Source organism: Cupressus sempervirens, chromosome 1 (genome assembly GCF_028749045.1).
Source record: "Cupressus sempervirens isolate cs-2001-9-10 chromosome 1, ASM2874904v1, whole genome shotgun sequence".
Classification (NCBI taxonomy): Eukaryota; Viridiplantae; Streptophyta; class Pinopsida; order Cupressales; family Cupressaceae; genus Cupressus; species Cupressus sempervirens.
The window spans coordinates 822,321,007-822,465,185 of NC_143118.1; positions in this window are offsets into that span (position 1 = coordinate 822,321,007).

Consider the following 144,179-nt stretch of genomic DNA (forward strand, 5'->3'; position numbering starts at 1 on the left):
ATGACCTTCTTGAGGCCATGGCGAAGAGTTATGATCAAGCCAATAGGGTAGTGAGAAGAGTAGATAGTGAATTTTTAATCACCATCAGTCCAGAAGAGATTAGGGAAGTTTTCAGTTTGGGACCTCTCACTAGGTATCATGTGCCCATTGATTTGATAGAACTAGAAAAAGAATATATGTCAAAAAGGGATGTAGTTAGACAAGGTGCACTAAAGGCCCACATAGGTAGAATTGGAAACCTACCAGCAATAACATCATGTTCTAAAGAACCTTTCAAGAAATCATGCTTCAATGCTAGGGCAGTAGAGATATACAGGACCCTGTTCAGAGTCTTTGGAGAGGGTGAAGAAGATTTTATTCCTGTGAGCTTCATGCATATGATCACTCAAATCTCCTCTTTTAGTGTAGAAATAATTTTTGACTTTGCATCTTACCTGGCTAATGATATTCACAGTGGATTGGTGGGGATTACAAAGGGCAAGGTGGAGAAGGTTTGGGGTCAGTACTCCCTATTAATGCATATGTTTCTATTTAAAGGGGTTACATATTTTGGTAAAGAAATGGTATTAAATAGGGAACAAGAGGGGGAGGCACTACCAGTTCAATTATGGAGTGCAGACATGACTGGGGAAGCAGAAAATGCTAGTTTTGTTAGATTTGATAGGCACTTTGCTTCCAAACTAAGGTGCCTCATATTGAGTGACAATCCCAAAATTCCTAAAGCACTAATGCACCTTGTTAGGCCTATGGATACACCCCATAGTCTAAAATTTTCACATAATTAGGGAGATATCATCCCGTATCCAGTCTCAACTGTCATTAGAGTTTATGGATTCAAAGGGACACCCAATGTACTACCTTATCAGGTGCCTTTAAAGGTAGGAGTAGCTAAATTTTAATGGCAATTGGGAGGAGTGGAGGAAACCTTTTTGCACAAAAGAGGAACATGATCAATTTTTTCTACTTGCACTGTAGCTCACCAGTTTGTAATAACTAAGGAGGGGTGGATCATCCTCTACAAATTTTTGGATCAGTATAAGATGGCAGTATCTCACTCTCATTTTTTTGATGCAAAAGATTTCTTTAATTCTGCTCTTAGGCATAGGATCAAGCTTCATCCAATTCAGCATGAATTTTATTTCCTTGAAGATGTAATAAGGAATGAGTACTCTCTGCAGGAGCAAGAAACAAAGAAAGAAAAGTGGATAGTCTATTCAAAAGTTTTGGAGTTTATTAATTGTTTTGACAAGGATTACTGTCCTCTTAGTAATGCTACAACTAATGCAGATAGAATAAATAAGCTTATGAGTACATTCCCCAAAATAATGGAGGTAATGAATGAGAAGAAACAACATTTTATTGATTCTTCTCCAGATAAAGCCAGGGAAGTAATGAGGAAATTGGGTTTCACCCCCAACATAGGAGCAGGTCCACTGGTTGTGTGAAAGAGGACATGATATACTATCATTCAGGATTAGACGCCCACTGTAAAAAAAGGAAAGTAGATAATTGAATCTACTAGTGTTGTTTTTGAAGAAAGACCCCCTGAACCCTCTCCCAAAAGAAGAAAAATAATAAGGGAAGAGGGATCACATGATGAAGGTTACTCACCTTCCCAAACTCCTATGAGAATTCAGGAGGAGGAGCTCACCAATGAGGAAATTGAACAAATGGGATCACAAGGAGGAGTTTTTGTTACTCAGGCAGAAATTGATGAAGGGAACCCCTAGGAGCCTCTTGTACCAAGTTTTGAACTAATTGTAGCAAATTTCAGGGGAAGGGAATTAGACCCTATTTTGGAACAAGCCAGTCAGCAATTTTTGTCTGATAACAGTTTTGTAACATGGAGGGCAAACATGCACATTTTTGAGGAAAGATGTAGGAATATGAAAGTAGAGCATCTAGAAATGGATGAAGCCTCTATTCAGAATCAAACAAAGGAACTTAATGATTTATTCTATTTAAGAATGAATCAAGTCATTAATGAATCAGGGCATGCATGGTGGGCTGCCACAACAAAAGAAATGGTGAAGGCCCAAATATTCTTTGATTCTTTAAAGAAAGAATTCATTACCATTAATAAGGATACTGAGTATGTGCTAAAAAGACAGATGGATAATTTACAGTTCAATTGGCCAGATGATACATTATTTGACAAATGGATGGCAGATATGGCTCCCATTGAACAGTTTGATGAATCTGAAAATGATAGTGATGAAATGTAATGCAAGGAGATCCAAATCATTGACCCTGTCACTACTCAGACCCAATCGGGAGAAGAAGACAAGGATAATCTGTTACCTTCAGTTGTAGACCTGGGACCACAGGATGCCGATACAACTAAAGAAAGGGGAAAGGTAGAAGTTATTTCCCCCATATAGGATAAAGATGGTGAAAGCCCACAGGTGGAGGTTGACGTGCCATCATCAGAAAAAACTTCATCGTTGTTTAATTTGGCTATTGTATACAAGGAAGGATCAGAATAGCAACCAACTTAGCAACACAGGAGCATGTAACAAAAGGGCCCACAAAAGGAATGTCTGGTGTAAAACTTTTGCTGCTACTTGTATTTTTGTCATCTTGTTACAAGTATATGTAAGTGTCTTTTAAAGGACACCTGCCATTGTTTTGAGCCTGAAGCTTGTTGCATCTCACACTATTTAAGTGAGATTCCAAGGCTAAAGAGGGGTCCGAATCCTATTTTTCTAAGTAATATGCTTAGTTTGTCTTTGGTTCAAAATTTTGAAAGAAAATCTATGATATATTTTCTCTGTCAATTCTCTGAGAATACATGAATATAGAATGAATTGTGTCTCTTTTTGAAGGTTATTCTGAGTTTATTGTAAATGATATACCACTTTCAAAGAAAATGAATACAAATTGTGAACTGTCCCCATATCAGTTCTTTCTGAATCTTGTCTCCTTCCAATTACATGGTTATCTTGATATTGTATAAGTAAAGGCTTGTGCAATTGAATGCAATCTAGTTAGGTTGTATATCTATTTATCACTACTGTTAATTCAATGGATTAAATAAAAGCTTTGATGAATGTGATGAGGTTTCTTTAGTAATGGAAAGGATTTTGAATGATGAATTCTGATAAGAATTGCTGATAGAATTTGTTGTAAGGCAATGAATTAGATCTAAGAATTTGCTATAGACTTTGAACCCCAATGGATTAGGCATTGATCAAATTGATTCAGCTGAAGGAGAAATATATCATAAATGGTTATCAAAATGCAGCATCAAATCAAATTCTACTTTTATTTCCTGTAGATCTTCAAAGGCTGGCCAGTACTTGTCTGCATGGAATGTTTTAGCTTCAATTAGCCAATATTGTTAAGAACATTTGTAGATCTATAGAAGAAATTTTGGCCATATATGTTATAGGCATGTATTTAGCAAATTGTTATGAATTGTGTATGTATTTGAGGATTTGAGATGAGAATCAGAATGAAACTAAAATAATCCTCATATGGTCTTTCCTAGTTGTGAATCATCCCTAGGTATACCCACCCTAGTTTTGTAGAGCGAAAAGAGTAAAAAACCATCTGTGGTTTTGTTGAAGTTGGGTCCAAGTACTTAGCATATGCAATTGTTAATAAGAATTGGCTAGTCTTTAGATTGTGTATGTACTATCATCTTGTTATTAAGCATTCTGTCACTTAGTAGTTTTAGTACATTTTAAAACACCAACACTTTGATTGCACTGACACTTGCTTTGATCCTTTCAACATATTTGGCAATGTTCTCATCCTCTCTCATTTTCATCTGACCAAACTGCCCTCTTAGGCTTTCAGCTTTGGCTCTCCTCACATTGTCATAACCTCTGTAGATTTTCTTTAGCTTTTTCCACATTGCATTAGCAGATTTTTAGTCCTTGATTTCATTAAATTCTTCATAGCTTAGGGCAGATGTAATATCTATCATCATGTTGTTGTGAGTCTTCTTTTTAGCAATACTAATGATAGATAAAGTGCCACAAGGTTCTACATATTCTGTATCAAGGTACTTCAGTCCTGTATCACCAATGGAAGCAAAATGAAGTCTCATCAGTCCTTGCCATACTGAGAAGTTATCCCTATTAAGTTTTGGATTTTCCCTCTTGTAAAACATCTTGATATTTAGCTTAGATCTTTGAAATATTTTCCTATAAGCAAAAAAAGCTCTGATACCAATTGTTGGGAATGTAGATGGAGTAACTAGGGGGGAGGGGGGGAGGGGGGAGGGTGAATCAGTTACCACAAAAAAAAAATCATAGATCCCTTAGATGTCAAATTTATTGCTTATTACTGTCATTCGGTAAAAATTCATAAAATGTTGTAACTCAGTTAATGCAGGGAATTTTAACTTATAATCAGATCTTAACATGCATCAAATAACTTGCAATCATAAAAGTAAAATCATGAACACAAGAGACACTAGATTTAATGTGGAAACCCAATATGCAAAAAACCACCAATGCAACTAGCTACTAATTTTCACTCTTCTGAAGTGAGCCCTATTAGGAGCCAACCTTATTAAAGGTTATAAAACACACAATTAGGTGTGATCTTGTTAGAGGATTTATTCACCCTGTTAGGAGTAGCCTTGTTAGAGGTCTTTAGAATAATTCAACTGAACTATCACCTTGTTAGAGGATTTACAAAATGGTTTTTAAACCAACTCTATTAAGAGATTTTGGAATCACTACTACAATGATTAGAAAGTAATAATGAAATGACTTGAATAAGATGCAAGTGAATTTTCTAATTACATATCTCTGTTTTGCACCATTAGATCCTCCTTGATCAAATATATCTTTGTTGCTCCTCAATGATCTCTGATCATCCTTCAAATTTTTTTCTCTCAATAATCAATCCACCTTCACATTCATATCACATAATTCCACTTCTTACACATAAAATTCACAACTTGATCTTTCATATATACCAATCAAATTATCAAGTTGGCTCAATTATAAGTTACAATCAGCTATAATCATTACCACTATTGGCTGAAAATAATACTTAAAACAATTAAGTTTTAAAACATAATTTAACAAATTCCTTTACTGGCTAACCTTACTCAATAAACACTACTTCAGAAATAATTTCTTGAGTTAACCATTTGAACTCGGTTAACACTGTGAATTTTGTGAAATCCTTTGGTTGGCGAGTGAACTTGGTAAGCACTAACTTTCCTTTGCTAACCTTGAGAGGTTAGTAACAACTGTCTTCTGCCTCATTTTCCTTCAACGACCGAGTGAGCTAAGTAGACACTGTCTATATAAGGTAAAGTGTAGGAATGCTTGTTAGATGCTATAAAACATCTTGCAAACCATCTAAGCTTAGTAGTCTCTGACAGATAACTAGTATGACAATTTTGTAACATCAATGACAACACACAATTGGATAATTGTATCCAACAATATATATATATATATATATATGCCCCTATAAGACACCCATAGCATTAGAAATTCATTGTTTGGTTTAAAATTAATGTTCTCTCAAAAATTTGTTCTTAATTTTATCAACATTATTTCCTAAGAGTAGTTGTATACTAACTATACCCTTTTTGAGAATTAAAAAAATTGGCTTTGTAGAGAAATTACTTATGGACTATGGAGGCAGCGAACCCTCGATGTCCCCTATTGTGGTAAGATCAAGGTGAATTGAATACCTTCATCATCATGGCATCATGCACATAGATCTAAAAGTTTGAAATATCTCATGCTCCTAATGGTTGTAATGTGCTAGTAATTATGGCTAGTTGTGAAGCAAAAGCTAGCTATTGTAATAAATAGACTTGACTGCCCTCTAATATATGGCTCATTATTGCATCAACAACTTAATCAATAGCATAATAAACAACCCATATAGGAAATTTAGGAGGATCTTTAGGATATGTTGGTAGCAAGAACTATCTTTGGCTTTCTAGTGCAAAACATTTCAATGAGCTCCAATATACTTTAGTAATTTTGAAACTTTGGGAGCTTCTTACAAGATTCAATTTGACATAAAAGAAATCCCTAAGAAATGCTTTGATCAATGCCCATAGGCTATTCCATGGAATATCTAGAAGATTTTTGGCAAATATTATAAAATATGGCATTACACCTACTACTTGAAATCTTATAAGTCATTCAACAAAATCTATTATGCATTACCTACAATTGGATCTTTTGGTGACACTACACTTTTTTAAAGAAAATAATCTAATGGTTAACATGCCTCATCTATTCTTCATGCTTTGCAAGTTTTCCTACTAGGTCAATTCCAATTTCTAATAAATTATCTCTCCATTATACTTATATGGATTCCTATAAGCTATCAGAAAGCCCTCATTCTACCACCGAGAGTGAGAAAACTAAGAAACATGAAGGATCTTGGAATTTGCACCAACTAATTGAGTTTTCTTTCAATTTCTTAAAACATATATGCTTTCTACCTATAATGTTGGCTACAAAATGAGACAAAATTTCTTTGAGGCATTTTATAAATAAAAAAATATTCTTTACTTTAAAAATTCCAATTGCAACACATATAGGCTAAGAAGAGAGACAAGGAAAATATTTAACTCTAAGTCTTCCCCAACTATAGAGCCACCTTCCAGAATAGTTTAACCTTTTCTATTTATAAAAGGAAATATGAAAAAGAGCCAACTATGGCCATTTTTATGTCATCCACCTACAACAGTAGATCAAACTATGAAGTGAGATAAAATTGTAAGCTAGATAGCCACAAATTCCAAATCTTGTTATAATAATATCCAAACAATGTTGAGAATAATGTAGGGAGAATAATATTATGAACGAAGCCTGATAAATTCTAGGAGTTAACATACATATTGAACACATTAGATTAAAATATATCCTTGTTGTGATAGATGCATACACTTTGATTTTTGTGGGCTTCTCAAGTTTTATGATTTGTGTATGTAATTCAAAGAATAAAAATTGGTTAATGTAATTCAATGTAGCTAAATCATTTGTTTTTTGGATCATCCCAAATGTTTCAGGATGTAAGTTATACTTAGAATATTTCTTTATATTTTACTATTCAATAATAATTTGACTACCTTTTTATAATACCATTAATTGTGTCAAAAGTTTTGATAAAAATTTATTAACAATATTTTGTGAAATATTAATACCAAAGACTCCATTTTACAAGCTATGTTTAATATTTCAAGACTCTTTTTTTTTCTTCTTTTAAAAATAAATACTATCCTAGTTCTAATAAAGACTCGACTACTCCTCATTTTACTATGCTACTTCAAGCCATCTACAATAATACCTATCAAATGGAAAAAAAAATGATTCAAATATGTTTTCTACTAAACTCTATTGTGAATCATAGCTAACAGGAGATGTTTGTTTGGCATTTCCATTCATCATTTTAAAAACATCTAATAGTTACATTAAAAATGGAATGTTGCTGTTGTAAATCATTCATAGAAAATACCTAGATATATTTAAGATCGTCTAAATGTAAGATGGAAAGTACACAAGAATTAAAGAGAAAAGGGAATTCTTTGTCAAATTTCCTTCTATGATCACAATATATTTTTAGATTTAAAGTTTACAATGTAAACCAATAGAAAATGTATCTACAATCTACACTTACCTTTCCTGATGGCAACACAACAAAGAGTACATAATCTTCACTATAATAATTTTGTATAGCTCTAATACCATGTAAGAAATTTTCCTTAGGGCAATATTCACCCAAGATCGTAGAACTCAAACACAAGCACAACTGTAGACCAAAAAGGATTATGATAAATATGTTAGAGTATGTCTTTAAACATTTCTTTGTATTCGGATTGGGTGTACAAACATAGTAGGAGTGCCTGTATACAAAGGCCACTCAAAAGGAATCTAGAATGTCTCTAGAAAGAACTAGGAGATAAGATAAGTATGGCAACTAAGCACAAGTCTTATCGATCATTCTAGACGATAGGATAAGAATGACAAGGTGTATCTCAAGTAGAGATTTTGTAGACACCATGTGCTTAATTAGTGTGCTAACTCCTATGTTGTAGACACCATGTGCATAAAAGAAGTGTGAACTCATGTGCTATCAACATGACAATTTTTAGAGTGCACATACCCCTAGGTGACTAATAAATAAATATTAAAATAATGCATTAACCTAAGTAAACTTAAGTAAAGTGTAAATATTAAGTACTTATTTACACCAACACCCCCCTTAAGTGCAACTTAGGGGAATGCCCTTAAGCTTATGAAGACTAGGATGAAATACATAATGGGTCTCGACTACTAGGCCATGTTAGGTACCCATGTACATTATGAAATTTAATCTCTCATAAAGCAGTGAAAGAGGGAAAATCTCATGGGAAAAACCCTCCCCCAAAAAGAGAGATGAAAATAGGATGCATGGATGGATGGAGTAATCAAGACCCCCCCGCCCCATTATGATATACATCAAGTATATAGAAAAGAGAAATGGGAGAAGGAAAAAACCCCGTAAGAGGAAAAATTTCACCCCAACAAAAAGAAGAAGGAGACAAGGTAGTCCTATTGGCATTGAGTTATTGTTCCCATTAGTAACAACACTTATTCATAGCTATTTATACCAAGTATTCTAGCATTACCCTAGCTACAACAGTTCACACCGAGTAGATCATTGGCTACCAAGTGTATATAGGCTATGTGAAGTTGAACAGTGTCTACTGAGTAGTCAAACTATGTCATGGAAATTTAGTATATACTGAGCATTGGAAGTTATAGTGTTTACCAAGTAAAGCAAGGTAAATTCAGCATGTAGTATCTATCGAGTGATACCACATCTACCGAGTCACCAGTGGTCATTGAGTTTAGAACTACTTCATGTGATTAGTATAGACCGAGCCTTCACTTCTACCAAGTGCATGATGATGCTGAGTAATGCAGTGGACACTGTGTTAGAAGGTCACCAAGTTAGTTTAGTGAACTTGAGTCATTTACTATTGGGCCAACTTTGTAATATGTTTTTCACTTGTGTATTGGCTGACCTTACAGTTTTGTAAATTGGAAAGGTATATATAAGAGATGTATTGCAAGATATTGAATGTAGAAAAATGTGTTATGCATGAAGCATTGTAAAACACATATAAAGGAATATTAGCAGTAGTCTAAGGGATCCAACAAGGTCATCAAGGGAGCAGAATAATTTTATCTATCACACAAGGTGATCATATGCTTAAAGATCATATCAACAATCAAGTGTAAGCTTTCATCCTAACAGGTGAACTAGCTATAAATCCTTTAACAAGGTAGACTTAACAGTCTTTTGTAAATCTCTTAACTGAGTGCATAATTCATTGTATGTTTGTAAATCCTCTAACAAGGTGGGCTTAGTAGTCCTTTGTGCTCCTAACAAGGCAGATCACCATAAGTGGTCAATGTAAGCCTTAACGAGCCAACTTTTTGCTGCAGTAGTGAATTTTTGTGGGTACCATCCCCACCCTAGTTTTACTTTCTATTTGGAAGGTTTCTAGGTCAACAAAACTTTGTGTTGTTATGTGTTCAGTATTTATCTTTCAGTAATTATGCATGTAGTAGGATAAATGGATTTTATGATGATTGTTTTACATGTTTATGAAATAAAAGGTTTTTAATTTAAATAATAATTCAATACCCCCTCCTCTTAGTAAATTACGAAGTTTTGAATATTTCCAACAATTTGTATCAGAGTAGTTGTGGTTCTCAGGATAAAGTTTAACAGCTTGAGTGAAGATCTAAAAGACAAATAGAGATATTTAGACTTGACAAGGAAATTGAAAATGAAAAGCTACATCTAGAAATGGCCATAGTTCAACTCAAGGAAGCAAAGGAGCATCTTTCCCAATCCTTAAAGAGAAGAAAGGAACTTGCAAATCAGATGAATGATCTCAAGTATGTTGAAGACTTCTTCCCTTCAAGCAGCTTAGATGAAGCAAACAATGCATTCAAAGAGCTTCTAAAAAAGAATGGATCCCTGCAAGAAGAAGTAAGGAAACTCAAAAGAGAACAAGAAATTCAATCAATCATGCTATGTGAGATCTTGGAAGCCAGAAATAATGAACAACAAAATTTGTCCAATCAAAATGAAGACCTCATTGATCAAATCTCTAAAGAAAATGAAGAGATTAGGATTCTCAAAGCACAAAATGAAAGAATAAGGAATGATTTGAATTGTGAAAGAGAAATCAATGAAAAAGTACTAAGAGAACTGAGATCTAAAAAACAAATCAATGAAAAGTTGAAGAATGATTTGAATGACAAAAAAAAGATCAATGAAAGAATGACAAAATCTCAAGAAGATGTAAATCAACTAAATTAGCAAAATGAGTAGAATTTTCATAGGCAAAAAAGTAAAGCAGGACTTGGATACAACAAAGAAGAAGGTGAATCTTCCAGGCAAGGTGCTAAAAGAAATTAGAAACCTACATGCAATCATTGTGGAAAGATTGGTCATACATCAAACAAATGTTGGAGCAATGAAAAAGAAAAATTCAATGGAAAGTGTTACAATTGCAATAAACATGGTCACAAAGCTAATGAATGCAAGGAGAAACCAAAATTTGAAGGTAAATGTCACAAATGCAAAAGACGTGGTCACAAGGAATCAAAATGTAGATCCAAATCATTCAGTCTAGCTGAACAACTTGTAAAAGAAATATTTGGATGGGACTACAATACTTGGTGTATATATCATTATTGTGGAGAATATGGACACACTGGCATAAATTGTGCAAGGCATCACCTAAGAAAGAAGGCTACTACTATAAGGTGTTACACATGCACTAAAATTTTTCATATAGCTAAGAATTGTATGAACATAGGCAGAATTGAAGATGAAAAGAAGGCAAGGGTAGACAACATTAGGAAACAAATGAGGCAGTAATGGATTCCAAAGACTACAAAGGAAACAAGCTCAAATCATGGGAGTGACCCAACCTCTCAAACTAAGCTTTTAAGGATGAGTTGGAGCTGTACTTATAGAAAATATCATAAGTAGTTACAACAAATGCAAAGAATGCAAATAATCCAGTCAGTATTCTAGATACACAAGGATCTCTGAAATCTCATCTTTAACTGAGTTGCATTAGACTCCACTGAGCAAGGTTAGTTCAAATTCTTATTGAGAAAGGTCAGGAGTAGAAGAGGCTTTATCTGCTGAGTTAACATTCTCACCGAGTTAGGTCAATGGATGATAGTTTTTCATGCACTATGTATTAATGGCACTGAGCATTTATGAAAATTTTCAAACAAAAAGGGAAAAATTGACTTCATTCTTCACTGCATTCACAACATTCAAAGAGCAGAGAAAATTTGAAGAGCATTAGAGCATTTTCAAGCAATTTAGTAGTGAAATATTTACATACCTCCATTCGACTACTGAGAAATAATGGCATCTGCTAGTGGAAGTAGGAGAAAATAAAAGAAGGGTTCTAAGATGCTATTCAAGGGAGTCGAATGGAAGGCACCACACTTCAACATTGTTCCCGCCATTGCTGAATCTCTTGATCCTCACGGTGCTCAATAAAAAATTCCACCTAAGGTACTTCTTATCAATGACATAAGAACTCATTTTAAATGCACTGTTCAAGAAATAAGAATGTTAGAGATGGACAATGCCCTAGCTAAGATGTGTGTAGATGGAGTGCTGAAACCGTAACACAAACACTTCAAAACAAAAGGATTGACCTACATTCCACATTTGCCATGTAACTTTCAAGTGAAATGGATTAGGTACATATTGAGTTGGTTTCATAAAGGTCAACTATGGTTGGAGCAACCAATTTTGATAACAAAGAAGATGATTCACAAGGTTAGAGGCCTCTCGATGCTTAGCAAAGCTAAAACCACCAAAACCATAGGTCGAGAGGAACTATAAAAGAAAACCCTAGCTGAATGGGATGGCAGAGGTTTGAAAATAAATAATATTAGTGATGTAGAGCTTAGGTTTGGAATACACATAATTGCTCATAAAATCTATAACTCGAGTCAGTTAAACAATGTTCCTTGTGAACCAGTTGACCTAGCATACAAAGTTGTGAAGAAGAATCTGGATTATGACCTATTAGATGTGCTTTTGAAGCAACTAAAAAAAAACATTGTTAGTGTAAAAACTTCAAAGAATAATTCTTTCAAGTTTTCCTCTCTTCTCATATGATTATTCTTTTATGTTCAAAAATTATTTCCTTCCAAGGGAATTGTGGTATGGAGGAAAGACACCCCTGTTCTTTACCAAATAAATGAATTCATTAAAGAAATGGGTGAAAATTTTGAAAAGGTGTTGGATAACTACTTGGAAGTATTCAAAGAAAAGATGAATAAATTTTTTTGGATCCCACCCAAGCTTGTAGAGGACTACATGGATGACATATGCTTTATGGTAGATTATGATAGGGTATATATTCAAGTAGTCATACCGAGAATTGCATGGGTGAAGCGACTACCTTATGAAATAAACATTGACAAGGCAAGAGATACCATTGAAGCATTGGTGAATGAGCCAAATAACCCTAACCTTCTTGCATTTAGCACCTATGATGAAGCCAAAAAGAGGATAGAACTAAGTATCAAGATACCTCAAGCCATCAACAGAGGAAAGAAGAGAGTGGAAAAATTAAAAACTATTGAAGGATCTCTCATGCTTATTAAGGGCAAGGGTGAGGATGATGAAGAAGAAGAATCTAATGATGAAAAAGATGAATCAGAGAAAGAAGAGGAACCGCCTAAGAAGAAAAGTAAGGTGATTATCACCAAACCTCAAAAGAAGCCAACTGTACTGTTAACTTAGAGAACAAGGAAAGGCAAAAAAGGAAAGTGAACTTGTATTTATCCGGTCTCCTCCTACATTTGAAGACATGATGAAACCATTGAAAGTAGAAGCAATAATATGTAATTTTAAAGCTCTTAAGTATGAGATTATAACCCCTGTAGAGCAGAAAGAAATTGAGGACCTAGTCATGGAGAAAATGGGTATATGAAAATACTCTCCTGCACAAATGCAACCTCAAATCCATGCTGATCTCTATGAAAAGATCAAACCCAGATGGGACTCTACAATGAAAATTGTTAAAGACTTCTTTGAACAACAATTGAAATAGTTAGTTCTTAGTCTAACAGACATAGAGGTGAAAAAGGCATTGCTGGAACATGAAGACCAAATGATTCTAAAGCTTAACACATGCTTCATACTAATGAAGAATATAGAATCAGTAGTCAGGCATGCCTCAAATGTTTGGAAAGATATATATCATCTTAGATGGCCCTCTGAAGAAGCAGTTGAAATCAAGGATGATGATAGCAGTGACAATTATGAAGATGAATTTGATAACATTCCATCTATCATAGTTACACCAGGTGAGCTACATGCATTAATGGAAGAGAAAGAAGAAGAAGTAAAGGAGGAAGAAGCACTTTAGGAAGAAAAGGATGAAGATGAATTGGTAAGAATAGAAGCTAAAGCTATTGCATTTCTTTGTCACACTCCACCAAACACCATTACATTTGTGGAGTTAGCTTCTACTAGTGAGATTGTAAGCACTACAACACATCATTTACTCAATCTACACCAACCAACTCCCAGCTCCAAGTTTCTACAATGGAAGTGTCAACCACTTCATCTACCAAGCTAATAGTCACATCTTCAGCCACCAAGCCAGCTCACTCTATTTCATCACCATGTTCAGTAAGTACTACAGTTTGTTCTACAATTTTGTGTTCAGTGAGTTTTTTAGCTTTGATTACTACAACATCATCTACATTAGTTACTGTTCCAGTTAGTATTCCAGTTTTGTCCTCATCAACTTTAGTAGTATCTACCTCTACATCAGCTATTTCATCTATTATAGATACATCAGTATGTACTCTACTAAGTTTTGCACCATTTAGACTCGGTTAGCACTCCTATTGGCATTCAAACCTTGAGCCCTATTCCATTTTTCTTTACTAGCCCTTCTATCTCAACTATTGTGTCTATCCCAAAGGTCAAACTAGTAATCAAAGAAGTAGAACAAAGGAGACCATTAAAACTTCTAATCATCGGTAAAGAAATTGAAGAAGACATTGACCTAGAAACTGAGATAGAAATCCCTAAGATTGACTTTAATACCGCAACTGTAGAAGAAATGAGAAGAGCAAGTCAACTCTTAAAAAAGAAGGCTAGGCAAAACTAGTTTAGGTCTAAAAGGGACAAGGAGTATAGGATAATTGAGAGTGCCAAGAATATAATAGCAAAAGCTATAGGTGTTGAAGTGCATTCCACACAACACATTTTGTTTCAGTTAGAAGATGTTGTTTAGAAATTCAACGAAGACTCCTTTGGGCAAGATAAGTTAATAGAGAAAGCTGAAAGGAAGTTTGATGACAAGGTGCTTGAGAAAATTGCAATCAAACAAGTTGAGTTGCCAACATTTTAGAGTAATTTTGAAAATTCTTTTACCAATGCAACATCACTTTTTGCAAATATATGTGATGTCTCCAGATTCACAAAGGAAATAAAAGTAAAGTTGAATAAGATTGACATGGATATGCAATCAAGTGCACCCAAGATGCAGATGGACCCCTCATCTAGCTCCTCTCATCACACAAGGATCAAATATCTAGTAGATCTTTAGGTAGAACTTCTCAGAGAAGAAGCTAGAACAAGAGCAACACTAATTGATATTTAGAATATGGTATTGCCAATAATGGATTCAATGCAGAAACATATTGCACATTGTAAATCATTGGTCCAAGATCAAAACTTCTCAGTAGCTAATCACATGATTAAATTATCAGTAGAAGTTCAAGTAGCTCTCTCCACCTGCCAAATTTTGCCCAAGACTTGGGATAATGCTTTTGCCACCATCCTCAAGGTACATCAAGATTTTCTATCTCACTTTGATGTTACCTTATAGAAATTATATATAATCCTTTGGCATTATTGTCAAAAAGGGGCAAAGATATCTGTATATTATACAAATAAGGGAAGAGATATTTGCTTAATAATACAAGGGATGAGATATCAGTGAAAGGAGGAGATAGCATTCAATGGTGTTGGTACATGTATATATGTACATAATTTGTATATACATTATGTTCACCAAGGAGATATATGAAGGAATGCATACATAGCTATTTAATGAAGATAAATTTTGAAAAATCCAAAATTCAACGAGTCAGATTATGTACATATGTCTTGGCTTATAAGTGTTTTTTCACTAATGCCAAAGGGGGAGTTTTTTGGTATTGAGTTATTGTTTCCATTACTAACAACACTTATTCACAGATGTTTATACTGAGCATTCTAGTATTAACCAAGCTATAACAGTTCACGCCTAGCAGATTAGTGGCTACTAAGTGTATATAGGCTATGTGAAGTTCAGCAGTGTCTACCGAGCTTCGTAGTGTCTATTGAGCAATCATACTATGTCATGGAAATTCAGTGTATGCCAAGCATTAGGAGTTATAGTGTTTACCGAGTGAAGCAAGGTAAACTCAGCATGCAGTATCTACTGAGTGATACCACATCTACCAAGTCACCAATGGTCATGCAGTATGGAATGAGCCTTCACTTTTATCGAGTGCATGATGTTGCCGAGTAATGTAGTAGACACTAAGTTTCAGAAGGTCACCAAGTCAGTTCAGTGAATCCAAGTTATTTACTATTGGGCCAAATTTGTAATGTGTTTTTCACTTGTGTATTGGTTGACCTTACAATTTTGTAAATTGGAAAGGTATATATAAGAGATGTATTGCAAGATATTGAATGTAGAAAAATGTGTTATGCATGAAGCATTGTAAAACACATATAAAGGAATATCAACAATAGTCTAAGGTATCCAACAAGGTCATCAAAGGAGTAGAATACTTTTATCTATCACACAAGGTGATCATATGCGTAAAGATCATATCAACAATCAAGTTTACGCTTTCATCCTAATAGATGAACTAGCTCTAAATCCTTTAACAAGGTAGACTTAATAGTCTTTTGTAAATCTCTTAACCGAGTGCATACTTCATTGTACATTTGTAAATCCTCTAACGAGGTGGACCTAGTAGTCCTTTGTGCTCCTAATAGGGCAGATCACTAGAAGTAGTCATGTAAGCCTTACTTTCTATTGCAGTAGTGAAGCTTTGTGGGTACCATCCCCATCCTAGGTTTACTTTCTATTTGGAAGGTTTATGGGTCACCAAAACTTTGTGTTGTTATGTGTTCAGTATTTATCTTTTAGTAATTATGCATGCAATAGGATAAATGGATTTTATGATGATTATTTTACATGTTTATGAAATAAAAGGTTTTTAATTTACTAATTCACACACCCCCCCCCCCCCCCCCCCCAATAAAAGTCTTGAATATTTCCAACAAGTCACCCCCCCAAAAGTAAGGTGTCGACCATTGAGAAATGCTCCAATGTAGAAGTTGATCCATGATCGTTGAATGATCTTCCTCCCCTTTGGAAGAGAAAAATGCAAGGGTATAAAGAAGATGCATCCCTTGTATGGTGAAAGAATCTCAATGATGTAAGGTATCTCTAAAACCTGTTCAAGTGTCCTTGTGTCAATACTGATGGTGGCTCCTTCCAAAATTGTTGTAAAGAAGTGCAGATCAAGCAAGGAGTGATGTAGAACCTATTTCAAGGAACCAACAGTCTCCTCAAATAACAAAGAGACCTCCAACAACTACTGTTCATAAGGATCCACAAATACATCAGCCTGTAAAGACTGATCATGTAGAGAATGGACATAAGGGTTAGAGTGAGCCCTTGCAACAACTATAGAAGGATTTTTCACATCAAAGAGAAGCTGGATATCATCAAAGAAGTCTCCCAAATTGGCTGTGTGACTCTACGAGAAAACCTGAAATAGTCAAGAAGTCATCATCTGAGGCAGAAATTGGAAGACAAAGTGTACCCTGGTTTGGTTAAGTACATAAATCATTCCCTATGGAAAAGGATGAAGAATTTTCCTTAAAGATAAGATGAATATCATCAAGGATGTCTCCCACATCTTCAATGTTAGACTTCATGAACAACTCTACTATGTCTAGAAGGGAGTAATTGCATGACGGTAAAGTAGGAAGACATGAATGGTCCTGCTGTGCTAAATCCAAAGCAGTTGTACTTGGAAGAAGATTAGTAGGAGCAACAAGAGCATCTAGAGGTGTGATCTTATCTAGAGTTAAAGAAACCATAATTGGATGACTGGATGTAGAATGTCCTCTAGAGATGGAGGAACACATAGATCTCCATATGCTTCCCAAATAGACATCCAAATATCATAAGGAAAACTTGTCATTTTAAGAGGAGCAAAAGATTCATTATACTATTATATAGAAAATGATGAAGGTGCACAAGATGTGTCCAATTAAAATGTAGTGGCAATGAATAGAGATAAGGAAGAAATGAATAGAGATAAAGAAGTCTCTTAGACGATCAAGTATCAGAGCTCTCCATTTGTGATAGTCCCTTGTTGTCAACTGTGGTCTAATACCAAACTAATAAATCTAACAAGACTCCATGAGATCAATCAATGAACCTCGCAAAATGTCAAAGAAATCAAAGAAACCACCCCCCTACCCCCCCAATGGATGATTGAGGCACTTGGTAGCTACTTGCCAATTTAGGGCCTATTTTTGAAAGTAATAATTCTATCTGCAGAACCTATAATCTGATTACAAATCTATAAAGTAGAAAAAAGAAGTACTTAAAAAAAGAAAAGAACCTAATTATGTGTCCAGATGAGCCCATACTAAGCATTTGAAGTGGCCAAATTTAGGATTTTTAAGTTGAAGAAAAATTCAAGAATAGAGATCTCAAACCACCTACACCAATGTGTAGATCATGAAATTCTACCGCAAAACAAAAAATACTACTTGCAAAAAGGAGTATGTATGAGGGAGATATAATTGTTTGAAAATCACTGCTACTGTTACTTTTTCTAAATCATCACTATTGCACCTCCAAAAATAAAATGGCTCTAGATTTTTCCTCAAATATCTAATTTGGATGAAACAAAATCTGATTTGGGGATTTTTTAACCTTTTGAATGTGATGCAAATATTTAATTTGCACTAGCAAGCACCAATCTTCACCTACAAAAGTATCTCCTATGAGCTGATGGCCAAAAAAATTCTAGCAAATAATGTAGATCCAAAAATATAGCAAAGATGCAAATGAAAAAAATGTAGATCTAAAAATTAAATTTACATATCTGACATGATAATACCAATTCTGCAAATTGGTCCTTTAGGTGTTGGTTTGCAAAGAAAATTTTGACTCACAATCAACTTTGGCCTAGGGTAGGCAACTTTATAGCTAATTTTCACCGAATCAACATTTTAGATGTAATAGCAAGCTTATCTAATTCTAGATGCTTCCAATTTCTATGATACTTCAAATGATTTGGGTTGAGGTGCTAAAGCAAGAAGATAGTCTCGAATCACTATGTGAAGAGAGATTCTCCAAGAGCTCTAATACCATGTAAGAATTTGGTATAGCTCTGATACCATGTAAGAAAGTTTCCTTAAGGCAATATTCACCCAAGATCATATAACTCAAACACAAGCACAACTATAGACCAAAAAGGGTTATGATCAATATATAATAGTATGTCCTTATACATTGCTCTATATTTAGATTCGATGTACAAACACACTAGGAGTGCCTATATATAAAAACCTCTTAAGAAGTACCTAGAACGTCTCTAGAAAGAACCAGAAGATAAGATAATCATGACAACTAAGCACAAGTCTTATCCATCATTCTAAATGATGGGATAAGAATGACAAGGTGTATCTCAAGTAGAGATGTTGTAGACACCATGTGCTTAATTAGTGTGCTAACTTGTATGTTGTAGACATCATGTGCATAAAAGAAGTGCGAACTCCTATGTTGTCAACATGACAACTCATAAGAGTGCACATACTCCTAGGTCACTAATAAATAAATATTAAAATAATGCATTAACCTAAGTAAATTTAAATAAAGTGTAAATAGTAAATACTTATTTACACCAACATTCACACTAGATGGATGCTCCGTTAGAAATTCTTAAAAATGTCTCTAAATTTTAACCTTTTGCTTTCACAAGATTTTATGAATGGAACATTGAAATGATATACACCTCATTACGTGCAAAAAAACCTTACTCAACAAGTGTTTATTTGTTGCTAGCATTACATATCTAGAGATTTAGGAGACACATAGCTTTCCTACAAAATGATAGATTTTCCTTCCTAAATATTTTAGGTAATATGTCTACTAAAAAAAAATAGAGGCTACTGGAAAAATTAGCAACCAATAGGGAAAAAAAAATTACATTAGTGACATCGTCATATTTTGTAAACTATAGTATAAGATGAGATTATTTCAAGAGCGTGAATTCCAACATGCAAACTAATTCCTCTACATGCAATTGATAACTTTAGTTTCTTTCCTTATGATAGGGACTAACAAAAGAAAATTGTTAATACCACATCGCTAGGTATTGTGCAATAACCATTGAAAACACATTATATACTAATATTTCTTAAGTAGGGAAAGTTGTAATGTATAGAAAAGCTATCAAATTAAATCTATTTGTGAAAATCAAGGTTGGATGCCAAAATTGGGAGTGGGAACATTTTACTTATTCATATCAAACCATATATTTCCATTCAAAATTGGGTTTAAAAAATAAAAACCCCTATTTAAGACATTGTAATTTCTCAATATTTTAGTGAATAGTTTTTTTGAAAACACTGTATACATAAATGTATACAAATTGTTCCTTTATAATGACTACCATTCATTTTAGTTCAAATCTAAAATACAAAGTACAAAATTGTTGGAAATATTCAGGATAAGGTAGGTAACTGAGAGGGGAGGGGTGAATCAATAACTTATAAAACTTTTATCCTTTTCAATATTTTAATCATACACCATTCATTCATCTAAACTACTACATAACAGAAGGAACAAACATTCATTGCACATGTACACAAAGATTTGGTGACCTAGAAACCTTCCAAATAGAAAGTAAAATTGGGGTGGGGATGATACCCACAAAACTTTCTTACTGTAGTATGAAGTTGGCCGGTTAAGGCTTACATTGATCACTTCTGATGATCTGCCCTGTTAGGAGCACAAAGGACTGCTAGGTCCACCTTGTTTAGAGGATTTACAAACATTGACTGAAGTATGCACTCTATTAGGAGATTTATACAAAAGGTTGTTAAGTCTACCTTGTTAAAGGATTTACAAAACTGATTCACCTATTAGGATGAAATAGTGGATCTGCTTATAAACTTGATTTTCTGATTAGATCCTTGAAGTATAGATCACCTCTTGTGACTGATGAATCTTTTTTGCTTCTTGTAGACCTTGCTAGATAATCTGCTCTTCTGTTGATTCGCAAAATATAACATGTCACTCTTGATACATTTTTTCATTTTTTTTTCTTATAATTCCATACTACAAATGATATCATACATTACATATATGCCATTCCAATGTTTACAACTACAAGGTTGGGCAAAAAATAAGCGAACAAAACATTACTGAGTCGGCCAGATAGTAGAAAACTCAGGTTCCTCAAGCTAACTTGGTGAACTTCTGATACTCGACTTCTACTACATTACTCGGCATCGTCATGCATTTGGTAGAAGTAGAGGCTTGGTTCATACTAGCCACACAATACTACTTGGAACTCAGTAACCATTGGCGACTCGGTGGAGATAGTGTCACTCGGTAGAAACTAACTTCTTTGTTTACCTTGCTATTCTCAATGAACACTGAGTTCTTCATTTACCTTGCTGTGCTCAGTGAACACTGAGTTCTTCATTTACCTTGCTTTGCTCGGTGAACACTGAGTTCTTCATTTACCTTGCTTTTCTTGGTGAACACTGAGTTCTTCATTTACCTTGCTTTGCTTGGTGAACACTGAGTTCTTCATTTACCTTACTTTTCTCAGTGAACACTGAGTTCTTCATTTACCTTTCTATGCTTGATGAACACTGCTGAATTGCCCATTCACTCGGTATCCTCTAGAATGCTCGGTGTGAACTGTTTACCTGCTGAACTTACAAGGTAACCACTGAATGCTTGGTATACACTGTAGACTAAGTGATGAGCTTGGTAAGCATTCATAATCAAATAAGTGTTTGTACTAATGACAAATATATCATAATTCCAACAATCTCCCCCTTTAGCATTAGTGACAAAAACACTTATGAGCCAAAAATTATGTGCAAAATTTGACATCTTGATTTACATATATCTCCCCCATTCAATATGCACATAGTATTTACAAATATTTACATATGTCTCTTTCTCTTCTTTGGTACTTTATCTCCCCCTTTTTGACAATAATGCCAAATTAAACAATATATATTTATACAGAAACACCAAAATGAGATAAACTCAGAATGTACCTTGAGAATAAGAGCCAAAGTCTTATCCCAATTTTCTTGTAAAATTTTGTAGGTGGAAAGTGCTATCTAAACTTCAGCTAAAAGTTTAATCACTGATCTGCAATTGAGAAATTTTTGTCATGGATCAATGTTTTGGAGTAGGCAATGTGTTTCTGCATTCTGTCCATGATAGGAAGAATCATGTTCTGGATGTCAATCAGTGTAGATCCAATTGTAGCTTCCTCTCTCAATAGTTTTGCCTGGTTTTCTGAAAAAAATCTGATTCTGAGATGATGGGATGAACTTGAATTGGGGTCAAGTTGTAGCTTTTGGAAATTGACCTTCATATCCTCATCAATTTTATTTAATTTTTCTTTGATCTCCTTGGTATACTCGGTAACATCACAAAGTTTGGCTAAAAGTGAAGTTACACTATTAAAAGAATTTTCAAGTTTGACCAGAATTGTGGACAATTCTATCTGTTTTATTGCAATATGCTGAGCAATGTGCTCAAGCACTTTATTATCAAATTTTCTTTCCGCCTTTTCAATTAGTTTTTCTTCACCAGAGGTGTCCTCATTGAATTTATTTGCAACCTCTTCTAACTGAATCAAAATGTGTTGAGTAGAATCTACTTCAACACTTATAGCTTCTGTAATTATATTCTTGGCATTCTCAATTATTCTATACTCCTTATCCCTTTAAGACCTTAACTGCTTTTGCGTAGCCTTCATCTCTATTAGTTGACTAGCATACCTCATTTCTTCAATGGTAACTTTTTCGTAGTCAATTTTTGGAATCACTATTTTTGTGTCTAGGTCAATATCTTCAGGAATTTATTTTCCAGTGAGCAGAAGTATTAATGGAGATGGAAGGACTAGCAGTGAAGACTATGATATTTGAGGGTTGAGTGCCAATAGGATTATTTACCAGATCAAAAACTGGAATATTTCCCAAAAATGATGGTACACTCGGTAATGCAGTATCTGATCTAACTGGATTTGAAGTAGATGCAGATAATGCAGAAATTTTTTTAGAACAAGTTGGAATATTTATAATGGGAGGACTAACTGGTGCAAAAATTGGTGCTAATGTAGCTGACAAAATTGTGGAACTTACTACTATACCGATTGAAGATGATGGAGCTAAGGAGGCTGGCTCGGTAGCTGAAGGAGAGGGCTACAACTCAGTAGATGAAGTGGTAGACACTTCCATTAATGATAGCTAGAGCTGTGATGAGGTAGTCCAAATGATAAATCTGATGTGGATGCTATCAAACCTACTGAATATGACTCCAACCTTGATGATGTGACAGTTTTAGGTGGAGAGTGAGGAAGGGATGCAATCACTACTACAATTTTCACTGGATAATCCTCCTCCTTATCTTCCTCTTCAACTTCTTCCTCCTTGTCTTCTTCCAATAATGCATGTAGCTCACCTAGTGAAACTATGATGGATGGAGTGCCATCAATATCATCATTGTTATTGCTATCATCATCTTTGATTTCCACTGGGTCTTCACTGGGCTTATGTAGATGATAGATGTTTTTCCACATGTTTGTAGCATCATTTACAACATGCTCAATGTCTTTGATCAAAATTAAACATGTGTGGAATTTGATCATCATTTCACCTTCATGGCTTTTCATTACAGTTTTTACTTCGGTTCCAGTGAGACTTGGTTGAAGATTCTTCAGGGATTGCTCATAGATATCTTCTACCATTTGGGTTGCTGATTCCCATCTTAGTTGCAATCTCTCCAATAGTTCCTTTGAGATTTGGGAGGCAAGCTAGTCTGGGGAGTATTTCCATTTAGCCATCTTGCTTAGTACCAGTTCCTCTATCTACATCTTCTCAGCATCTTTTCTAGTTTCAAATTTCAATGCTTTGAAATTTGTGATGCTAGCTCCTTCTTCCAATTGTTTGAGCCTTTCCTCAAATGTAGGTGCAGGCATAACCAATATTGATTCTTGTTTACATTTTCTAGTCCTGCTAGTAAATACTGCAATAGGCTAGTAAATACTGCAATAGGCTTCTTTTTAGGTTTGGTAATTATAACCTTACCCTTCTTCTTCAGAGGTTCTTCTTTAGTTTCTTCTTCTTTTTCTTCTTCTCCTTCTTCTTCTTCATCATCTCCTTCGTCCTCACCTTTTCCTTCTGTTAGCATAAGAGGGCCAGATGCAGTTTTCAATTTTGCTATCTTCCTCTTACCTTTGCTTATGGCCTTTGGTAGCTTGATTTTAAGCTCAATTCTGGCCTTTGCTTCATCATAGGTTCCAAAAATTGGTTGCCTTGGGTCCACTAGCTCATTTACCAGTGCTTCTATGATGTCTCTAGCTTCATCAATATTTATCTCATAGGGAAGAGGTTTTACCCATGCAACTTGGGGTCTGACTGCCTGGATGTACACCTTTTTATAGTTAACCATGAAGCATACATCATCTCTATAATCTTCAACTAATTTTGGTGGAATCCAAAATCTGTTATTCATTCTCTCCTTGAAATCTTCAAAATAGTTGTCCATGATGCTATCAAAATTTTCACCCATCTCTGCTATAAACTCATTTATTTGATACAAAATTGGAATGTCTTTTCTCCATATGACAGTTCCTTTTGATGGAAATAATTTTTGAATATAGAGAAATAAAAAAATCAATAGAGAACCAAATTTACAAGGGTTATTCTTGGAAGTCCTTATACTATCCATATTTTTATTCAATTGTTTCAACAATACTTCAGACAGATCAAGTTCAAGGTTTTTCTTCACAACCTTGAGGGCCAAATCCATAGCTTCACAAGGTACACTATTCAATCTACTGGAAGTGTATAATTTATATGCAATTACATGAATGCCAAATCTTAGTTTGACATCAGATACAATGTTTACCTTTAAACCTCTACCGTCCCATTCGGCTAGGGTTTGCCTTTATAACTCCTCCCGACTTAGGGTTTTGGTGGTTTTGGCTTTACTGAGCATAGGAAGATGCGTGATTTTTTGAATCATTTTCTTAGTGATTAGCACTGGCTACTCTAACCATAATTTTCCATTATCCATCCTACTCAAGATATACCTAATCCATTTGTTCAGGAAGTTTCTAGGCATATGCGAGATATGTGTCAAGCCTTTGGTTTCAAGATGCTTGAACTCAGGTTTTAGAGAGCCATCTACACTCATTTCACCTAGGGCACTATCCATTTCAAGTTTTTTAATTTCTTGAATAGAACATTTGAAATGAGTACAAATATCATTGATAAGAAGTACCTTGGGGGGTATTTGTGATTGAGCTCCAGTTGGGTCGAGTGATTCAGCAACACCCGAAACAATCTTGAAATTGGGCGCCTTCCATTCTATACCCTTTACTAACATCTTTGAACCTCTTTTCACCTTGCTACTGCTGGTGCTTGCGGATGCCATTGATGCTCGGTAAATATAAGAAAACTTTGAACAAGTTCTTCGTAGGAAATTCGATTGGAATCACTTGGGATTTGCTCTGGATTCACTGAAAATCTTTTAGCTCTAAGTATTCTTAAGTCATGGTGAAAAATGAAATCAAATTTTGCCTTTTTGATGAAAATACTGTCATTAATGCTCGGTACAAAGGTAGATGAGATGACATAGTGCTTGCAAGTCTGTCATCGCTCTTACTCGATAAAAGCTTTGCAACTTAGTGATCAAACAAAATCTTTGATACTCCCAACCTAGCTCGATAAGGTCTTTAACCAACCTTGCTTGATAAATGCAACACGGTGAATGATAACTTTCCTTTGGTCCTTGAACCTAAAATACTAATTTGATCATTTGCACTTTTTCACTCTGGAACTGCTTGAGATATGGCCTGATGATGCAGTTCTTGATTCTTCTTAAATCTAATTGAAAATGGTGGAGTCACCCATTTCTTGAGTGACATGACCATCATTTGAACTATCTTGCTCAGTTGATTTAGGAATCCATTGTTGTCTCATCTATTTTCAAATGTTATCAACTTTAGCTTTCTTTTAATCTTCAAGTCTTTTAGTATTCATGCAATTCTTGGCTATATGACCAAGTTTTGTACATGTATAACATCTTACTGTTGTGTCTCTTTTCCTCAAGTGATGTCTTGAACAGTCTTTGCCAACATGTCCATATTCTCCACAATAATGACATCTACACCAAGTATTTGGATCTGCATTCAGATGCCTTGTGACCTTGTTTCTTGCATTTGTGACATTTACCTTCAAATTTTGGTTTTTCTTTGCATTCATTAGCTTTGTGACCATGCTGATTGCAGTTGAAGCATTTACCATTGAATTTTGCCTTTCCATTACTCCAACATTTTTTTGATGTATGACCTATCTTGCCACAGTGATTGCAAGTAGCTCTTTGGTTCCTTTGGGTACCTTGTTTAGAGGATTCACCTTCTTCCTTATATCCAAGGCCGGCTTTACCTTTTTTTCTATGAATGTTTTGCTCACTTCGCTGATTTAATTGAGTCATGTTTGCTTGAGATATCATCATTCTCTCATTGACTTTCCTTTCAGTGATCAAGTCATTTTCCAAACTTTCATTGATTTGTCTTTCAGATCTTAGATCACTTTGTAAGCTTGCATTGATTTTCCTTTCAGTGATTAAATCACTTCTCAAACTTTCATTCTCATATCTTAGATTCATAATTTCTTCATTTGCATTAGATAGTTGACCTACAAGATTTTCATGCTGAAGGAATTGATTATTTCTTACCTCTAAGTCTTCATTTGCCTTGTTTCTTTGTTCTAAAGCTTCACATAGCCTGATGGATTGGATTTCTTGTTCTCTTTTAAGCTTCCTTACTTCTTCCTGTAGAGAACCATTCTTTGCTAGGAGTTCTTTAATTGCTTCATTAGCTTCATTTGAACTACTCAATGGTAAAAGGTCTTCAATCTTTTCTTCAACATACTAATGATCATTCATTTGTCTTGGAATTTCCTTCCTTCTTTTTAGAGATTGAGAAAGATGCTCTTTTGCTTCTTTGAGTTGAGCCATGGCCATTTCTAGATCAAGCTTTTCATTTTCAATAGATTTGTCAAGTCTGAATATCGCCATTCTCCTTGATCTTTGATCAGTAAGTTATAAAACTTTTATCCTTTTCAGTATTTTAATCATACACCATTCATTCATCTGAACTACTGCATAACAGAAGGAACAAACATTCATTGCACATGTACACAAAGATTTGGTGAACCAGAAACCTTCCAAATAGAAAGTAAAACTAGGGTGGGGATGATACCCACAAAACTTTGTTACTAGAGTATGAAGTTGGCCAGTTAAGGCTTACATTGATCACTTCTGATGATCTGCCCTATTAGGAGCACAAAGGACTACTAGGTCCACCTTGTTTAGAGGATTTAGAAACATACACTGAAGTATGCACTCTGTTAGGCGATTTATACAAGATTTTTAAGTCTACCCTATTAAAGGATTTACAAAACTGATTCACTTGTTAGGATGAAATAGTGGATCTACTTACAAACTTGATTTGCTGATTAGATCCTTGAAGTATAGATCACCTCTTGTAACTGATGAATCTTTTCTGCTTCTTGTAGACCTTGCTAGATAATCTAATCTTCTGCTAATTCGCAAAATATTACATGTCACTCTTGATACATTTTTTCATTTTTTCTTATAATTCCATACTACAAATGATATCATACATTACATATATACCATTTCAATGTTTACAACTACAAGGTCGGCCAAAACATAAGTGAAAAAGACATTACTAAGTCGGCCAGATAGTAGAAAAATTGAATTCCTCAAGCTAACTTGGTGACCTTCTGATACTCAACATCTACTACATTACTCGGCATCGTCATGCACTCGGTAGAAGTAGAGGCTCGGTTCATACTAGCCACACAATATTTCTTGGAACTCAGTAACCATTGGCAACTCAGTAGATATAGTGACACTCGGTAGAAACTAACTTCTTTGCTTACCTTACCGTGCTTAGTGAACATTGAGTTCTTCATTTACCTTGCTGTGCTCGGTGAACACTGAGTTCTTTATTTACCTTGCTTTGCTTGGTGAACACTGAGTTCTTCATTTACCTTGCTTTTCTCGGTGACCACTAAGTTCTTCATTTACCTTGCTTTTTTCAGTGAACACTGAGTTCTTCATTTACCTTGCTTTGCTCGATGAACACTAAGTTCTTCATTTACCTTGTTGTGCTCAATGTACACTGCTAAACTACCCATTCACTTGGTATCCTCTGGAATGCCCGATGTGAATTGTTTACCTGCTGAACTTACAAGGTAACCATTGAATGCTTGGTATACACTATAGACTAAGTGATGAGCTCGGTAAGCATTCAGAATCGAATAAGTGTTTGCACTAATGACAAATATATCATAATTGCAACAAAAATTACAAATCTCTACTCGACTTATCATTATCCCAAACATTTTCAATCAACATGAAGAGTCACAATTATATTTATTGCACATAATCTTATTTATAAGTTAATAATAATATTAAGTTATTAAATGTATATGTGAGATGAAAAGATTTGATAAAATAAGAACAAGGTTTGTAAAAATAGATTTTTGATAGATAAAATAGTAATTGTACAAACCTTTCTCTAGTGACAAAATTTGTAAAAGAAACAATATATAGAAAATAGTAACTAGAATACCTTATTATGGGAAATTTAAATTTGGTTACATTTTAGTTACAAGTGCTTAGTTATGTGGCACAAATCAATCATCAAGTTCAAATGAAGAATTAAATGTAATTATCATATTAGTTAATGAAATTATAAACTATGGCATGAATACTCCTCCATGACTGGCTAACCATGCATCAAAATCTCCTTAGATATAATTTTTATTATTATTTTATTTAGGAGATTATAAATTATAAAATTATGTCTAAATGAGATAATTCATAATAATAGTATTATTGTATTTGTTGTAGGCTATTATTATGCTGAGAGGCATAAAACTACAATGGCATTCGACCCTTCTATAGGAGGTCATTCAAAAAAATGGATGAAAGAATAAAGAAACCATTTCCATTCCATTATCAACATGCAAAAAGACCACTTTAATCAATAATGGCCGAGAATATAGGAAACCACTTCAGTCAATTCTAACACATGTATTTAAAATGCCAAATGGGAATCCATACTTCAAAACATTTATTGATTTAATTACGAATGTTGAAATGCCAATTGTTGTTTTATATTCAACCTTGCTATGTACTTACCATATAATGAGACAATTGTATCTTAGAAACCCAAGAAGTTCTGTTAACACAGAAATTTGATCCAAAATCAGCTTACTTGGTATGTCCTTTCAAAAGTTCCAAGATTTATTAATTCATTTTCCAAGAAAGTTGTAGGAAAGCATAGTTAAAAAGAATTCATTTGATATACTAAGATTGTTTGATCTTTCAAATGATACATTCCTGACTTCTTTGTACAACTGATTATTTTTCATGCAAATTTTTTCCTATGAACTTTTCTGTTCTGTTCAAAACCAGAGGCACTTGGCATCCGCTAAATGCATGTTCAAATATTTGTCGATTGACATTCTAAAAAAGTTTAAGAAAAGAAGAATTAAAAGCATTCATTTCTTTTATAATCATTTGGTCTATCAAATGTTATATCCTAAAGCTGGGCCATGGAATTGAAAATACTTGTCACAGATTTGGTTTGGAGTTGCACGTTTTCTCTATGCAGAATTTTATTAATTTTCATGTAAATTTGTTTCTCTGTAACTATTTCCCTTTACTGGAAAATCCATTAAGGTAAATGGATGTTCAAATATTTATCAATTCATATTCCTAGAAAATTTTAGCAAAGAAAAGTTTACAGAGTTCATTTCATAATATCATATATAAGTATTGAATCTCACATATTATGTAAGCCATGAGTTCATCCACATAAAAAGGAAAATTTAAGCACTAAAATGTTTTTGATAAAAAGTTTTCTCACGATAATCAGATTCTTTTTCCTATGAAATTGGTTATGACTAAGAAACGCATAGACAAGAAGTATGAATCATCCTAACACACGCACAGAGCAGAGCTTGCTAAAAGATTGCCTTTCAGAAAACCAAACTGATAAAATCATGAGTTGTATCTACCTCATCTAATGACAATTCCCTATAGCAGCTATGTTTTAGATATCTGAATCCCAATTCTTGCAAAATGGATTTACAAATTATAGATCAATCATGACATTGCCAATCTTATTAAAAAAATGGAGGAAAAGGGTGAAAAATTGAACACCAAAAGATTGAACAAAACTTGTTGAGATTTTAATAGAACTTCTTAGCAGTGCATGGATTCCTCTGTTTATATTCTTACTTGTGTCAGCCCATCTGCTTAAAAATTCAAGCCGAAGATCCAAATTGTCGCCTAGCCCAACTCGCTTACCCATTTTAGGGAATCTTTATCTCATCTCCAATCTTCCTCATAGATCTCTCTGTAAGCTGGTGCAATTAAAATATAGTTGAAGAGGGAAACATAAATCATCCTCTTAAAAAGCTTTCATGCATGTAGATTTTTCAAACTTTTTATTGCTAGGATATGGCATATGCAGATTTGTTTCCATTATTCTGGAATTAACTTGGATTTCTTTCCATTATTGTTCAACTTTTGTCACAGAAGAATAGCGCTACAAGTTGTTTCTTTGACCTTTCTGATTTGAATATGTAGAAAAGTAGTTTACCGAAATTCCAGGAAAAAAATTTCCAATAATTTTTATTTTTTTAATGAAGTATTGCGGGCGAGTTAAGTGTTCAATAGTTTTATTTGAGAATAAAGTGTGTCGATTATAAGTTGGTCAAAATTAGCTTCAGATATTATTTGAAAACTGTATTTACACTGATATGGTTTTAAAAAGTTAATTTGATAAAGATGATAATGATTGTTATATTATCTCATATGTAAAATTGTTAAAACAATTCAATATTTTAAATTTTTTTTTTTTTTCGTTCTTATATAAATATGTGGTTGAAAATTATAAAGCACCTATTGTCTTCCACTCCTCTTTTCTTATATAGGATCAACATAATAAATAGAGTTATACACTTTTTCTATTTAAACTCTTATGATTTAATTAATTTCTATAAAAGTGGATTGTATATTAAATTTTGTCATTATAATAACTTAAACATTAAACATTTTTAATATACTAATTATTCTGGAATTATCTTGGATTTCTTTCCATTATTGTTCAACTTTTGTCATTATTTGATTGTGTTTTGTATATGGATAAGTTAGTAGTTTAGAATGTTGTTATTAGTAGATTGATTTAAACAGAGTAAGTGTATTAATAAGTAAAATTAATATTTTTGTGTTTTAAATTAATGTCATTAATAATCACTATTAGTTTTTAAAAAATTAGTAATTTCTTTATTGCAAGTTTCTTCTATTTCACATTTTAATGTTTTTTTAATACTAATATATATATTTTTATTTCATACTTTTTTTCAAATTTATAACATCAAATATTTTCATCTATACCACTCAAAGTATTCAGTTCTCAACAATTTCAGTATCTTCAACAAATTTCACTAGCCATTACGATTTGATCAAGTATGCCTATAACTTAAACTTCATCTTTCATTTTAGATGCACTTTTCTTATTTTTTACATTTAAGTTAGTGAATATCATGTTTGTATTGTAAAGTTTTTATGCAAAGATTTAAGCCCTACTAAAAATTATTCATGAATATTTGTTGCACATTTATGTCATAAATTTATTCAAACTATTTTTTGATATATTATATAGAATGTATCTTTAGAATTTTATTTTTATGTAAGTCAATATTTTTATTATTAAAATTTAAATATTAAATATAATTGAATAGAAAGTTAATTCATTTATTGTTGTTAAATCATTATTTTTCTTGCTCTCATTATATATCTTAAGTCATGGAGAATCCTATCAATAGAATACAAAATGTCGAAATCCAAAATCTGGAAAACGATGAAGATGTTGAAATTATTGAAATAAAAAATACCAATTTTGAGGATTCTACAAAGACTTATAAATCAATTTCTAGTCCTTCAGTATCAAGTATCAATTCAAACAATTTCAATCAAACAGAGGTCCAAAAATTGGGAACAAAAATTATGAATTTGCACAAACAACTAATTGAAAGACTTAAAGTCATTGCCTCAAATGCACATGAAATTGAAGGGGATGATGTGACTTACATTCAAGAAATAAAAGAATCATTCTATGGAACAGTTGACATATTTGCTGCTTTTGGAGGTTTCTATAAAGAGTTATTTTATGATGAGCAATATGAACAAGGGGACTCCGAGTTAATCAGGGATGGGTTTATGAGATATTTAAATGAAGTCTAATGTGAAGAAAAGTAAACATTCTAGAGACATTCTAGAGACCTCATCATGTCTATCTTATCGTCGTGGAAGTTATGTGCTTAGTTTTCATGCTTATCTCCTAGTTCTTTCTAGACACATTCTAGATGCATCTAAGAGGCCTTTACATAGAGGCTCTCTTAGTGTGTATGGACAAGCGGGTATGCATTCAAGAAGCTCATATGCTTCTACATGCTCATAATTCTTAGATGAATGGAAAATTTTGGAGAAGGAAGGGATTTTTCTATGGACTTCTGAGGCATAGCAAATTAGCATCAGTATCTAGCTGCACTCATGATTTTTGCATATTCCATTTGCACTCTTTCTCTTCGTGTCTTCATCATGTTTGTTATGTGTGTCTGAATATAATCCATGAATGAATCTTCAATCTTGGAATTAGAATCTAGATATGTATGTTAATTTTTAATTGGTTTTGAAAAGAACATTAGGAAACCCTAGTTTTATTTAAGAAGGAAATTCATCACAAATTGCCCTGTTGCTATCCCTTACATAGACCCAAACTCAGACATTCATAACCTTTTACTGTTACCAAATTTATTCAATCACTCTAGTTAAAATTGGTACAACTTGGCCCTCTCCAACATATTTCAAATTTGGCCAGATCCAATAGTTCATTAGGGAGATATGGCCCCTATACTGGGACTATTTTATTCAATGACAGTCATTTCTCCATTTTCCATAACCGGGAGTTCTTTGTGCTTAAACTTCACAAAAATAATCTATCAAAGCATGAAATGAATTAAAAACTAAACTAACATAGATCTAAGACATTTATACTCAAGATTTTATCCAATTGAGAAGTCTTTTCAATAAAAAAAGTAGACTGTGCCCTTATGGCAACAAGCTAGGACTTTGCAGAGAATTTTATTTGGTATTGTATGAAACTTTGATAGCCTTACATAATTATGCATTTTATTAATATTTCAAAGTATTTTCAAGAGTTTTTATCTCAAATTTAATCCTCAAACCACTCTTAGATCCCATAAACTCTCTAAGAGCCTTCTAGGCTTCATTTTGCCAATTTTTGCCAATTTACATTTTTAGGCACTTCAAGTGCATTGTCACCATATAATGGCTCTACTTTCCATATTAAAATCAATTTTACCTTTGAAGGTCTTTAAAAAACTCATCTACCTTAGAATCTCAAAGTGAACCCTAGGTACACTAACTCCCAAAATGCCATTAAGGATACATCATTGATCCTTTTACAAAGTGATCAATCAAAACATTTAAAACATAAGAAAAACATTATTAAGTGGCCATTGTGGACTTATTACAATCAAATGAACCTTCAAAGTCATGTTCATCCTTTGATCCCCTTAGAATCTATTTAGTGACCCTAGTTCCTCTAGGCCTTTTGTCATTGGCCCTGGTGCTCTTGCACCAGTTATTAGTAGAAGAAGTGTAAGTAATTATCAGTCAATTCAAGTAAATGGATTTTTAAATGAGGCCAAATTAAAAGAAAAATTAGTAAGTGTTTAGTGGAATTAAATAATTTAATTATTAATGAGATTGATTTTACTTAAAATGAATGAGGATCATTTTAAATAAACAATTGTCCTTGAAGTGTTTAAAGGAAATTGTAAACTAATTATTTGAAAGTTGATAAGCATTATTCTAATGTTTTGAATAATGTGAATGATTTTATCTAAAAGTCAATGGGAACTAGTTCAATGATTTAAATAAGTAAATAATTATCTTTTGACTATTTTAAAAAAAATGTTTTAAAAAAATGGAAGGATAATTCTATGTTGACTTCGAAATTGAACATAGAATCTTATACAATTGAAGTATACTTGAAACAAAAACTAAAAACTCTCATATTTGACTTAACCATGTGATTGCAAAAGTAAACTAAAATATGTGTTTGTATCTTGTTTTCTTTATGCTATCCATGTTTGGGGTTTGGATGGTCCTAGAGTGTGGACCAGTTAGGACGTCTACCAGAGGCTTGGGAGTTATGCGAAGGTGATGACATGCTGATATTATTTGGTCTCGATCTTTTTAAAAACCCAACCATGGTAATGTGATGGTATGCTCTATGAGATGTTTGTATTCACTATTCGTTGATGCTCATCAGTCTTCTTGTGTAAAGTTGATATTTATGTGCATGAGACACTTGACTTAACCATTTTTTTGAGTCATCGATCAGTTATCCTTTGACTACTTTCCAGTCGCCATGATGGGACTGAAGTGTTGATTTATTTCTTGATGTTGTCATGATGTGAAATGTTTTGACTCAACCATTTTGGAGTCTTCGATCATTATTATTTATTTTGAGATGCTTTTTGGTTTCTCATTGAGAACCAATGGATATTGTGATTATCATTAATACCTTCAGTTGCCAATAGAGAGCTGTTGTGGTTATGATTATCAATGGATTCTTTTCAGTTGCTCATGGAGATTTGATGCTTTTATTATGGATTATCTTTTGGTTTTTTTTCAGTCGCTTGTATAGGACTGTGGTGATTTTGTGATTTATGATTCCATGAGCCTAGGGTAGGTTATCTACTTGTAGTGTCAGGAAGTGGCTCACAATGGGGGTTGGGGCCCTAAGTGGCTGACAGGGTAACTCATTGTAAGTTATTTAATAAGTGAAAACATTTACACTAAATGGGGATTAAATGAAGCTAATAAGATAATTCTTTTTTCTCACCCATGCCTTGAGTGCTAGTACAGACTAGGATGGGAGTAGAGAGAATGCTTGGTTGCGACCTTGCATTCCGTAGTATGCCTTGTCAGTATGAGAGGATACTAGTGGCTGCATAGGGATCACTAGGGGGCCAAGGTATATTGAGAGACTACCAGGGTAACTCTAGCGTGATCTGTGCAATGACACTTTCTCGCTTGCATAGCAGGTTCCCTACATGTCTTTGTTATGCCTCTGGGATTAGATGTTGGTTTGTGTTGGAACCTTTGAGTTAGTATACTTTTAGGATTCCTGGATTTAGAGAGTATTTGCATTATGTGATTTGATATCCTGTTTGGGACTTGAGACTATCTCCTCAACGCGATGGGAGTGGGCCATTTAGGTTCCATGTGGTCAGGTGGTAACTTTCTTTTTCACTCTTACCATTTGAGATCTATCCAAGGCACCATGGATGGAGTATTCTTTATTGGCATTTACTTTCATTCAATTATTGGATCTTATGAGGGATGTTATTTACTAGTATGTTTCTGTATAATGATGATTAGCATGTGATAGATTTTATCTTCTTTGTAGGATCATCTTATGTTTTATTCTTGCATGTTAGATTTCTTTATGCATATGTTGTATTATGTTTAGGAGTGACATCCCTATTTACTATAATACTGATGATCTCTTCAGTGGCTTGGGATGTTACATGCAAAGGGATGGCTAGGGCCCATGATGGTCTAATGATGCTATTTACAGTTGGGAGGAACCGTGCACTTAATTAGTTATGTTTGTGATTTATGGTTATACTTTACAATGGATGTTTATATCTTCTATGATGATGTATCATGTATCGAATTTGGTTTCATTTACTTTATCATATTTGCATCATGGATTAGAATAGGATGATGTACCTTATTTTCACACATGTATATTCTTTCATGTCTTTCAAATCCTATGTCATGTAAAGTGGATGATTGAGCATTCAAAAATGTAAATTATTAAGGGACATTTGGAACCAAAGTATATTGTTTTAAAAATGTTAGACTTTTCATTATTATTTCATGTGAATGTGGTATTAAATGGAATTAATATTAGTTGATTTTATTGTGACTCAACATCTTGGAATCCTTAAGGAATGTAACCTGTTATGTATGCTTATGTATGCTTTTAGTTGATTGTATGTTATATCTTCTGCTACTATGTGTTTGATGTGAATGGTTTATCTTTCATGTTTAAAAAAAATAAAATTGTATGGAAAACTTGGTAAAATCTAGGTTAATTCTTTTGGATCCCTTAGTGGGGCATTACAGTTATTGCTTACATAATGTGCTCCCTTACCTTAAAACTATATCTTTTTAAATAAAACTACACAGTAGAACCGTAAACATAATCAATTAACCTTGATGTAAAATCTCACTCTCACCATGTCATTCTAAGCCTAACCCTAACACTAATTAAAATTTTAACCAAATTATACAATTAAAATTGAGAAACCTAACCTTAATAATTAATAAATTTAATCCTAAATGTTAAACCCTAATTCTAATTGTAACTTCAAATCTTAAACCTAACACTTGATCCCTAGCCAAGCAACCATAATGGAAGGTAATCTTAATTTCAAGTTTGAAAACTTTATTTAATGATTTTTAATTGGGTTGAAGAAATATTGAAATCTTAAATGATAAACTATAAAATAGTACTTCAAGAAAAACTTATTTTGTACACTTATAATCTAGTTATTTTGATTTTTTAATATTTCTCTTGATAATGATATTTTATGATTTATATTCTTTTAATTTCTCCAGAAAATATGTAGGAATTAACTTTTCATGATAAGTTATGTATATAATGTTGGAAATATAGATAGAGTAATTGAGAGGGGGGGGGGGGATGGTGAATCAGTTACCATAAAAACAAATCCATAGATCCCTTAGATGTCTCATAAAACTAGTTACTATTGTCACTCGGTAGTCACACAGAAAAATGTTGTAACTTGGTAGATGTATTGTATGTTATCTTAACAAAACTTAAGCATTCATAGAGATTTAACATGCATGCATGAAAGAAATAACATGAACACAAGAGACACTAGATTTAACGTAGAAACCCAATATGAGAAAAATCACCAAGTAACTAGCTATTGATTTTCACTCTTCTGAAGTGACCCCTATTAGGAGCCAACCCTGTTAAAGGTTACAAAACACACTGTTAGGTGTGACCTTGTTAGAGGATTTGATCACTTTACTAGGAATGGCCTTGCTAGAGGACTTTAGAGCAATTCAATAGAACTATCCACCTTGTTAAAGGGTTTACAAAGTGACTACTAGACCAACTATGTTAAGAGATTTAGAAATCACTGCTACAATGGTGAGAAAGTAATAATTAATTGACCTAAATGATATGCAATTGAATTGTTGATAGAGATCTCAATTCTACTTCACTAGATCCTCACTGATTGAATAAAAATTTTTTGCTCCTCAAGGATATCTAATCCTTTTTTAAAATTCGCTCACACTTTCTTCACAATCAATACACTTGCATGCTCACTTATTAAACTTTAGAATTCATAACTTGACCTTTTATTTATACCTTACAAATTGTCAAGTCAGATCATTGACAAGTTATAATTATCAATAATCATTACATTGGTTGGCTACAATTATTACATGAAACAATTTAACTTTATTTTCCAAAATAATGAAATTCTTAATTGGCCAACCCTAATCAGTAAACACTACTCTAGAAATGATTTCCAATGTTAACCAACTGAAGCTCAGTGAACACTGTGAATTTTGCAAAGTCCTTTAGAGACTGAGTGAACTCGGTAAACATTTGACTTTCCTTATATGACCTTATGAGCTTGGTAGAAACTGTTTCCACAGAGGAACACTTAATAGACTTTGGAATTTGCTTTGCTGACCAACTAAGCTCAGTAGACTCTGTAATTTGCTTTGCTAACCAACTGAGCTTGGTAGACTCTGTCTAATAACTAATATGACATTTGTGTAACATCAAAGACAACACACAATTGAATAATTGTATCCAACAATCTCCCTCTTTGGAATTGATGGCAACACAACATGTCATAGCAAATGAAATTTGAAAACAAGTCTTTTTCTAATAGAACTTTTCTCTAATGCAATAATCTCCCTTTGTGAAGGAATTACATGGCTTCTTTTCAAATAGAAAACTCTCCACAGACAAATTCAATTTTAGAAAGATATGACAGTACACTCTCCCTCTTTGACAACACATGCCAAAGACAAAACTTGAACCAAATATGTAACAATGTACTTTAAGTACTAATTAATATCCAATGTTTCCATGAATATGTTGCATCAAATGATAGATCTTCAACTTGGTACCCGTTGATGTATCACTAAAACTTTATTTTAGTGACCTTCAGATAAGGGAATGACCCCTAACTTACCTCTTAGATACATGAATGCATCCTTAGGTAATGGCTTGGTGAATATGTCAAAAAAAATTTCTTTTGTAAGGACATATTCCAATTTGATCTCCTTATCCTACACCAATTCTCTGACAAAATGATATTTTATTGCAATGTGCTTAGTTTTGGAATGCATTACTAGATTTTTTAGATATGTTAATTGCACTTGTGTTATCACAAAATATAAGCATAGTTTCTTTGATTTCCATCTTCATGCCTTCCAATCACTGCTTGAACCAAACAATATTAGAACAATTTACTACTACAACAACATACTCTACTTCTGCTATAGATTGGGATGTACAATTTTTCTTTTTAATTTTCCAAGAAACCAACCTCTTTCAAAGATAGAATGCTCCACCACTTGTACTCTTTCTGTCATCAATGTTTCCTTCCCAATCTACATTAGTAAACACTTTCAAGTCTAGATTACCTCCAAATCGGTACCACAATCCATAATCTTTAGTGCCTTTCAAGTATCTCATGATCCTTTTGATTGCCATCATGTGATTTTTTCTTGGTTTTGCTGAAATTCTCACTACAATACCAACTGCGAGAGCAATATCTAGCCTTATATGAGCTACATACTACAACTTTCCAATCATTGATCTCTATAAGGTTTGATCTACCTCTTCTGATTCATCATCCTTGGTAAGTTTTAGTCCAATACACGCGGGAGTCCCAATTGGTTTACAATCTTCCATGCCAAACTTTTTGAGTATCTCCTTGATGTATTTAGATTGAGTGAGTTGCTAAATTTGAAGACCAACGAAGAATTTAATCTCACCAAACATTAACATCTCAAATTCCTTGTTCATTTGCTCTAAAAATTCTTTGCATAGATCATCATTTCCTATAAACAAAGTATCAGATCCACAAATATTTCTACCAAAATAATTTTTTTATCTAGTCCTTCCTTGATATACAAGCTACTATTATCATTAGTTCTTTAAAAACCAATATGAATAAGATAGTTATGCAATCTTTCATACCATGCTCTAGGGGATTGTTTCAAACCATACAATGCTTTGTCTAATTTGCAGACCATGTCCTTCTTATATGGATCAACAAAACTTTCAAGTTGCTCAATGTAGACTTCTTCATCCATAATATCATTGAGAAATGAAAATTTGAAATCCATCTGACATACCTTAAATCTTTTGTATGTAGCATATGCAACTAGGGTCCTGACACCTTCCAGTCTTGCAATAGGAGTAAAAGTCTCTCCATATTCTATTCCTTCTTTTTGAGAGTAGCCTTTACATACCAGTCTAGCTTTGTTTCTTGATACCTTACCATCTTCATTCAACTTATATCTGAATACTCACTTACTTCCAATCACATTTTTTTCTTTAAGCCTAGGTACACGAAACCATGTTTTGTTCTTCTCTATTTGCTCTATCTCTTTATTCATAGCCTCAATCCAACTTTCATTTTCTAATGTATCTTTGACATTTCTAGGTTCAAAATCAGGAAGTAAACAAGTAACTTTTAGATTACTTTTTGTCATAGTACCTTCATATATGTCTCCAATAATCTGATCTAGTGCATGATGTCTCCTGACATACTTGGCCAATATAGGTTCCTTTCCTTTTGACTGAGTTCCACTGTCTTCATTTTAAGTTTCAATTTCTAGCTCTGGTTGATCTAACTATTGCTTGGGTCCTTTAGACTTGGTAGGCATTGGCTCAAATGTGACTCGAGTTCCTACAACTTAGTTTGAACTTCTTGCAACTCAGTGATTGATAACTTGGGAGTAGAAGTTTCTTGATTGATAGATGTATCTAGCACTCTAACAGGTTCAATGAAAAAAAATCTCCTATAATCTTTTAGTTTCTTTTTTCTTTCTTCTTTAGTCCTTTTTGCAAGCTCATCAACTTTCACATGTGCACTTTCTATGACTTTGTGAGTAGATAAATTCAAACATCTATATGCATTACTCTTGCAAGAATATTTCAAAAATATTCTTTCATCACCCTTCACATCAAATTTTTCTTTTCTAGATTCTTTCAAAATATAACATTTTCTTCCAAATACTTTTAGGTAACTTGCATTGGGTTTATAGCCATACCATAACTCCTAGGGGGTTTTGAATGAATCCTTCTTCAGTTGTACTCGGTTCAAGGTATGTACTCTAGTGTTGATAGCTTCCTTCCAGTATTTGATAGCAATGTTCTTTTCAATCATTAGAGTTCTTGCACAGTCCATGATAGATCTGTTCCTCCTTTCAGCTATTCTATTCTACTCGGGAGTACCAAGTGTTGATACCAATCTTTTGATTCTTCTTTCAATACAAAAGTTATTGAATTCATTGGAGATGAATTCAGCACCTCTGTCTGATCTCAAGCATTTTATTCTTTTCCCTCTTTCCTTTTCTACTCTATCCAAATACAATTTGAACTTCTCAAATGCTTCTAATTTCTCTCTCAAATACACGATAGTCATCATTCTAGAGTAATCATCAACAAAAAGAATGAACAACTTTTCTCTAGTATAGCTCTCAATTCCAATAGGTCCAAACAAATCAGTATGCACAATTCTTAAAACTTCTTTAGACTAATAGTTCTTACTTTTGAAGCTAGTGTTTCCATGTTAACAATTTGACAATTCTTGCATAGACCAACCTCAAGTTTTTTTATACTAGGAATGCCTCTTAATTTCCTAAATATGCTTATTTTCACCAGGTTATCAAATTTCACATGACATAATCTTCTATGCCATAACCAACTTTCTTCAACTTGAGCAATACAACATGACCATTCACTATGTTCAAGATAGAACAAGTTACCTTTTGTCTATATGTCTGATCCAATTAGCTTTCCTTTGTCATCCAGTAGTCTTGCCTTTGTATGCATGAATTCCACTTTGAATCTAGTATTGATTAGCTATGCCACACTCAAAAAATTATGTTTTAGCCCTTCAACCCAATAGGCATTATCACATATGAGCCCTTTGGTTAGTGAGATTCTTCCTCTTCCTTTTATGCTACAAGGTTCATTATTGCCAAACCTCACACTACCACCATCATAGTCTTCAAAATGTTCAAACTTTATTTTGTCACCAATCATATGATGTGAACAACCACTGTCTATGATCCATGTATCATTTTTGCTCACATGAGAGATAAGTGCCATCTTATCTTCCTCATCATTATTAGATTCATCTTTCACGACAATGTAAAAAATTTAATCTTCACCATTGTCAAAATCCTTAGAATCTTTAGCCATGAAACATATTTTCTTACCTTTATCCTTGAATTATTTGAAATCTTTCTTTCCATTGCACTTGTGACCATTCTTCTCATCCTTTTTTTGCCTATTTGGGCACCTAGCAGCAATATGACCAATTTCCTCACATGAAAAATAGATAAGAGGAACCTTACCTTTGTATTTTCCTTTGCCTCTAGAGTATTTTCTCACAAGTAGAGCTTCAACTACCTCAAGATAATTGTCAAAACTTTGTTCTAATTCTTCTTCACTTTTTGACTAAGAATCTTTTATCTTCTTTCCCTTTTCTTTGAGTGAAAGCTTGGCTGCAAATGCTGACTCAATATTCTTCCAAGCTGGAACATAGTTGTCATAGTTATCTAGCTCAAATGTAGTCAATCTTCCTACTATGGCCTCTCAATTTATCTTATGATTTTCTTCATATCTTCTTTCTTGAATTGCAGAAAATTTAATTGCATAAATGGGAAGCAATGTTCTAAGAACTTTACGTACAACTATTTCCTCTTTGATATCTCCTCTCGAAGCCTTGATTGCACTAAAGCTTTCTTTGACTCTTTCAACATACTTGGCAATGTTCTCATCCTCTCTCATCCTCATCTCATCAAATTGTCCTCTTAGACTTTATGCTTTGGCTCTTAAATCACATTATGATCATCTTCATAGATTTCCTTCAGCTTATTCCACATTTCAAAGTCAATTTTGTAGTCCTTGATATCATCAAATTCTACATAACTTAGGGTTGATGCAATATCTATCATCATATTGTTACGAGTCTTCTTCTTAGCAATGTCATTGATTGATAGTGTACTAGCAAAAGTTACATATGCTTCATCAAGATATTTCAATCTTGTATCTCCAATGGAACCCGATGGAGTGTCATGAGACCTTGCCATGCTAAAAAGTTATCCCTGTTAACCCTTGGAATTTCTCTCTTGTAAGACATCCTAATATTTAGCTTAGATCCTTGAAATTCTTCCTACAAGCACCAAAATCTATGATACCAATTGTTGGAAATAAAGATGGAGTAACTGAAAAGAGGGGTGAATTAGTTTCCACAAAAAAAAATCCATGGATCCCTTAGATGTCTTATAAAACTAGTTACTATTGTCACTCAGTAGCCACATAGAAAAATGTTGTAACTTAGTAGATGTATTATATGTTATCTTAACAGAACTTAAACATTCATAGAGATTTAACATGCATGCATGAAATAAATAACATGAACACAAGGGATACCAGATTTAATGTGAAAACCCAATATGGGAAAAACCACCAAGTAACTAGCTACTAGTTTTCACTCTTTTGAAGTGAGCCCTATTAAGAGCCAACCCTATTAAAAGTTACAAAACACACTATTAGGTGTGACCTTATTAGAGGATTTGATCACCCTGCTAGGAGTGGCCTTGCTAGAGGACTTTAGAACAATTCAATAGCATTGCCCACCTTGTTAGAGGATTTACAAAATAGTTGTTAAACAAACTATGTTAAGAGATTTAATAATCACTGCTACAATGGTGAGAAAGTAACAATGAATTGACCTAAATGAGATGCAACTAAATTTCTGTTACAAATCTCAGTTTTGTTTCACTAGATCCTCACTGATTGAATAAATATTTCTTACTTCTCAATGATATTTGATCCTTCTTCAAAATTTTCTCACACCTTCTTCACAATCAACACACTTGCATGCTCGCTCATTACACTTTAGAATTCACAACTTGACCTTTTATTTATACCTTACAAATTATCAAGTCCACTCATCTACAAGTTACAATTATCAATAATCATTACAACAGTTGGCTATAATTATTACATGAAACAATTAAACTTGATTTCCCAAAATAATGAAATCCTTCATTGGCCAATCTTGCTTGGTAAACACTACTCTAGAAATGATTTCCAGTGTTAACCAACTGAAGCTTGGTGAACACTAAAAATTTTGTAAAATCTTTTGGAGATCAAGTGAACTCTGTAAACACTTGAATTTCCTTTGCTAACCTTGTGAGCTCAATAGAAACTGACTTTTGCGATAGAAACCTTTGATGCCCAAGTGAGCTCAGTAGAAACTGTTTCCACAGAGGAACACTTGGTAGAATCTAGAATTTTCTTTGCTAACCAACTAAGCTTGGTAGACTCTATAATTTTCTTTGTTGACCAACTAAGCTTGGTAGACTTCGTCTGATAACTGATACGACATTTGTGTAACATCAAAGATAACACACAATTGAACAATTGTATCCAAAATGTAATATATTTCAATGGATATGGATTTTATCTTTAGATGTGTGTTTGATTATTTTAGCACGAGGTTTGTTCACATTGGACATAGCTAGAGTTTCATAAATTTTACAAAGAATCCAATCTTCCATAAGAAAGAAAAACACATGGACATCCAATAATATCTTCCAACTAATATCATCTTATCACCATAACTATTACTTTGACATTCACACAAAACATAATTATGATCTAGTAATCAAACATGAAGTTGCATATAAGTAAGTTCACTACTTTTTGATACACATTCTCTATTACACAAATCTTCAGTGAACATCTAAGGTCACGATCTACATGAGTCTCCAACTTAGCCTCTTTACTAAAATTTATACTAGAGGGAGAAACAATATTTTGGTTACTTTTGACTATATCCTCCTCATATTCGCTAAAAGGACCTTTTGAAACCATTACTTTTGGGACCACCTTCTTCTATCATTCATTACTAGGTTCAACAATTTCTTAAAGAAAAGGACACTAAATCTTACCACCATGGACAACTCTATTCAATTCTTGAAACATCAGTTAGTTGAGAAGGGAAAAACATTTCACCTCCTTTTGTTTTCTACATATCAGTTGATAGTTCTTTAGCAACCTTTTCAAAAACCCTTTTGAATAGTTTAATTCATAGAGCACATGTCATTCCTTTGGTTTACTAAGATTCAATAGGACTACAAAAAATGTGGCAATGATAGTGTTCACATGCATTGTATGTAAATTACTAGGTCATGTCCAACAATCAACCTTTTAAATACTATTCTCCAAAATCACCCCTAAGAAAAGCATTTTTTTCTATCTTAAATGAATAATCCTAATCAACATATCCATATGATAGAACCTTAAGTGTAGAGTGTCAGTACTAGAACGGAAAGGAAAATTAATATTTCTACCTAGCCCATGATACATATAACCTTCACTATGCTACTTGATAATGATTAAATTGGTTTCTAAAGTCCCATTATTAGATGGGACCATTATTCTTCCATTGGGAAAGGGAGTATTAATAGGAGGAAAAGAAATTAGGAAACCTATGAGAGGGAGACACGGAAAAGAGATAGCATCTAAAATATAATTCGCCCGTGGAACATAATTTATGTGTGGTTGGAATGGAGGAATCATATTGTATGATATCAATGAGGTTGCATTCGCTATTGGAAGGGCAATTGGAAAAGTGGATGGGCATGGAGGGAGAGTGTATTGTATGATATCAACATATCCATATGATAGCACCTTAAGTGTAGAGTTTTAGTACTAGAATGGAAAGGAAATTTAATATTTCTACCTAGCTCATGATATATATAACCTTCACTATGTTACTTGATAATGATTAAATTGGTTTCTAAAGTCCTGTTATTAGATGGGACCATTATTCTTCCATTGGGAAAGGGAGTATTAATAGGAGGAAAATAAATTAGGAAACCTATGAGAGGGAGACTCGGCAAAGAGATAGCATCTAGAATATAATTCACCTGTGGAACATAATTTATGTGTGGTTGGAATGGAAGAATCATATTGTATTATATCAATGAGGTTGCATTCACTATTGGAGGGGCAATTGGAAAAGTGGATGGGCATGGAGGGAGAGTGTATTTTACTACAGAAGGAATGAATTCTAGTGCCCATGGATTCAAATTGAGAGTCATGGATATCTACAATTGTTGTGCCTACAATATTCCTCAAAATATCTCTTTGTAATGGCAATGATAGAAATAGAAATCTGATTTTGAAAGTTGTGGCAAGTACAAATATTTCCAAGTGGCCCTTTGGTGGTGGTCAGCCTATTTTCATGTCAAGTCCTCAATAAAATAATGCTTTATTCTAATTGCAAGTAGAACGTATGTTGAATCCATGGCTTGCTAAAGCATGGAGAAATAATATGATGCTAGGCTTCTTAACAGTAATATAAAAAGGAATACAAGAAGACAGAGTACTCATTTTCCTTACCCACTTTAAGAATGCATACTTCTTTAATCTGTTTACCTACAACCAAAACACAACACTTTTGAATGCTTGAGCAGAAGAAACCACTAGAAAATCCAAGCATTTTGGTGGATGTCTCACCATAAATAACCCTTATGGGTTTAATAAATAATATTTTTATTCTAAAAAATATCATTCATTGCTTTTTAAAGGTAATTTTTTCAATTATAGGTGGAATATATAATTAATAAATTTATTAGTTAATATATTTAAATTATATCTTAATATGAAACATGTTTTATAATAATTAGTGTGTGTGGAAATATTAATCTATAAGTTATATTATATCTTTGCTAATAATTAATATTAATTAATCAATATAATTAAATTTAATGTAAATGAAAGATAACTTTTTCAATTATAGGTGGAATATATAATTAATAAATTTATTAATTAATATATATTTAAATTATATCTTAATATGCAACATGTTTATAAATAATTAGTGTATGTGGAAATATTAATCTATAAGTTATATTATATATTTGTTAATAATTAATATTAATTGATCAATATAAATTTAATTTAATGTAAATAATATATTATAAAGACAATTATTCAATAAATTGATATCTAAATAATATTATTTTTATATTAAAGTAGTTTTAAAATAAAGGGGCTTGGCGCATAACAAAACAATTGTTAAACTATTGGGCACTTTCACATCCTTTTCCTTAATGTCAAAAACATGTTCCCTTGAACTTGCATAGACAAAAAAAGTTCATATCTAACATAAAAACCATATTTCTAGTTCCCCCTTATAACAAAGACACATAGATAAAGATGTACCATCTACATCTACTTAAAACATAACTACTTAAAGAATTATTTATTCAATTCTTGGGAACCAACATATTTTCTATAGATGTCACCATCTGAAAGGCTAATTATGTGTGATATTATAATGCTAATTACTCTACCCTAAATCGTAACCCAAACCACATTCTTATTTATATGTTCAATCCTAATTATTTTAATATTGAACCTTAATAATACAAATTTGCTAAGGCATAATCATAAACATATTTATAATAAGATATTTTTAGAATTCACATTTAAGTTGATTTATTAATATAGTTTTCTAGAGTATTCTTTTAAGATTAGGCTTAAATTTGGTATAATGTTCAATTAGCCTTAACATTAAAGTTTACTTAAGTGTTTAACTTTATTTATTTAATTGATATGTTTTTAAAGATTTGTGCATTTATATAATTGATATTTTAGATTTATTTTATTAAATAGTAATTTTGTGATTTTTTATGTTGTTTAAACATATATGCATATTATATTTGATGGACCCACCTGCACACCCTCCCCCTCTCCCAGCCCCACTTCCACCTTTGCCTCTGCCCCCTCCATCTCCACCTCCACCTCCACCCCCACATCCATAACCACGTAGTCCTCCTCTAGCACCTACCACATGGGATCTTAGGGAGAGCATGAGGTGCAACCTTGGTGACCTCATGCACAATATTGAGACCATTAGGCATGAGGCCTACCCCCCCACCCCCCATACTTCACCTTGCAAATAGTATACAAGGTGTTGTTCACTCTATCAAGCATTTGGTTATGATATTGATAGCTTTAGATTATGAAGGAAAAACATGCATACCTTTTATTTTGATGGCGTATCCTATAGAGAGATCCATAAGCTCAAAATAAATAAATGAGATTTTACAAGATATTTTATAAACCCTAAGATGGGTCTTCAGATTAGCAAGAAGAAGCCTCACATTTTTATTAAATGGTGCACATATCTGCATATATCAACACACTTTTAGGAGTGGTGGTGGGTCATAGTTGACTATCCACCACATGCAAATCAAGAGGTGGCCATGTACTACCTTAGGAAGTTATGGGCTGAATTTGAATTGGGTTTGAAACCCCGTTATTTTGATATTAGATCATTTTGTGGGGTTGGTGGAGGGATGCCTCAGGATAGGCTTGGGGCAAAGCTGAGTGATAATATGAGGAACCACATACAACCTTAGCCTCTTGTACCTCTTCCCCTACTAGTTGTCCCAGAACCACACCATCATCGAGTATTGTCATCTGCTCTTACCTCGTTGAGTGCCTTTTCAGGAAATTTAGTAGACTAGTGGACGTAAGAGATATTTGTCTGCTTAGACACATTTGTACTAGTTGTGGAGATATATGTAGAGGCCTAAAGAGAAATGTTGAGGTGGCACATGATGGCGATTGTGCTAAGGGTTCTGATTTTGATGGTGATGCATATTTTGCCCATGATGATGGTAGTGATGATATTGATGTGTCATCATTTGTTGACCTTCTAAAGGGAGAGTTTGGAGATAGTCAGGAGTAGCAGGTGAAATATTAATTAACATTTAAATAAAGTACATAATTATTTGCTTTCTACATACATGTGTAATTGTATTAACCATATTAATGTTATGTTGATTTTGAAATAATAGAGGATGAATGATATTGTTGCTCTTAGGAGGTAGTATAGTCTTTTTATGAGACTTATAGATAGTGGGATCCCTCATACAATATGCACTTTGAATTATACTATAAATAATGTACATTCAAACTTGAATTTAATAATATGTGCTCATATGTTCTTTTTATCTAATTTTGTATGGATTGTCATCTCCTACACAGTTTGATGTTTATACAAGTGTTGATCCATTAACCATTGAGGCACAACCTCAAATACCTACAATATGAGCTTTTAACTCAAGAAAAATAATTTGTACTATTTTTATGTACACATTTTTATTAACTTATAATCTTCAACTATGGTTCATGTATAACTTTATGTGTTTTGGTTTTACAAACAAGAGATGGATTGTAATTATCCATATAGGCATCGGTATAGTTTATTTTTGAATCCATCTTTTGACCATGTGAGACATTCTGATGATCATTGTGGTTGCTTATCTTTAGACACATCTATGTCATTGGCTACTACTTAGGTATGATATGTATACATGTTTTTATAGTTTATATAAAAAATGTAGTGTAAATTATGTACTTTTTAATCTACAGACTTTGTAATTCATGTATATATAATTTTTGACTCAATGTTTACATATCCATAATTTTAGGACTATATCACCATGCTTTTTTCTAAGAGTACAAGAATACGCTAGATGGAGGTACCTACATCATCCTTTGAGGTTAGTATCAAGTGATTTATGCACATATGTATAGTTCATTATGCTCTCAGTCATCAAATTTTAAAAATGTATGTATTGTAAATTACAAGACCTCATCACTGTTGCATATGGTAGCTTTCACAGTGCACCTCCTCCCATTATAGAGGGACACCCATCTCATGTGGTATTATTTTTGTTATGTAGTACAAATGTTTAATTTATTTGCGAGCTAGATTTTGAAACCCATTTCAATTAAGCATGTACATGATGAGACACCTCATGTTACACAGGATGATCCATCTCCCTCATTGGGTGTTCCACATGATGAGACAACTCATGTTACATAGGATGATCCATCTCAGTCCTCGTTGCATGGACTAAAGAGGACTATAGATCAGATAAATTATGTCTTTTTGGCACCTTTAAATTGTGTTTTTTATGAACATATTGTTTATTTTGATACACTTTGTATTAAGAAAGTTAACTACATATCACTTATTTTGATACACTTTGTATTAGGAAACTTAACTATATTATATGTATTAATTTTGACTTCATAGATCATGTTATGACATATTAAACCATGTACTATTTTTTACAACTTCTTATCATGCTAGTGTATGTAGTATAGATTATTATGTTATCATGTTGTAAGTATAAACCATTTTCTTTATTGCGACATATGTTTTTTATGTTATGACACAATTTGTAAGTATATGGTAGATGAGCAATAATTTTAATTATTTATATGGAAACATTAATTTAAACATGTTTGAATGTAAAAGTAATGGGAAAAAATAGGAGGTCATTGTATTTAAATTGACAATTTATTTATAATATCAAGTGTACACCTTTAACTTTCAAATAAAAGTAAACTCTTGTTTTTAAGTGTTTTCAACATGTTACACAATACATGTAAGACAATGTCAATGACATAAATAGAAATGAACTCAAAATATAAAAGTGGTTCAACACATTTCTTCAAATGAAGTCTTGCAAAATAAAATTTTAAAACAAAAACACATGTTAATAAAAGCATAAATTAATATGAGCTAAGATTTGAACTATGTAAATATGTGTAATGTATGTACTCACTATGTGTAATTGTACAATATGTTGATGTTCAATCCACATATGTTCTCTAATTTTCTATTGACAATGCATATATACATGTAATTAAATTATATAAGTAATTATGTAAAAATAGCACAATAAAGGAAAAATTTACATGTGTCTGATTTAAACATAGTCATCCCACTATACAATCTACATCCTCTCTCTTTTGCAATGCATCTATGATTGTCTTGTGCTTATCCATTGTCCATAATTCCTTATTGGGAGGTGCCTCTTTATATCTTTCTAATTTGATATTCATTGCCACAACCAAATGAAATAGTGTAAAATCTTCTTTTTGGATAGGTAGTCTTTAAATGCTAGTAAAACATTTAGATTCTTGTTAGGCATGTATGTAGCTAGGTGTCAACTAAAACGATAGACCTAGTTGGATACTCAAAAATATCATCATATACTTGATGACATATCAATTTTTTCTTAGGTTCCACACATCTAGCCAGCCAATACTCAATCTTTTCATCATTATCATTAGGTCAATAACAATATACACATGTCCTACAAGATAAGATAAAGTACATAAACACTTTAATCACATGTGTACATATATAAATAATATATTAAAAACATGTACTTGAATTATATTGATGACATGTACATAAAAAAAAATATAAATTGAAGCATGTGCAAAAAAAATTAATTTAATTATGCGTACGAGGTTGTATAAGGCTGAAATACAACCATAGTCTTTTGATGCAAAAGTAACATTATGGCCTTCATTTACTATATCATCCTAAAAATGTGTGTCAGTAGGTGGTAATGATTTTTTTTCCAATCTTCAAACCATTCTTTATTCTCTCATTCTTCCCATTCACCTGCAAGACAAAACTAATAAAAACAAGCAAGCTCCCTAGTCTATATAGTCCAACTATTAGAATCTGAACTCCTAAATGAATGTCATTTAACTAACCCACTAATTGTATCATAGTCATATCTTAAAAGGTTGTTGTGCTCTTCAACTAGGTAGAAGAACATTTGATTGTAGAGTTCTGACTTGATCCTATGTATAAATATTTGTTACACCATTCGATAATCTCATGTGCATTTTTGAATTTGGCTTTTTCCTCAAAATTTACTTGCTCTCTACTAAGGGATCTCTTCATGAATGCACCAACACCATCATGTTCTCCTTTAACATGTCCAACCTCAAAAAAAAACTCCACACATGTTGGATATTAGTTTTCTTATGTGTCCTACTCAACCAATAGAACATTCTAGAATTCTTGAATTGTCTTGTACAATTATTTGAACATATCCAATATTGTATCATTTGAATTTCTCTCTTTTATATTATCATAAAAGATCTTGAAATAGCATTGGACAAACTCAGAGGAATGAAGTTTATTATCACTCATATAGAAATGGTACGCTGTCAATATTTTTTGATCCTCCTTTGTACTATCAAGTGCATGCCTATAAACTATATGAACATAAATTGTTTCTTACATTGAATTATAATATTGTGGTTTTACCTCATCTTGCAGTGAAAGTGTGTAGCTCTCTGCAAAGTAAAAAACTAAAAGTATAGTTCAAATTGGAAATGTATTCTTAAATATGCAAAATTGTCCATCAAGCCATCTAGCATATTGAGAGTATTTAACATATTTTGGTATTACCACACTCTTAAACTCATCCATAAATGCATGACAACTAACTTTATCTATAACTAGATCAAACCTTTTTCCAATCTTTCCATCCTTCAATGGATATTCATTAGTTTTAAATCTTTTTACATCAATTTATTGTTGTCCAAAAGTAGTCAAAGCATTTTCATGCAAACATTGATCTAACAAAGAAAGATTTCCACACATATCACATACAACTTACTAGAAAGAAATGCATTGAAAGGAAAGTATTTATCATTAGGTGGCTTACAAAATAAACTTGATATGAAATCCTTTATAGTTTGAGGTGGTATTTTTATACCACATTCCTGCAACATTTGTTTACTATGCATGGTACCATGTATAGATTGAAATACATCATAATGGCAACAAAATTGAACATGAGTTTTACAACAACATGCGATCATTTCCTTGTTAATCCTTACATACCATAGTTTACACTTTTCAAAAGATCTTTGACTAATGGTAATAGTTAACACCTTACCATCTACAAATTTTCTAAACAATTTAGTTTGAGTCATGTCCAAAAGGTGTTTAGGATGTGGATCATGTACTTTTGAGCCAACTCTCAATTTAAGAACATCTCTTGAATTAGGTGATACTCTTGTATTATCATGCCAAAAATTTTCAACCAAACTTTTGACTTCACTAGTAAGTCTCATATCACATCTTGGAAGTCTACCGCTATAAGTCCATAGAATATTTGTTGGATCACATACAAAGCTAACCCTTCTCTTTATAGCTCTATCTAAAGTCTTATGATTCACATTAAGATATCCAATTACATTACTATTTAATATTTTGTCAGTTTCTAATTTGTTAACTAAAATTGTTATTATTGTTCGTCATGCTACATTTTTATCTTTAGAGTGACTTCTCTTTCTGATAACAAAAAAGACACTAGAAATAGCAGATACAACTTCTTTTAGAGGCTCATTTTATCTTGGGTTTTGCATGCATTCCTAACCTTTTCATTACTTTTCGCATTTTAGACATTTTAATTAATTGCAACATCAACTGACATTGAAACCCAAATTTATTACTATAAAATTTTTTCTATATAATCTATTAGCATGTTTCCTAATTTTTCTAGATTAAAAAAAATTAGGAAACATGCTAATAGATTATATCGACATTTGTTTATAATCTAATTTCTTATTCCAAATAAAAAAATAGAAAATAAATTATCTTTAAAAAATTAGAAAATATATAATTTCTTATTCCAAATAATTATGAAAAATTATAATCCTAAACTTCATCCATTTCTGCACATTTTATTAGTTTACTTCATTTCCAAATTCTAAATAATAATACCAGTTTTATGTCATTGAAGGTGAAAAACTAGACTTTTGTTAGCCTTTTCCTTTGTAAAAGAGTGACATAGGTTTGTGCTTTACCCACTTGAATGTCCTTGTATTGAATTCTCTTCTTTAGCCTCTTCATCCATCGTGGTGTCCTCAATGTCTTTCTCCTTTGAAGCATTGCTCAACTCTCTCATTCTTTGTCTTCTGTGTCATTGATGTTGTGTTTCATTCTCTTTATTTGTTGCAATCTCCTAATTTGTTAGAACTTTTATTTTCTTCTTTTTTTTTGTTGGTTTCATCCCATGTTTGCACTAGTTTTGAGTTTGAATCAACAACTTGCAACTTTTTGAAGAAGACAAGAAAATAGAATAACTATTACATGAATTTGTTGTTGTAGATTGAAATTGTTATTCAATCATTGCAAACATTGAAAAATGGTCTTTGGGGCATCTTTTGGGCCCCAACAGGTAGATCAGAATCACCTAACCAATTATTTAAAAAATGGGTACCCAATATTTAAACAATTGAGTGTTTGATTTGGTTAAAGGATAAATCTGAATTGGGCACTCAATTTTTGAATTACAAATTGGGTGCCCAATTTTAGAGACATGGGCAGGAATTTAGCATGGGCATCAATTTGCATGGGGTTTTTCCTTGGGGAAAGGCATGGCATAGGTTTGGTCCTACCAAGCCTATGCCTTTATGAACCATTTTTTTACTAAGGCATTTAATTGACAATTTCAAGGATTGTTGTAATTTTTATATGGTCATCCCCATTGAATTTTTTAACAAAACAAAAACCCATTATAGGTCTTACTGTTCTAATTTTAAAAATATAAATTTTATAGTGTTATAAGTTCATTTTCTATTTTTTCATTGTTTATTAATCAAAAGTATCTCTTAAAAGTTATATAGTGGCATTCACTAAAACTTTAATAAATTTTTAAATTTTTCATATTTTTTAAATTAAATTACATATCATCAATCCTCTTTAAAAAATTAAACTAAATTTTTATTAAATTATGACATCCATACATGAGAGGTTTTAGAAATTAGCTTTATCATCAATAAAAAAATAATTTAAAAATATGCATTAAGAAATTCAAGAAAATTATTCTCATCAAGCTTTGGTGTTTCAAGTAACTTCATTTAAAAGGATTCAAAAAGATTGATAAAGTTGTGTCAAATTATGGTGTTTGTACATGAGTGTGTTATTTCCCTGAAACAAGCATTTTGAAAAAATGGTTTTTAAAGATCCATACCAAAAAAATAATCTATCATATGGGTATACACATAAATTACATATTCAAAAAGAAGGTTTCCAAGCACTATAATTTTTATTTATTAAGTTTTTTATATTTAATCTCTAAATGGCTCAAATTTTGGCATCAATTGAGAATATATTTCAAAAATAGGAAAAACACTTCCACTTTTTGGCCAAAGGTGAGACCCAACTTCTTGTATTGACCCAACTCTAGAACAAATGTAGCATTTAAAAACTTTGTTGAGTTGCAAGACAATGTAAGAGAAATTTGAGGAAAGAACACAAGAAAAAATAGGTACTACATGATATCAAGAACATTTTTGTTGATTCTTTTGAAATTCAAGATATTGATGAGCAACATTAAGTTTTGGATCAACTAGTGTATATAGTTGATAAGGTTTAAACAAAAGATATAGAGACCAATGAAAAATTGACGAAATGGTCTGAGAAGAGATTTGAGCATAAAATTTTGGAGAAATTCTCCACTATAATTGCAATCAAATAGGTTGATCTTTCTACTCTTGTAATGATTTTGGAAAGAATTTTGTCAATCATTAATTCTTTGTATATGAAACTTTGTGATGTTGATTTCTTCACATTGGAGAATCAACATGTTATTTATAAAATAAAGGAAGATATGAAGGCTTGTAGAATCTCATTGAGCAAGAGCACATGTTCAAGCTCCCATTCTTATAATAAATTTGTCTATGGTTAGGGGAGATTAGCCAAATTGATGGCTAGAGACAATAACATTAGAAATATGTTAATTTCAATTAAATTCATGTTATTACCTCATTTAGAGATAATTCAAAAGGAATTATTTGTGGCTCAAAATTTAACAAGGAAATATCCTCATCTTTTAATAGTAGAGAGCCTAATTAATCTAGATGCCCAACTACAAATTCAAATTCAATTCATGGAACCAATAGGAACAAGATGGAATCAAGGACTTGAAGAAATTTTTGCTTCTCACAAATCATTTTTGGATTTAATAGTAGCTGACCTTTGAAAACTCTAAGCCATGAGTATCAGAAGCAAGGGAGAAATATTCTCATGATAGAAATAAGGGAGAAATGCACATAAATAAGGGAGGGAATATCTTAAGATCTTAACATGGATACACAAGGGGGAAATATAAGATTAACTGAGAAAAAAATTTATTAGATGAGTCTACATTAGAGTTCACAGACATGTATATATTTTAGATGGTAGATTAAATTTTTTTGAAGACTGAATCATAGTCTCAGGGTGAGTGCTACATTTTTTATATTTTTTGATATCTAACTCGTGACAACATGTTTTCTCTGTTAGTCTCAGAATGGTTTCGATATTTGAGTGCCAATACAACTTAACCACTCTCTACATTGAAGCCAAGTACACTATGTATGTCGAGCCATAGCTTGTGCTGAGTCAAGAAATCAATTAGGTGCTGAGTGATCTTTAGATGGCGAGTGAAGATCAAGTGCCGAGTGACTTCAGGTGCCAAGCATGATACAAGTGCCGAGTAATATTTAGGTGTCGAGTCATAAATGATGTCGAGCATCAAAAATCAGTAAATGTTGAGTAACACAGAATGCACATATAAGTTTGTAACTTCACTAATTTAGATGTAAACCATTTATATGGCTAACATTGATGAATCTCAAAGGATCTAAATGATAAGATTGAAACTTTTATATTTCTTATGCAATCTACATGTAGACAATAATAAAAATGGAGAAGGCATGCAACCAACAATAAAAGTGCAAGGAATGAGCAGGAATAAAGATTCAATATGGATCGTAGATCCATGTCTAACCCTAAGTCTTAGAATGTCTTTATAAGGAAGACAGAATCTCATCGAATTAGAGAGATGGATGAGGGAGTGTATGGAGAAATTATACTAGAGTTCAGAGTAAAGAGTATAAGACTTAGAGGAAGAGAGCAGCAGTTAAAATATTTTAGTTGATCAGAAGTAAGCAAGGAATATGAATAGAAATCAAATTTCATAGAATCAAGATTAGAGAAATTAGATCAAGCGCCTGAATTTAGCAATCAAGGATTGTAAGCTATCAGGTTCATTATGTCTAATACTCTCTAGCCATTGTATTAGAAAGGAAATCCTATGTTGATAGGTTAGCTTAATAGCTATTTTGTAGATTCTTTAAATAGGTGATAAATCCTTTAATAGGGTAACACTTCATGTAAAGTGTTTTAAATCCTTTAACAATGTCACTATTGACACAGTGTAAAGCCTTTAACAAAGCAGGCTTTTAATTGGGCAGACCATCAGAAGTGGTCAAACATTATTGTTGTAGTGATTTTGTGGGTATCATCCCCACCCTAATTTTACCTTCTTATTTTTGGAGGGTTTTTGGGTTATCAAAATCTCAAGTGTTATGTGGTGGTACATGTTTGTTTTTCCATGGATGTTTGATATGTTTATATGCATGCAATCTACTTTTAGTTAAAGTATTAACCAACAATTGGTATCAGAGCAGTGTCCTCTCAAAAGGAAGCCTAACAGCTTGGAGGAAAAGATTTAAAATGGAAGTTTTCAAACTTGGAAAGATCATTGAGAATTAGGTGATATATGTGCATCTTGCTTTACACAAGGTAGAAGAAGCTAGAATGGAATTAACAAAATCCTTGAATAGAAGGAAAGAGATAGCCATAGCTTAAAATGATATAAACTATAGGAAAATTGATACTACACAAGCGTTTGCCAATGGAGACACTAAAGAGTTTTATGTAGCAATAGCAGAACTGATGGAGAAAAACAAAGTTCAAGTAGATGAGATAAGATCTCTCAAGATGCAACATGAATCACAGGCTATAATGTTATGTGAAATTGCTGAACAAAAGAAAAGAGTGGTTGAGGATAGAGTCATGATGGAAGATGAAAAAATGAATCTTGCAAATAGACTAGAAGAAAAATGTACTGAATTAACAAGGATCTCAAACATGCAGATGGATACACTTGCCCAAATGATGAACCTTCATCATGAACTCAATATGAAAGATATTGAGATCTCTACTTTGAGGATGCAAAATGAACAATTGCAAAATAAATTGAATAGAGAAAAAGAGATAGCAGAGAATCTCAACAAGTCAAGTGAAGCCATCAAGTACTTTGAACAGTTGATGAAATTCCCAAGATTCACCCATGATACATTAGGACTTGGATACAACATCACTAAAGTTGGAGAATCATCAAAGAGTGGGAAGCAAAGAAGTGACAAAGTTAAGGATTCTAAACCAACTTGTCATTTCTATAATAAAAAGAGGCATACTGCTAATGTTTGCAGGAGTAGAAGAATCAATCAACCAAACACATTGAAAAGCAAGGGTTACTGTCACAAGTGCAACATGCAAGGACATATGACACAAGATTGCAGATCCAAAGTCTCAAGGACACAAAGATTCGATGGACATTGTCATAATTGTAAGAAGTATGGACATAGAGCATTTGAATGCAGATCAAAGCCTATGTGGACATCAAATCAACCAGCAAAAACAAAAGGGAATGAAAGTCAGTACCATTGGGATTACAACACTAGCTATAGTTGTCATTATTGTCAAGAATATGGACATATACCCCAAAACTGCATAAGAAAACATTTCAAGGGAAACTATAAAAGATGATTGAACCAAACCACATGTTTTAGTTGCCTGAAAATTGGTCATATCAGCAAAAATTGTCCTACAAGGTTAAAGGAACCCAAGACTGAAGTAAATAAGGGCAAAGAAAAGATTGATGTGGAACACATCATAACAGACATGAAGAGGAAATGGCAAAAAAAGAATGAATCAAGTACATCTAATGAAAGGCTCACTTCACCCACAAGGTCAAGTGATCATTTCTCATCGAATTAATCACAAAATGAGCCTATGGGGCTGATACATATAAGGAAGTATCATACAACAGCCCTAAACCATGAGGAAGCAATGAAAATTATAAATTTACATGAGACAAGATGCCAAGACAAAAGTTTAAAAGATGATGCCAAGTTTTCTTTGGATGCCAAGTAAAATTCTAGTGGATGTCGAGTTTCTAACAATGACTGAGTGGATAACTAATACCGAGTTAAATAACTCCAATGGAAGCCAAGTAAAGTGGAAAATTAGTGCAAGCTAAGTAATGTTAAAAATCCTTCAGAAGCTAAGTGGGCAGTTGAACATTTAATGCGATGGAAATAGGGTATATTATTGCGATTTTAATCACTTTTCTTCATCATGAACCAAAAGAAAAAGAGAAGAAAAGATCAAAGTGACTTCATAGCAGAGAATCTAGTGTTCCAAATAGATTTCAACCTCTTTCAATAGCGATTAAGCATAAATCTCATCAATCCAAGGTATTTTATTCAAGTACCAAGCTACATAGAGTTTGAAAGCTTGTTTATATTTTAAACCCTAGTTTGGAAAACAATGGCATTTGGGTCAAGAACCACTAAAGGGAAGGAAAGTCATGAAGTACAACTGGTTAGTAATGAAGTTAAACAACTTGAATTCAACCCCATTCCAAAAGTCACCTACAAAAATGACCCTGTCGGTGCATTATCCATTATTCCACCCAAAGTAGTTATGGTACACGATGTAAGGAAGTGTTATAAATGTAAAATTGGCTCCATAAGTGATCTTGAAATTTTCCAAGCCTATGACAAACTATGCGAGAATAAGATTTTGAAGGATTAATACAAGATAGTCAAGAGAAAGGGTCTGACCAATGCCTTAGTTTATCCTATAGTATTCAAAATTGAATGGATATGGATTATTTTAAGAAGAATCCACAATGGATGTTTATGGTTGGAAACAGGTCCAATTAAAATTAGAAAAGGGATAGTACATAGGGTTATAATTTTCCCAACCCTAGATCGAACTAAGACCCTACATAGTGAATCCAAGGTGGTTATTGAGAAAAACACAGGTGCCTAGTGGAATAAAAGAGGGATGACAATTCACACTATTCAGGATCCACTTGTTGAATTTGTTGTTAGAGTCAGTGCCCATAAATTTTATCAATCTAGTCAATTGAATAGTGTGCCATGAATAGCCATTGATGTAGCATAAAATTTGGTAAAGAAAGATCACACATATGATTTGTCAAAACTTATGTTACAACAGATAAATGAAAACCTTTGAGCTATAAGGAGATCAAAAGGTGCTCAATGCAAATTTGGTTCAGTTCTTATGTGTATGTTCTTTTATGTTATGGAAGAGTTTCCTTCTGTAGGAAAGGTAAATTGGGACCCTAACAAAATTACAATAATACAAATCAATGAGTTCATTGATCAGATGGGTGATAACTTTGAAGCCCAAATGACAAGCTATTTTGAGGATTTCAAGAAATCCATGAAGCAAAGGATAAGAATACTAGTTTCCCTAGTGGAAAAACATATCAATGAGATATGTTTCCTAGTTGATATTGTTTTCACCTATATCCAAGTAGCAGTTCCAAGGGTGATATGGCTAAGGCCATTTGGTTATGAACTAGATGTGGATGAAGCATCTGCAGCTGAAACTACTTTGCTTGCAAAGAAAATAGACAAGTCTACCAAATCTTTTGGCACATATGATATGGTTAAATGTAAGATTGAAAAAAAATTAAAGACTACCTCTATAATTAAGAAGAAAGATAAAATGGTGAAGAAAATAAAGAAGAAATTTGGTAAAGGAATTGAGGAAGAAAAAGAAGAAGATGAAGAAGATGATGATGATAATGAGGAAGAACAAGAGCAAGGTCCAATGGAATTAATTCAAGGTCTAGGTGAACATAAGGAGGAAGGTGTTGAGGAAGAAGAAGCCAAGGAAGAAACAACTCAAGCTGAGCCAAAGAAAAAAAAGGCAACATTACAACCTCCAGCCCAGTCTAAACCAAAGAAAACTACTAAGCCAACACTGTAAAAGCCAACAACCAGAGCTGCAACAAGGGCCTCTAGAAAAAAAGCTAAAGAGGAAGCTACAAAGAAGAAAACAATCAAGATGGCATAGGAAGAGGCAAGGAAAAGAAGAAAATATGTGGCTCAACCTAATACTAATGAGGAAGATCAATCTAAAAAGGTAAGCGATTCTCCTAAGTCTTTAGTTGATACGTTATGTGAAAAGATTGGAAATGGAGACTTAAGTAACATGGATAAAGTTGATTTCAATAAGTTCACTAAAGAGCAACAAAATAGAATAGAAGAATCAGTTTATGGAATGATGGCATAGTTCAAGTATACACCTCTTGAATGAGATGGACAATTGCCAAAGCGACTGGCTAAAATTGTAGAAGACATATGGCACTTTTTTTTGAAAATGGAGAAGGAGATGAGAGAATCAACCCTAGAAAGTATAATACCTAATTTGACTAAGGAAAAAATAGCTAAAGTAGTCAAAAGGCATAACACTGGGTTTACACCTGAGTACAAGGCATTCTTCATTCGCCAAAAGAAAATTGAAGAAATTTTACAAAGAACAACAAAATAATGGAAGAATTTGTACAAAAAGGTTGAAGATGTTCTTGAAGAAGAATACAATGAAGAAGCTACTGCTAAGCTAGAAGAAAGAAGAAAAAGAAGATAGAAGTGGAGAAGAAGATTGAAGAGGAAGAAGGAAAAGATGAAGACAGCGGTACTGGTGAGCAGCAAGAAGATCAAAGTGTGCAAGACACACAACTTCCACCTCCTAGTCCTCCTCACTCTACTACCACACCTATATAATACATAAAAATTAAGGATATCATTGACACCTCATGTCAGAACATCAACCCATTAACTACAGAAGATCTCCCTAAAATCCTTGACCAAATAACTCTACAAGGAAAATTATGTACAAGTCCAATTTTGGTCAGTGTGGATGACTTACAAAAGTTAGTAGAAGACACAATTAGAGATAAGGTGAATCCACAAGAACTGCCTTCCATCATCTCTATAGCTACCAGTGGTCAACTTCAAATGACAACAGAAGTTACATCAGGAATAGCTAAAACTACAGTACAGAAGCCGAGTGTAGAAGGAGACAAAAATATAGCACAAATAGGTCAGACTATTGCTTTTGATCCTACAACACAAACACAAGATGCACCTCCTCATGTTCTTACTATTGATCAAAGTAGCAAAAAGGAGGAGAAGGAAGCAGAGAAAACCCCCAAAGAGAGAGAGGCTATACAAGCATTGATAAATTTTCCTACCTCAAGGACTCCTCCTAAACAACCTAGAAATGTTGCAATGCCACTATAGATGTCAGCACTAGGATCAAGTATTACAAAAGTTGCAAGGGTACTTCACTATGGAGACCCTGCATTAGATGAGGAGATAGTCATACCAAGTTATGACTAGAAAACAATAACCATTGATCAAATCACTAAGGTGTAGGAAGCATTGAATAAAAGAAAGAGGCAGGAGATACTCAGGAAGGAGTATAAACAAAAGAAAACATTACATTAGATTAAGGACATCTTTATGGATGCTTTTAGTTTGCAGTCACCAGATGAGTCAAAGCATATAATGGAACAATTATTAGATATTGTTGACCAAGTGACAAATGAAGACCAAGAAACAAATGCAAAACTTATGGAATGGGTTGGAAGGAATTCCAAGGGAAAGTAAATGAGAAAATATCTAGTCAAATTGCACTTTCCTAGGTTGAATTGGCAAAGGTAATAGACAAAGTGAAAAAGGTACTTGAGAATATATTCTCATTGTACAAAAAGTTGTGTGACTTTTCATACTTCACATAGGAGACAAGCCAAAGAATAATGAGTATGGAAAAGAATCTAAATATTTGAAGCATGCAGCTACCAACTAATCCAGCTCAAAGTGAGAAGCATTTTGCTCAAACACTTCACACCCAAAGGGAAATAGTTGTATTAACAGGAGAAGAGGCCACCATCAAGGCCAAACTGATGCAACTCCAATCTTCCATTACTCCATATTTGGAAGTACTCTATAAAGAAGAGGTCTATGCTAAAACTATTCTCAAGAAATATCCTAATCTTTCTACCTTAGATGGAATTGTTCACCTTGCTACAGAGACTGCCATCCAACATAAGTCATTAGAAATTGCCTTGAATAATTGGGATGTAGCACTCAAGATGATTATGGATGTAAATAGTACATTTTTGGTGAAGTATGGTCTTAACCCTTAGTGCCCTTTGACATTTGTGTCAAAAAGGTGGAGATATATATAAATAAGGGGAGATATAAATTTGTAAAGGGGGAGACAATAATTTTTTTTAAAAAAGGGAGATATAATGTTTTGGGGAGTTGTACACAAAGAATAGACAAAGAGTATCAGTTATATCAGTATAAGAGACATATTCAACACAGAATTTTGGTCACAAAGATAGAATAGATAATGGCTCAATTAACTCAGGGGGAGTTATAATAATTTTGAAGCATATATTGTAAGTTACAAAATTTTGATCAAGTTTTTTAAAACCTCTGTATATATTGAGCAGATTAGTGAATGTACTTATAAGGTCAGATAAATAATGCTTAGTTAAGTGTTTTTTCCACTCATGTCAAAGGGGGAGATTTTTAGTCTCAGAATGGTTTTAACATTTGAGTGCCAATACAACTTAACCACTCTCTACATTAAAGCTGAGTACACTATGTATGCTAAGCCATAGCTTGTGCCAAGTCAAGAAATCCATCAGGTGCCAAGTGATCTTCAGATGCCAAGTGAAGATCAAGTGCCGAGTGAATTCAGGTGCCAAGCATGATACAAGTGCTTAGTAATATTTAGGTGCTGAGTCATAGACGATGTCGAGCATCAGAAATTAGTAAATGCTGAGTAACACAGAATGCACATATAAGTTTATAACTTCACTAATTTAGATTTAAACCATTTTTATGGCTAACATTGATGAATCTCGAAGGATCTAAGTGATAAGATCGAAACTTTTATATTTCTTATGCAATCTACGTGTAGACAATAATAAAAATGCAGAAGGCATGCAACCAATAATAAAAGTGCAAGGAATGAGTAGGAAATAGAGATTCAATATGGATCGTAGATCCATGTCTAACCTTAAGTCTTATAATGTCTTTATAAGGAAGACAAAATCTCATTGAATTAGAGAGATGGATGAGGGAGTGTATGGAGAAATTATACTAGAGTTTAGAGTAAAGAGTATAATACTTAGAGGAAGAGAGCAGCAGTTAAAATATTTAGTTGATCAAAACTAAGCAAGGAATATGAATAGACATCAGATTTCATAGAATCAAGATCAGAGAAAGCAGATCAAGTGCCTGAATTCAGCAATCAAGGATTGTAAGCTATCAGGTTCATTATGTCTAATACTCTCTAGCCATTGTATTAGAAAGGAAATCCTATGTTAATAGGTTAGCTTAACAGCTATTTTGTAGATCCTTTAAATAGGTGATTAAATCCTTTAACAGGGTAACACTACATGTAAAGTGTTTTAAATCCTTTAACTAGGTCACTATTGACATAGTGTAAAGCCTTTAATAGGGCAGGCCTTTAACAGTGCAGACCATCAGAAGTGGTCAAACATTATTGCTACAGTGATTTTGTGGGTATCATCCCCACCCAAGTTTTACCTTCTTATTCCTAGAGGGTTTCTGGGTTATCAAAATCTCAAGTGTTATGTGGTGGTACATGTTTGTTTTTCATGGATGTTTGAACTGTTTATATGCATGCAATCTACTGTCAGTTAAAGTATTAAAGAGTAAAGTCAAATTCTTCTTATTCAACCCCCCCCCCCTCTCAGAAGCATTCTTCCTATTTGAATATTCCAACATTTTCCACTAATGTCAAAGGGGAAGATCATTGATCTCTAATCCTATGTTTCCTATTAGTGTCTAACATTTAGTCATTTCAAAGGAAGAATTAGTGAATCATCACTATGACTGAGCCATCCAAAGTTGACCAATCTACAAAGAGCTTGTTTTATGTCACCACATGTCAAACAAGTTAAAGGTCGTCAAGCACCCTAGCAAAGACCAAGAAAACATATATGTGTACAACAATGGAGATTGAGAAATACAAAGTTAATTAATGTCAGGTGAGTCAGTATATGGTGAGCCTATAGAAGCCAAGAGACATCATGAATGTTGGTTATGACCAAGTATCAGAATGTTCAATTGTTGAGTAAAGAAGTTTGACATATGAGTTTTTAATTGCACAAATGCTTATTTAAATCATTTTAACCAACTTCTATGTGACATTTAAAGGTTGTAGAGACAATTAAGGAGAATATTACATGTTATTTTAAATGGCATTAATCTCAAGACAATTAGATTAGCCAATCAAAAATCAAAAGGGATAAACAACAGAAGGATGAAATATAGATCATTGATTGAGATCTAGAACTTTCTATGGCTATCTATTTTAGAAGGGAGCTAACCTTAAATCATTATGATGTGAGTGTGTACAAAATAAAAGTGTGAAGATGCAAATAAGCTAAGCATGTAGTGAAGGTGGCTAAGTTAGAGAGAAGAATAGACATAGAAACCTAGCAGTGAAGGATATAATATAGCATATTAGATAAGGAGATCAATTTTAGACGTTGAAGAGAGAAGATTTGTAAACATATTTTAGATAAAACTAAAGGATTAGGTATTGATATATTCTAAATAGTGAATTGGGGAAAATCTATTAATAGAGTGGTTTTGAAAGACCTTATTCAAATCTCCTAACAAAGTGCTTACTTTAATGTAAGTTTAAATCCTCTAATCAAAGTAGACTTCATAGTCTTATATTGTTTTTAACCAAGCAGACCCCTCATAGGGTAGATCATTAGAACTAGTCAAATTGTACCTATATAGACAAACTTTGTTGTTGTAGCAGTAAAGATTTGTGGGTTCCATCCCACCCTAGTGTTACCTTCACCTTAGAGGGTTTCTAGGTTACAAAAATATTTGTGTTATGTGTTCAAATGTTTTTATGGATGTTACATGCTTGGGTAGATTTCATTTTAGCATTACAATTTATGATTATATGGTATGAGATCTGAGATATGAGATGGATTAAGAGTGAATACAATTAAGTTGATATATTATTTAAATAGTGAACAAGTTTTATAGGTCTCGATTCACTCCCCCCTCTCAGTATCTTATTTCCCAATAGGAATTCCAACAATTTGGTGTTTGACATTATTGTATGATTTTCATGTGTTTAACAAATATTAAAAAAACTAAGCTTGTAATTTTTGTCAAATATATTTTAATTTTTTATAGTTTGTTTTCATAATATTTTATTTCAAATAAACTCAATTTTTCATTTTTTTGAAATTCTTAAAAAATATTAAGGGGTCAACTTGGTAGTGGGAATTAGATTAAAATAGCCAATTGTAAATTACAAGAATGTCAAATCCTCTATTTGGGTGGACCAAGTCAAAATTGAAAAATAATAATGCAAATTCTAGTTTTGACTCAAAAACAAACATGTGCAATCCACACAAAATTGAAATAACCAATTCCTATTCCAATTTTAACTTTTTCAAATTCAAATTATACTATTATAGTATTATAGTATTGACACTTTAGCCTCTTTTTTTTGTAAAATCAAACAATATAAAGTGATCAATTTTGATGTACAACCATCCTTACAAGAACATTTAAGTGGATTATAAATAAAAAAATTATGAATTTAATATTTGATTTTTAATGATTAAAACAATATTCATTAACTAATATTTTATTTCAAATAAAATCAACTTTTCATTTTTTTGAAATTCTTAAAAATTCTTAAGGGGTCAGTTTGGTAGTAGGAATTAGACTGAAATAGTCAATTGTAAATTACTAGAATTTCAAATCCCCTATTTGGGTGGACCAAGTTAGAATTGAAAAAAAAAATGCACATTCCAATTTTGACTCAAAAAAAAAAAAGTGAAATTCACACATAATTGAAATAACCAATTCCTATTCCAATTTTTTCTTTTTCAAATTCAAATTATACTGTTATAGTATTACAATATTGACACTTTAGCCTCATTTTTTTATAAAATCAGACAATATAAAGTGATCAATTTTGATGTACAAGGTCATCCTTACAAGAACATTTAAGTGGATTATAAATAAGAATATTATGAACTTAATATCTAATTATTATTGATTAAAACAATATTCATTAACAACCTACATGTGTCTATTCTAGCTACTAGAGATGCTTCTCTCTTGCTCTATCTATCACTCCATGTGTGAATCCTACTAATTCAATTGCTTCACATATCTTATGTTCTCTAAGTTCTATAGCCCATTTTCTTGAAAATTTAAAGAGAACTTTGGGCAATTTAGTGATGCAGAGAGCAATTAGATCAATTAAAAAGATGAAAAGATATCCTTGCAATAGTTCAAAATGGCTTAAACATCACACACTAAGCTTAATTCCTAAACTAAAAGTGTTAAATAGTCAAAGTTGACATTTTTTCCCACTCTTAATTCTTCCTTTGATGTGTGATGTTTAAGGGTGGCCTAATAGTTCTACACTCTCTACTCCTTCTCAATCCAAGATTATTTAGCATATCTTATACATGGCATAAGGTTCTACTAATTTCTAGGCTACATTAATGTTTGGTTGCCTAATGTCCATATGTGAAATTTTCACCATACATTTAATCTCTCATGTTGAAGTGCAAACCTTTGAATTTTTTACTTGAGACAAATCTCAAAATAAAAGCTTCCAAATTGGACATGTAGAAGGTATCCATAAAGCTTCCTATATTTTTTGGCTATTGAGAAAATCATTCATATCCTCTTCTTCCTTGAAAGTTTCAAATACATCCCCTTTTTAACTTGAGCTGCTCTTAAATATCACACACTAAGGAAATAATTAAGCTTGGGATTAAATAATTCAACTTTGACTATTTAACACTTTTAGTCTAGGAATTAAGCTTAGTGTGATGTTTAATTTGTTCCTTTAACCCATGCATATAATGTTGGTCTTGCGAGACAGAATTAGCCATGACTAAGACCAAGTCTTTAATCCTTAAAAAGGAATCCTAGAGAAAGGGAAAATATTTCTTCACACTCTCTATAGCAATTCATCAACATCTTTTCTTAGTGTACTATTTTCAATAAGTCTGCTTTTGATTAATTTTGTAACTTTTCATATTTTCTTCCTTTCTTATAAGCTTTGTTCCATATGTATTTCTTCTTATGATCCAAGGACAATTAATTCTCTACCCATAAACTCATTGGCTCATCTCTTGGCATGCACACTTGATCCAAAGCTTTCCTACATTTAGGCCAAAAATCCAATACTTCATTTGTTGGAGGCCCAGAGTGAAACTTAGTGACAAAAATATGGCACTGAACACCAAAAATATCATGAAGACCCCCATGTAATTCATAATAAATAGTGGAAAGAACAAAAAAATGGATGCAAGCAATGGTAGCCTAACTTGTGCCATAAATCAACAAAATAGCTTCTTGATGCCTATTTTATCATTTTAAACAAAAGAGCATTTGACATGTACTACATCATTGAGGAATGATTAGAAACAAGTATGTCTAGGAAAGGCATACATTGTACACACCTTATGAGACATCTATAGTATACTACAAACCATCCTAAAATTGTGAAAATGCACTAAATTGTATACAGTGGGTGTGGTCTGTGAAATTGATATCTTAGATATATAATCTTGGTTCCCATGAAAGAAATGTTAAATGTTACAAGGCATGCTATGGCTACCACATAACTAAAAGTTAAACATTTTAACTATTTAGGCTGGGAAACACATGCTACAATCCAAGCTTTAAGCATCTTAGATTAATAGGTGTCCCACTAATGGATGGGCAGAGGCACAATAAAATGGAAACACAAAACCCAAGTTGTAGTACAATAAAATTAGATTGGAATTCATTCATCATGATTGTTCAAATGAATAAATAGTCTCTTTTATAGGAAAGTGTAAAATATCCTCAAAATATCTAGCATTAGTTGACAAAACAAAAAATCATAATAGTTCTCAGAAGTACTACAATTGACACAGCCAAAATACTTAAACCTAAAAATCTAGAAACATCTAATGACTATCATGAGAAAGTTAATTATAAGTAGAAATTATTATTCCTTAAATTCCCCTTACTTTTCCTATCTACTAATTCAAACTTCATTAATAATTATAGTTCCCAAAGCTTCCCTCAAAATATCAAATTGTTCATGTACTAAAGGCTTGGTGAAGATATTTGCAAGTTGCTCCTCTAATGCGTAATGTTGTAGAATAATTTCTCTATTACTAACTAGTTCTCTAATGAAATGATACCTTGTGTCAATGGGCTTTGTCCTCTTGTGAAACACATGGTACTTTGAAAGTGCAATAGCATACTTGTTCCTACAATGGATTCTAGTAAGTTCATCTTGAGATTGTATTAAGTTTTTAAAAATCCTTTGCATCCATACTACTTGACATGTTGTTGTTCTTCCCACTACGTACTCTATTTTAGTTGATGAGAGATAATTACTATAGGTTGCTTCTTTGATGTGTAGGCTACAACACCTATCCCAAGATGAAATGCATACCTAGATTTTCTCTTTCTATCTTCAATATTCCTTGCAAAATCATTATCTGTATATCCAACTAATTTAAAATAATCTAAAGTAGGAAACAATATGTCATGATTCATAGTTCTTGCAATATATCTCAATATTTTTTTTCCTTCCTACCAATGTGAGTTATTAGTTGTGTCCATTAATCTAGAGGTTAAACTCACTCCATACATAATATATGGTCTAGTTATTGTGAGATACATCAAACTACCAACCAATCTTCTAAATATAGTTGAGTCAAAACCTTTCTTAGTATCTTCTCTATTTAGTTTGGTGCCTACTACCATAGGTGTAGAAACTAGACTACAATTTATCAATCTAAATATTTTACAAACATCTTTCTCATATTTACTTTGACAGATGAAAATTCCCTTATCATTTTGAGTAACTTCAATGCCAAGAAAATATTTCATCAATCGTAGATCTATCATTTCAAATTCTTTTTCTATTACTGATTTAAACATATCAATGGATAGATTTCCTATAAAAATAAAACCATCAACATATAAAAAAACAATCAAAATATGACCTTGTTCATTGATATTGGTATATAATGTAGGTTCACTAGTGCTTCTCTTGAATCCATTCTCTATCATGTATGAATCTATTCTATTGTACTAGGATCTCAAAGCTTGCTTTAATCCATAGATTTCCTTCTTCAACTTATAAAATTTTTCTTCATATCATCTTATTTCATATCATGGTGGTTTTTGCACATAGACTTCTTCTTCTAAATATCCATTCAAAAATGTTGATTTGACATTCATTTGTTTTGAGTTGCAATAGCTAATACTATTCTAAGAGTATGTTGTGATTGGAGCCTAATTATACTTAGAGGTTTATTTGGTGTAGTTTCCCTCTAGATTATTTCTACAGGGGTCAGGGGCATAGCCCCAAGAAGGGGTGCCCCTACGGGGTCCTAGGGTAGCACCCTAGGTGCGTCCCCTATTGTAGTACAATGGGGGTCAAGGGGCAATCCCCCCATGGGGTTTTCAGGTGCAGCACTCTCAAAGCACAAAATGATCTTATATTGTAAAAGGTGTCAGTTACTATTTTTCTATTATTCTAGCCCTAACTTTGTAAGAGTAAAAAAGATTGTATAAAAAGGTTTAGGGTTAGGGATTTTCATAATGTGCAATGCAAAAATTTGTTCTTGCAGTGGTATTGAGTTGTAAGGAATTACATATCATAATCAAGTGGTAATAATTGGATAAAAATAATATTGGACTTGTTAGTAGACATAGCCCAAGGATTGGGTGAACCACATTAAATCTTGGTGCCTTGTGTTCTCTTACTTGCGATCTATTATTTTCTAGTATTTTCTTATATTTGCATGTAACTAATAATTTTGTCTGAGGTTAATCCTAACAAGTATCAAGTCTTGCTATATGTGCAAATGTCTCATTATACTCAACCACATATTCTTGTGAAGATCCCTTAGCAACTAACCTTGCCTTATATTTGTCTACATCTCCACTATTTTTAAACTTAGTCTTATAAACCCATTTTACACCTATGTAATCTTTGTTATTAAGGAAATCAACTAATTCCCATGTATCATTTCTTTCAATTGATTCTATTTCATCATTCATTGCATTAATCCTATGTCCTTCCTTAATTGCATCTTCAAAATATATAGGATCTTAAGAAAATAAATTAAAATTTGATTGCAAATCTATTTTACTTCCTTGATTATAAATCTCACTTAGGCTTTCAATTTTATTTCTTGTAATCCTTGATCTTAATTGTGCAAGTATAAAATTTGAATCATTACTTAATTGTGAACTTGAAGATTTTCCATGTTCAACTTCATTTTCTAAGCAATCTCCTTATGGACTTCATGGTGGATTTCCTTCTTGGTCTCTTGGTTGATCCTTTATATCATTCTCATCATAAGGTATTGTTGTAGCACTTGTAACTATTTTATCTATATTTCCATCCCAAGATTTATCCTCTTTAAATAAAACATCCCCACTCACAATGACTCTTTTTTGTGATATGATTAAACAACCTATATTTCTTAGCTTTCTTATCATAGCCAATAGAAATAAATTTCTCACTCCTAACATCTAATTTACTTCTAGTTTATTTTGAAACATGTGCATATGCAATATAACCAAATTCTTTGAGATGAGAAACATTATGAATATTAGAATTCCATGCTTGTTATGGAATCATGTCCCTCATAATTTTTTTGGACTTCTATTCAAGATATAAACAACACAAGAAACTGCCTTAAAGCCCAATACTCATTAGGGATATTTTTACCTTTCAACATGCTCCTTGATATCTCCATTATTATCTTATTCTTTCTCTCTACAACATGGTTTTGTTGTGGTGTGCAACTCATAGTAAATTTCTTTTTGATTCCATGATCACTACAATAATCTAAAAACTCACTTGACTTATACGCTCCTCCTCTACTAGATCTCAATACCTTGATAGCTAAACCACATCGTTTCTCAAGAAAAGTCTTGAATTCTTTAAATTTACCAAATGTTTTAGATTTATATTTTAAAAAGTAAACCCATGTATTTCTACTAAAGTCATCAATAAATGTTAAGAAATAAGTGCTCCCCTCTATTGATGGTATTTTCATTGGACGACGTATATATGAATGCACAATTTCTAAAGGTACCCTTGCACTATAAGACATCCCTTTTGAAAAACTCTCTCTATGATGTTTGTGTTGGTGTAAATATGTATTTACTATTTATACTTTACTTAAGTTAATGCATTATTTAATTATTTATTAGTTAGTCACCTAGGAGTATGCATACTCTTATGAGTTGTCATGTTGACAAAACAGGAGTTAGCACTCCAATTATGCACATGGTTTCTACAACATAGGAGTTAGCACTTTATTTAAGCACATGGTGTCTACAACATCTATACACATGAGACACCTTCTCATACTTATCCTCTCATTGATGAACATATAATCATGCACAACGGAGGATGTGTGCTTAGTTGTCATGCTTATCTCCTAGTTCATTCTAGAACCATTGTAGATGCATCTTAGAGGCCTTTATATACAACTAATCCTAGTGTGTATGTACATGTTTTGAGATATTCATTCTCATATTGATCATAATCTTTTGGTCTACTATTGTGCTTGTCCTTGAATTCCTTAGTCTTTGTTGATTTTTCCCTAAGAAAAATTCTTACATGCTATCAGATTTTGGGGAGATTCTCTTCACATAGTCATTCGTATTAGAATTCTATACAATAACTAAGAGGGTGGTGAATTATTTATTCAAGGTCCAATATGTCCAATTCAAACTTTTGCCAAACCATAGTAGGCCCATACATCCTACTATTAATCCAAGCTAATAATCCTTTATCCTAGCAAGTTACTATAAATCAATATGTAATAATGAAACACATATAATCAACACATAACACAAAGATTTATGTGGAAACCCAATTTGGGAAAACCACCAGTAACATGCTACCTTCTTTTCTCACCCTTCTGAAGTGATGCCCTATTAAAGGCTACAACACACTATTAAATGTGATCATGTCAAAAGATTTCTACACCCTATTAGGAGTGTGCCTTGTTAGAGGACTTAAGAACATTCAAATTGAAATGTCACCCTATTAAAGAATTTATAGAAGGCTATTAGACCCACCCAACTCTATGGGATTTTCAATCACCTGATCAAAGGTTTCACCACCTAGCTGTTAAGCTAGCATATCAATATAGGATTTCAATATCTAAAACAATGGTAATAAAGTATTAGAAAGCTTTGACTTGATATAGTTTGTAACTCAAACCTTGCAGATCTCAGATTACACTTTAGTTCTTCAATCTAGCTTGGCTTTCCTTCCTTGCAGTTCTAATAGCTTGTTCACCCTTCAAGATCTGTCACCTTGAGTCTTTTTCTCATTATGCCAATACAATCAACTTCATGTGGTCACTTGATCAAAATAGAGTCTCTGATTTGTTCTCCCTTACTGTGTCTTTTTTTTGACACTTCACACTAGCCTTCTCTTGGCTTCTTGACAAGAACTCATGACCACTATTCGATCTCTAACCTAAAACTCCTTATAAAGAAGTTATGTTCTTCATTTCTTGCTCAATTCTTCTTGTTCTTAACTTGAATTGGCTTTGAGAGAAAAATGATATTTCTTTCCCTCCAAATTATTTTTTCTAGAAACATCATGGAAAATCCATTAGCATTTGCCTAAAATTGGTTAGCATAAAACTTTGTGACACCAACTCATCATCCTTATCATTCAACTATTTCAAAAAATTCAATGTAACAAACTTATCATTTCTAATCTAGCAAATCTTTTACATTTCAAATAATGCAGTAACTTGACACTATTGAAATACTAGTGCTTGGCACATATTGTGTTACTTAGGATCAACTATGTTTTACTAATGCTCAGCACCTGAACAAATTTTCTCGGCATCTACTATAATTTTTTGATGCTCAGCACTTGAAGACTTTTTTACTTGGAACCTGAAGACTTTTTCTTGGCACCCAAAGGTTTACTTGGCACACACTTAATTCTAAATTTGCTTGGCTCCAACTGAGAATTTTCTTAGCTTAAATTAGCTTTCTCAACACCCACAGATGAACCTAGTTAAGCTTAGCAAATTGACTTAGTTACACCTTGCACTTTCAATGTATCTAAGAGTGTCCATCCTCTATGTCTTAGAGTATGTCATCAATGCACTATTTCATTGATATCTTAGCTGATCCTTATACTTCTTTACACCAACATAACTTCAACCTTTTCTTTAGGTGCTCTAGTTACCTCTTATTGATTAACTCCTCCTTGTCAATCAACTAAGTGATAGTATCTGGATCATCTAAGAAATTGTCATTACTACAACTTCACAATTTTGACATCAATGACAAAACAATGATTGAAAACATTCTTTACTATTTCTATCATTCTTCAATCAATGATCTTTCCAATCATTTCCAACAATCTCCCTCTTTTGCATTGATGGAAAAGCAAACTGATCAAATGGTTAAGCTGATCAACTTAGTTACCACCAAACTTTGTGCCAAATAGAAAACTTGTTGTCATTATATTTTCATTCCATATCTCCCTCTTGTGCTAATACAAATTGAATCCTCTGTTTTGCTTCTCCCTCTTGGCTACTATATCTTTTCTCAACTTTCTTTTGCTATTACTCCCTTTATATCAATGACTTCTGTTAGTTTCTCCCTGTAATCCTTTATAGTTGTGTGTTGATTAGTTTCTCATCTCTCCATCTGAATTCTCATAAATTTCCCTCTTATATATTATTGATTAGTTTCTCATATCTCCCTCTTTAACATTAATGCCAAAGATGTAGCATCTTGAACATGCTTGGTGTAAGCTTTTCATTTCCAATCTTTCTTCCTCTGTCACCATGCTTGTGACTGATTTGGAATTTTTGTACTTGTTATCATCCTCTACATCATGCTTTCAAATATATCAATGGTTAGCTTCCTTCTGATGCAGGGTAACTTCTCTGTTGCTTTAAGCTTCTTGGGTTAGGGGTTTTACCACTAGCATACCACTAAGATACTCATAAGCATCCTTGGGTAATGGTTTAGTGAAGATATCTACAATTTGTTCCTTCATGTGAATATACTCCATCTTCACTTGCTTGTCTTCTAATAACTCTCTAACATAGTAATACTTGATTGTAATATGCTTGGTTTTTGCGTACATTGCTAGATTCTTGGATATGTTTATAGCACTTGTGTTATCACAATACAATATCACTGGCTTAATTACCTCTTCCTTCATTCCCTTCAATAAATGTTTAAGCCAAACAATGTTTGTGTAATTGATTGCTGCTACTACATATTATAATTATACTGTGGATTGTGATGTGCATGTTTGTTTCTTGCTAGACCAAGTAACTAGTCTTTTTCCTAAGAAGAGTGCTCCTCCACTTGTGCTTTTCCTATCATCAATGTTACCTCCCCAATCTACATTAGTGTAGGCATTTAACCCAAACTTGTCACTCCTCTTGTTGTATTAGCCAAAATGATCTGTCTCTTTGAGATATCTAATTATCCTTTTTATTGCCATGAGATGATTTTCTCTAGGATTAGAGAAGAATATTGCCACTATTCCAACTACTAATGCTATATCTAGTCTACTATGTACAACATATTGTAATTTTCCAATCATAGATCTATATATTGTTTGGTTGACTTCTACAGATTCATCATTCTTAGATAACTTATGTCTAGTTGCCAATGGTATGGTGATAGGTTTAGAATCCTCTACACCAAATTTCTTGAGTATCTCTTTGATATAATTTGATTGGGTCATAGATATACCATGTTTCAATTGATGTACTTGCAATCCAACAAAGAACTTTATTTCTCCAAACATTGACATCTCAAATTCATGTTTCATTTTGTTAGCAAAATCTTTGCTAAGTACTTCCTTTCCTCCAAATATTATGTCATCCACAAATATTTTTGATATAAGGATGTCCTTACCTTCTTATTTGATTTACATGTTACTATTGTCATCAGTCCTTTCAAAACCTATTTGCACCAAATATTTATGAAGTCTCTCATACCAAGCTCTAGGAGCTTGCTTCAATCCATATAGTGCTTTATGTAGTTTGCAAACCTTGTCCTTAATGTTTTCATCAACAAACCCTTCTAGTTGCTCTATGTAGACTTCTTCTTCTAGTATATTTTTGAGAAATGCAAATTTGACATCCATTTGGTAAACTTTAAAACCTTTATAGGTTGCATATGCAAGTAAGGTTCTTACTCCTTCCATTCTTGCAACTGGGGAAAAAGTTTCTCCATAATCTAATCCTTCTTCTTGTGCATATCCTTTGTAGACTAATCTTTCTTTGTTCATTTTGATCTCACCATTTTGATCTAGCTTATTTCTAAACACCCACTTGGTTCCAATCACATTCTTATCTACTAGTCTTGGGACTAAGGTTCTTGTCTTATTCTTTACAATTTTCTCTATCTCTTCTTTCATAGCTTTATACCAATCATCATCTTGTAGAGCTTCACTTACTATTTTGGGTTCCACTTTGCTGAGCAAACATGTCTCACTTCTAAGTTTATTTCTTGTCATTGGTCTGGCCTCTTTATTTTTAGCAATCTAATCTACAGGATGGTATCTTCTCACATATTTTTCCAATACTAGTTATTTCCTTGTTTCAATGTTAGTTCTTTCAGCATCTGAATCACCATACATATCTCCATCAGGTAATTCTTCATTTCCTTCATGAGTGCTATTCTTAGAATCTAAATATACATTTTTTGTATTCTACAACTTGACAACTAAATGTATCTGTAGCTTGACATTCACTATCTGTGACTCAACAGATACTGAAGTTTGTTGTTAATTTTTATTTTGATTTGCAACTTCTCCTTCATTAGGCATACCTTTATAGAAGTTTATAAAGGACTTGTATTTCTCTATTTTCTTGGCACATTCAACATTTTGAACTTCTGCAAGCTCATCAAATTTTACATTTGTACTTTCCACTACTTTGTTAGTATTGACATTTAAGCACTTATAAGCTTTGCTTCTAGAGGAATAACCAAGAAATATGCCTTCCTCACTTTTTTCATCAAAAATTTCCATTCCTAGACTCTTTAAGTATATAGCGTCTACATCCAAATATTACAAAATGTTTGACATTTAGTAGTCATCCTTCTTGAGTAGTCATCCAAAAATAGCATTATGTACCTATCTCCTTTGTAGCTTTATAATTCAATAGGACCACATAATTCTATATGAATTAACTCTAATACTTCATTGGAAGTATAGATCTTGCTTTTAAAACTAGGCTTTTTCATCTTCCCTAGTTGAGATTGTTTGCACATTGTGTTGTCAGGCTTCTTCAATTTTGGCAATCCTCTAACTTTTTTCTTTTTGTTGATGCTAATTAGATTGTCAAAATTTACATGAAATCACCTCTTATGCCACAACCATACATAATCAATTTATACCATAAGACAAGAAGCATCTTCCATATCTTGATAAAATAGATTACTCCTAGTCTAGTCACTTTTCCTATTAGACTTCCATGAGAATCATAGATCTTGGCAGTTCTATTTTCAAACTCTACCATGCATCCTATGTTGCCTAACTATGATACACTTACTAGATTACAATTTAGGTCTTCAACATAGTATGCATTATCACATGATATCTTTTTAGTAAGCTTAATACTACCTTTTCCTTTGATTAGACATGGTGCATTATTACCAAATCTAACACTATTACCATCATATTTAGTGAAGTTAATGAACTTACTTTTGTCTCTAGTCATGTGATGTGAACATCAACTATCTATGATCCACTTGTCATTTTTATTCATGTAGGTTACCAAGGCTTTTGCTTCATCTTTATTTGATTCATCTTCCATAGCCACATAGACTACTTCATCATCATTCTCATCTAAATCTTCCTCAACAATGTAGCATCTTTTGTCTTTTTCTTTGTAGTTTTTGTTGCTATCCTCTCTCTTGTTCTTATACTTACTTCATTCTTTGTAAGTCTTCTTTTGTGTGCATCTTGCTGCAATATAACTAACTTCATTACAATTGAAACAAATGATAGGCAACTTACCTTTGAATTTGCCTCTTCCTCTATGATATCTTCTGGGTAGCAATGCCTCCAATTGGTCTGCATCATCTTCATCAATGTTGCTATCACTGGATACATGTTTTCCTTTTCCATTCTTCTTCTTTTTTTGCAACTCCTTAGTATCTTTTATTGTCATCTTAGCCTTGAAAGAAGATTCAAAATGATTTGGCTTGTAGTTGTCAAATTTGGATAGTTCAAATGCAGTGAATCTCCCAATTATTCCTTCAAGGGTCAATGTGTTTCTTGGTACACATCTTGGCTATTTAATGGTTGAGACTCTTATAGCATAGATAGGGAGTAGAGTTCTCAAGTATTTGCTACTTACCATTTCTTCTTGTAGTTAACCTCCCAAATTTTTTTTTGCACTTACCACTTCTTTCATTCTTGCACCATATTGAGCAACATTCTCTCCTTCTCCCATCTTCATGTCATCAAACTTTCCTCTCATGCTTTCTCTTTTGGCTCTCTTGATGTTATCATATCCTCCATAGATGGTTGATAGTGTTGTCCATATTTTTTGTGTAGTATCACATCCCTTAATGTCATCATATTCAACATAGCTGAGTGCTAAAGCAATCTCCAACTTTGCTTGATTGTGCTCCTTTTTGCTTAGATATTCTGCAGTGACGGGTCTTGCAGGGTCTACATGATCAACTTTGATTGAGGTCTATGCATATTCACCTATTGATCCAAGGTGCAATTTCATCAGACTTTTCCATGCAACAAAGTTATCTCTGTTTAGTTTGGGGACTTCTCTCTTGGACATCTTGATCTTTTTGCTGCTAGTACCTTGAAAAAAATTAGTAGTGCAAAGCTCTAATATCAATTGTTAGAATTCTTTAGAATAACTAAGAGGGGGGTGAATTAGTTAATCAAGGTCCAATATGTCCATTTAAATTTTTTTCTAAACTATAGTAGGCACATACATTCCACTACTCATCCAAGCTAATAATAATTTATCTTAACACACTACTGTAAATCAATATGCAATAATGAAACACATAGAATAAACACATAACACAAAGATTTATGTGGAAACCCAATTTGGACAACCCTAGTTACTCTAGGTGCTTTAGTAACTAAATCAATTTTCTAAGCTTAACTAAATCAATTTTCTAAGCTTAGCTAAGTTCATCTCTAGGTGCTCTAGTTACCTCTTATTGATTAACTCCTCCTTGTCAATCAACCAAGTGATAGTATTTGGATCATTTAAGAAATGATCATTCCTTCAACTTAGCAAGTTTGACATCAATGACAAAATAATGATTGAAAACATTCTTTACCAGTTCTATCATTTTTCAATCAATGATCTTTTCAATCATTTCCAATAGTTCGAGACCATTCTTGCTTCAGCACCTCAACCCAAACCTAAACAATTCAGAGATATTGGGAGCATCTAGAGCTAAAGTAGACCTTGTCATTTGATCTAGAACATTGATTCGGTGAAAATTGACTATAAATTCACCTATATTGGGACAAATTTAATTTTTAGGCAAAAAAATATTTTGCAAACTGGCACTCGAAGGCCCGATTTGCAAATTTGGTATGTTCATTTTTAAAAAAGATTTTTAAAATTGGCTAGTAGGGCCTGTAGAGAATTTTTTTTGTAGGAACCAAGTAGTGAAACCCTAGCCCTACACAAAATATTCCATTCTAATCTACAAAATATTCTATTTAATTGGTGGCATAATCCATCGATGGTTTTACTTAATAATTTGCTGGCTTCAACATTTAATTCTGACCATTTCCACATTTCCACTAACCATAATAGCTGGCAACTCACAATACCAGTAGCCTTCTTGTGATTGTTCAAACATGCTAGAAAAGTGTTTTTAAAAGCAATTCATTGCCCATCCTGCATCAATGTGGGACTAAACCCACAAAGACGACACCAACAACAACAAAATTTGGCAACAATTTTAGTTTTTGGTGGTGGTAAAACAAAAAAATTTGGCCTAACAAAAGCAAATTTTGATGCGATTCCCATCAAAGTTTGTCCAACCTAGTGACAGTTTCTCGACTCCACATGAAATTTATTTCCAGTGATTCATAGTATTTCCAAGGCAACATGTCTATCATGTGGAGTCCCAGTCAAAACCCTTACATGCTAGCTTGGGCACATAGTCCCTACCATGTGTTACCCAAGTCAATACTGAGTCACACTGCCACATAGGACAAATAGTACACCTTGTCATCTTGTTTTGTATAGATCGTACATGTCCATACCATGCTAACATCATTTTCCATGTCATCTTGTGGGCTGAATTTTTTGCTAACATCACGATTTAGCTAGTTTAAAGTTGATGATCTTATGGCCATCATTCCTAGCCAAATTTGAATTGTTGTGATAGTCATTTGACCACCAAATATAACCTCATCTTTTGTTGATCAAACCCCTCTCTATATTTATTTTTGAATTGACACTCTGACTTTGGGAGGCTATAACTTAGTCATTTCAACTCCAAATCAAGTTTAATTTTTTCTATTTTGGCTATAATTTCCTAAATTTTTTAGTGGTGTAGTTCTTTTCTAGTTTTGGTGCATGGATTTGTTATAAATTACATTTTTTGGTGACTCTGTCTATCTAATGCTGCATTTAGCAACTTTAATTGCTTCATATAGGATCATTTGAACTCAAAATAAAGTTCTATATTTTTGAAAGTGCATTATTTTTCATCTCCTTTCTAGATCTGCAATCAAATTATAGGGTTGTGTGGACAAAAGTATCACTTTTAGAAATAGGTCCTTTCATTGCTTTGTGTTGCCACAAAATTGTTGTACATTGTAAAGTCCCAAATTTGTACTCTATAAGGAGGTTGTAAAAAAGCAAAATCAAAAGTCCACCAAGGCCAAAATTGGCTAGTGGCCATTGAAAATGCACTTCATATAAAGTGCCAAAAGCATCTTTCTAGAAAGGTTTCTTGTTTCAATGGTGGTGGGGGGGGGGGGGAGGGTTCTTGGTGTTGTGTTCCTCTTTTCCTATTGTTTTCTTTCACTTCTTGCATCATGAAAAATTTCAAGTTTCCAAAATTAACACCACATAACTATGCTACATGGTCTATTAAAATGTAGTGTCATTTAATGCATAATGAAGTTTCTCTATATGTAGATGGTACCCTTCCTAAACCAATAGGTGATCAAGTATCTAGAAGTAAAATCTCTACTTGGGAATCTACAAATAGAAAAGCCCTAGGTAATATTATGTTGGGGGTTGAAAACAAAATATTTTATCAGATTGAGAAGTATAAGACATCCAAGGATGCTTGGGATGCCCTCAAAAACCTATATGGAAAACTGTCTAAGGATGATGTTTACAAAATTGAAGATGATCTTGTCTCCCTAGATCCTAAGACATTTTGATTCTATACAGGATTGTATCATAAAGGTGAATGAATTAATAATGAAGCTTGATGATTGTGGTAGTCCTATTAAAGATGACATGTTAATCTATCTCATTCATAATAAGCTACAATCTAAGTACTCCACATTTGTTTCTTCTTACAACAACACAAATATTACATTAGGGGCTACCTATCAGAAAGTCACTTTTGATTATTATGCTCAATGGTTGGATGATTAAGAAAAGAAGGTGCAATCAATGGGTATTCTCTAATCATCCAAGTCTAAAGCATTCATGGCCAATAATGAGGGTTTCTCAAAATTTAGCTAGTCAAATTTAAAATAAAGGAAATGGGAAGAATAAGAAGTGGAAGAATAACAAACAAGAGGGTGGAAAAAAAGACAACACCACCATCAAAACAACAAGGAAAGTCTTCCTCAAATTCAAACAAGCAGGGGGACACTAATAAAGAGAAGAAAAAGTGTGCCTATTGCAAGAAGTTGGGTCATGATGAACATGAGTGTTAAGAAGTTGGGTCATGATGAACATGAGTGTTATCATTAAAAGATTGATAAGTTGACCACCATCATGAAGAAACACAATTCTCCACTACCTAATGCTTATAATGAGAAATTATATACTTCTTTAGATTCAAAGGGAAAAGGGGAAGAACTCATGGAAAATTCAAGTTCTTTAGCAGAATGGATTCTATACTCAAGTGCCTCATATCATATGGGTTCTTCAAAAGAAGAGTTTTCTTCATTGAAGCACTCAAGGTACTACATATCTTTATATGAGATGATATGAAAATGGAGAGTTCAAAGAAGTTCTTTATGTTTCTAACCTTAGCTCTAATCTCCTCTTAGTTTACCAAATCACTCACTATGGAGGTGGCAATAAAGTTGAGTTCTTTCCTAATTCCATAATGGTGCACAATCTAAAAGATGATTCATTGGTTACAGTGGGCAAAGTTAATCATGACACAAAGTTGTATTCTTTCTCCCACTTTGTGCCTAAGTATTCTTCACATGCCTTGTTGACTCAATCTCATTCACAAATTACATTATGGCATGAGTGGTATGGCCATCTTGCCTTCCATTATCTTCATCAAATTTTCTCAAACAATATGGTCAAAGGTCTACCTACAATTAACTTTTATAATAGTGAATGTTTGACATGTTTAGTGGATATGCATCTAGAGGATAATTTTACTAAAGGGAAGTCTTCAAGAGCACCAATTGTTCTTTAGTTGGTTCACATGTACTAATAGGACCTTTTGCAGTGACATCAATCAGGTAGGGTCACTACATACTCACTTTCATTGATGAATTTTCACATTACACATGAATCTACTTTCTTCATCACAAGAATGAAGTGTTGGACAAGTTTCTAGCCTTCAAGACTCATGTTAAAAAGCAATCAAGGAAAGCCATCAAAGTTCTGTGGATGGACAATGAAAGTAGATGTGTGAACATAAGACTTAAAGATTTTTTCAAACTTGGGGGTATTGATCTCTAGAATCCACTAGCATTTAGTTCACACAAGACAAATGTTGTAGCACTAAGGATATGAACTCTTAAGTCAATGTCAAGTTGTATGATACAAGCCAAGTCTCTATATCCTATACTTGAATTCAAAGCTATCGGCAATGCCAATCACATAATTAATAAGTCTCTTCATAATGCCTTAGATGGAAAGACTCCTTTTGAGGCATGGTGTGGTAGAAAACCAGTTGTGAGACACTTTAGAGTCTTCAATTATCTAGCATGGGAAAACATATCTTCCAAGGGATGCAAGACACCACCACCTAGGCCTTGTACTTTTATTGGATATGAAGATGGTATTGAGGCATACAAACTTATGGATCCTGAGACATGTGAGATTTTCATAGAAAGGAATGTACACTTTGAGGAAAGTTCACCTAGCTTATCCTCTATTTCTCTGTGCACTTCATAGATTGTGAAAATTGATAGTGATACCAGTGATATTGATTCAATAGATTCAGATATGTGAGATTCTATTGACAGTTGTAGTGAGAGGTCACATCATCAACACATTCCACATTTATATATAGCCATAGTGATAGGTCCAACACAATAGAGTACACCTAGTCTTCTAGCTCTAGCATCAATGGATGACTTCTTGACAAATATTTTAGAATTTTTTGTGGCGTCACATATAGTAGATTTGGGAGACATCATTGATGATATACATCTTCTATTTGATGATGAAGAATCTTCTTTAGTTGTCATGAGGGCTCACCCTAATCCTCATGTCCATTCTCTACATGATCGATCTTTATAGGTTGATATGATTGTGGATCCTTGTGTACAATAGTTGTAGGAGGTCTCTTCATCATTTGAGGAGATAGTAGGTTCTTTGGGATAGGTTCTACATTCATCCTTGCTAGATCTGCACTTGTTCTTTTTAGCAATGTTGGAAGGGGCAACTATTAGCATAGACACAGGGATAGTTGATTAGGTTTCAGAGACACCATTTATCTTTGAGATTCTTTCTACACATAGGGGAAGCATCTCATTTGTACCTCTGGCATTGTTTCTTCCAAAGGGGAGGAACATTATTCAGCATTCTTAGATGAAATTATACCTTAAAGCAACTATCACAGATCGATACTCTACATTAGGGGGGGAGACTACCTTGTCTCCTTCTTCTTCTCTTTTATGGGGGGGGGGGGGGGGAGGAACATTTTCCTCTTATGGTGGTTTGTCCTTCTCATATTTCTCTTTTGTATATACTTGATGTATGTCATAATGGGGGGGTCTTGATTACTCCATCCATCCATGCATCTTGTCTTTTCATCTCTCTTTTTGGGGGAGGGTTTTTTCCATGAGATTTTCCCTCTTTCTCCACTTTATGAGAGATTGCATTTCATTTTGTAAATGGGTACCTAACATGGCCTAGTAGCTGGGACCCATTATGCATTTCATCCTAGCTTTTGTAAGCTTCAATGCATTCCCCTAAGTTGCACTTAAGGGGGGAGTTGGTGTAAATAAGTATTTACTATTTATAATTTACTTAAGTTTACTTATGTTAATGCATTATTTAATTATTTATTAGTTAGTCACCTAGAAGTATGCGTACTCTTGTGAGTTTTCATGTTAACAACACAAAATTTAGCACTCTAATTATGCACATGGTGTCTAAAACATCTCTACACATGAGACACCTTGTCATACTTATCCTCTCATTGATGCACATATAATCATGCAAAATGGAGGACATGTGCTTAATTGTCATGCTTATCTCCTAGTTCTTTCTAGAACCATTCTAGATGCATCTTAGAGGCCTTTATATATATGCACTCCTAGTGTGTATGTACATGTTTTGAGATATTCATTGGTGTTGTGCTTGTGCTTGAGTTCATTGATCTTGGGTGATTTTTTCCTAAGAAAAATTCTTATGTGCTCATACTATGTAATAATTTTCCTTAGGAAATAACACCCAAAATCAAGGAACTCAAGCACAAGAACAAATGGAAATACAATATACTTCATTTGCTTTGTTTTAAAACCCTATAGTTCTCATTTCTTGTGCAGCCCTACCTTGCATTAGAAACCATAAATTTCAGTCATGTTTATAGGAGTTTTGTGCAATTTGTGCCCTTGCCAACAATGTCTTTACCATGTCATGATAGCCTATGCTATTTTGATGTGATTGACCATGAGTTTCCTAATAAATCATCAAATCTATAAACTGGAGCATTCCATTTGTTGGCTTGAGACCTTATGGAGTATAATCAATTACCAAAACATAAGCTGAATATTTAGTTTGAGTTAATTCTCCACCATAGATATTGTAGCTTTTTCTAGAGCCAATAAATTGAATCCCTTCTTCAGAGTAAGAATTAGACAATCGATGTTTATGCTAATACCAATTGCATCTATCGTAAGTTTTACATGAGAAAGAAGTCCACATTTGATTACTCATTTGCAATATCTTATCAAAGTTACTCCAACATTTGAGACTCAAATTTTTGCAAGTTTTATTTGTAGTTTTTTCAATATGAAGGTTATATTGTTTTTTGAGGTTCCCTTGTAGGAATCAAGTGGTTATTATTGTTATATAAATGTATAATGATTGAAGAATTTGAGTAAGAGGATGATTTGAAATATACCTAGGCTTATGTATCTAATTAAACTACTCTAAGGATTTTTTTTGGTTTTTAGCTATGTATTTTCATTCTCATATTATTTAGAGATCCTTTCTATGATTTTTTGGTTTTGAGATCTATAGTAGACAATAAGTCATTTTCAAAAAGCATAGAAATATTCTCATTTGCAGTCACAAAAGGGGTGGCCTAACTATGCATGAGAGGATGTGTTTATGATATCCTCTCTTTTTGCACAATCAATAATTTTTGTATGTAGAAGAAATAATTCACACCTCCAGTTCATAATCTTTGCATTGAAATTTGCTAACTTCATAGGTGAGTTGTTTGTAGAATGTTACTAACTTATCTTATATTTTATCAATCAATGTTTCAGCATTTTTCCACACTAGTTGGAGAAAAATAAAGTTTTTCAAGAAAATTTCAACAAAGGTATTTGAAATTTTGGGAAAGAGAACTCATAGAATATATTTATTTTGTGCAATAAGTGGTTGTTTCCATCTCTAGGCTTGTCATCTACTTTTCACAATTTTTTGATAGTGGTTGCAACTACCAATTACTTTATTTAATATTTTAAGCTACTTAACTTTTCCTAAAAATTTTAGTCAAGTGCAACATTACTAGCCAAGGAGACAAAGGTAGAGAAGGCAAATGGGCTCCACTAGGATTTGTATCTATTGTGATCAAGGGCTTGCAATGTCTAAAACATGACAGTCAAAATGAAACCCTACAAGAAAAAAAGAATTTTCTATATTTCCTTCTAAATGTGCATGGGCCTTTGATCCTTGAGATCAATCAAGCTCTTTCTCCCAGAGTCATAATGTCAACTGATGACCCAAACTAGCTTTAATTCTTTTAACAGTCATCCAAAAGGAAAAAGGGTTTTTTGATTTTGAACAAATATTTTCCATCTTATAAAACATTAAAAGGTTCTTATTTCATTCTTTTTTCTCTCTCACTCTCAATGTAGATGAGAAATTTATGCCTTACCATTTTCCAGAGATTTCATAGTAGATGGAGCCTGCTATAGCTACATTTAGAAATAACATTTCTCAACCACTAAGTTTACTTTTAATAAATTTATTTTTATTTTGGTTTTTAAATAGGGAGAATATCCATAGTTGAAGAAATCAATATCAACTATAGTTGGTCATAGATCATAATGAACTGACACATGGACACGAATATGTATAACTTTTCATTCTGATTATAGATAGCAAAGATGTAGAAATTTACAAATAGTTGCAATAGATTTCTAAAATGAAATGCTAATTAATTGGCATTTTACTATTCATTACTAATTAATAATTTTAAGTTTGAAAGTATGCGGTTTACTCATCCACATTTCTTGTAGTTTCTTCAGTAGTGGTGGATTAGTGCCCACTACTATAAAGGAAACAAAATGTTTCAATTTGCAAATAAGATTTTTTTTGTGAAATCCAAAATTTATATTTGGAATAAAGAGGTTTTTAGAAATGTGTTTCATGAAAAGTCTAGGGTTTAAAATGATCTTAAGAATATTGCAGATCATGTTATGAATTTTGAGATTTATGCAGAGGTGACAGTAAAACAAAGATATCTTCAAGTTTATTACAAAATATTGTGTGTGAGGGAGGAGATTTATTGGAGGCAAAAATCTAGAGAACTATGGTTAAAAGAGGGTGATAGGAATACAAATTTTTTCCATGCTTTGGCTAATATTAGGAAAGCCTCTTTTTCTATATAGGCTATTAATAGTGATTTAATTATGGATACTTTGGCATCACAATAGGATATTCATAATGAGGGTGTTAAATTCTTCAAAATTTTACTTGCCCTAGGTAAGTGTCTGAGAGATAATAGAGGTGACATGAGTTTTTTTATTTTATTCTATCCTTTCTTTAGTCACCAATTTAGATAATGAGCATCTTATGAATCCTTTTAGTGTTGAAGAGATTTGTTTTGTTGTATATTCTATGTCTCCTAAAAAAGCAATAGGTCCTGATGGATTCACCATCTTTTTTTATAAAATTTTTTGGGATGTGATTAGTTTTGATCTTCTTATGGTTTTAGACGAATCTCAAAAGAAAGGATATATCATAAAAAAATTTAACAAAACTAATATTTCTTTGATTCGAAAGTTGAAATCTCCTTTAATATTTGCAGACTTTAGGCCCATTTCATTATGTAATTATGTATATAAGATCATAATGAAGGTTATTTACCTTAGGCTGAAATGCTTAATACCTAGGTTAGTTTCCCCTCAGTGAGGAGGTTTTTTTCTAGGGAGGGATACTTCTAATGGGGCACTTATCATTTTACAAGTTCTCCATACCATTGAGTCATATCAAACATCTTCATTTGTTGCTAAGTTAGATATGATGAGAGCCTATGATAAAGTGGATTGGGATTTCCTCTTGCCAATACTATCTAAATTTGGTTTTTTGGCTTCTTTATTTAAATGCATTAAGAAGTGTCTTTTACAAGCTTCTTTTGTAGTCATAATCGTGGGCATTCCTATTAGAATTATTTACAATAATTAAGAGGTAGGTGAATCAATTATTCGAGGTAAGATATGTCCAATTAAAACTTTTACTAAACTATAGTAGGCACATGTATTCTATTATTCATCCAAGCTTTTAATCCTTTATCCTAGCAAGTTACTATAAATCAATATGCAATAATGAAACACATAGAATCAACACATAACACAAAGATTTATATGGAAACCCAATTTGGAAAAACCACCAATAACATGCTACCTTCTTTTCTCACCCTTCTAAAGTCATGCCCCATTAAAGGCCTACCCTATTAAAGGCTACAACACACTGTTAAATGTGACCTTGTCAAAGGATTTCAACACACTATTAGGAGTGTGCCTTGTTAGAGGACTTAAGAACATTCAACTTCGAATGTCACCCTATTGAAGGATTTAAAAAAGGATGTTAGACCCACCCAACTCCATGGGACTTTCAATCACCTTCTCAAAGGTTTCAACACCTAGCTATTAAGAAAACCTATCAATATAGGATTTCAATATCTAATACAATGGTAAGAAAATATTAGAAAGATTTGACCTAATATAGTTTGCAACTCAAACCTTGCAGATCTCAGATCACACTTCAGTTCTTCTAACTTGCTTGGCTTTCCTTCCTTGAAGTTCTAATAGCTAGTCCACCCTTCAAGATCTATCTCCTTAAGTCTTTTGCTCATTATGCTAATGCAATCAACTCCATGTGGTCACCTGATCAAAAAAAAGTCTCTAATATATTCTTCCTTACTCTATCTTTTCCTTGACACTCCACAGTAACCTTCTCTTGACTTCTTCACAACCACTCATGAACATTGTTTGATCTCTGACTTTTAACTCCTTATAAAGAAGTTCTGTAGTTCATTTTCCTCTCAATATTTCTTGCTCTTAACTTGAATTGGCTTGAAGAGAAATGATATTTCTTTCCCTCCAAATTTTTTCTTCTAGAAACATCATGATAAATCCATTAGTATGCACCTAAAATTGGTTAGCATTAAAACTTTGTGACACCAACTCATCATCCTTATCACCCAATTGGTTCTCAAAATTCAATGTAACAACCTTGTCATTTCTGATCTAGAAAATCTTTGAATTTTCAAATAATGCAGCAACTCGACACTATTGAAATACTGGTGCTTGGCACATATTGTGTTACTTAGTGTCAACTGTGTTTTTACTAATGCTCGACACCTGAACAATTTTTCTCAACATCCACTACATTTTGTTGATGCTCGACACTTGATTACTTTTTCACTCAGCAGCTAAATAATTTTTCTTGGCACCCAAAGGATCACTCAACACACACTAAATTCTAAATTTTCTAGGCTCCAAATAAGAATTTACTTGGCTTGAAATTGCTTATTCCACACTCACAGATGAACTTAGTTAAGCTTCAAAAATTGACTTAGTTAAACCTTACACTTCTAATGTATCTAAGTGTGTCCATCCTCTGTGTCTTAGAGTATGTCATCAATACACTATTTCATCAATGTCTTATCTGATCCTTATACTTCATTACAACATCATAACTTCAACCTTTTCTCTAGGTGTTCTAGTTACATCTTATTGATTAACTCCTCCTTGTCAATCAACTAAGTGATAGTGCTTGGATCATTTATGCAATTTTCATTCTTGTAAATAGCAAGTTTGACATCAATGAAATAAAAATTGATTAAAAACTCTCTTTTCCAATTCCATCATTCTTCAATCAATGATCTTTTGAATCATTTTCAACAATCTCCCTCTTTGGCATTGATGGCAAACTAAATTGATCAAATGGTTAAGCTGATCAACTTAGTGTCCACCAAACTTATATTCTAAACAAAAAACCTATTTTCATTACATATTCATTCCATATCTCCTTCTTTGTATCATACCTCCCTATAATTTTTTGATATCTACTATTACTCCCTCTATATCAATGACTTTTGTTACTTTCTCCCTTTGATCCTTTATAGCTATGTGCTAATTAGTTTCTCATTTCTCCATCTAAATTCTCATAAATCTCCCTCTTATATATTATTGATCAGTTTCTCATATTTCCCTCTTTGATATTAATGCCAAAGATGTAGCATCTTGAATATTCTTGGTGTAACCTTAGCATCTCTTGTTTTTCTCCCTCTATCACTATGCTTGTAACTGATCTAGAATTTTTGTACTTGTTATCATCCTCTACATCATTGTTATGATGTAGGGAAACTTCTCTATTGCTTTAAGCTTCTTGGGTTAGGGGTTTTACCCCTAACTTACGTCTAAGATACTCATAAGAATATTTAGGTAATGATTTGGTGAAGATATTTGCAATTTTTTCCTTTGTGTGAATATGCTCCATCTTTACTTTCTTGTCTTCTACCAACTCTCTAACATAGTGACACTTGATTGCAATATGCTTAGTTTTTGCATGCATTACTAGATTCTTAGATATGTTTATAGGACTTGTGTTGTCACAATATAGTATCATAGGCTTGGTTGCCTCTTCCTTCATTCCCTTCAATAGATGTTTAAGCCATAAAATTTTTGTGCAATTGATTGTTGCTACTACATATTTTTCTTTTTTTGTGGATTGTAATGTTCATGTTTTCTTTTTGCTAGTGGAAGTAACTAGTCTTTTTCCTAAGAAGAGTGCTCCTCCACTTGTGATTTTTCTATCATCAATCTTACCTCCCCAATCTACATTAGTGTAGGCATTTAACTCAAACTTTTCACTCCTCTTGTAGCATAAGCCAAAATCATTAGTCCATTTGAGATATCTCATTACCCTTTTTAGTACCATGAGATGATTTTCTCTAAGATTAGCAGAGAATCTTGCCACTATTCCAACTGCTAATGTTATATCTAGTTTGCTATGTACAACACATTGTAACTTTACAATCATAAATCTATACATTGTTTGGTTGACTTTTGTAGATTCATCATTCTTGGATAGCTTGTGTCCAGTTTCTATTGGTGTGCTGAGAGGTTTGGAATCCTCTAGACCAAATTTCTTGAGTATCTCTTTGATATGCTTTGATTAGGTCACAAATATACCATTTTTGAATTGATGTACTTACAATCCAACAAAGAATTTTATTTCTCCAAACATTGACATCTCAAATTCATGTTTCATCTTGTCAGCAAAATCTTTGCTAGGTACTTCCTTTCCTCCAAAAATTATGTCATCCATAAAGATTTCTAATATAAGGATGTCCTTACCTTCTTATGATTTGATGTACATGTTACTATTTTCATCAGTCCTTTCAAAACCTATTTGGACAATTTTTTTATGGATTCTTTCATACCAAGCTCTAGAGGCTTGCTTCAATTTATATAGAGCTTTATGTAGTTTTTAGACCTTGTCCTTGTTGTTTTCATCAACAAACTCTTCTAGTTGCCCTATGTAGACTTCCTCTTCTAGTATACCATTATAAATACATACTTGACATCCATTTGGTAGACTTTAAAACATTTATAGGTTGCATATGCAAGTAAGGTCCATACTCCTTCTATTCTTGCAACTAGGGAAAAAATTTCTCCATAATCTAATCCTTCTTCTTGTGCATATCCTTTGTAGACTAGTCTTGCTTTGTTCCTTATGATCTCACCATTTTCATCTAGCTTATTTCTAAACACCCACTTGGTTCTAATCAAATTCTTATCTACTGGTCTTGGGACTAAGTTCCATGTCTTGTTCTTTTCAATTTGCTCTATCTCTTCTTTCATAGCTTTGTACTAGTTGATCATCCTTATCACCCAACTGGTTCACAAAATTCAATGTAACAACCTTATCATTTCTAATTTGGCAAATCTTTGACTTTTCAAATAATGCAACAACTTGGCACTATTGAAATACTATTGCTTGGCACATATTGTGTTACTCGGCATCAACTATGTTTACTGATGCTCAACACCTAAACAATTGTTCTCAGCATCCACTACATTTCTCTAATGCTTGGCACTTGAAGACTTTTTCACTCAACACCTAAAGACTTTTTCTTGGCACCCAAAGGATCACTCAACATACATTGAATTCTAAATTTTCTTGGCTCCAACTAAGAATTTTCTTGGCCTAAAGTAGCTTGTTCGGCACTCACAGATGAACTTAGTTAAGCTTAGTAAATTGACTTAGTTATACCTTACACTTCTAATATATCTAAGTGTGTCCATCCTCTGTGTCTTAGAGTATGTCATCAATACACTGTTTCATCAATGTTTGAGCTGATCCTTATTCTTCATTACAACATCATAACTTCAACATTTTCTCTAGGTGCTCTAGTTACATCTTATTGATTAATTCCCCCTTGTCAATCAACTAAGTGATAGTACTTGGATCATTTAAGCAATTGTCATTCCTACAAATAGAAAGTTTGACATCTATGACAAAACAATGATTGAAAAAACTCTTTGCTAGTTCTATCATTCTTCAATCAATGATCTTTTAAATCATTTCCAACAATTCCTTCCTTCTTTTTGCAAGCTACTCAAGGAGTTCAACAAGGAGATCCACTTTCTACTTTTTCATTTTTTATTATGGCTAAGAATCTTAGTAGATCTATTCTTAGGAAGAATATGTTAGCTAATTGAAAAGGTATTAATATACCCAGTTCTTAGGTCTCTATCACTCATAATTTCTTTATTGATTGCATGATTCTCTTTGGTAGATCCTCAATTATTGAAGCCAAATGTATTAAGTATATTTTAGGCACATATACTAAATGATGTAGTCAAGTCATTAATCTAAATAAGTCTAAAGTTCTTTTTCTCTTTACACCTAAGTCAGTGAATCAAAGAATAATTAATATTCTTCGTTTCTTAGTGGAGGAGTTGCCATCTATTTATCTACGGGTCCCATTCTTTTTAGGTTGAGTGAAACCCTCATTTTGGGATAATGTGATTAATAGATTAAAATGTAGGATCTTGGCCTAGAAGGTGAGGTGGCTTTCCCTTTCTAGGAGAATTTGATTGATCAAAATAATTTCCTCACCATTACTAACTATTACTTTTTAGTCCTTCAAGCTCCACTGCCCTTTATTGCTTAGATTGAGAAAATCATTCATATTTTTTATGGTCTTCTAAAATGACTAATACTAGGAAGATTCTTTTGGTATCCTTATAGAAACTATCTTTAATTAAATCTACTAGAGGGGTTGGAGTACATAATCTTTCTCTGAGGAATAAATCTTTTGGTGAGAAATTGGTTTAGAATATGTATTATAAATCCCAATTATTATGGTGTCAAATCATGCAAGCTAAATATCTAGATTCTTCTTGTCCTCGTAGAAATTTTACTATTTCAAATCCCTCATTAGGATCACCTACTTGGAATTTTATGATGTCATCTAAGGAAGTAGTCACAATTTTTTTGTCTTGGTAGGTTCGTTCTAGTCTTGATATTTCCTTTGGAAAGACTCTTACAATGGAAGTCTTTTGTTGTGTCAAAATATCTCATTGAAGGAGGTTATGGAAGTTGCATCTATAGAATGGGGAGTTTGGTTAGTGGATTATGTGGATAATGTTGACATTTTGTCTCATAAGGTTTGTTGGAGAAATCTTTTTTCTTTGTATATTGGAAGAGAGTCAGCTAGGAATTTTGCTAACATCCTAGCTCGCAAACTAGTGTTTTTGACCAAAGGCTATGATAGGCTCATCTGGTGTCCTTGTAAGAATGGTGTGTGCTTAGTTAAATATAGATATGAGGCCATTTTGGGTATTTCTAAGCAACATTTTGTGCACTAAGATTTTACCTTTTTTTGGGATAAGTGTTTTTTTTTTTATAGTTGGTGTCTTTTCTTGGTTGGCCATTCAAAGTAGAATTATGACTAGTGATAGACTTTGTAGACTACATATACCATACATTTAAATGTATTTTGTGTGGTCTATATAATGAAACTACTGATCATCATTTTTTGCATTGTTAATTTTCCATGCAATGTTAGCATTCTATTTTGGGCAAATTACATTTTTCCCTTTCTTAGAAGTAGATAATACTGAGAGCGAGGGGGAATGAATCAATATTTTCAATCCTTTTAATAATAATGAATATCATTAATCACTTTATGTTGTGCATAAGAAAATAAACCAATAATGCTAAGAAAAGTAAACAACCATACACAAACAGAGATCATAACACCATAACTTGTTAACTAGGGAAATCTTGGCCAAGCAAAAACCCTAGTGGGGATGAAACCCACTAGATGATTCACTATATATAAGAATTTGATTAATGATATTGACCTTGTTAAGAGTTTATAAACCATGTATAGTGTATCAAGTCCGTCCCTATTAGGAGACCTAGGCCTTGTTAGAAGCCTTGACCTTATTAGGAGTTTTTTTAACCCTATTAGGAGTTGGTGGATCATATACAAAAGTGTGCAAGAAGAAGCCATTGCCCTAACATGCAACTATACAATAAGCTCTTCAAGGAATAAGTATACATACAATATTGACATGTCTGTTATACTTTGCAGACCTTTTGATTGATGATTCTTCACACAACTATGCACATGTCAATCTACATTATAAATTGGCATCACATATCAAAGTATCACATTCACTTGTTACTCTCATTTCACAAGATCATATTGACTTTGCATCACTAGATCATCATTCACTTTTACTTAAACAACTCATACTTTACACACTAACTTTGCAAATAAAATACTTGACTTATATAGAATATCTTAGTGAATTCTTCCTTAGTTGGCTCATCTAACATCACTAGAGTTAGCTCAATGAGAAAATATAACTTAGAACAATAAATCAAATTGCTAACCATATTCTATTGATATGCTTTGTTCTGCATTGTGTCAATACTACATCAATGTTTTCATCATAACTTTAATTTGGTTGACTATATGGATAGATCACTAGTATATGTCATCTTTTTGATGTCATGGATCTCTGGTTAACTATACATGAGAATATTCCAAGGGAATATTTTGTTATCATCAAAACTATTCTGCTATTGTAACACTGTCTGATACTTAGACAATTGTCTTCTATAACTAAATAGGTTTAATCTACAAAAAAAATATGTTTTCATAAATGACAAGCATAACTTACCTTAACAAATTGATTGGACATATTGCCAAAAATCTCCCCCTTTTATCATTGATGGCAACATTTTGGTAAAATTGGCTAAGTCCCAAAACTTGTAGTCATGCCAAACAAAACAAGTAGTCATAACATAAAGCATAAAATACACTTATATTCATGTTGTGATAGATTACATTTCCTATCACTTCCTATTACAACTTATTGCTCCACCTTTCATACATATTACAATACAATTTACAATTTTCCATACTTCTCCCCCTTTGACATCAATGAAAAAGGTAAAAAAACAATACTATCAAAATTTGGTAACTACATATCAAAATTTGATAAAACAATCATTGAAATTTTTCTTTAGCTACTCAAACTATTTCTTCTAGCTATCCTTTAGTGCATCAGATACACTGATAAGTGCACATAGAGAATATGCTACCAATTCTATTACATTCAAGTCTATAGCCACAAACTTTTCATGGGAAGATTTTGCAGATAAGCACTCTTTCAATTGGTTTTCTAGTAATGTTATCTAAGGAAATAAATGTGCTCTCAAAAGAGGGACCTTTTCAAGATTTTCTCCTTCTCCTCTTCTATTTCCCTTATATTATATTATCATGAAGTAAGTGTTGTTAGTTACTATCAGAAGCTCAGTCACTTTGTCCTTGATCTAAACATTATATACTTTCAAATGAGTGTATGCTAAGTTACACTTAGCATATGATTGTTTTCCTTCTTCTAAGCACAACCTTAGTGCTTTAATGCAAATGTTTAGAGTTCCTATGTCATTTCTTACATTAGTGCACATGGTCTTTAGAAGTTTACCATTGTGCTTAGTCTATGCTTGCATGGTAGCCACATTCATAAGTGTAGAAAACTCATTGTCAAAAGCCTTGCACAAAATTGTTGCATGCTATTGGAATCTATTGGGATGTCATCAGGGCTCACTACCTACTCCATTTTTTTTAAAACTATGTTCAAATTCTTCACAAGTGACTTGACTAAATTCTTCTTCTCAAGAAGTTTGCTCAAAGATGATATAAGATTCTTTGCCTCATCTTCTTCATCTGATTGAGTTGGAATTGCTACTACTATCTGAGTAGGAGGAGTGGAAGTTCCTACTACTACTACTACTACTGAAGGCACACTTGTGGTACCTTCTAATATATAGGTTTCCATATTTTGTGTCACAACAATCTTTTGATCTTTTTCATTATTAGAGCTATTGTAGTCTACAATATTGCCGACAATGCTAGCACCATAATTCTTAAATGGGTGTCAAATTTGTCAATAGTCACTTCAATGTTATCTACTTGCATAGAGTCACTACCAATAGTGAGTGAGGAGGAGAGCTTGGTGTAGCTCCAGGTTTAGTACTGTGAAGAGGGTTGTAAGCTATTGGACTGTCCTCCTTTGTCTACACACTCTCCTTGGCTTCTACTAACTACACACTCACTTTAGGCATCTGTGCACTTCCTCTAGGCATCTAGCTTGCCTCTATTGATTGTGCACTATCCTTAGGCATAGTAGACATGAAAGAAACTATGGCTTCTTGAGTTTATTTGTTGATTTTCTCATACTTACCTCACATAAATAGGATGGATCTTCTCTTATGCCTCAGTACTAGTTCTATACCTTTCAAAATTTCTTTTATGTCTTCTTCACTATTTATAGTACATAACTCTCATATCATGTTTACTATTTGTCCTCTTCTATAACTTTGCTTTTCCTGTTTAGCAATCTATTGTACAAGTCTTCAGGTATTTTTCCCTCTATATATTAAACCTTTTATCTTTCAAAATAATGTTTCTAAATACAACATTTTCTACCTGTCTCATATCCATGTTATTATACAAGTTATAATATTTATTCAAATATGCAAAATTGTTATCATTAATAATTTTCATGTTAAGGTTTTCTACCTTTGGCTTCCATGCTTTGCATCCTACTGATGTTTTGGCTTCTTAATTAGCTACTTCAATTGGTTTGTCACTAGTTTCTTCCTCTGACTTAGATGAGCTTATCTATAGGGTTCTTCTCCTTTTACTTGGGGGATTGATAGTCTACTTTACTCTCCTCTTAGGAGGGGTTGATGTCCTTGTGGATTTTCTTGATGCAAATGTTTCCTGTATCTTTATTAATTTTCTTGGTGGTTACTATTGTGCAACTACTACATAGGGCATAGAAGGAGTCCACACACATATTTGAGCAACTGTGACCTCCTTTGTAGGTCCTACCACTATAATGGGTGTAGGGGTTAGGAGCTCAATTTGACTACTAGATTTCATCTATATGGCTATCTCTTAGCCTCATCAAACTCTTTCCTTAACATTCCAGATTCCTTCAAGATGGAATCAATAACCTTCTCCACCTTTTTCTTTGATTCCTTCGTAATTTAACTGGTTTTTGCTTCTTTCATTTTCTCTGCATAAGTTCTCCATCTGGGATAGTTAGAATCAACTTCAGAGTGAAGGATTATCTGCACATACCCTTCAATAAGGTCCTCACTTGTTTCATAACCCATAGGTTCAATGAATTTCACTCAAGGAACTACTACCTCCATTCATGCAAAGTCTATTTCAGCCATAAAACATATTTCATCCTTTTATTTTTCTACAAGTTCTGGTGGTATTCTATACCTCTTCTTCATTTCCATGTAAAAAGACACTATGATTCTTTCCAAATCACTATCTCTAGTTGCTTCAGGTCTAGATCTGTAGGCTTGAGTGATCTATTGCATTCTGCACTCATTCTCATTCCAAATTGTAATACTAGGAAACTTCTTGGTAGCATAGAAGAATATATGTGTCAAAAGGGATTCAAATCTAAATAATGCACTTCTTGACTTCTTGATTCTTAAGATATTGTCTAATAATTGAGTTCTAAAAATATCACACATGTTTACTTCTTCAAGTCTTATAGCTAGGTAAGTTGCATGTAGAAATTTTGTAGGGATTGAATTAACTCTTGATCCATGGTTATACCTGTAAGCCAAAATATTGAAAATAAGTCTCACTTCATCATCTTGGATTGAGTTGACTTTCATGTTCCTTCTATCAAAGTATGTGTTGAGATTTGCTTCAACCAATTTGCACACATTTTTGATATTTACATGATTTTTGCCTTGATTGCTCAATGCTATGACCTTTTGAATTAGGTCATTGTCAATGCTAATGATTGAATCTCCTATACATAGAAGATCATCATGAACTCTACTAAGAATTATTCTTGTCCATTCATTATTATCGAAGTCTCTATAGAACATATGCTTAACTAGGTTAAGACATTCCAAAAACTTATATTTAGATCTCAATGACAAGTCATTGTTACACATCTTTTCCAATTCCTTGTGAATCTCATAATCACCTATAATTTCAATCTTGCAATGACTGTAGTTTTTGATATCTTCTACATGAAGAACATTTTCCAGAACTTGCAAAAAATTCTCCAATGGGGTCATCAAGCAAAGAAACAAATGGGTGTCTCTTAAAATTATACCTAGTTCTATTGCTTACATTATAAACTCCTTGCCTTGCCATTCTTGAAGGATTATGCTCAACAATTTAGAAAAATACCTCAATTATGCACACTAGGGTTTCTAGCAACTTTGTATGCTTGCAGGATTCTTTAATTCTTCAAATCTCACTTCAATATTGCTCATAAACTTTGAACAAGTAAATGATGTGTGCAAGTTAGTTTGCATCCTTTAAATCTTCCACAATCTGTACTATGCAATAAATGTGTATCTACCAGTAGTCCAACATACTATCTCTATGTAATAGAGAGTTTGATCCTTTCATATCTCCTCATCCTAATCATATCATGTAATTCACACTTTATTGTAGACTTCTCTCAATGTCTACTACCTTCTATCAACGGTACAACTCTTAATACCTTCTTTAGCATTAGTTATCAATAACTGATACTCTTTTCAATTGGGAATGCTTAATTTTGGTAAGAAGAGTCATTGACAATAAGTGACTTCATTTTCTTCTTAGGTACATCTTTTGTATAAGAACCTTCTAGTTCTTTTGCTTTCACAAATAATTCCTTCAATTCATTAGGTTGATCATTAACTTCATTCCTTCTATTGTTCCTCGTATAATTTAGATTCCTATTTAGGTCTCTTTTGTCCATTCTTCAAAACCTTGATGTGTGTCCAAAGTTGTTACACAACTGACATAAAGGCACATCTCTTTTCTATTCATCTAGTTTATCATTAGGTGTTTTGCAATTTCTTGCAACGTGTCCATGCTTATTGTATCTCTAGCAAATGATCTATCTTCTTTCTCCACTTTCATTACTGTGAGATCTTCTCCTATTTTGTGCATGGTTAGTGTTCCCATGAATCCTACTATTTGCATCATCATTAAGAAATTTTGGTTTCTTACAATCTACTGCATAATAACCATATCCATGACAATTATGACAATAAAATTTTGAAATAGGTTTAAAAGACTTACCATTGCAATTGGCTTCAATTTTTTTAGGTTCATCATGTTGGAATTAACAAGTGGGAAGATTTACTTCTGAGAGGGGGGTGAATTGGTAGTAACTATCTTTAACTTTTTCAAATTTCTTTAACTAAAACTATTCACATGCATCTAATTTATCTAATGGACATGAAAGTAAAGACATGCATGAAAATAAACAACACACAAATTTGGTAACCCAGAAACCCTCCAAAATGAGAAGGTAAAACTAAGGTGGGGATGACACCCAACAAATATCTCTATAGCAATGTGTAACTATTCAAGGTTACAATGTTTGACCATTTCCAATGGTCTTCCCTATGAAAGGCCTATCATGTTAAAGACTTTACACTCTGTTAAAAGTGACCTGGTTAAAGGAATTCACTACCCTACTAAAAGTAGGCTTGGTTAAAAGAGTTTTGTACATTCACTTGGAATGCCACACTATTAAAGGATTTACAAATGGATGCTAGGCCAACCTACGTCCATAGGATTTGCTTTTCTAATACAATTGCTAGAGAGTATTTTCATATCTATTTTTATCTCATACCCAAGAGGTCTCAACCATCTCACTTTTGGTATGGCCGCTTGTATATATTTGTAATCAATATCTGCAAGAAAGAAAACTTCATTTACATGTTTCTTTACTAAAGAAACTATAATTCTAAGCCTCTACTTCATTGATTTCTTAAAATATTCAAAATAATTAGTCATCAAGGTCCCAAAATTAGCTCCCACCTACTCTATATATTCATTAATCTAAGCTATGATTTACCTATCATTCTTCCATGCCACTTTACCAAAAGAAGGGAATTCATTCTGTACATAGAAGAAAATACATATCAAAATTGTACCAAGTTTTCATTGTGCTCCTTTTTTTCTTATGGTTACTGCCAAATTTTCATTTATCTGTTGTATTTGTAGCTCTACAAGATCATATGTATGATCCTTCTTTAAAAATTTATATCCTACATCCACTGCTATACATGCACACTATTGAGTCTGCTAGATTGGTAGAATTTTTTGTGCAATGACCCTAACAACAAAGTCAACTAGACAGTCTTGGATTGTGTCAATTGTGATTCCTCTCTTATTCCATCTTGCACCTATGTTCTTTTCAATTGCCTCCTTAGAGTCACTTCTAAGGGTCTTTGGTCGGTCTAGGGTTGGGTACCCAATCACTCCATGTACTATCCTCTTAATGATTTTTATGGGGCCATCCTCCAACCATAAAGTACCACCATGCATTTGGATCAACACTAGCCTAATCCATTATGTCTTAAGCACTATGGGGAAATCTAGGGCTCACATTAAACCCTTCCTCTCAACAATTTTGTACTCTTAGTTCAATCCTCTATTTTCACACAATTTCTCATATGCCTCCCTCATTTCCATGTCACCTTTGCCTCCTATCTTGCAATTATAACATTTCCTTATGTCTTGAACCATTACAACTTTTGGGGGTATGATTGGAAGGGCTTCTGTTGGGTTGTTTTTGTATGTAGCCTCTAGGATTGGATGAAAATCAAGTTGCCTAACCTCTTTGGACACTAATTGAACTTCAAATGTTTCCTTCTCTTGAGTTTCTCTTGAGCTAGATGGCATTTTACACAAACTAGGGTTTCAAAACAATGAAAACATGAAAATGCATACCTTGGCACAGTGAGATCATGCTTGAAATGTTGTTGAAATCTTCTTGTACACTAGTTTCTTTGCTTGGGATTCACTATGCTCTCTTTCTCATTTTTTCTCTATGTTTGTAATGAAGAGAAATGAATGAAAATATGATAATATACCCTATTTTCATCATATTTAATGCTTAATATGTTTACAAATATCTACTTAGCTTCTGAAGGATTCTACATTACTCAGCTTTAACTAAGATTTCTTCTTCACTCAGCTTCCTATACCAACTTAGCTTCTTAAGGAAATTTGGCAACACTTGTGAAATATTTAATTTTCAAATTTGCATCTTTTTTCATGCTAATCTATTCTTTTTTAGTGCTTTCTTTTCTAGGAATTGATGTATGATGAAACTTTGCAAATTAGTCCCTTATTCCTTCTCTTTCTTAGTTTGATGAAGTGTGACCACTTAATCTATTAGCTGAAGTGATCCCTTCATTTGATGCGCTACTCCTATCTTTCTTCTTCCATGTCTTGTTCATTTCTCCTTTGATGTGTTCAACATCTACCTTCTCTTTACCTTTGGCATTGTTTGAGTTGGGAGCCTTTGACTTTTTTGGGCAATTCTTACTAATATGACTAGTCTTCATGTAATGCCCCGCCAAGGGATCCAAAGAATTACACTAAGTTTACCTAACATTTTTTTTTTTAAATATGAAAGATAAACCATTCACAACACTTGCGGAAGCAATAGAAACAATTTGAATATAACATAACAGATTACATTCTTTAAAGATCCCTTAACATTGAATCACAGCTAATCATAACTTATTCATCTAACATCACATCCTTATGAAATAACAATGATACATCCAATGTACTTAAACAATATTACAAATGTCCTTTTTGTAACTACATTTCAAATTGCTCAATCATCCACCATACATATCACAAGGTATGAAAAAGCTTAAAGGAATAAAGCATCCACGTAAATAAAGTACATCATCATCCAATATTAATCCATGATGCAATTAAAGTAAATGAAACTAAATATCATACATGATACATCATCATCATAAAGATATAAATATCCATCATAAAGATCAAACAAAATAAACTAAGTGCACGGTTCCTCCCAACCGTAAATAGCATCATTAGACCATCGTGGATCCTAGCCATCCCTCCCTGCGTAACATTCCAAAGTACCGAAGAGATCATCGGTATTAACATAATAGGAATGTCACTCACTAAAACATCCTACTAACATGCAAAGTAAAGCATAGGATACCATCATCTAATATATGCAAATTATCAATATAGGAAACATACCAGCAAATACATCCATCATAAGGTATATCATCTATCATAATGCTCCAAGAACATAATGAAGAAAAATACCAACCAAGAATGCTCCAGCCACGGTGTCTAATAGATCTCAAATGATAAGAGTGGAAAATACACTACCACCCGACCACGTGGAACCTAAGTGGTCCACTCCCACCGTGCAGAGGAGATAATCTCAAGTCCCAAATAGGCTATCAATCCACAAAGCATAAATCTCTATAAGTCCAGAAATTCTAAAAGTATACGAACTTAAAGGTTTCCATCATACATAATGACATGTAGGAAACCTACTATGCAAGTGAAAAAGTGTCATTGCAATTATCACGTACAAGTTACCCTGGCAGTTAGCTAAATTCCACAGGTCCATACTGATCTCATGTGGCCACTAGTATCCTCTCATACTGACGAGGCATACTATGGAATGCACGATCGCAACCATGCATTCTCACTACTCCCATCCTAGCCTATACAAGCGCTTAAGGCATGGGCGAGAACATCAAAATAATTATCTTTTTAGGTTCATTTAATCCCCATTTAGTGTGTAAATGTTATCACTTATTAACCAAACTTACAATGAGTTACCCTGGCATCCACTTAGGGCCCCGACCCCCATTGCAAGCCACTTTCCGATACTACAAGTAGATTACCTACCTTAAGCTCATGGAATCATAAAATCACCATAGTCCTGTACAAGCGACTGTAACAAAAATTCAAAAGATAATCCATAAAAAGAATCATCAAATATCCACAATAAAAGTATCAAATATCCATAATAAGAATCATCAAATATCTAAGATAAGAATCATCAAATCTCCATGAGCATCCGAAAAGAATCCATAGAAAATCATGATCACAACAGTTCTCTATTGGCAATTGAAGGCATCACTGATAATCATAAGTATCCATTGGTTCTCAACAAGCAACCAAGAATATCTCAAAATCATACTGATCGAAAATTTCAAAATGGTTGAGTCAAACATGTCACAACATGACATTATCAAAAAATAGATCAACATTTCAGTCCCATCATGGTGACTAGAAAATAATCCAAGGATAATTGATCGATGACTAAAAAATGATTAGCTCAAGTGTCTCATACACATACATCTCAGCTTCACACATGAAGACTGATAAACAAATACAAACATTTCATAAAGCATATGATCACATTACCATGGTTGGGCTTAAAAGATCGAGACCAAATAAGATCAACATGCCATCACATCTCATAACTTCCGAGCCTCTGGTAACAACCTAGGACTGGTTAACACTAGTTAACCAAAAACCCAAAACAAGAAGCATATAGAATACACGATGTAGACACATGTTTTGGTTTTGCTATCTTACTAGTTGAATCAAGTGTAGAGGTTTCCAATTTTCTGTTTGCAAGTATATTTTCAAGTGTCTTAAGTTTCATTATTTGACCTACAAGTCAACCCATTTGTTCCCCGATAGCATTATCCTTCTATTATTAAGAATTACATTCTAAGAATAACTCAAGGGTAAATATTTACTCATTAAATTGATCATCATTAACCTTTAATTAAATTGTTCTCTTTATTTGACCAAGATCTATATTCTAATTGATTAACTCTTCTTTAATGTTACTTCAACTCTTAACATAACTCAAGGATCATTATTCGTTTAGGTTATCAGGAAGCTAGTTACTAATCTTCAAATAAGAAGATTATAACTTTTTAAAAAATGATCAATTAACATTGGTACACCATCCATGACCTATTACATTCTAATAGTTTTCAATTAGAAACATAATTAAGTATTACTAAAGCTTGAGTCTTTTAAATTAATCGTTATCATCATTGATAATCATATAATATCTAAAGTCATAATTCAAGTCATAAGACTTATCGACTTCAATATAGATAATCTACAATCTCATTAAAAGAATTATATTAAATAAATTTCTATTACATAACTTAATTATTAATTAAATCTAATTAATTCTCATTAATTGATTTAGTTAATAATTGCATAACCATAGCAATGTTCCAATTAATATCAGTTGACTAATAACTAACTATAATTTAGTACACAAATATTCATATTCATAGTTCAATAATTTGTTAATATTTAATAACAAGCTATATTGGAAATCTTATTAATAAATCTATAATGACCACATTCGTCACTCTACAACAATGTTCCCATTTATATTTTAATAATAACAAGTTATAATAAATCCCCAATACCAAGTATTATTATCTCAAATAAGTTTTTCCTATGTACGTTGATTCAATTAATTAATACTCCAAATTATTAACCAATTCAATTTGATTAATATCTTTTACAGTACTTCAATCATTAACTAATTTCCTCTAGATTAACTTTGATTGTATTAAATGATAACTATTTAAACTATTTTATTTATTAATAATTTGTTAGACCCAACAAACATTAATAAATAATAAACTCATCAAAACTATTATTAATTGATCTAGAGAACTTTACATAAGCTTCATTAGCTAACTCTTAATACCATTAAGGTATATCAATAATTTAGTTAATAATATATAACGTATTTATAATACCATGGTAATTCAAATTATAGCAATGTTATAACAGTGACTCTATATCAATTAAATCTAAATCCATTATCATTAAAGTCTCCTCATTTAAAAATGTAATATAAAATTACCATTTCTAAATTATTTTTAATATACATTATAAAAATTCCACTATATAAACTATATTAAAATATCTTTTCTTTTAATTTTCTCTCATTTAAAAATCTATTTACTTAGATTGGTTAATAATTAATTACACTTCTTCTACTATTAACTAATCTTAATTAAATTTGATTTAATTAGATTAGATAATAAACCATATAAAACTAATGCATATTAATAAGATTCTAATAAGGGAAGATTACAATAATATTTTTAATTCATTCCATGCTTTGATATATTATTTTTGTAAAGTTTAAGCATAAAGAACTCTTGGTTATGAAAAATGGAGAAATATCTGTCTTTGAATAAAACAGTCTCAGTACGACGGCCATATCTCCCTAATGAACCGTTGGATCGGGCTGAAATTTAAATATGTCGGAGAGGGCCAAGTTTCACTACTTCTGACCAGAGCGATCGAATAAATTCGATCACGATAAAAAGTTATGAATGACTGAGTTCGGGTCTATCCAAGGCGCAGCGACAGGACAATTTGTGATGAATTAAAAATTTCTTTTTAAAATAATTGTTCTCTAAATTTAACCATAAAAGGGTTTATTCATACACATCTAAAAATATAATTGATAGAAAGATTACATCTAATCATTCGAATTCTCACCATAAAATTTCTATTTTAATTCCAAATCTTGTATTTCTAATTTAATATAAATTCGAACCCAAACCCAATTCATATCTAATTATTTCTCCTTAATTGGATCTAAGGTTTTTCTATTTTTTTGTTCTCAACCAAATAAAATATTTAGATTCCAATTCATATCATAGATTCAAACACATATAACAGACACGATGAAGACAGTAATGCATGATGCGAAAATAGCATAAGTAAAATCACAAGAATCTACCTGAATTCTGATGCTAATTCGCTCTTCCTCAGAAAACTCGCAGAGCAAGCTCAGTTGTTCAGAGTTCTTGAGTCCTCCTATGCTCCAATTGCTCTACACACTATATCTAAGCTTCTATGAATGCCTGAATATAAAGAGCTCTCAAGAAACTTTTGGAATGCTTCTTGAAATAGCTGGAAGGTGTCATCAACTAAGCATGGGTCTTTTCCAACCTTTTTGATGAGTCATAGAGCTGTAGACACCTTGTGCTTAATTGATGCACTAACCCCTATGTCGTTGACACATGTTAATTCTCATGCAAGCTTATAACTCCAACTTACTTTACTCTTTTCAATTTTATTTATTTATTTATCAAGTCTCATGCACTAACTTTAATATCTCCACTTTTCAATCTTAATATATTTAAATTTTAATCACATGAGATTTATAATCTTTTAATAATTTAAATATATTTTTCACTTTAAAATTTTATTTTACAAAACTTAATTGCTAAAATATTTTTAGCTTTAATAAAAATATTATTTAGTCATTTATTTAAAAATGAGCTCCAAATATATTATTATTAAAATAAATATTGTCACATTCCAAATTTAAACTTTTAACTTTTATCTTCAAATTTAATTATTTTATTTAATTAATTTTTTAATTAATTAAATAAAATAAATATTAAAATATCATATTAATTTTTCATTAAATTAAACCATTAATTAAATTTTTTAATTAGGCTTAATTAATAGAAAATACATTAAAGACTCACAAAGGTAAAAATATGAAAATCCATCATAGCCAAAATACATACAAAATCAAACCAAAGGTTAATATCATAAATTACATCATCTGATGCATTCAGAGGGTACTCAACTTAGATACTTGTCCTAATTTTCTAATTAGAAAAAATGGCTAAAAAGGTTGGGATTTGGACTTGAGAATTTATCTCCCCTCTCTTATCATTGAGATAATGTGATAGGGTATGCTCATCCTGACAATTCAAGGAAGTCGATACCCGATACCTGCAACCTGTATAAAAATTATGCATGTACAAACACAATATATACTAAATTAAACAAGCAATGGCAAGAAGTGGTGCATCATGTAGATTCTGACTAGTAGGTGACTACGACTCTCTTCCTTAACCACATCAGACACCATACAAAAGTAAACACAGAAAGCAAACACACACATCATACTCATGCAAGTATGCGGTAAGTATCCATAAAAAAACACATATGATAATAAATCATCTTACTAATCATCATTAATAATTGAAAACAATGTAATAATCATCATCAATAATTGCAAACACTAAAAATAATCATCATACATACATGAAATGTAGAGTCTAAGTAATCTCATCACATATCAACTGAACCCATAGCACAATATCTGATAATCTCAAAAGAATGATGCTAACCATCAATATAAAATTAGCTCTAAAAGAGTTCAATAATAATAACAAAATGCGAACTAGGGGTAGGCACTACATTTCAAGCAACTAAAACATGTAGTTTGGCTCAACCATCTACTGTAGTTCCCTCTAAAATGTTTCCTTATGCAATTTTTAAAAATGTGTCCATACTCCTAATAGTAGTGATAGTTATACCTAGTGTTATAGTCCCAATTGTAGTGATGACCATGGTTACATTCCTTTGCCGCCTGATTTGATGTCCACATAGGCTTTGATCTACATTCATAAGGTCTATTTCCATACTTTTTGCAATTTTAGTAGTGGCCTTCAAATTTTTGTGTACTAGTAGTCCTAGTCATGGAGTTATGTGCTTGATGTCCTTGTTTTCTGCACTTATGACAATAGCTTGCATATTTAGGCTTGTGATGTTGATGGGCATTCTTGCTCCTACATACATTAGAAGTATATCCCTTTTTACCACAATAATGACAAGTAAGTTTAGTGTTCTTACATTTGTTGCTCTTTTCTTCTGTAGTCTTGGAGGACTTTTCTTGTTCAATGCTAATGTTACCTAGTCCTGAGTATCATTACTAGCCCTTGGTGATTTTAGTAGTTGCTTGAAGTACTTGATGGCCTCATTGGGTTTGTTGAAAATTTCTACAATCTCCTCTATTTTTAGATCATTTTGTAGTTTTTTATTTTGCATCTTTAGTGTAGAGATCTCAATGTCCTTGACATTTAGTTAATGATGTGCATTCATCATTTGACTTAGGGTGTCTAGCTGCATGTTTGAGATTTTTGCAAGTTCAATTGATTTTTCTTCCAGTCTATTGGAAAGGTTTCTTTTGTCTTCTTATATCATAGCCTTGTCTTCAATGACTTTTTTCTCCTATTCAGTTACTTCACAAAGCATCATGGCTTGTGATTCCTGTTCAAGCTTGAGTATTCTAATTTCTTCTACTTGAGCTCTACTGTATTAGGTCTGCTATTGCTACATCAAACTCTTTAGAATTTCCATTTCAAAATAGATTTGAGGTGTCAATCTCCTTGTACTATGTGTCACTCTCAGCTATGGCAATCTCTTTTCTTCCTTTTAAGGATTTCTTTAGTTCTCCTCTAGCTTCTTCCAAAGCATGTAAGGCAAGTTGTATATCAATTTCTTGATTCTTTATAATCTTCCAGAGTTTTTAGACTTTCATTTCTAGATCTTTTCTCCAATTTGTAAGGCTCCTTCTTGTGAGAACTTGGCTCCGATACCAATTGTTGGAATTAAAAAGTGGAAAGAATTACTTCTGAGAGGGGGGGTGAATTAGAAGTAACTAACTTTAACCTTTTCAAATTTCTTTAACTAAAACCATTCACATGCATCCAATTTATCTAATGAACATGAAAGTAAAGAAGTCCATAGGATTTCCATATCTAATACAATTGTTAGAGAGTATTAGAAAATATTTGACCTAATAGCTTCAATTGTTGATTCCAGATCCTTGTTCTGCTCTTATTATTCTGATCTTGTCTTGATCTAATATGTCACTATTTGTAGTTCTAATACTCTTTTCTTCATCAACTGGATTCTACAATGTTGCTCCTTTCTTGACTAAGTCTGTTACCCTTCAGAATTTCTCTATAGTTCACCCATACACTACTCTCATCCGCACATACAATGGGGGTTTCTTTCTCCTTTTAAATATTTTGAAGACTTGGATTAGGTATGAATCTATGATCAATATTAAACCTTCATTTCTCACTCATTCCTTGCACTTTATTATTGGTTGCGTACCTCCTCCATTTTTCTTATTGGTTGCATGTAGATTGCATAGGTAATGTGAAAGATTCGATCTTATCATCAAGATCCTTTGAGATTCATCCTATTTAGGATCCAAAAATAGTTTATATCTAATTTTGTGAAGGCACAAAATCATATGCTGATTGTTGTGTTACTCAACACATACTAGTTGTTGATGCTTGACACATATAGAAAAATTGGCTCACTCGGCTCCTATAGAAATTATGTTTCATTTGGAATCTATAGTGACTCAGCACCTATACTTTGCTCAACACTTGAAATTTACTTGGCACCTGAACATTTCCTGGCACCTAAAATTCACTCGGCAGCTATTGAATTCTCTGACTTGGCATACATTGTAGCTTGGTTTCTATATTATACTTGGCATTAACTTGAGAATTTGGTTAAGTGTGTTGTCACTCAAATGGCAAAACCAATATAAGACCAACACATCACACTAGAAAAAATATTCCTTTCTAAACATAACTAAACTTTAAATTTAGCTTTAACTGACCTTTAACTAACCTTCAATTCATTAGACTAATCTTAAACTTCATTCCTTCTATTGTTCCTCTTGTAATTCTGATTCATGTTTAGGTCTCTTCTGTCCATTCTGCAAAACCTTGTTGTGCGTCCAAAATTGTTACACAATTAACATATAGAAACATCTCTTTTCTATTCATTCAATTTATCATTAGTAGTTCTATAATTTATTGCAATGTCTCCATGATTATTGCATCTATAGAAAATGATCTATCTTCTTTCTCCACTTTCATTACTGTGAGATCTTCTCCTATTTCCTACATGGTTAGTGTTCCTAGGCATCCCACTATTTACATTATCATTATCAAATTTTGGTTTCTTACAATCTAATACATAATGATCATATCCATGAAAATTATGACAATAAAATTTTGAAATAGGTTTAAAAGACTTACCTTCACAATTGGCTTCAATGTCTTCAAGTTCATCACACAAGGAAAAAGATTCCTTTCTAAACATATCTTGATCAGATTCTTTGTCCTTCTCTAAGAGAACAACATTCACTTTGTCCTTAGATGTATCATCTATCTTGCTTAGGTCCTTATTAATTTCAAGAGTAATAGGTTATTTTGTTTCAATAGGTTTCTTGATGGATTGACAAAGAAAGAATCCAAGTTTGGTTTTTTTATAACTGGGTCTTTGGGCACAAATTTGTTCTTCAATTTGGTCATTGCTAGTATATTATTTTTCAAGTTGTTGCTTGGTTTGTACCAACTCACCTTTCACAATGGTGTTGTATTTCTCTAATTTTTCATGTTCTAACTTAATAGATTCTAATTCTAATGTTACCTTACTTAACTAGGATCTCAGATCTACATTCTTTGCTTTTAGTTTAGAATCAATCTTACCTCCATTTTTCTTAAGACTCAGCTTAAGTTCAACTATCTTTAACTAGTGTTTGAGAATTTCATTTTCTTTCTTCAGCTCTTCAATGTCATCATCACTAGATTGATTAGTAGGACCTTTCTGTTTAAGGTTGTCTATCTTGTCATTCAATTAACCAATGTAAGTTTTTGAATCTTTGTATCTATCTTTGAGACCATCTCTTTCATGAGTAAGAAGATCAATCTATTCAAGTGCTTCTTCAAGATTCTTCTTTAGTTGTTCCATCTCCATAGGGATCTTAATCAAGCTGTTAAGCCTTTTCTAAATAATTAGGCTCTAATACCAAATTTTAGAAGTAGATAATACTAAGAGGGGGGGGGGGCTGAATTAGTATTTTGAATCCTTTTAGCAATAACTAAATATTATTAATCACTTTATGATGCACATAAGAAAATAAACCAATAATTCTGAGCAATGTAAACAAACATACACAAAGACAGATCATAACACCATATTTTGTTAACTAGGAAAACCCTGGCCAAAGGAAAACCCTGATAGGGATGAAACCCACTAGATGATTCAATATATATAAGAATTTGATTAAGGATATTGACCTTGTTAGGAGTCTATAAAGCACGTATAGTGTCTCAAGTCCTTGTTAGGAGACTTAGGCCTTGTTAGAAGCCTCAACCCTATTAGGAGTTGGTGGATCATATACAAAAGTGTGCAAGAAGAGTCCACTACCCTAACATGCAACTATATAATAAGTTCTTCAAGGAATAAGTATACATACAATATTGACTTGTTTGTTGTACTTTACAAACCTTCTCATTGATGATTCTTCACAAAAGTACACACTTGTCAATCTACATCAAAAATTGACACACATATCAAAGTGTCACATTCACTTGTTACTCTCATTTCATAAGATCATATTAACTTCACATCACAAAATCATCATGCTTTCACTTTCACAACTCATACTTCGTACACTAACTTTGAAAATAAAATACTTTACTTATATGGAACATCTTAGAATTCTTCCTTATTTGGCTCATATAACATCACTAGATTCGGCTCAATAAGAAAATATAACTTAAAAAAATAAATCAAATTGTTAACCATATTCTGCTGATATGCTATGTTCTACACTATGTCAGTAATGCATCACTATTTTCATCATAACTAGAGTTTGGTTGACTATGTGAAGATGCAAATTGGTATATGTCATCCTTATAATGTCTTGCATCTTTGGTCAACTATGCAAGAGAATATTTTAAGGGAATATTTTTTCTATCATCAAAACTATTCTGTTGTTGTAACACTATCTGATACTTAGACAATTTTTTGTTGTAACTAAATGGGGTTAATCTACAAAAAAAATAAGTTGCCATAAATAACAACCATAAATTATGTTAATAGATTGATTGCATATATTTCCAACACCCTTCCTTTTCCTAGGTCCCTATGGGAATTGTTCCAATCTTGGCCAATTTTGTTTACTAATTCTATTTTTTCTTTTCTATGGATTATTGTTCCATCATCAATTATTTGGTCTATTTGGTGGGAACATAACAAGAGAATATTTAGAAAAGAGGTGTCTAATGTGAGCTATGTGATTGATACAATTGAACGACTTATTTTTGAATTAGTGAATAATTTTGTTTTTGGTCATTTAAAGAGCAATGGTATATTTTCATCCTGGGATAGTTCAATACTTCGAGCTTGGAAGCTTATATCTCTTCCATCCTCTCCTATATTTCCAAGAGTTGGGTCTATTACAATTTCTAGAAATTCTATTAAATGGAAGCCTCCTTATTCCCCTTTTATCAACCTCAATTTCAATGGGTCACCTAGAGGGAATCCTAGTGAATTTGGTGTTGAGATTTCTTAGAGAAATCAATTTGGAGAGGTGCTAGCATTTTATGCAAAACCTATTTGAACTCGGATACTAGAAATTTTTCCTTGTATTATTACTATCATTGAGAATGAGTCTTAGTTTTTATACTAGATGTGAGTACGTAGGTTTGTGTTATGATGATTAATATCATTATGTGTGTTTTACTTACACATATCTTAATTAGGAGATATGGTTTTAAATGGTTAGACACAATGCTCATATTATTCATGATAACATTGGGTTAGTAGTTGGCATCTAGTGAGGAAAATTTAATGATTCATGGATGGGTTTTGTGACCTTAGTAGTTATTATGACTTGGCATGAGGATCTATCATTTGTACTTAGCATGACATCCTTCAGAGGCAATTTTGTGGTGGTCTTTGATGATAGTGGTTAGTCAGTCTATTGTATCCCATGCTGGATTTAATTCTTAAGAGATGAAGTCATTTTTCATTTTTCTTGGAGTCTTGTCTTTCAAATTTCATGTACTTTATTCTTGTTTTATTCATTAGGTGTTGGCTAGTTGATTTTAAATATCTTATTCTACATTGGATTGTAGTACTTAATTTGTGTGTTCTAACTTACAATTGTAATGTGATGGATTTTATATCTTTTCCCACATTGGTTATCATTTCTTTTGGTTATTTTATCATGTCAATTTTTGAATTCTTTCTACTTTTGTGGGCTTCTGGGTGTTTAGTTTTGTCTTTGCATTTTGTGGGAGTTGTTCTTCATTGCTATTTGTAGTATCAATATGTTGAGTTACCATAATTCATGGGTTGAAGTAACTTATCCAGTAGATGTTTTCTCAACTTGTTCTTCACTACACATGGATTATTATCCAAGGAATTATATGGTGTTATTGGAGCTTGAATATTGGGAGATGCCTTTTGTTGGCTGCATTAAGGATGAAATGCTATCAACGATTTTCTTCTATGAACATCCTCATATTCAAAGAGGAATCAAGAGGATTATTGGGTATGAGATTCTCTTTCCTCCTAGAAAAGATTGATATATGCCTTTCAAATTATTTTAGCCTTTCTGTCAATTGCTCTTGATTTATTGCAATCTCTATTTCATTTGGAGCTAATAGTTTCCAAACTTATTAGACCTAGATTATTGAAGTATGATCTTTGGAGTGGTATTGCCCTCATTGAGAGTTTGTTTTGTCATCATGCACTCCTTAGTAATCATAGTGTTTATGTTGTATTTGAGAGCATTAAGAAATCCCTAGAGAGGCAATATTTTCATCCTATTAAGGCTACTTTTAAGCAATATGGTGGCTATTGTCCAAAAAGTTGTATTAATAATGTGCATCAAATTTTCTTTGCCATCTTAGATCTTTTGGAGCATAATTCTTCTCAAGCACTTGCTTCACTTGTGACATCTCCTCCCACTATCACTCCTAATCTAACTCTTAAGCTTGGTAGTTCTATCTCTATAGTAGGTGACATGGGGGAATAAGACTACTTGGTATTGTATTTTTTGTCTTTGTGTTTTATATTTTTGCTATGAGCAGGTCATTGCATGGAGATACTTTAGCAATTTGGTCAATAGTTGGACTGGTCATTATGTTTGATTTATTGTAGCATCCTCCTAGCATTTTTTGGTGGCATTTAGAAGATGTTATTTTGCTAAAAGTTTTTATCAAAAGTTTCTTATGTAAATACTTGTGCATATTAGTTAGATGTTTACTTCTTCTTCTTCTTTCACATGAATATATTGAAAATTGAAGGTTTCATTCCTAGGCTGTTATAACCGGGTTTGTTTACCTACCATTTTCTTCCTTCTTTTCTTATTCCTTCTCTTTCATTCTTCTTCTTGATGGGGTTATGAATGGAGTTTTTCTTCCTGGTTCTTTTCTCTAGGAGCTCCCTATGTCATACATACATACATACATACATACATACATACATACGTACATACATACATACATACATACATACATACATATATACATACATACATACATACATACATACATATATATTTTACAAAAAAAAGTTTTGAGGGGTTTAATTTTATTATCATGTTTTCTTTAATTGCTTTAGTTTTGCATTTATATTATTTATATACTTATTTTTTATAAATTTTTAAGTATTTTGAGAATAATATTATAAAAATTAGAAATTTTATAATTTGTAATTTATATTTAAGAGTGTTAAATAAAAATAACAATTATAAAATTTTAAGATGCAATTTTCTTTTTTTCGTTAGATTTTTAAATCATTACAAGATTACTTTTTTATCATTTCAACTTTAGGCTTCATATGTTGACCATTTGGTACTTCTTACCAAAGCTTAAATGTCACTCTTGAAATGAAAAGAACCTCATAGGATCTCTTATTAGATGAGTCAAAAATTTAGGCTTTTTTGTTTTTTTTACAATCATTTGACTAGTACAATGAACTTAGGATGGTTCTATGTTAATGAATGTTTACTATTTTAGTTTACAAAATTATGTCAAAAATGACCTCTAGAAATTAGTCCAAATCAATGGCTTAAAATTTGAGCCCTTGTTCATATGTTGTCTTCTTCAATATTAAAGTTAATCCTATTTTAATGGAAGTGTGTCTCTCTATCTATCAATTTCTTTACTCTGTCCCATTTTAATCCATTCAAAAATTATGTGTTATTCTATTATAGAGCCAAAAAAATAAAACATTTAGATTGGTGTACATTAATCTTTTTCACAAGTCATCCTTGTGTAACTAAGCATCTTTTGACTCTTGCCACAAACATTGTTGAGGCATCTTAATGGATAAAATCTAAAAAATGAAGATTAAAATCAAGACTAGTAAAAAAAACTAGTTTATGAAGAATAGACAAGTCGTAAAGAATAAGAATGATTAGAAAAGAGAGAATTGATTAGCATAGCTCACACATTGGTAAAGGCCAATGTCTAGAATCTTATGTTATTTTCTAACCAATAGATCAACTCACATAAAAAGTGATTCTATTACAAAAGAAAATATAGGTTTCTAAACTTCATATCAAAGTTAAAGTTTATTCTAATGCTCGATGTGGTCATCACTTGATTATGTTCAAAAGTCGCTTCCCCATTCATTCCACATGGGCAACTCTGACAAATTAAAAAGAGAAATAGGGAAGAGGACCCAATACCTAAGCATGTTCCAATGGTTGTTATAGGAGTTGTTAACTAAATACCAACACTTATTAATTTAATATCCAATATTTTTGACAAGATTGTACAATAGTTGTAACTTTAAATTTGTTCTTGTTAATGAGACTACACATAATTGAATGAAAAGTGTCCCATTTTTCCCAAAAAATAACCAAAAGTGTGATGCCACATTAGTTGCACAAGTATGGGGGTCTCTAATGCACTACGATTGGTCTCACTCTTTTTTTGGGTTGTTTTGGACACCTTGGCAAAAAGCATGCTGATGTGGCTCTGAAACCTTAGTTATAAGTAGGGTACTCACCAAGTAAGCTACTGGAAAAAATGGAAGTGATTTGAAATTTGCACAGAGGATTTTGAGAGGCACAAAGTTAGGGTGCTCAACTACTGGGTCCTCTCCTCTATATCAACAACAAAGTTAATAGGTTTCACCAATCAATTGGCTACATTCATGAGAAAAGAAGGTTTAGTTTTATTTTATACTAATGTGTAGGTAATACATGAAATTTACTTGTGGAGACAATGATACATACAATAATGTATTAATTTATATTTAAGTTATAAAATGTTTGTCTTTGTTTGAGTTCTCACAACTCATTTTTTGTTCTAAATATATTTTAGAATATTGGATTTTTTTTTTTAATGAGGGATACATTGTATGTACATTCAATGTTAGATGGTATGTCTAAAGATAGGATTTATTTTGTAATTCATTTCTTTCCCCTCTATATATTAAGATGCCTATCTTTTCTTCTTCTAAGTTAAAATAGTATTTTGCATAATTTCTTTAGGCTTTTTCCCTCAATATAATACATAGGATTTTTTTCTTTACTTTTATGCTTACAAATATTGTGTTCCCTTTAATCTTGATATATGTGGTCTTCATTTAAGTCTCTTCAATGGTAATTCGTTCAAACATTAGCTCTTGATTAATTTATTTCAAAATTTCCATGTTCTATTCTTTCATAGTATTAGAATAGGTTGCACTAATATTGTTGAGCTTGTATTATTCAAAGGTTATCATTTCATTCAACACTCACTATTAGGCCAAGGTCCCATGGAGGGTGCTTCCATAAATCTAGAGTTGTTGTCATTGAGAAATTTTAGGAATATTTTAATGGCAGTAGTCCCATGAATTTTACTTTGTATTTCCTCTTAAAAGTTTCACCTCCTAAATTCAAGGACTGTGTAACTAATGAAATATCTAAAAAAAAGAAAGAACTTTATTTTCTTTCTAAATTTTTAATTTTGATGGGAATAATTTCATATATTTTTGACATGTGCCAAATGTGTCGTGCCCAAACTACAGGGGCAAAACACACACACACACACACACTTTTTTTAAAGTTAATAATTAAAATTTATTAAGTAGATAAGTTTGCAATCATAGTCAAAGTAAAGGTTCTCTACATTTCATCTCAAATAACGTTAACATAATAAAAAGAAATTTTAATCAAGTTCAACTAGATCAAGTTCAATTACAATTCTCTTAGATAATTATCAATTGACAATCTAATCGATATTGAAAAGTCACTTAAGAAAAACGAAGAACTAGAATTAAAACATAACATATATATATATATATATATATATATATAAGCATTATAATGGTAGGGGTCTAAGGAAAATTTGAGACTATGATCAACATGGAATCTTTGGTTTTCAAGACTAAATTATCTATTGACATTGCCATTTCTAGCATTATTTCATTTGCTAGTTGTTATGATAAGTTGTTCATTACTTTAAATATTTTATTTGATCTCCTACACATCTTTTACGTTATTGCTTACAATATTATATTTTTACCACTAATATAATAATTACTTCCTCTAGAAATCCTATGTTGATGTTAAGTAAATAGTTACAACATCTAGTTAAATTAATGTTATGCAAATAACAACATATAATTAGATTATTAATATATTGACTCCAATATTTAGATAATTATACTACCCTTAATACCACTATGTGTTTTTCTCTCTAGTTTCGTTTAGTATTTATCCTAGGTATGAGTTACATCTAGCCAAATAAAACTAAATGGTATAACATTATGTAAGTCCACTACGTATTAATATTCTAAACAATATTATCACCCTTTGTATAAATATTTCTCCTTATTTTCCTTTAAGCCCCATTAAAACATTATTGTAATACTTTAGCCTTATTTTCCTTACACTAAAATTAGATCCTAAATCTAACTAATCATTTTCCTATTATAACATATCAACTTATTTTACTAATACCTTATTTCATCATAGGCTATATGCTACTCCAACTCCCTAGGTCCTAGATAGGGAGCTTTTCCACTTACCAATAATTTTCAGCCCATGAGTCTTCTAGCTAAATGTGCAAGACTTCTCCCTAAGGCGTGAGTGGGGAAAGAGGGTTTAATTTATGTTCAGTGCCCAAGACATGGACAAGACATTGGGAAAGATTTCCTTTCATTGAGTCTACTTAAAACTTTGACCCTCCTCATTAATGGTCGCCTTATGCTAAATCTGCTGCCACATTTTTTTTTCAACATGACTTAGAGAACAATGAATATATGAGGCACGATAAGACATCCCCAACTACTTTCTTTTTGTGAGTTTGAAAGTTGTGAATGCCAAAGTAAGGAGAAGGTTTCATGTGATCCCAAGGTGATGTCACCATATTGACTTGAGAAAACTTTTGTAAGATACTCTCCATTTGACCTAGGAGCATGGAGTAAGATGTGACCACTTCACATCATTAAATTAATGGTTTTAGATTTATTCTATTCTTTCTAAAGACAAATTTTGACACCTCTTAATATCCTGGCCGTCCTCCTAAGGAAAGTTTATGATATCCTTGTCATTATGAATTTAATTTGGTTATAGGTTTTATTTTATTTTATTGTGATGTGAATATTTTAATTGTCTATAATTGGAAAGGGTTTTTTTTGCTTTTGTTCATATATTTTCTAAAGAGTTATGTGCATCTACAAGATTATGTTTTTTTTGTCTGAGTCTTCTTTGTGTTGCAGCCCTTAAGATTATTTGGGTTATATGGTAAGAAAAGACATTAGTAGCTTGGATATAAAGATTTTTATAAAGTATTGGTTTTTATTTCATTGAGGGTCTATTATTTTATTAGTCTGTAATAGTATCAACTAAATTTTTTGTTTGCCATACAATTTCCAGAATGAAAATGTGCTACTACAGGCCTTTTTACATGCAATTTGAAACTTACTTGATTGGTTTGAGTCTTACTATGGAGTCTTAAAGGGTTGGTGTTCTAATGATTAATAATATCATCTATTATACAACATACTCAACAAAACAAGTATTGCAAGATTATCAAAATCTACTTAAACCTCTTATGAGTTCCTGGTTAATCATTTTCATGAACTCCAAATGCTATGCATTTCAATGATACCCACATTACAAGGAACAATCATCTACATATTCATTTAACCATCTATTATAACTAATGGAGCACAAATTGAATAACATAGTGACTAAACTAATCTTAAGGCAATTGAGAAAATAAGGAGATCAGAATGATGACGTTCTACTCATTTGAAGGGAGTATCTAACACAAAAAGTTCTTGCAAATTTACTTCCAACACAATCAATCATGAACTAAATCATATCAAACTCAAAGGAGATACCATACATTTTCAAATTGAAAACTTGCATAATTGAACATCCTCATTTCATATTATCTTTGATATACATTCATATGACGAAATAAAATATGAAAACTCCAAGACAAGCAAAAATTACTCAATTGCTTATTTTATTAACAAGCTGATTCAAGGGCTCAGCCAGGAAAGAATCAGGAAGAAAACCCGACTTCGTTGCCAATCCAACAAAGTTTGAAATACAAATTACATAGGATTTCAATCCTAAATTACAACAATTTTAATTGGATTTTCTTCATGACCCTCATCAAGGGATTCATAACAATTTCTGTATCATATTTCTAGTACCTTGGAGGGAACAAAATCTGATCGGGTGATAACCAAGCATACCCAAGAGACAATCAAACATACATATTCATAGATGGTGATGCAGGAGCATCCAGAGGTATAAGGGCAATCCTGTGTCACCCAAAAAAATGTACTTAGAGTTAGTTTCTATTTTATGTCTTTACATTTTTGGATACCCATTTGGCTCAAATAAAGGTTCCAACTCTCATAGTTCAACTATCAGTGCATTTGAAAATCCTGAAAAAATAGGAGCATGCAATTTGACCAACATTTTGGTGACCTAGAAGGTGTGACTTGACCAGATGAATGTAATCAAGATTTAGAGCATTCCAGAAAAAGAATCAAGTCAAAAGGCCCCACGATTTGAAAGTTATTGCAGTTTTTAGGGTTTTGGAGACCCCCTAAGAATGCTTCAAAGTCAGGTTTGGGGCATTAAATGACCTCAAAAAGGGTCAAAAAATGGGGAATGAGCAAAGCTTGTCCATAAGGCTATAGAGCGCTTCGAGAGCTTTCCGAAAATGTAAACGGTTCGTCAATCGGAGTTACGGTTCAAAAGTTATGCCTCCCGGAAGTTCGGCTACCGTTTCTGGATTCTTCTAGAATTGCACCGACTTCTAACGCAGCTTCTGGAACCTTCTATTTTGTCGGTGGATGCCTACTAGCACTTTCTAGAATGTACTCCTAGTTCTTAACCCTCCGGGGTCTATTTAAGGAGATTTTTGGCATTGTAAAAGGCAATTTGGATTGGAGCTTGAGAGGAGGTGCTCAAAGGAGAAATATTCTCCAGATTTATGCTATTGTAAGCCCGCAGGGCATGTTTTGAGTTTATTTTCTCTGCACTGTTTGTACCAGCTTATTTTCTCAGTTAATATAATTCCCCCTTTCTATTGTGTCTATTCTGGTTGTTGGGTTGTGTTCCCATTAAGTGGTATCAGAGCGGGTTTTCCTGAGTGTGTAGACAGAGCGCCGACTGTGAGGCAGTTTGCACCAAGACTGTGTGGTTGTGGGTTTGAGTTAGAAGATGCCTCCATGAAGAGAGCATGGTGGAAGGGCCAGAGTTATTGATCCTGAGGAGGTTAGAGCCCTCCAGAGACAGGTACAAGCATTGCAAGAGGAGCTTCGTAGAGGAGAAAATATTGCCGCAGATGACAATAGTGAGGATGACAATGAAGAGGAAGTAATGGAAGTTGACGGGGAAGTTCTGAATCCTATAGAGGAAAGGCTTTTTAGGGCCATTACTAGGTTTGGGAAAAGACCTACAATTGAAGTGGGTATATTTTTGGGAAATTCGAAACCAGATGAGTTGATCGATTGGATCAATGAACTGGATGAATACTTTGAGTATGAAGATATAAGGGACCCAGATAGGGTTAAGTTTGCAAAGGCCAAACTAAAAGGCCATGCCAAAATCTAGTGGCAAGAGGTTCAACTAGAAAGACTTAGAAGAGGAAAGGAGAAGATCACAAGATGGGATCGCATGGTGGACAAATTGAAGAAGCAGTTCATTCCTGTGGACTACGAGCTTGATCTGTTTAAGAAGATGCATGGGTTAAAGCAAGCAGGAAGATCAGTCCAAGAATATACAGAGGAGTTTTATCGACTCTTGATTAGAGCAGGGCATGCAAAAGCAAATAAGGAGAAGGTTGCTCGTTATATCAGTGGGTTACGACCTTGCATCCAGGAGGAATTAAGTCTGGTAAGAATGACCAGCGTTGAAGAAGCATACCAGTTTGCCCTACGAGTTGAAGAGAAGCTAAGTAAAAGGTTTGAGGGAAGACAAAGAGGGCGCGATCAAGGAGGAAGGGGAAGTGGTAGATCAAATGGAGGCCACAATGAAACTCAGAAGAAAAATGAAGATGAGGGTACTAGCAGGAACCAGAGGAATGAGGGTTTCAACCGCTCCCATGATCAAGATTTTGGAAATCAAAGAGGAAGAGGTAGAGGACGTGGACAAGGAAGAGGAGGCTTCCGTGGTACCTATTTCCATTGCAATGAAGAAGGTCATCGTGCCTTTGAATGCCCTCAACGACAAGGAAGGACAGATAGGAGAGCTGAGGGCCAAGCTAGGGTTGCTCATGTGGATGAGGATGCACAATCATCACATTCAGAGGATGCAGAAAGAGGAGAGACCTTGGTAAATGAAAGAGTCCTACTAAGTGGTGAAAATGAACCAGGACAACGAAGGAGTTTGTTCCGTACCAGATGCAAGTGTGAGTATAAATGTTGTGATGTGATCATTGATGGTGGTAGCATTGATAACTTGGTATCCGAAGAGATGGTCACTAAGCTGAAGCTCAAGAGGGAGAAACATCCCCAGCCCTATCGGATTTCTTGGGTAAAAGATGATCATAAGGTCCTGGTAAGTGAACAATGTTTAGTAAAATTCAAAATTGGGAGTTACCATGATGAAGTTCTCTGTGATGTTATTTCAATGGATGTTTGCCATCTATTGTTGGGTAGACCATGGCAGTTTGATAGACATGCAATACATGATGGACATGCAAACACATACTCTCTGACAAAGGATGGAGTTCGCCACAAATTGAAGCCCATGAAAAAGGAAGGTGAAAAGGTATGTAGCAGTGCTAGGATTTGTCTTGTTGATGGAAGGAAGTTTTTAGATGGCATGAAACATCAGCGTATGTGCTATGCTTTGATTCCTAGGAAAGATAAAGAAGGTAGTAGTGAAATACCATTTGAAGTTTCAGATTTACTAGGGGAATTTGGAGATATTATCTCTGATAATGTTCCAGATGGATTGCCACCAGTAAGGCAAATCAGTCATCAGATAGATCTGATTCCAGGAGCTAGTTTACCTAACAAGGCTGCTCACAGGATGACTCCTACTGAAACAAAGGAGCTAAATAGACAGGTTCAGGAGCTGTTGAGGAAGGGCTTGATTCGAGAGAGCCTGAGTCCATGTGCAGTACCTGCAGTACTTACACCAAAGAAGGATGGAGAGTGGAGGATGTGTACAGATTCTCGATCTATAAATAGGATAACCATCAAGTACCGATTTCCTTTACCAAGGATGGATGATCTTATGGACTGCTTGAGTGGAGCTCAGTACTTCACAAAGATAGATCTGAAGAGTGGCTATCATCAAATACGGACTCGAGAAGGAGATGAGTGGAAAACAGCCTTCAAGACCAAGGAGGGTCTTTATGAGTGGTTAGTCATGCCCTTTGGATTGACGAACGCCCCAAGCACCTTCATGCGGCTCATGAATGAGGTACTTAAGAAGTTCTTGGGAAAATTTGTTATTGTCTATTTGGATGATATTTTAATTTTTAGCAAGACTTTGGAAGAACATTTACTGCATATTCGTAGTGTCTTTGAAAGGCTAAGGGAAGAGAAATTGTTAATTAATCTAAAGAAGTGTGTCTTTGCAAAAAGGGAGTTAGTCTATTTGGGATTTGTTATATCACCTGAAGGTCTCAAAATGGATCCAGAGAAGGTAAAAGCCATCTTGGAATGGCCTACTCCAAGGTCTGCTACTGAGGTAAGATCATTTCATGGTCTGGTTAGTTTTTACAGGAAGTTTATTAAGAATTTCAGTGGCATATGTGCACCTCTAACTGATACAATAAGAGGGGATAGAAAAGAGTTCAAATGGACTGCAGCAGCTGCGAGAAGTTTTGAATTGCTGAAGAAGAAGGTGACTGAACAGCCTGTGTTGGCACTTCCAGATTTTAGAAAAGTGTTCCAGGTGGATTGTGATGCTAGTGGTAGCACTATTGGGGCTGTATTAAGCCAAGAAGGTAAGCCTATTGCATATTTTAGTGAAAAATTGAATGATGCAAAGAAGAAGTATTCTGTTTATGATCAAGAGTTCTATGCAATAGTTCAGGCCTTAAAGAAATGGAGGCATTATTTATTGCCAAAGGAATTTGTTTTGTATACTGATCATCAGGAATTACAGTACCTAAATAGCCAAGGTAAGTTGAATCAGAGACATATGAAGTGGGTAGAATTCTTGCAGAGTTATACATTTGTGTTGAAGCATAGAAGTGGAAAATCTAACAGGGTTGCAGATGCATTAAGTAGGAGACAGTTGTTGCTTACAACAATGCAAGTTGAAGTAGTTGGGTTTGATGAACTCAAGAATTTGTACCCCGAGGATCCTGATTTTGCTGAAGCATGGAAAGCTTGTAAAGAACCTGTGGCTGTAGATAGAACCAAGTGGTTAGACTATTTGATTCAGGATGGCATGTTGTTCAAAGGTAGTCAATTGTGCATTCCAAGGAGTTCCATGAGAGAAAATCTGATTAAGGAGAAACATAGTGGAGGGATGGCAGGACATTTTGGTCGAGATAAAACCATTGCCATTCTTAGAGAACATTATTTTTGGCCTCAAATTACACAAGATGTGAAGAAGTTTGTACAGAGTTGCCAGGTTTGTCAAGTTGCCAAGGGGTTTAGTCAAAATACTGGCCTATATCAGCCATTGCCTGTTCCATCAAGGCCATGGGAGGACATAAGTATGGATTTTGTTCTTGGATTGCCAAGGACACAAAGGGGTAATGACTCAGTATTCGTGGTGGTTGATAGGTTCTCCAAAATGGCACATTTCATTCCATGCCACAAAACTCATGATGTTGTCCATATTGCAGACTTGTTTTTCAAAGAGGTGGTAAGACTACATAGTCTTCCAAGGAGTATAGTTTCTGATCGAGATACTAAATTTGTGGGGTATTTCTAGAGGACATTGTGGAAGAAGTTGAGAACAGACTTGAAATTCAGTTCCACGCATCACCCACAGACTGATGGCCAAACAGAAGTGGTAAATAGAAGTTTGGGCAATTTGCTGAGATGTTTAGTTGGAGATAAGCCCAAGGGATGGGATTTGATTCTACCACAGGAAGAGTTTGCTTATAATAACTCTGTAAATAGGAGTACTGGAAAATCACCATTTCAAATTGTATATGGAAATAGCCCAAGGACTGCACCAGAATTAAGGAAGATAGAACAAGGGGATAGAACAAGTGCTGAAGCTGAGGAATTTGCTGAACACATCAAGCGTCTACATGAGGAGGTTCAAGCACACATTATCAAGATGAATCAAGAGTATAAAGCTAGGGCTGATGCAAGGAGAAGACATAAGGAATTCCAAGTAGGGGATCTTGTCATGGTGCACTTACGAAAAGAAATATTTCCAGTTGGTACTTACAACAAGTTGAAAATGAAGAAATTTGGCCCCTGCAAAATTTTGAAGAAACATAACTCAGGAAATGCATATGAGGTGGAGCTGCCAGATGGTATTCACATTTATCCCATTTTCAACATTGCAGATTTGACAGAGTACCATGATGATGGTGCTGATGAGGAGCTGGTTTTAGAGCCATGTCCAATTCCTGCTTCTAAGAAGGAGGAGATAGAAGACATTCTAGATCATCGTGTGGGTAGGAGTACCAGAAACAGACAGTATGAAGAGTATTTGGTCAAATGGAAAGGACGGCCAATCGAGGACTCAACTTGGATTTCAACATCTGAGGTTTCCCATTTGGGATTTCCTCTACCATCCATAAAGTGACAGGGTCACTTTTCAATCTACCCTGGGTGTCTGATGCAGGAGCATCCAGAGGTATAAGGGCAATCCTGTGTCACCCAAAAAAATGTACTTAGACTTAGTTTCTATTTTATGTCTTTACCTTTTTGGATACCCATTTGGCTCAAATAAAGGTTCCAACTCTCATAGTTCAACTATCAGTGCATTTGAAAATCTCAAAAAAATAGGAGCTTGCAATTTGACCAACATTTTGGTGACCTAGAAGGTGTGACTTGGCCAGATGAATATAATCAAGATTTAGAGCATTCCAGAAAAAGAATCAAGTCAAAAGGCCCCACGGTTTGAAAGTTATTGCAGTTTTTCGGGTTTTGGAGACCCCCTAAGAATGCTTCAAAGTCAGGTTTGGGGCATTAAATGACCTCGAAAAGGGTCAAAAAATGGGGGACAAGCAAAGCTGGTCCATAGGGCTATAGAGCGCTTCGAGAGCTTTCCGAAAATGTAAACGGTTCGTCAATCAGAGTTACGGTTCAAAAGTTATGCCTCCCGGAAGTTCGGCTACCGTTTTTGGATTCTTCTAGAATTGCACCGACTTCTAACGCAGCTTCTGAAACCTTCTATTTTGTCGGTGGATGCCTACTAGCACTTTCTAGAATGTACTCCTAGTCCTTAACCCTCCGGGGTCTATTTAAATATATTTTTGGCATTGTAAAAGGCAGTTCGGATTGGAGCTTGAGAGGAGGTGCTCAAAGGAGAAATATTCTCCAGATTTATGCTATTGTAAGCCTGCAGGGCATGTTTTGAGTTTATTTTCTCTGCACTGTTTGTACCAGCTTATTTTCTCAGTTAATATAATTCCCCCTTTCTATTGTGTCTATTCTAGTTGTTGGGTTGTGTTCCCATCAGATGGTTTATACAAAGGGATTCACAATGAATCAACACTAGGGGAAGGTGGATTCTTCCAACCAAGAGAAGTCAAGCACAACACCAATAGATGCCCAATTGGGGCTATATACCAAGAACTTTCGTTCTTCCATTTCAACATACCATAAACATACAAGGTTTGTGCTAACGGGTAGGGGCCCATAACACCCTACCCTTTCTCCCTCTTCTCATCTTGAGAAGAGACTCTACACTGGTTGGAGTCTGAATAAATAGACCTTTCCCAAAATTGGTCACTTCTGCCCTCTCTAAGGGTGAGTATACCAAAACACCCATGCAAGAAAAAAAATCTTCAAAATTGCAAACATGAACATGAAAGGAAATCATCCAAAAATAACAGAGTTTTCAAGCTTCCCAACATACCCACAAACATACAAACATTGAAACAACAACAAGCTAGCATAAGCATGAAACAAGAATGAAATCTAAACAAGGGAGATGAAAATTCCTACTTGCACAAAGAGGTAATGGCAATGAACAAATTTGAGTAGAGTTTCCACTTCCTTCCTTCAATCTTCAAAACTCCTCTCTAAATGTAGAGATTGGGTAACAACCTCCACAAGTCCAAGAAGGGCCTCTAAATAAGCCTCCAACTCAACCACCCAAAAGGAGCAATAAATTCTCCCACCCACTTAAAATTCTAGAAAATCCTAACTCAACCCATACCATGGTTAAACACTAAGTGGAGGTGGGGTGAGACAACTCATGGAAACTACTTGCAATTTTCGCACATAGGCAAAAAGAGACTTTTTGAGTGACCTCAAAAGTCAATAAAAGGGGCTTAGGGGTTGGAAAAGACCCCTAACCCATACCCATACCCCTTGGGTATAAATATTCCATGTTTTAAGGCCTTAGGAAAAAGGTTTAGAGCCAAAAAAAAGTTAGGAATAAAATAGGACCTTCTAACTACTCTAACATTGCAAATTAAGCACTAATCCGGATTAAGGGATGACTAACCTCGATTAAGAACCCAATTAGAAAACTGACACTAACTTAATCCAACTTGGGTCCAAAGGTTACACAACTAACCCTAATCAGCATACTAAAGAACATAACCAATTTACGAGTGTCAAGTGACACTAACAGAACATAATTACGAACACTAACATTTACTGAACATAGAAAGATACATACATATATCTCACAACAAAATACGTGAATTACAAACAACAAGGTTTCCAAAATTAACACATAGAAATCAGTTATGTTCCTCTGTCATTTTGCTCAACTAAAATATCTGCACACTCATTGCGCACATCAGTAGTCCCAAAAAATCACATGTACATATGAATATATACGTATCAGGAATCACATAATTCAAAACATACATCAATAAGGGTTTCTTCATCCTACTTATTTCTTAATCATAATGATTCCAAAAATCAATGTGTTAATCCTACATTTTACTTAATTCATCATCATACATAAACATAAAGCCTTTAAATGACAAACATCAATATATCTGAAAGTAACATCAAATACCATGAAATAATATAATATGTTCTAAGTATCAAAAAATGTCTCGACATCTCGAGTCGTGAGTAACAAAATGATAAGGTAACAACTAAGGCTATGAAGGGTCAGGATGAGGCCTCACATCCTCCCCCACTAGGCATGAACTTCCTCCTAGAGTTCATGAAAAGATAAGGGTATAGAGATCTCATCCATGCTGCATCCCCCAAAGAAATCATGACCTCATCATAACATTCCCACTAGACCCTAACTTGGTCCAGCTCTCAACCTCGAGGAGCTAGGGTCTATCAAGAAATAATATGGATAGTCTCTAGCACTAACTGGCTAACCAACTCCACCTGTAGCCCCAATGTCTGTAGCCTGATGCTCAGCCTGGTGGTTGTCAACCACTGCAAAAACTCTGTGGAACCTGCCCATGTCTCCAACTGTCAGCTCTAAAAAAGCCCCTCTCTGACCACTAGATGACTGTCCTTGTGAACACTCTCTAGCTATATGACCCATGCCACCACAAGTATAGCACGGCCCTTGGGTATAAGATCGTGTATCCTGTGATCCAAACTGTTGTTGGCCCCGTGACTTGCTAGACCCATTGTACCCACCCCTAGAAGACTGTTGAGTCTATACTGATTGTGACTGTGGGGTATGTACTCTCTGATCCTGCTGTGACTCCCACTACTTGGGCTCAGAGCCCTGGTAACCTTGTGAGAGTACCTACTATTGCTGAGACTATTGGCCCTTAGAGGACCCTGGTTTATAATTTTGATTCCCTTTCCAAGGGGGTTTCTGTCAGGTAGAGTTTCGATTCTGAGGCCGATTTCGAGATTCCTGTCTACCCCGAGTATCCTCTGCCACTAGTGCTATCTCCACTACCTATCTGAAGGTGGTAGGGAAGGCCATCCAAACTGGACCCTGAAGTGAGAAATTTAAACCCATGATAAAATGATGTACCCGTAGTTTCTCATCCTTCATGTATTCCACATAAGGAAGGAACTCGAGAAACCTGCTCTCATACTAAGCCACTGTAAGACCTCTCTGGTAAAGAGAATGGAACTCCTCTATCTATTTCTATCGAAAATGCTTTGACAAGTACCTCTCTCCAAATCTTTCTAGGAATGATTCCCATGTGAGGGTATCCATCCTCACTCCACCTATGATCTCCTCCTGATGCCACCAATTGGAGGCATCCCCTCTCAACTGATGAACTACTAGGTGTGCCTTTATATTAATCCCATAGGGTCGTAATCCAAAGCACCGATGTAGGCTCTGCAACCATGCCTCTGCTACTATTCCTTCAGTGGAACCTATAAACAGTGGTGGCCCAAGTCGAATCAATTCCCTGATATCATCTCCTATATGTCTAGGAGGTCTAAGAAGTGGGGGTCCTCTCTGGTGTATTGACTCACCTTCATGCTAATCTTTCCCCTCTAACTATCTTGGTGGGGGACTCCTAGTCCTCTCTCTGACTTTGGGCCCACCTCCTCCGAGTCCCTCTGCTTCCACTACTGGAATCTACTAAATTGGCTGAACCACAGGTACTACTCTCTGCCAAACTACACCGATCAAAGTTTGGAGTGCACCTATAATGTCTTGGTTTGGGTTCGGTGGTGGTGGAGGTGGTCCATCCCCCCGTCCTGCTCTACCACCTCTTGCCCTACGACCTCTACCTCGTGGGTTGCTTCGAGTAACAGGAGGCATCCTACACAATTTAATGTTTAGTTTTAAATTTCAGAAGCGTAAGGGTTTAAGGTTCCTAGTGTTGAAACACAAGCTCTGATCCCAAAATGTCATGCCCAAACTATGGGGGCAAAACACACACACACACACACACACACTTTTTTTAAAGTTAATAATTAAAATTTATTAAGTAGATAAGTTTGCGATCACAGTCAAAGTAAAGGTTCTCTACATTTCATCTCAAATAAGGGTAACATAATAAAAAGAAATTTTAATCAAGTTCAATTACAATTCTCTTAGACAATTGACAATCTAATCGATATTGAAAAATCACTTAAGAAAAACGATCAACTAGAATTAAAACATAATATAAATGAAATAATGCTAGAAATGGCAATGTCAATAGATAATTTAGTCTTGAAAACCAAAGATTCCATGTTGATCATAGTCTCAAATTTTCCTTAGACCCCTACCATTGTAATGCTTATATATATATATATATATATAAGCATTACAATGGTAGGGGTCTAAGGAAAATTTGAGACTATGATCAACATGGAATCTTTGGTTTTCAAGACTAAATTATCTATTGACATTGCCATTTCTAGCATTATTTCATTTGCTAGTTGTTATGATAACTTGTTCATTACTTTAAATATTTTATTTGATCTCCTACACATCTTTTATGTTATTGCTTACAATATTATATTTTTACCACTAATATAATAATATCTTCCTCTAGAAATCCTATGTTGATGTTAAGTAAATAGTTACAACATCTAGTTAAATTAATGTTATGCAAATAACAACATATAATTAGATTATTAATATATTGACTCCAATATTTAGATAATTATACTACCCTTAATACCACTATGTGTTTTACTCTCTAGTTTCGTTTAGTATTTATCCTAGGTATGAGTTACATCTAGCCAAATAAAACTAAATGGTATAACATTATGTAAGTCCACTACGTATTAATATTCTAAACAATATTATCCCCCTTTGTATAAATATTTCTCCTTATTTTCCTTTAAGCCCCATTAAAACATTATTGTAATACTTTAATCTTATTTTCCTTACACTGAAATTAGATCCTAAATCTAACTAATCATTTTCCTATTATAACATATAAACTTATTTTACTAATATCTTATTTCATCATAGGCTATATGCTACTCCAACTCCCTAGGTCCTAGCTAGGGAGCTTTTCCACTTACCAATAACTTTCAGCCCATGAGTCTTCTAGTTGCATGTGCAAGACTTCTCCTTGAGGCATGAGTGGGGAAAGAGGGTTTAATTTATGTTCACTACCCAAGACATGGACAAGACATTGGGAAAGATTTCCTTTCATCGAGTCTACTTAAAACTTTCACCCTCCTCATTAATGGTCACCTTATGCTAAATCTGCTGCCACATTTTTTTTTCAACATGACTTAGAGAACAATGAATATATGAGGCACAATAAGACATCCCCAAATACTTTCTTTTTGTGAGTTTGAAAGTTGTGAACGCCAAAGTAAGGAGAAGGTTTGATGTGATCCTAAGGTTATGTCACCATATTAACTTGAGCAAACTTTTGTAAGATACTCTCCATTCGACCTAGGAGCATGGAGTAAGATGTGACCACTTCACATCATTAAATTAATGGTTTTAGATTTATTCTATTCTTTCTAAAGACAAATTTTGACACCTCTTAATATCCTGGCTGCCCTCCTAAGGAAAGTTTATGATATCCTTGTCATTATGAATTGAATTTGGTTATAGGTTTTATTTAATTTATTGTGATGTGAATATTTTAATTGTCTGTAATTGGAGAGGGGTTTTTTTTCTTTTGTTCATATATTTTCCAAAGAGTTATGTGCATCTACAGGCTTATGTTTTTTTTTATGAGTCTTCTTTGTGTTGCAGCCCTTAAGATTATTTGGGTTATATGGTAAGAAAAGACATTAGTAGCTTGGATATAAAGATTTTTATAAAGTATTGGTTTTTATTTCATTAAGGGTCTTTTATTTTTAGTTTGTAATAGTATCAACTAAATTTTGTGTTTGCCATACAATTTCCAGAATGAAAATGTGCTACTACAAGCCTTTTTACATGCAATTTGAAACTTACTTGATTGGTTTGAGTCTTACTATGGCGTCTTAAAGGGTTGGTTTTCTAATGATTAATAATATTAACTAATCATCTATTATACAACATACTCAACAAAACAACTATTGCAAGATTATCAAAATCTACTTAAACCTCTTATGAGTTCCTAGTTAATCATTTTCATGAACCCCAAATGCTATCCATTTCAATGATACCCACATTACAAGGAACAATCATCTACATATTCATTTAACCATCTATTATAACTGATGGAGCACAAATTGAATAACACAGTGACTAAACTAATCTTAAGGCAATTGAGAAAATAAGGAGATCAGAATGATGATGTTCTATTCATTTGAAGGGAGTATCTAACACACAAAGTTCTTGCAAATTTACTTCCAACACAATCAATCATGAACTAAATCATATCAAACTCAAAGGAGATACCATACATTTTCAAATTGAAAACTTGCATAATTGAACATCCTCATTTCATCTTATCTTTGATATACATTCATATGATAGAATAAAATATGAAAACTCCAAGACAAGAAAAAATTACTCAATCGCTTATTTTATTAACAAGCTGATTCAAGGGCTCAGCCGAGAAAGAATCAAGAAGAAAACCCGGCTTTTTTGCCAATCCAACAAAGTTTGAAATACAACTTACATAGGATTTCAATCCTAAATTACAACAATTTTAATTGGATTTTCTTCATGAACCTCATCAAGGGATTCATAACAATTTCTGCATCATATTTCTAGTACCTTGGAGGGAACAGAATCTGATCGAGTGACAACCAAGCATACCCAAGAGACAATCAAACATACATATTCATAGATGGTTTACACAAAGGGATTCACAATGAATCAACACTAGGGAAAGATGGATTCTTCCAACCAGGAGAAGTCAAGCACAACACCAACAAATTCCCAATCGGGGCCATATACCAAGAACTTCTGTTCTTCCATTTCAACATACCATAATCATACAAGGTTTGTGCTGATGGGCAGGGCCAATAACACCCTACCCTTTCTCCCTCTTCTCATCCTAAGAAGAGACTCTACACTGGTTGGAGTCTGAATAAATAGACCTTTCCCAAAATTGGTCACTTCTGCCCTCTCCAAGGTTGAGTAATACCAAAACACCCATGCAAGAAAAAAATCTTCAAAATTGCAAACATGAACATGAAAGGAAATCATCCAAAAATAACAGGGTTTTCAAGCTTTCGAACATACCCACAAACATACAAACATTGAAACAACAAAAAGGTAGCATAAGCATGAAACAAGAATGAAATCTGAACAAGGGAGATGAAAATTCCTACCTGCACAAAGAGGTAATGGCAATGAACAAATTTGAGTAGATTTTCCACTTCCTTCCTTCAATTTTCAAAACTCCTCTCTAAATGTAGAGATTGGATAACAACCTCCACAAGTCCAAGAAGGGCCTCTAACTAAGGCTCCAACTCAACCACCCAAAAGGAGCAATAACTTCTCCCACCCACTTACAATTATAGAAAATCCTAACTCAACCCATACCATGGTTAAACACTAAGTGGAGGTGGGGTGACACAACTCATGGCAACCACTTGCAATTTTCGCACATAGGCAAAAAGAGACTTTTTGAGTGACCTCAAAAGTCAATAAAAGGGGCTTAGGGGTTGGAAAAGACCCCTAACCCATACCCATACCCCTTGGGTATAAATATTCCATGTTTTAAAGTCTTAGGAAAAAGGTTTAGAGCCAAACAAAAGTTAGGAATAAAATAGGACCTTCTAACTACTCTAACATTGCAAATTAAGCACTAATTTGGATTAAGGGATGACTAACCTCGATTAAGAATCCAATTAGCAAACTGACACTAACTTAACCCAACTTGGGTCCAAAGGTTATAGAACTAACCCTAATCAGCATACTGAAGAACATAACCAATTTACAAATGTCAAGTGACACTAACAGAACATAATTACGAACACTAACATTTACTGAACATAGAAAGATACATACATACATCTCACAACACAATACGTGAATTACGAACAACAAGGTTTCCAAAATTAACACATAGAAATTAGTTCTATTCCTCCGTCGGTTTCCTTGGCTAAAATATCTGCACACTCATTACGCACATCAGTAATCTCAAAAAATCACATGTTCATATGTATATATACGTATCAGGAATCACATAATTTAAAACATACATCAATAAGGGTTTCTTCATCCTACTTAATTCTTAATCATAATGATTCCAAAAATCAATGTGTTAATCCTACATTTTACTTAATTCATCATCATACATAAACATAAAGCCTTTAAATGAAAAACATCAGTATATCTGAAAGTAACATCACATAACATGAAATAATATAATATGTTCTAAGTATCAGAAAATGTCTCGACATCTCAAGTCGTGAGTAACAAAATGATAAGGTAACAAGTAAGGCTACGAAGGGTCAGGGCGAGGCCTCACAAAATTTTTCTCCTAAGCTAGTGGAGCTAAACCCAACCCCACGTCATTTTTACTAGCTCAATTTTAGAAGCCAAAAATGAGGGGCTCTTATTTTCGAGGAATAGATTCTAAATAATCATGTAGCCCCTTAAAAAATTCTCATTGGATGTCTTGTTCCTAAAAAATAGATTTGCAGTCCCTCCCATGGGCTGACCCATGCCTCAAAGACATTCTTCACAATAAAAGAGCGATTGCTATCTAGGTGCAATTCTTTGACAAGATTTCCATTTTTTTTTGTTTTTTTTTTCATATTTTTATTTTTTTGGTTTAGTTTTTTTTAATATTTATAGTTATTTATTTATTTATTCTTTTTTTAGTTTTTATTTTTTATTTATTTATAATTTTTTTAAATGTCTAGAGCTTCTATTTCTTTTTCTTTTAAAAATATATATATATATATAGATTTTTTTTTTTTTAAACAAATGAGTAAATTTCTAGGTAGAGGTTGTAAAGTACAATGTTCTACATTAATTATTCTTTTTCTTTTTCTTTTTCACCTCATGGAACATTTTTTGTGTAAAGCCCAAGGTTATTTATCGCTTGTAACAATTTTATTATAAAAAATTAACATTTTTAATGAGGTTAATTATTTCAAGTTTATATATATAATCCATTTTGTAAGTTTTTTGATCCGTTGTTATTTTAATTATAAATGTTATTGTGAAAATCAATGATAGTTCTTGAAAAAAATTTAAATATTAATCTATAGTTTTAGAACATCACAATTTAGATATTCTAACTATTAATTTATGGATGATCATCTCATTTTTTGAAATTAAGAAGCAAAGAAAATGGGGGTTGGGTCATAATAAAAAGGAACAATTTTTTTAAGATCAGTAGGTAATTACTAACACAAGATTACACCACCTCCTTTCAAAATTTTTAAAAACCCTCACATAAACATAGTAGTAAAGTAAATACTACCATAAGTAGTGAAAGTCTTAACAATATACAAAACTTGGCAATCTAACAAACATTGACCCTACTATTAGTCTAGTGTAATAAGCCAAAGGGGACTCAAAGACTCTAAGAGTAACTAAGCAACATTACACGAAAGCAAAACATAACACCCCAGTAGAGCTAGTCATTGACTATGAAGCCATACATGGAGTGGTTTGTTTCCACCTCTTTATGATCATTCCCACCATATTTATCAATTTGCATGAGGTAGAGTGTAGTGGTCACTGAGTGCATTATGCACACCAAGAAATTAGCAACCTCATCAAACTTGTCCTCCAAGTCCTCATTTTGTTTAATCAAATCAATAATTTGGACTTTTTCAATTTCTCCACTACTTGGTTCCCCTACTCTTTGTTCTCATTTTTAGTCATAGCTTGTTCCTAATAAGTGTGGTCTCCCCCCCTGCATGATTCCCTTAACCTCATGTTCTCCCATAGTGCTTTCCACCTAGACTTAACTACCCCAAGTGTCCATCCTGACCGAGAAGGTGACCATGCCATGCTTCACATCTTCATACTTTCTAGAATTTGGGGTAATGGTATTAGTTTTGAATGTGTCCAAAACCTTGGAGGGAAAAGGAGTTGTTTAACCTTCCTCCACATCCCTTGTTTTATCCTCACTTTTTCTCTTTTTTTCATCTTGTTCCCAATAATTCCTCTTAGTGGTCATACATTTGGGATGAGGGCCAGAGATTTTTCTAGAGTTGTCTAGCTTAGACATGTCATGCTTGGTCAATGGTTTTTTTCTATCTTAGTGTAGTGTCTAGATTAGGTGATGGAACTTGAAAAATAGATAAATCCTTCTATAGGGCTTCATGGTAAGCGGGTGATGTTTGCAATAATTCCAACAAAAAATATTTAGCAGTAATATGCAATTACTCCACCAAATCATAACCTTTCAAAGAAGTAATAGGTAATTGAGGTGTTTGAGGAAGGATGGGTTTAGAAGGCAATAAATAATTAGGAATAGTAGTTTAATGATTATTTTGGGTGCAATAAGCATGATCCACAAAATCTTGATTAATGAAGTATTTCAAAGGATTCATAGGTTTACCCTTAATAGTCATTATAGGCTTCTCATATCATACAAAAGGTGTATCAATAGAACAAATAGTTGTAGAAAAAGGAAACCATGCACATGACTTATCATAGAAAGTGGTAGGAGAAGGTTTGGAAGGGTGTGAGGGTAGATCATTTGATTACTCGTTCACATCTTCCTTACCAAAGGTCTCATTTGTAAAGCTATCATCAAAGTACTCATCAACTTCAGTTTCTAAGTGATCCCCTTCTAGACTTTGTGGTGGATTTCCTTCTTGGTCACTTGGTTGATACTCTTGGTCCTAATGATGCTTTTTATCCTTCTCATTATATGGTATTGTTGCAGCACCTATAACTATTTTATCTATATTTCCATCCCACAATTCATCATCTTTAAATACAACATCCCCACTCATAATGAGGCTTTTAGTGATAGGATTAAAAAACCTATATGCCTTAGATTTCTCATCATAGCCAAAAAAAATACATTTCACACTCTTATCATCTAATTTAATTCTAGTTTCTTTTGGAACATGTCTATATGCAATAACCAAATACTTTGACAAGAGAAATACTAGGAATCTTACCACTCCATGCTTTTTGTGTAATCATGTCCCTCACAATCTTTGTTGGACTCCTATTCAAGTTATAAAAAACACAAGAAACTACCTCAACCCAAAACTCATTAGGAAGATTTTTACCTTTCAACATGCTCCTTACCATCTCCATTGTTTTTTGATTCTTTCTCTCTGCAACACCATTTTGTTGTGGTGTGTAACTAGTAGTAAATTGATATTTTATTCCTCAATCCTTGCAATAATCTAAATCTTACTTGACTTATACTATCCTCCTTTATCAAATTTCAATACATTTATTGGTAAACCACATTATTTCTCAACAAAAACCTTGAATTCTCTAAATTTTCTAAATGTTTCAAATTTTTATTTCAAATAGTAAACCCATGTATTTCTACTAAAGTCATCAATAAATGTTAAGAAATAAGTGCTCCACCCTATTGATGGTGTTTTCGTTGGAAAATATATATCTAAATGCACAATTTCTAAAGGCACCCTTTCTCTATATGACTTCCCTTTTGGAAAACACTCTCTATGATGTTTGGCCAAAATACAACTTTCACATGGACTTAATGATGCTTCAATTTTGGTTAAGCCTCTTACCATTTCCTTTATTTGCATTAAAGATAATCCTTTGAGATTTAGATGGCCATACCTCAAGTGCCATATCCATGTCCAAACTTGACTTTTTTCCTTCAAACTTATTGCAATTTCATTAATTATAGTGTTCTTTATCCGAAGTGGAAATGTTCTATTATTTTTCATTTCTACCCTTGCAATCACCTAGTTACTAGGAGGCATATCAAATATAGTGCACACATTTTTCTCAAAAATAACCCTATAACATTTTTTGACTAAGTTTCCCCACACTTCTAAGATTATATTTCAAGAAAAAGTACAAAGTATACATCAAAAATGGATTTCATTACATGCTCTGTTATCACAATGATTGTACCTTTTCAACTTACTTCCACTATCTCATTATTTTCCAACTTCGCTTTTGATTTAATTGATTTATTGAAGCTTTCAAAAATCTCTTTGTTTCCTATCATATGACTACTGTAACCACTATCTAGAAATCAAAAATCATTTGAACTCTCTTGCACTACATTGTAAGTAATGAACAATGTCTTAGAACTACTCTCATGAAAAATTTTCATTTTTCTTACTCATATCAACTTGTTTCTTTCTATAGTCATTTGCAAAATGTCTAAACTTCTTGCAATAATAACTTTGAATATATTTTTTTATCATAACTTTGTGATCTATTGTTATTATTGCATCCCCTTGAGTTGAAGTGTTGAATTCTCCTTCCTCTTGATCTAGACTCTTTCCTTCTTCTTTTTGAAAAGTATATCTGGCTCTTCCTCTTCCTCTAAATCTAGAATTTCCTCTTCCTCTAGCCTACCAAATGTCATTTTTTGTTTGAATGCATTCTCTAGTGAATTACCATTACGCTTGTTTAATCTATCTTCATGATTATACAAGGATCCAAACACCTCATCTCTAAATAATATTATTAAATCATTAGATAATTTAATTTCAACCACAAATTATCAAATTTAGGATGCAACCTTGTTAAATCTTCTCTACAACCTTTTGATTAATAAGTTCAACACCATTCATCCTTATTTGATTAACCACATTCATATCATGATTTGGAAATTGCTCTATAGAATCATAATCCTTCATTTGTAAATTCTCAAATTCTCTTCTAAGTGCTTGAAATTTAACAATCTTTAACTTATTTGTACCTTAATAAGTAGTCTTAAGAATGTCCCAAGATTTCTTGGTTCTAACATTTGACTTAATTTTTCCAAGAGCTGAGTCATCTAGTACTTATCCAATAATCTAAAAATCATTTTTTTCTTTTGCCTATTTTCATGAAACTATTTCTTTTGATTATCATTTAAAGTATACTCATCTATAGGTTCAACATAACCATTTAAGATTATATCTGATAACTCATAAGAATCAAATATAAGCTTCATTCTAAAATCCCAATCATAATAATTCTTTCTAGAAAACATTGGAATTAAAGTTGAAAACTCCCTAAAGCCATGCCTAATAAAAACTCATAAAAAAACACGAATATACCAAATCGTAAATAGGGCAACAAGAAACTTATGGATATCCCAATGAAATGGCTTATATGACTTTTTATCCCTTTCTCTACTACAATCCCCACACACAATCATCCTCCTCTTTTAAACTAGTCTCTGATAAACACAAAACAAAATGTGGTGTGGCACAATAAAAATAGATTGTATTTCATTCATCATGATTGTTCAAATGAATATATAGTGCTTCTTTTATAAGAAAGTGTACTATATTCTTGAAATAACTAGCATTAGACGAAAAGACAAAATATCTACATAGTTTTGGAAATGTAGGTAATCCAGATATTAAAGCCACTAGTAAATGTATGTAAAAACCATGTCAAAGTTTAAATTATGCATATCATGTCTTCTTCAATATTAAAGTCTATCCTATTCTAAAGTAAGCTCGTATGTCTATCTATCACTTTCTTTACCATGTTCCACTTTCGTCCAATAAAAATTAAATGTTATTCTATTATAGAGCCAAAAAATTAAAACATTTAGATTGATGTACATTAAGCTTTTTTCACCAGTTATCCTTGTGTAACTAGGTGTCTTTTGACTTCTACCATAAACATTGTTGAGGCATCTCAATGGACAAAATTCAAAAAAGAAAGATTGAAATCAAGACTAGTAAAAAGATAATTTGTAAAGTATATGAGTCATTAGAAAAGAGATAATTGATTAACATAGGTTTTCCATTCATTCCACATGGGTGGTAGACTTCTCTTATCTTGTTACAAATTTAAAAGAGAAATACATCGACAACAAAGTTAACAGTTTTGACCAATCAATTGGCTACATTCATGAGAAAAGAAGGTTTAGTTTTATTTTATATTAATGTGTAGATAATACATGAAGTGTACTTGTGGAGACAAGTGATACATTCATACAATAATATATTAATTTTTATGCAAGTTACAAAATGTCTATCTTTGTTTGAGTTCTTACAACTCATTTTCTATTCTAAATATACTTCAGAATATTCAATTTTCTTTGTAATGAGGGACACATTGTACCTACATTTGATGCTAGATGGCATGTCTTAACATAGGAATTACTTTGTAATTCATTTCTTTCCCCTCTGTATATTAATGTGCCTATCTATTTTTCTTCAATAGTATTTTACATAATTTCGTTAGGCTTTTTCCATCAACATAATACACAGGATCATTTTCTTTACTTTTAGACTTACAAACCTTGTGTTCCCTTTAATCTTAATATATGCACTCTTCTTTTAACTCTCTTCGATGGTGACATTTTCTTTCAAACATTAGCTCTTGATTAATTTATTTCAAAATTCCCATGTTCTATTCTTTCATAGTATTAGAATAGGTTGCACTAATATTCTTAAGCTTGTATTATTGAAAGGTTATCATTTCATTTCAACACTCACCATTAGGCTAGGGTCCCATGGAGGGGAGCTTCCATAAAACTAGAGTTTTTGCCATTGAGAAATTTTAGGAATATTTTAATGGTAGTAGTCCCATGAATTTTATTTTCTTTCTAAATTTTTAGTTTTGGTGGGAATAATTTTATAGATTTTTGACATGTGGAAAATGTTTCTCCTAAGCTGGCCGGGCTAACCCCAATCCCACCCCATTTTCACTGGCTCAATTTTAGAGGCCTAAAAATAAGGGGATCCTATTTTTGAAGAACATATTCTAAATGATCTCGCAACCACTAAAAAGAATTCTCATTGGACTTCTTGTGCCTAAAGACTAGAGTTGTAGCCCCTCTCATGGGTTAACCCCTTTCTTAGAGACATTCTTCAAAATAAAAGAGGGACTGTTTATCTAGCTACAATTCTTTGACAAGATTTCCAAATCTTTTTAGCATTTTTTTTCATATTTAGTTATTTTTGTTTAGTTTTTAAAAAATATTTAGAGTTATTTATTTATTTATTCATTTATATTTTTTTTTTTAGGGTTTATTTTTCTTTTTTCTTTTTACTTTTAAAGGTGTGTGTGTGTTTAGAGTTTTTATAATTAAAAAAATAAATTAATTTCTAAGTAGAGGTTATGAAGTACAATGTTCTAATTTAATCATTCCTTTTCTTTTTCTTTTTTGGCCTTATGGAACATTTTTTGTGTCAAACCCATGGTTATTTATTGCTTGTAACAATTTTGTTATAAAAATTTAACATTTTTGCATTAGGTAATTGATTTCAAGTTTTTATATATATAGATTCTTCTAAGATTGTTTTGGTTCATAGTCTCTATTTTTATTTTTCTTTCTACTCATTGATTTTTATACTAATCCATTTTGCAAGTTTCTTGATTCATCATTATTTTAATTATAAATCATATTGCAAAAATCAATAGTTCTTGAATTTTTTTCAAATATTAAGCTATAGCTCTAGAACTTCATAATTTTAGATATTCTAACTATTAATTTATGGATGATCATCTCATTTTTTGAAATTAAGGAGCAATAAGAATGGGGGCTAGCTCATAACAAAAAATAAAAATAAAAATTGTTTGAAGATTAGTAGGCAATTACTATCACAAGATTAGCCCACCTCCTTTCAATATTTCATAAACATAGTGATAACATAAATACTACCTTAAGTAGTGAAAGTCTTAACAATATACAAAAAACTTGGCATTTAGATAAACATTGAACCTACTACAAATTCAATGTAATAATCCAAAAGGGACCTGTAGACTCTGAGAGTAACTAAGCAGCATAGCACAAAAGAAAAACATAACAAACCAGTAGGGGAACAATCACTAGTTTTTTAGATTTTGTAGATGCAAGCAAAGCTAGTCATTGACTAGGAAGCCATATAGGCAGTGGTTTATTTCCACCTCTTTATCATTATTCCCACTATATTTATCAGTTTGCATGAGGTAGAGCGTAGTGGTCATCGAGTGCATTACACACACCAAGAAATTAGCAACCCTATCAAAATTGTCCTCTAGGTCCTCATTTTGTTTAGTCAAATCAATAATTTGGACTTTTCCAATTTCTCCACTACCTAGTTCCCTTGCTCTTTGTTGTCATTTTTAGTCATAACTTCTTCCTACTAAGTCTGATCTCCCCCCTACATCATTCCCTTAACCTCATGTTCTTCCCATGTTCTTTCCACCTAGACTTTGCTACCCAGAGTGTCCATCCTAACTGAGAAGGTGACCATGCTATGCTCCACATTCCCATACTTTCTAGAATTTAGGGTAATGGTATCAATTTTGAATGTATTCAAAACCTTGGAGAGAAAATGACTTGTTTAACCTTCCTCAATATCCCTTATTTTATCCTCACTTTTTCTCTCGTCTTCATCTTGTTCCTCATAATTCCTTCTAGTGGTCATACATTTGGGATGAGGGACAGAGTTTTTTTTGGAGTTGTCCAGCTTAGGCATGCCATGGTTGGTCAATGGTTTTTTCTCCCTTAGCCTAGTATCTAGATTAGGTGATGGAACTATAAGAATAGAAAAATCCCTCTATAGAGCTTCATGATAATTAGGTGATATTTACAATAATTCCAACAACAAAAATTTAGCAGTAACATGCAATTACTCCACTGAATCATAACCTTTGAAAGAAGCAATAGACAATTGTGGTGCTTGAGGAAGGATGGGTTGAGAATGTGGTAAATAATTAGGAATAGTAGTTTGATGATTATTTAGGGTGTGATAAGCATAATCCAAAAAATCTTTATTAATGAAGTAGTTCAAAGGATTTGTAGGTTTACCCTAAATAGTCATTACAAGCTTCTCATGTCATACAAAAGGTCTATCAATAGAACAAATATTTGTAGAAAAAGGAAACCATGGACATAATTTATCATAGAAAGTGGTAGGAGAAGGTTTCAAAGGGTGAGAAGTTATATCATTTGATTACTCATTCACATCTTCCTTACCAAAGGTCTCACTTGTAACACTATCATCAAAGTACTCATCAACTTCAGTTTCTAAGTGATCTCCTCATGGACTTCATGATGGATTTCCTTCTTGCTCACTTAGTTGATCCTTTGGGCATTTTTTATCCTTTTTATCCTTCTCATCATATGGTATTTTTGGAGCATTTGTAACTATTTTATCTATATTTCCATCCCACGATTCATCTTCTTTAAATACAATATCTACACTCACAATGACACTTTTGTTGACAAGATTAAACAACCTATATGCCTTAAATTTCTCATCATAGACAATGAAAATGCATTTCTCACTCTCATCATCTAATTTAGATGTTGTTTCTTTTGGAACATGTCCATATGCAATAACCAAATACTTTGAGAAGAGAAATACTAGGAATCTTACCACTCCACACTTGTTGTAGAATCATGTCCCTCACAATCTTTGTTGGACTCCTATTCAAGATATAAAAACACAAGAAAATGCCTCAACCCAATACTTGTTAGTGAGATCTTTACCTTTCAACATGCTCCTTGTCATCTCCATTATTTTTCTATTCTTTCTCTCTGCAACACCATTTTTTTTGGGTGTGTAATTGGTAGTAAATTTCTTTTTGATTCCATGATCCCTGCAATAATATAAAAACTCACTTGACTTATACACTCCTCCTCTATCTGATATCATTACCTCGATAAGTAAACTACTTTATTTCTCAACAAATGCCTTGAATTCTTTAAACTTTACAAATGTTTTAGATTTATATTTAAAATAGTAAACCGATGTCTTTCTACTAAAGTCATCAATAAATATTAAGAAATAAGTGTTCCCCTGTATTGATGGTGTTTTCATTGGACAACATATATCTGAATGCATAATTTCTAAAGGTACCCTTTCTCTATATGATATCCCTTTTGGAAAGCTCTCTCTATGATGTTTGGCCAAAATACAACTTTCACATGGACTTAATCATACTTCAATTGGGGTTAAGCCTCTTACCATTTCCTTTCTTTTTAATAAAGATAATCCTTTGAGATTTAGATGACCATACATCAAGTACCATATCCATGTTTGATCTTGATTTGTTACCTTGAAACTTGCTATAATTTCATTAATTATATTTCTCTTTATCCCAAGTGGAAAAATTTTGTAATTTTTCATTTCTACCCTTGCAATCACCAAGTTACTAGGAAGCATATCAAATATAGTGCACACATTTTTCTCAAAAATAGCCCTGTAACCTTTATTGACTAAGTTGCCCCACACTTCTAGGATTATGTTTCAAACCAAGTATGAAGTATACATCCAAAATAGATTTCATACCATGCTCTATTATGACATTGATTATACCTTTTCCACTTACTTCCACTATCTCATTAATTTCCAACTTCACTTCTAATTTAATTGATTTATCCAAGCTTTCAAAAAACTCTTTGTTTCTTTTCATATGATTTTTGCAACCACTATCTAGAAACCAAAAATCATTTTAACTCTCTTGGGCTACATTGTAAGTAATGAACAATGTCTTAGAACTACTCTCATAAAAAAATTGCATTTTGCTTACTCATATGAACTTGTTTTTTCTACACTCATTTGCATAATGTCCAAACTTCTTGAAGTAATAATATTGAACCTTTTTTTTATCATACCTTGATGTTGTATTGTTGTTATTGCATCCCCTTGAGTTGAAGTATTGATTTATCCTTCCTCCTAGATCTAGACTCTTTCCTTCTTCTTTTTTGAAAATTATATTTGCCTCTTCCTCTTCCTCTAAATCTAGAATTTCCTCTTCCTTTGGCTCTACCAAATGCATTCTCAAATGAATTACCATTATGCTTGTTTACTATATCTTCATGATTATACAAGGATCCAAACACCTGATCTATAAATAATATTGTTAAATCCTTAGATTATTCAATTACAACCACAATATTATCAAATTTAGGAGGCAAACTTCTTAAAATATTCTCTACAACCTTCTAATCAATAAGTTCATCACCATTCATCCTTATTTGATTAATCACATTCATAACATGATTAAAAAATTGATGTATAGAATTAGAATCCTTCATTTGTAAATTTTGAAACTCTCTTCTAAGTGGTTGCAATTTAATAATCTTTACCTTACTTGTACCTTGATATGTAGTCTTAAGAATGTCCCAAGCTTGCTTAGCTATAATAGTTGGATTAATTTTTCCAAGAGCGAAGTCATCTAATGCTTGTCCAATAATCTACAAAGCATTTTTTTTTCTTCTACCTATTTTCATTAAGCTTTTTCTTTTGATTAGCATTTAAAGTAGACTCATATATAGGTTCAACATAACGATTTAAGATTCTTTCAAATGACTAATAGGAATAAAATATAAGCTTCATTCTAAAATCCCAATCATCATAATTCTTTCTAGAAAACATTGAAATTGAAGGTTGAAAGCTCCCTGAAGCCATGCTTGGTAAAAACTCATTAAAAAATACACAAATGTGTAAATAGATCTCACAATGAAATGGTTTATATGACTTTCTATCCCTTTATCTAATGTAATCCTCATGCATAATCCTCCTCCTCTTTTTAACTAAGATCTAATACCAATTTTATGGATGGGAAAAGACACAATAAAATGGATACACAAAACACAATAAAAATAGATTGCATTTCATTCATCATGATTGTTCAAATGAATACATAGTGCCTCTTTTATAGGTAAATGTACAATATTCTAGAAATGTCTAGCATTGGCCGGCAAGACAAAATATCTAAATAGTTCTTGAAATGTAGATAATCTAGATGTTAAAGATTCTATTAAAATGTATGTAAAAACTAGCTCAATGTTGAAATTATGCAAATCATTTCTTCTTCAATATTAAAGGTTATCCTATTTTAAAGTAAGCTTGTCTATTTGTCTATCGCTTTCTTTACTATTTTCTATTTTAGTCCATTCAAAATTAAATTTTATTCCATTATAGAGCCAAAAAATTAAAATATTTAAATTGATGTACATTAAGCTTTTTGCACAAGTTATCCTTGTGTAACAGGGCATCTTTTTACTCCTGCCACAAACATTGTTAAGGCATCCTAGTGGATAAAATTCAAAAAACAAA